General features: G+C 42.3%; 1 protein-coding gene across 6 annotated transcripts; it reads left to right on the top strand.

Annotated features, from left to right (window-relative positions):
* The first annotated feature begins 52960 nt into the window (after positions 1-52960).
* On the top strand, positions 52961-137372 carry EMCN (endomucin). Of its 6 annotated transcripts, XR_007356315.2 has the most exons (16): positions 52962-53227; positions 75378-75577; positions 78747-78800; positions 80691-80744; positions 83777-83824; positions 88424-88537; positions 92686-92754; positions 97891-98016; positions 104644-104673; positions 107957-108010; positions 109893-109988; positions 111817-111841; positions 112711-112772; positions 128821-128894; positions 132603-132684; positions 135549-137372. XR_007356315.2 is itself a non-coding variant. In XM_075127544.1 (14 exons), exons 1-13 carry the CDS (start codon positions 53143-53145, stop codon positions 120992-120994), a joined length of 843 nt encoding a protein of 280 aa, XP_074983645.1. In that variant the 5' UTR covers positions 52961-53142; the 3' UTR covers positions 120995-121031; positions 121215-126717. The 6 variants fall into 6 exon arrangements, 3 of the variants coding, with proteins under 3 accessions (XP_074983645.1, XP_074983644.1, XP_048703450.1); XR_007356314.2 differs by lacking the exon at positions 75378-75577 and having other exon boundaries at positions 52963-53227; XR_012668052.1 differs by lacking the exons at positions 75378-75577; positions 128821-128894; positions 132603-132684; positions 135549-137372 and adding exons at positions 120969-121317; positions 121472-126717 and having other exon boundaries at positions 52961-53227.
* The last annotated feature ends 6807 nt before the right edge of the window (positions 137373-144179 follow it).

Here is a 144179-nt window from a genome sequence, read left to right as displayed (position 1 = left end):
TAGAGTTGGACCTTGCAAAGGGAATTAAAACCAATAGTAAAAGGTTCTATAGTCATATAAATAGGAAGAAAACAAAGAAAGAAGAAGTGGGACCGCTAAAAACTGAGGATGGAGTGGAGGTCAAGGATAATCTAGGCATGGCCCAATATCTAAACAAATACTTTGCCTCAGTCTTTAATAAGACTAAAGAGGATCTTAGGGATAATGGTAGCATGATAAATGGGAATGAGGATATGGAGGTAGACATCACCATATCTGAGGTAGAAGCGAAACTCAAACAGCTTAATGGGACTAAATCGGGGGGCCCAGATAATCTTCATCCAAGAATATTAAAAGAATTGGCACAAGAAATTGCAAGCCCATTAGCAAGAATTTTTAATGAATCTGTAAACTCAGGGGTTGTACCGTATGATTGGAGAATTGCTAACATAGTTCCTATTTTTAAGAAAGGGAAAAAAAGTGATCCAAGTAATTATAGGCCTGTTAGTTTGACATCTGTAGTATGCAAGGTCTTGGAAAAAATTTTGAAGGAGAAGGTAGTTAAGGACATTGAAGTCAATGGTAAATGGGACAAAATACAACATGGTTTTACAAAAGGTAGATCGTGCCAAACCAACCTGATCTCCTTCTTTGAGAGAGTAAAAGATTTTTTAGATAAAGGAAACGCAGTGGATCTAATTTACTTAGATTTTAGTAAGGCGTTTGATACTGTGCCACATGGGGAATTATTAGTTAAATTGGATAAGATGGGCATCAATAGGAAAATTGAAAGGTGGATAGGGAATTGGTTAAAGGGGAGACTACAACGGGTCCTACTGAAAGGTGAACTGTCAAGTTGGAGGGAGGTTACCAGTGGAGTTCCTCAAGGATCAGTTTTGGGACCAATCTTATTTAATCTTTTTATTACTGACCTGGGCACAAAAAGTGGGAATGTGCTAATAAAGTTTGCAGATGATACAAAGCTGGGAGGTATTGCTAATTTAGAGAAGGACAGGGATACCCTACAGGAGGATCTGGATGACCTTGTAAACTGGAGTAATAGGAATAGGATGAAATTTAATAGTGAGAAGTGTAAGGTCATGCATTTAGGGATTAATAACAAGAATTTTAGTTATAAGCTAGGGACGCATCAACTAGAAGTAACGGAGGAGGAAAAGGACCTTGGAGTATTGGTTGATCATAGGATGACTATGAGCTGCCAATGTGATATGGCTGTGAAAAAAGCTAATGTCATCTTGGGATGCATCAGGAGAGGTATTTCCAGTAGGGATAAGGAGGTTTTAGTACCATTATATAAGGCACTGGTGAGACCTCACCTGGAATACTGTGTGCAGTTCTGGTCTCCCATGTTTAAGAAGGATGAATTCAAACTGGAACAGGTACAGAGAAGGGCTACTGGGATGATCCGAGGAATGGAAAACTTGTCTTATGAAAGGAGACTCAGGGAGCTTGGCTTGTTTAGCCTAACTAAAAGAAGGTTGAGGGGAGATATGATTGCTCTCTATAAATATATCAGAGGGATAAATACCAGAGAGGGAGAGGAATTATTTAAACTCAGTACCAATGTGGACACAAGAACAAATGGATATAAACTGGCCACTAGGAAATTTAGATTAGAAATTAGACGAAGGTTTCTAACCATCAGAGGAGTGAAGTTTTGGAATAGCCTTCCGAGGGAAGTAGTGGGGGCAAAAGATCTATCTTGCTTTAAGATTAAACTCGATAAGTTTATGGAGGAGATGGTATGATGGGATAACATGGTTTTGGTAATTAAATATTCATGGTAAATAGGCCCAATGGCCTGTGATGGGTTTTTAGATGGGGTAAGATCCAAGTTACCCGGGAAAGAATTTTCTGTAGTATCTGGCTGATGAATCTTGCCCATATGCTCAGGGTTTAGCTGATCGCCATATTTGGGGTCGGGAAGGAATTTTCCTCCAGGGCAGATTGGAAGGCCCTGGAGGTTTTTCGCCTTCCTCTGTAGCATGGGGCACGGGTCACTTGCTGGAGGATTCTCTGCTCCTTGAGGTCTTCAAACTACAATTTGAGGACTTCAATAGCACAGATATAGATGTGAGGTCTTTTTTAGGAGTGGTGGGTGAAATTCTGTGGCCTGCATTGTGCAGGAGGTCAGACTAGATGATCATAATGGTCCCTTCTGGCCTAAATATCTATGAATCTATGAATCTATATTGCATAGTTAAGAATTTTAAAATTGTAGGACTGGGAGGGACCTTGAGAGGTCATCTAGTCCAGTCCCCTGCACTCATGGCAGGACTAAGTATTATCTATACCATCCCTGACAGGTATTTGTCTAACCTGGTCTTAAAAATCTCTAATGATGAAAATTCCACAACCTCCCTGGGAAATTTATTCCAGTGCTTAACTACCCTGAAAGCTAGGAAGTTTTTTCCTAATGTTCGACCTAAACCATTCTTGCTGCAGTTTAAGCCCATCACTTCTTGTTCTATCCTCAGAGGTTAAGGAAAACAATTTTTCTCCCTCCTCCGTGTAACAACCTTTTTTTGTACTTGGAAACTGTTATGTTCTGTCAGTCTTCTTTTATCCAGACTAAACAATCCCATTTTTCCCCCAGTCTTCCCTCATAGGTCACGTTTTCTAGGCCTTTAACCATTTTTGTTGCTCTTCTCTGGACTTTCTCCAATTTGTCCACATCTTTCCTGAAATCTGGCACCCAGACCTCGACACAATACTCCAGTTGAGGCCTAATCAGCGTGGAGTAAAGCGGAAGAATTTGTTGTCACACTGTTGACTCATATTTAGCCTTGATCCACTATGATCCCCAGATCTCTTTCTGCAGCATTCCTTCCTAGGCAGTCATTTCCCATTTCGTATATGTGCAACTGATTGTTCCTTCCTAACTGGAGTACTTTGCATTTGTCCTTATTGAATTTCATCCTATTTACATGAGACCACTTCTCCAGTTTGTCCAGATCATTTTGAATTTTAATCCTATCCTCCAAAGCACTTGCAACAACTCCCAGCTTGGTATCATCCGCAAACTTTATAAGTGTATTCTCTATGTCATTGTCTAAATCATTGATGAAGATATTGAACAGAACTGGACTCAGAACTGATCCCTGTGGGGACCCATTTGATATGCCCTTCCAGCTTAATTGTGAACCACTGATAACTACTCTGTGAGAATGGTTTTCCAACCAGTTATGCACCACCTTATAGTAGCTTCATCTACATCTAGGTTGTATTTCCCTAGTTGTTTATGAAAAGGTCATGTGAGATTGTATCAAAAGCCTTACTAAAGTCAAGATATATCACATCTACCAGTTTCCCCCCCCCCCCCCCCATCCACAAGGCTTGGTATCCTGTAAAAGAAAGCTATTAGGTTGGTTTGACAGGATTTGTTCTTGACAAATCCATGCTGACTGTTACTTATCACCTTAGTATATTCTAGATGTTTGCAAATCGATTGCTTAATTATCTTCTCCATTATCTTTCCGAGTACTGAAGTTAAGCTGACTGGTCTGTAAGGTTTTGTCTACACTGGCACTTTCGTCGCTAAAAATTTTGTCGCTCAGGGGTGTGAACCTCCCCACCCCCAAATATCAAAAATTTTAGCTACAAAAAGCACTGATGTGAACAATGCTACTGTGGTGGGAGCCATGCTCCCATTGACGAAGTTAGCACCCCTTGTTGGGGTGGCAGAATGGCTGTACAGCGCACCTTACAACGGCGTGGCTGCAATGGCACAGCTGCGCCGTTGCAAGGTGTGCAGTGTAGACATGGCCTAATGCCCTGGGTTGTCCTTATTTCCTTTTTTATAGGTTGGCACTATATTTGCCCTTTTCCCGTCCTCTGGAATGCACTTTTGCAATCTCTTGTGAAGTATTCACTGTGCACTGAACTAGCACTGAGATTCACTATTAATATTCTGTTCTTCAGTCCTATTCTTCTCTTTGCAACTCCTCTCTCCTTTTGTTAATCAGCCTGTTAATCTTCTTCTTGTCCCAAAGCATCTTTACAGACACGGGGAGCAGTACAGCAGCGCCATTCGTTCCTGTCCTTGGCTTGTTCATCCATTAAGCCCAGCCTGGTCATGTCCCCGCGTACATTGTCCCGCTATTACTCACTTAAGATCAATATTTTCTTCAATTTTAGCTATTATCTTAATGTCAGTGAGATCTATCTAGACGTGTCACACACTGCTGGTATTTTATTTTCATTATGATACGTTTACTGTGTTAATGTCTTAATCAAAACTGTTTTATATGTTTAAAATAGTTAATGTAGTTTAGATTAACTGCTTAATTCTACATTCCGGTGAGGAAGCCACCTAACTGACCATAATTCTTCAATTAATTAATCAATAGGGCTATAATTCTTAATATCCAATTTGGTTCTAAAATGGTCTTGGCCAAGTTGCTAAAGGTTACATGGCTGTACTATAAATTGTCTCATCTACCTAAAACAGAATCCATTTCCATACAGTCTAAGGGAACAATTGCTTCATATGTACAGTTATCTAAAGCAGATACTCTTTCACATTTTCTGCTGCCATTTGCTTGCTCCCCCGGATTGGTATAATATATGATGAACTTCCATCCCTCCGCAGTGAAAACAAATTTTTAAAACTCTACTGCTTGAGCCCTTTGTTATTACATATAGATAGATGTAGAATGAAAGGGAAATCAGAGATTACAGCTTCTTTGTTCTTTCTTTACTTCTGACCATTCCTTCTGTATCTTCTTTAGCAGCCCCTCCTCTCCCCCCTGTGCTTTCTTCTGGATACCCTCCAGGACTCCGTTCTCTCTCTACATCTTACCTTTGGGTGACTTCATCCACTTGCATAGGTATAACTATTGCTTCCACTCTGACTTTCAACTCCAGACCTGTCTCTTACAGTTCAGCCTCACTTTTTCTCATTTTTTGATCTCTTTATGAATCGCTTCCTGTCACCTCAAACTCTACATGGCCAAAATTGAGCTCATAATTTTCCCTTCCATTAACACTCATTATTGCTCTTGATGACACTAACCTCCCTCCAAGCCTGTGACCTGAGACTCATTTTGACTTCTCCTTTTCCTGCTTCCCCCACATCCTGTCTTTTTTCTCCATAGCAACTCAAAAATCAATTCCTTCCTTCATATCCCTGCTGTTAAACTGCTTTATCTGCAGCAGTGGCATCAGGAGATTATTAGGTAATCTCCTCATCTTTGGGCACTCACATTGAACCTCTATAATCTGTCTAAATCATTTCCATCTTCCTTGCTACTTCCCTGTTCAGGACTCGCGACTCTTATAGCCTTCTTTCAATACTCATGATAGTATGCCTGGCTGTTGTGCAGATTGGTCTCTTGAAGGTTGTCAAGGTTCCTTCCCCACTCTGAACTCTAGGGTACAGATGTGGGGACCTGCATGAAAACCTCCTAAGCTTACTTTTACCAGCGTAGGTTAAAACTTCCCCAAGTTACAAACTATTTTACCCTTTGCCCTTGGACTTCCACTGCCACCACCAAACTTTATCTGGGTTCCTGAGAAAACGTGGTTTGGAAATGTCTTTCCCCCCAAAATCCTCCCAACCCTTGCACCCCACTTCCTGGGGAAGGTTTAGTAAAAATCCTCACCAATTTGCATAGGTGACCACAGACCCAAACCCTTGGATCTTAGAACAATGAAAAAAGCATTCAGTTCTTGAAAAGAAACATTTTAATAGAAGAAACAGTAAAAAGAATCACCTCTGTAAAATCAGGATAGTAAATACCTTACAGGGTAATTAGATTCAAAACATAGAGAATCCCTCTAGGCAAAACCTTAAGTTACAAAAAAGACACACAGACAGGAATATTCATTCTATTCAGCACAGCTATTTTCTCAGCCATTTAAAGAAATCATAATCTAACTCATACCTAGCTAGATTACTTACTAAATTCTAAGACTCCATTCCTGTTCTGTCCCCGGCAAAAGCATCACACAGACAGACACAGACCCTTTGTTTTTCTCCCTCCTCCCAGCTTTTGAAAGTATCTTGTCTCCTTATTGGTCATTTTGGTCAGGTGCCAGCGAGGTTACCTTTAGCTTCTTAACCCTTTACAGGTGAAAGGATTTTTCCTCTGGCCAGGAGGGATTTTAAAGGTGATTACCCTTCCCTTTCTATTTATGACAAAGGTCCACTGCTATCCTGACCATATACTGAGTCTTTGGCTTCCCCCTTGGTTGCCTTCCATCCATGATCATCATACGGTTGTCCTACTAATATAAGTCTCAGGTCTCTGCTGAACATATCCATACCAACATAGTCCAGCCTCCCTCAATTTGTTTTCAATTGGAGCAACCTGCATTAGGCCCCTCACAACCTCGTTTTGTTTCCTCTGTCTGAGTGATGAACAATTTGACCATCTCAACATCTTCATCTCTTTGGTGGAGAGCTTACTGCTTTCTTTCCATGAGCCTGGCCAAATCTCTGTTCCATACATTAGAAAGGGTCAAATTACATCTTTTAGAATGGTTCAAATTACGGCATAGTTTTGTCACAGAGAATGGGGTCAGCTCTTCCCATTTGCACCAGGCAGCATTGGCATGATGCCAGTCATCACTTGGGAGGGCACTATTCTCAGCCAACATTTAAATTATTTCATTCTTATACATTCTCTGCTTGTAATATCCTTTATGGCGGGCTCTCTTCTCTGTTATCATAGCCTCAGTCTTATCAACATTCATTTTAAGTCCCACCTGCTAAAAACGGTGTTGTCACTGTTCAGAATTGGTGGGCAGGGTCTCTCAATCTTTTGTACATATCACTAAGTCCTCAATGAACACACATTCTAAGGTGGCTCCCTTCATATATTCTCACTTATCCCATTCAAGACAACCACAAACCAGAAAACGGGCTCAATGCTGGCCCCTGGTGCAGGCCAATCTTTACTGGAAATTCTCTGTTGTAGCCCCATTTGGATTTGACGACAGTAAGCACTCCATCATACATATCTTGGATAAGACAGACATAGCCTTCTGGCACACCTCTCTGTCACAAACACCACCAAATGAATTCTCTTGGTACACAGCTGGACACCTTCTCCAAGCCCACAAAGATCATGCCCAGTTGCAATCCCATTTCTGTCAACTTCACCATGAGGATTCATAGAGCAAATATACCATCAATTGTACTTGTTCTTGGAGAAATACAAACTGACCCTGCCAAATTTCAGCACGTCCACGCAGACACTGTTCAATAATTTTCTCCCCTTTTTTCAAAGCATGTGATGTCACCTTAACTGAGTGATAATTAGTACAGGGTAATATCTCCTATATGTTTAAAAATGGGCACCACAAAGCTTTTACGCTGTTTGTCCAGCATTTTCTGCTTTCTTAAGAATATCATTAACTTATACTTGAGTCTGTCTAAAATACTCCTGCCAAAATCATCTTGTTTTGTCCATGACAACATCTTCTTCAAAGCCATCCACCATTTTTTTAAATGTTTTTCATTTCAGGAAATATCCTAATCAGCCCTATTGAGCCTGGAATATAATACAGTACTACATAAATCACCAGTGTTTTAAAGATTAATACAATGGTCTGTAAAATAACTGATTGGGCTGTTCAAGATACTAGATCAAATCCTATTTGCCTTGTTCTCACAAAGCTCCCCCTGATTTAAGGCACTGAAAGATGCAGATGGGAACCTAGTGGGGTTTACAAAAGCCCTGACGTGAATTAGGCACCTCACTTCATTTCTGTGTCATTCCTCCCCCGACCCCTTCCCTGCATCTCCAGGGTGAGGGTTCCCCTTTTCAGGAGGTCATAGGGGGTGCCCCTGACAGAGTTGCACTGATGGAATTGTGATGTTAAGGAGTGGGGCTGGAATTGTTTCAGAGGCAAAGGGCCTTCACACAGATAGCCTTGTGGCCCACAAGGGTTGTATGGTGCTATGTAAGTAGAAGTAATAATAGACTTTAGATAATCTGAAGAAATCTAGTGTGCTGCAATCTATGACTAGCTCAGACAGCATTAATAGGTATTTTCCTGACATTGTATGTATTTTTTAAAGTATCTTTGCTTGAGTGAGTGGATGGATTGGTTGGATAAATTTGTTGCCAGACTTTTTTGTACCACTTGCTATAGATTCTGAGCTGCAACAAGATCCAAGGAAGCCTTTTAATAGCCTGGGATTTTCCACTGCCTTGTTTTCTGCACCCCGCAAATAAAAGGCTTTGAAATCTCTCTTGCTTCTCTCTGCCCTGTAGCAAGTGGAAGTATACTCTTTATTGCAAGGGACTGTGATCCTCTCTGCCAAGATTGCTACCCTCAGACTTTGACAGTGAATTGAATAATGAAAGACCTATGCGCTGGATCCCTGTTGTTGGAGCTGCTGAATTATGTATGTTTAATAGCCATTTAATCACAGAAAGATGACTTTCTACATTCAACTTTAAAAAAATGAGGAAAAAGTGTGGAAGAGATGACCTGCTCTTTCTTCTTGTGAAATTAACAGCAGATCTGCCATTGATTTAAATGGAAACAGCCTTCATACTATATTTTGTAGACAGCTGGGATTTTTTAAAAATCAATTTCTAACAAATAAATCAATCTGAGCTCCATTTCCAAGTCTACAAACTGACTAATCAAAAATTGATCTACTGTACATGTACAAGGGAAGAGATAAAGGACCCTATAGACTACAGGTTTACAAAGTTATCATTCATATAAAACAATGTGAGAACTATTAATCATCTTTTCAGGAGCCTTCATTTCTAATGATGGAGTCAAGCTAATAGCTCATGTTATCGTGAAGACCTATTTGCTTTAAACCTTAGTCTTGAGTCCTTTTCCCAGTCAGAAAGTTTGATGGGTTAGCAATGACAGGTTATTAATACTTAAGATGACTTCAAGTACAATATCAGATTTGTTGCTTGGCTTGGGGTTTGTCTAGACAGGTTGTTTTATTCAGTAGCAGATGGTTTGGAAATTGTTTGCTGTAATAGAGCTAACTGACTGGAATTTGAATTCTCTGTTCCCAAGTTAAAGGGGAGTGGGGTGGAGAATGGAGGAGAGAAACTCCCACACTCTCTACTCAAATTGAAAATTTGTGTGTGTGTGTGTGTGTGTATGTATATATATATATATATATATATATAAATCCAGGGAAATGAGTTTGACTGTGGAGATGGGCGATTCCTAATCAACTCCAGTCAATTACAGAATGAATTTCCCTAACATAGCATTAATGCCACTATTAGGAAAGAGGATTTACAGTCTTTCAGAGTTAAATTTTTTTCAATTATGCCCTCGAAAAATGAGATAATCAAACAGAGGAGCTTATTAACATGGCACACAGATTTCATTGATTAAGATGCTGAATCAGGTAATTGCATCTAGTCAGTTTATTCAGTGTTGGACAGGCATGAGTTATTTAGACAGCTTGAAATTTTGAGTCTCTTGGTCTGAGCCCAGATAAAAGTCTTCATGGGAGTGAGAGAGTAAAGGTTGCTTTGTAGTGATTCTGGATTTCTATTTGGCTATTTTTTTTATAGGCCAAACTTCTCAAACGTAAGTGACCTATTTTCAAGGGAGACAGTACCTCTCATCACCTTCACTAGGATCTGCAGGTGGTCAGTATGGACCTAACTTTGAATATAGCTTGTTAATATTTCCCTTCTGTGTTTCTGATATAAATGTCTCCCAGGAATGCCCTAGTAAATGAAACACTAAACAATTAAAATTAATGAAATGATGCATGTTCTCTAAAGAGACATTGAGCTTTTGTTCTTGTTTGTACAGGAACAGGACCCATCTGCACCTTGAAGTATTTCAGATTTTATCCCAAGAGCCAAAGCATGTGCTGATCTAAAAAAAAAAAAAAAAAGCAGCAACCATTTAACATTGGCAGCAGATTTCCTGCTGGTACAAACTGGCATAGCTTGACTCAGTATTTTTAAATACAGCTTAAATGTAGGGCTAGATGATGCCCCTGGCTATCCATATAATCATGAGTAGCAGTATGGGGATGAGGGAAGAGCAGCATACAGGTAAGTGAGGAGTGGGTGGCAAGGCCTGGAAGTCTTGGCTCCGCTCCACCCCACCTCCATGAGCAGGCAAACTGAGTTTAATGGGAGGGGTAACAAGTTGCACTAGGAAAGGTGCCTGTATTGATTCCCCACTTGAGAAAGGGAGGAAGAGGGACCAGATTGTCACTCCGTCACCGTGTGACCCCTGCTCTGCTTTTGGGACAGCATAACTACGTACATCCCCTTACTCAGAATACGTTGCAAGGAGACAACCTAGCCCTTTAGGAGCAGCACATACAGTTGTGTTCATCCCCAAGCATATTCAATGCAGTGTTATATAAGCTATTATTATACAATGCCCTTTGGTTCTCAAATTCAGTCCCTCTCCAGGTTTGCCTCACAAATGGGCAAAATCTAACAGATTTTACAGCCTTATTTTACACCTGTGTTGTGGTCAGCCAGCCATTGGCTCCCACATAGGTGCCCTCACAGATTACTTCTGCTAGGAAAAAGGCATGACCATCTCAGTTTAGATTATTCTAGGTTTCAAGTGAATGGGGTGAGGCCACCTCCCTGATCCTTAAATTCCAGGACAGGGTGCCTCTCAGTGAGGAGGACCCATGGACCAAACCCTCAGCTGGTGTGACTTGGTGTAATTTCATTGACTAAGTCAGGACAGCTCCCTTGCAGCAGATGAAGACATAGCATGGGTTTTGGAGGAGTCAGGATTGGGGCACATCACATGAACTGTATTTTTTCTCTTCCTCTTGACTTCTTTTCTGGCATAAGTTCCAGCTAGAAGTTAGCTTTATAGTCTTAGAACTGAACCATCCTACCTGCGTTTAAGTGAGAAGCGGATAAATTGTACGGAATTTCCCACCACAACCAGCTGGTGGGTGCATAACGATTGGGGTGGGGGGGGGAAGAAGTCTCAGTTCCATTATTTACCCTGCGACATTACATTCCATATTCTTTATGAAAATATGATATGGATATAATGTAACTGAGATATACTTTACGCAAGATGGCTCATGTAAGATATCATTGGAAAGGTTATGATTTACTGAATGTGATTATCCAATTTGTATACCTGTATCATTTCTGTATCTGAAGTTAGGAATTTTGACCATGTATCTACTAAACTGGGAGGAGTGGTAGATACGCTGGATGGTAGGGATAGGATACAGAGGGACCTAGACAAATTGGAGGATTGGGCCAAAAGAAATCTGATGAGGTTCAACAAGGACAAGTGCAGAGTCCTGCACTTAGGATGGAAGAATCCAATGCACCGCTACAGACTAGGGACCGAATGGCTAGGCAGCAGTTCTGCAGAAAAGGACCTAGGGGTTACAGTGGACGAGAAGCTGGATATGAGTCAACAGTGTGCCCTTGTTGCCAAAAAGGCCAATGGCATTTTGGGAAGTATGTGTAGGGGCATTGCCAGCAGATCGAGGGACATGATCGTTCCCCTCTATTCAACGAGGAGTAATGGTCTCAAGTTGCAGTGGGGGAGGTTTAGATTGGATATTCGGAAAAACTTTTTCACTAAGAGGGTGGTGAAACACTGGAATGCGTTACCTAGGGAGGTGGTAGAATCTCCTTCCTTAGAGGTTTTTAAGGTCAGGCTTGACAAAGCCCTGGCTGGGATGATTTAACTGGGAATTGGTCCTGCTTCGAGCAGGGGGTTGGACTAGATGACCTTCAGGGGTCCCTTCCAACCCTGATATTCTATGATTCTATGATTCTATGAACATTGGTGAGGGCCTCATCTGGAGTACTGTGTCCAGTTTTGGGCCCCACACTACAAGAAGGATGTGGATAAATTGGAGAGAGTCCAGCGGAGGGCAACAAAAATGATTAGGGGACTGGAACACATGACTTATGAGGAGAGGCTGAGGGAACTGGGATTGTTTAGTCTACAGAAGAGAAGAATGAGAGGGGATTTGGTAGCTGCTTTCAACTACCTGAAAGGTGGTTCCAGAGAGGATGGTTCTAGACTGTTCTCAGTGGTAGCGGCTGACAGGACAAGGAGTAATGGTCTCAAGTTGCAGTGGGGGAGGTTTAGGTTGGATATTAGGAAAAACTTTTTCACTAGGAGGGTGGTGAAACACTGGAATGCGTTACCTAGGGAGGTGGTGGAATCTCCTTCCTTAGAAGTTTTTAAGGTCAGGCTTGACAAAGCCCTGGCTGGGATGATTTAATTGGGGATCGGTCCTGCTTTGAGGAGGGGGTTGGACTAGATGACCTCCTGAGGTCCCTTCCAACCCTGATATTCTATGATTCTATGATCTATATTTCAAATGTGCTACTTTGGGTGTCACCCACAACCAGCTCTTCAGGTACAACAGTGAAAAAGCTAGATAGTGCTGATGGCCCATTAGCAAGCACAATGGACTGTAAAAGAGCTTAGTCTTCCTGTGGACGCTCCAGACAGCCTGCAAGTAATGGCTGCCACAACCCTGCAGAGACATGAGTCTGAGTCACCTGGTACCAAACACACCCCTTGGAATGACAGTGTTTTTCTACTGGAAGACAAAGGGTTCCTACCATACACAAGAGCTATATAAGGCAGGGGAGATAAATCATCGTGGTTCTCCTCTGGCTCCCCACCCAAAGAGATACTGAAAAACCACCTGAAAGCAAGAACTGAACTGAGGGGAGAAGAATTGAGCCCAGCCTGGAAGGCCATCTAGCTTGTGGGTAATAACACCTGAAGTCTCAAGTTGCAGGCCAGTGAAGCTAACTTTCAAGACTCTCTGTAATCTGCCTATGACAATATTTAGGGTAAGAAATTACTATTTGTGGCCAATTTCTTCAGTGAATCAAGCTTAGTTTGCGTGTTTTGTTTTATTTGCTTAGTAATCTGCTTTGCTCTGTTTGCTATCTCTTTAACCACTTAAAATCTGCCTTTTATAATATATAAAATTTGTTTTGTTTATTATTAAACCCAGTTTATGTAATTTCTAACTGTGAGGGCAAGAAGTGGTGCATATCTCTCTTCACATTGAGGAAGAGGGTGAATTTTTATGAGCTTGCGCTGTGTGGAACTTTCTATAACATGGAAGACAATATTATTTTGGGTTTATCTCCCAAAAGGGGTGTGCACATGAGTGCAGGGGGAGTCCTCTCACACAGAGCTGTCTTCAGTCTGTGTCTGCAGCGGGGTGTGACCCTACCCATGTGTGTGTGTGCTGCAAGAGGCTGGAGAGCCTAATTTAGCAAAACAGGGAGAGGGAATCCAGGGTGGTGGAGCAGGAGAGGCTCAGTGAAACCCCAGTACATCAGGTGCCATCAAACCGGTCACACATCCTTCTCCATCAAATTCCCTGTTCAGCCTCTCCATCTGAACAGCATCTTTTTTGGGGTCTACGTTTGTCCAGGTGGAGGTTGGGAACAGAGAGTAATTGTCTCCACACAATATAATTTCCCTGATAAACTTGGTCAGTTCTTGTAGTATTTCCCATGAACATTAATGTTGATTCCGTCAATAATCCTTTTTGTGAAAACCTCCTCTACACCTTTTACCTGCCTCTAAGGGGATATGGCAAAGCTTCTGGCAAGGGCCAATGGGAGCATGACAACTGAGCCTGGCTGACATGGAGGACAGAAGGCTAGGGAGCAGCAGAGATGAACAACCCTGCACAGGTGAGCCTTTATCCACCGGATTCCTGCTCCCAGGGGAGCTTTAGGGCCCCACTCTCTATTTATTGTGTGGTAAGTAAATACCCCTTTCCTCCAACATCCATTATAGTGGGTCATGCAACTTATGCCATCCCTTATTTGTTTCCACAGACTGTCATGATTTGCCCATTTCTTTGGTGACTGACTCCCTGCCAATAGTTTGTTATACAATGGTTGCCCTTCCCCCATCCCTCCACTTAACTGTAATCCCTTTTACCATATAATTAGCAATTGGGTAACAAATTCATGAAGTGCTGCATCAGACAGATCATGAAGTTCATCCCCTCTGTTCACTTAAAAGAAACAAAGGTTCCTTTATGTTCAAGACACATGCTGGTCATAGTAGTTGTATTGGGAGCGGGTACAGGTGGAATGTATAGGACTTGGATCTTGGGCAAAAAAGCCTGTTATCAGCTGAAGTTTTTTAGATATATGTTGTCAGAAAAGTTAGTTCCTTGCCTGAATCTATCTGACTTACTAAGAATCATTCTTACGACATCACAAATGTTATAATGTCAACAAAATCAATATAGACATGTGATAGGCAGCGATACTCAGATCTCACTGGTTCAGGAGCCAAATTATGGATCAACATTGCCCAAAAGAGCCACAGTAGTGTGAATTCATTGGTTCATTTACTATTTTATTTATAATTCTCACAGCAAAATGCCTAAGTATTGGTTAATCGGTACAACTGGTTAATAACACAGTAAAGGCACCCTGATTGGTTAATAATTAAAGAACAGTGTTTTAAAATCATGTGCTGCTGAGAGCCACATTAAAGAGCCACTTGCGGCTCCCAAGCCTCAGTCTGAGCATCATTGTGATAGGATCAGGTTCTGTTCTGTCTCATGTGGAGTGACATATAGAATTAGCAGTGATCACAGTTGTTCTGCTTCCCAAAGATACGAGTCAGAGGGTGTGAAGATACAGGCTGTGCGGTTGTCGTCATTGTCATCTTCTGATTATTTAAGTTACCATAGCACCGAGGAGCCCAAGGCCAGAAGCAGGACCCCGCTGTTCTAGACGTAGGACAAACACAGCCTCTCTGTCTGTTTTTTTCTTCTGTTTCAGAGTGACAGCCGTGTTAGTCTGTATTCACAAAAAGAAAATGAGTATTTGTGGCACCTTAGAGACTAACCAATTTATTTGAGCATAAGCTTTCGTGAGCTACAGCTCACTTCATCGGATGCATACTGTGGAAAGTATAGAAGATCTTTTTATATACACAAAGCATGAAAAAATGTGTGTTTACCACTACAAACGGTTTTCTCTCCCCCCACCCCACTCTCCTGCTGGTAATAGCTTATCTAAAGTGATCACTCTCCTTACAATGTGTATGATAATCAAGTTGGGCCATTTCCAGCACAAATCCAGGTTTTCCCCCCCCCCACACACACAAACCCACTCTCCTTTTGGTAATAGCTTATCAATTTTTTGTTCTGTTTTTTAATGCTGATCCCAATAAATGTTATTCTTTAATCAATAATCTCAACCCGTAAACTGAACAAATCCCTTCTTAAAAACATATGATGATTAAGAAGCAGATCATGTCACACGATCAACTTCCATTGCAAATCCACTACATACATCCTGGTACCATAAATCAATGGGTATTTCTCAAATTGTGGATTAATACATAATTAACTTATTTCCTCACCCACCTTTTCTCTCTTATTGGTCTCCTGTCTGTTTGTAAATGTGAATGGATTTTTGCCATTAAACAGTATTCCTTACAGGACAATGTTGCGATACACCAAAATAAACGTCTAATTCATGGGCAAGAGTTAAGGTGGTGATTTTTGTAAAGAAATATACATTTCTCTACAATAAGAAAGTAGCCTAAGGGAGATGAGCAATGTAAAATTTAGAATGTCATTAATTATTCATTTCCTTGCCTTTAAGTGCTTGGATTTTGTATGTAAGTGGTCTGCTACATTGCTGCATCTTTTTTATATATATATATATATTATTATATATATATATATATATATATATTATATATATATATATATATGAGCAACCTTAGGTAGGTTTTTAAATTAAGCTTTTTATTTAAAAAAAATTAATATAAAGTAACAGGTGATTGTCCCCTAAAGGAAGTACAGACTAGGGATCGTTCAACAGCTGTTCTATGGCGTCCTTGTAGGATTCTTGGGAGTTCTAGCATAGATGAAGATCTATGGAAGGGCAAAGGCAGGTGTTGGGGAAGAGGAAGATGATCTCAGGGGAATAGTTAATGTCTGGGGGAAGCCCGGGCTGTTGTTGCTTTGAGGGCTTGGGACCAGGAGCCTTGGAAAGTGAGTGGAGCAAAGCTCCCCTCTCTCCCAGCCAGCTGAGATATCTCTGGGCAAGATGACTGTATCTAGTCTGTCTCCTCCCACAGAACAGGATAGACACCAGCAGGGAACGGCCAGCAACCCTCTCCCAGCCCCAAGGAGGAGATCTGTGGGACTTGTGAGCAGAGGAGAAGGCTGACTGAACCAATGCAGACGCCAGAAAGTAGGGGGCAGGGTGTGGGTGCTTGGGACTCCTGAATGAAGAAGGAGGATGGGTCCAAAGGCCTTAAAAGTCTGTTTTTGAAAAAAGACTAAATTCCCCCCATTAAGGGGGGAATACTCTGGCCTGAGAGTAAGTCATTACCAAGGAAGGAACTGAGGGCAGGCACCTGCAGGGCCACCTCAAGCCACGAGGAGGCACCCTGTGATGGCATCCATTTACTAAAATCATTAAAAAAGTGTGTGTATGCGTACAGGAATGTGTCAGTAACACACATGCTGATTTGAGCTGTTTGAATATTATTCACTGAATAATGTATATGCAATTTTTTAGCAATTAGACAACTAGATTTTTTGCTAACTTCAGGTGAAATTCACCCCGATATTGAGGGCACAAGATTCATATACTAATCAAGTCTTCAAAATAGGACTTAAGTAGGACTTAGGTGGGGCATGGGCCTGCACTGGTCCTCTGAACAGACAGGAGGTAATTTAATCTTATTTGCAGAGTTCAGCCAGTCCTGTGGCTGGGTGACTACTGCTCATCAAATAACTTATTCAATGTCGAACAGCAAATAAATAATTTTTCAAATGACTCATGTCAGAGCCAAAGCTGGTCAAACAATGCAGGAAGTACGTAGCTGACAAAGGAGTTTATGGTTTATCGCTCAATAATACAGTGGTATCAGGATGTCTGGAGTTAATACTGGTAACTTATTTAATGCAATTCCCCAGTTACAGTAAATCCTCTTTTCTGTACACTAGAAGCTAATGCCTGGTGATAGTTACACATTGCCATAGAAACTAGGACAGTTCATCTGTAAATCAAAGGTTATAAAACAAAATTTGTCATTATAGATTGAAGTTGCCCCAAACCCATTTCCTTACGAAACACCCCATTATTTTGATTCAAGCACATCTTTGTGTGTGTCAACATGGTTTCTGTTGGCTTAAGGAGGATTCACCTTAAGGTGTTGTACAAGATAACTCATTGGTTTTGTGTGTTTGCAGTTGTTTGCAAATGCTAGAGTGAATGACAGCACAAACTCTCTGTGGGATTGTTGTAAGCCAGCACATTGATGACTCATTGTATATGGTGTTGTTTCACACTATAGTTGCTTGCTCTACACACTGTACATATGTGCAAGTCAGTAAAATAAAATTCAAAAGCGAATATAGCATGGGAACAAATATATTTGTGCAGTATACTTCACATCCAAATTCACAGGGATTTAGACAATTGTTTGTCAGAGGGTGAAGTTCACCCTTCTTCAGAAGACAAAAAATTTCACATAACACAGGGTTTAGGCGGAACCTAAGGATCTCTACACTGCATTTTGAAAACTGCTCAGCAAGTCTCAGACTTGAGCTTGTTGTATTTGTGCTATGACACTAAAAACAACTGCATGGACATTTGGACTTGGCTCTGAAGCCAAGATGGAGGCTGGGCTGAGTCTCAACGTTTACACTGCTGTTTGTAGCCGAGCCCAAGACTGTAGACCTAGTCTTTGAGACTCGCTGCTGCAGGTTTTTAAAATGCAGTGTAGACATACAGAGCAGTGCACAGGGCTTGCCTTACCATGAGGCGAACTGAGGCAGCCGCTTCAGGTGCCAAACTGTGGGGGGCGCCACTAGGACCCAGAGTGTAGAAAATTGTGTCTGTTGCTGGTGCATATGTAGTCTCTCTGCTCTAGATGCACAGAGATGGTGGAGTGCAGTGCTGGAGGAAGGAGGGCACAAGAGACATGACAGGCAGGCAGGACAAAAGGTGCGAGGGAATAACAGAAAGCAGGAGCTGCAGGGAGAGGGAGGAGGAGGAGCCTCTTATGTACCTCTCTAGCACCCCCAGGAGCCTGGACTGATTAACACCAGCTTCTTCGGGAGCTTCCTGTTTCCTGCTGCTTCCCTGAACCCACTTGAGGAGAACATGCAATCAACTGAAGCAGTAGAAGCCAGTTAGCCCTTAAGACGTGGATATCTTCCCTCACTCAGGCCCTGCTACCGGCCTGCTTATTTGTCCCCTTCAATTGAGTGTTGAGAGCTACTATAACTGGCACAGAAAGCAGTCATGAATGAAAGAAGAAAATGCCCCTTTGGGGCAGCATTCAGAAAAAGAAAGCAAGCAAAGGAAGCTTTTCTATCTAAGCAGGAAGGAGCTCTCCTGAGATACATAGACACAAATGTTCACAGTGAGTCTTCTGGCCCCAGTGAGGATGTGAGTGGTGAGGAAATGCCGGATCTTCCCGTTATTCAGAGTGCAGGTGACCCGGCAGCTACTGCAGCATCCATATCTCCATCTCAAATGGATGTAACCATGCACATTCCCGAAGAAAAGTGTAGATCAGAGAAGAGTGTGGTGGAGGCGCAAGAAACAGCTGCTGCTGAGTTTAGTTCCTTAAGTCTAGATGATCCAGGACTTTGGACCCACTTGAGCAGTAGCCTGAGGGTCTTCCTTGTACTGCATGGGCCACAACAAGTGAAAAACTTCATGTTCCTGAAAGACAAGGAAAATAAAAGATTCCATCCAACACATTACGGATGTGAAATCCCCAATGGTGACAAAGTGGAGAGGCCATGGCTTATGTACTCAAAAACCCAGAATGCTGCATACTGTTTTTGTTGCAAACTCTTCCAGTCTAACGTTCCAGCCACATTGGGCTCTACAGGAACAAAGGATTGGAAAAATCTGGCTAGAAATCTGACATGCCATGAGAAGGCAGCAAATCACCAGAGAGCATTCCATAGGTGGAAAGAGCTTGAGATGAGACTAAGGTTAAAGGCCAGCATAGATGATCAGCATCAAGAGAAGATTGCATCAGAGTCTCTTTACTGGCAAAATGTTCTGAAAAGGCTCATTGCCATTGTGAGAATGCTTGCTACCCAAAACCTAGCACTGCATGGCACTTCAGATCAGCTGTAGGTGCCAAACAATGGAAACTTCCTTAAAATTGTGGCGCTGATGGCTGAGTTTGATGCTGTACTCCAGGAGCATCTAAGAAGAGTCACCACCCAAGAAATGTACACACACCACTACCATGGAAAAACAATTCAAAATGAGATCATACAGTTCCTGGCAACAAAAATAAAACAGAAGATTGTGGCAGATCTGAAGTCAGCAGCATATTACTCTGTTATTCTGGACTGCACACCTGATATCAGCCAGGGAGAACAAATTATTTTAATGGTGCATTTTGTAACAACAACGGAACCTAGTGAAAATGTCTCTGCAATGGTGACTGTCAGAGAGCATTTTCTATAATTTATTGACATTGATGATACTACAGGAGCTGGTATGACAAATGTGCTTCTTAAAAAGCTGGAAGATATGGGAATTGCAATAGCTGACATGAGAGGTCAGGGCTACGATAATGGTGCCAACATGAGAGGAAAGAACAGAGGAGTGCAGACACAGATCCGAGAGTTAAACCCTCGAGCTTTTTTTGTCCCATGCAGTTCTCATTCATTGAACTTGGTGGTCAGTGATGCAGCATCAGCTTCTAGTGAGGCTGCTGAATTTTGTAATGTAATTCAAAGCATCTATGTATTTTTCTCTGCATCAACTCATTGATGGCAAATTTTGAAGCAACATCTGGGAATATCCTCTCTGACACTGAAACCACTGAGTGCCACACGATGGGAAAGTCAAGTGGAGGCGATAAAGCCTATTGAACACCAAATTGGGAAGATAGATGTTGCCATAATTGTCATTATGGAGGATAATGCTATGACAGGAACTGTTCATGGGAGAACAGTGGCAGAGGGAAATGGAATCACCAGAAACATACATAACTTCAGATTTCTGTGTGGCTTAGTGTTGTGGCATGATGACATACTGTTTGAAAGAGAGACTGCAAGGTGTTGACCTTGATATATCTGGAGCAATGGAACAACTGGACAAAGCAAAGTCATACCTACAGTCTTACCGGTCAGATGAGGATTTCAAAACGTTCTGAAGAGTGCACTGGCAGAGAAACTTCACGCTGAAGCTATTTTCCCACCCACTCAAGAATGCAAGAGTCACTGAAAAACACATTTTGATTACGAGGCATGGGATAATCCCATAAGAGACCCCAAACAACAATTCAAAGTTGAATTCTTTAACCAGGTGCTAGATTGTGCAATACAGTCAGTTGAAGAACGTTTCATGCAGCTGAAGGAACACAATAGTATATTTGTTGTATGATATTCCAAAACTCCTCACTATACCTGAAGAAGACCGACACCAGCAATGCAGGGCACTAGAGACAGTGTTGGCACATGATGACATCCGCGATATTGATGCGAGTGATTTAGGTGATGAACTGAAAGCCCTTTCAAGATACATTTCAGCAGGATCAACTCCAAAGGCTGTTCAGGAATATATGTGCACAAATAAGATGACCACCCTCTTTCCAAATGCTTTTGTTGCTCTGCGCATACTTCTAACACTTCCTGTAACAGTTGCCAGTGGAGAACACAGCTTCTCCAAGCTGAAGTTAATAAAAACACATCTACGCTCCACAATGACACAGGAGAGGCTGGTCGGCCTTGCAACCATCTCAATAGAGCATGAGCTGGCCCAGACTGTGGACCTTCAGGAAGCAGTTCAAATCTTGGCAACCAAGAAGGCACGGAAAGCACCACTTTGATTATTCAAACAGATAAAAATGCCAGTGTTTACTATTGTAAAGAAGAAAACTTACATTTTGCTGTTCAGGCATTTGAAAGTTAAGCGTTACTTAAAATTTTTGAAAAGGCATTTTAAGTTGTTAGTTCTCCTTTATTGGGGTAGGTAGCAGAGCAGTACCATGAGAGGAGTAGAACAGGAAGAAGGCAGAATTGAGACCTTTCGAAGTTTTGGCCCCAGCGAGGGGGCCTGGGGGTGTCATTTGAGCTCCCTGCCTCAGGTGCCAAAATGTTGTGAACCAGCCCTGGTGGTGCATAGGCTGTGTGCTGACCTTCTGAAGGGGGCAAAGTTAATGCGGAGTATGGAGCAAGTGTTCTGAAGGTTTCTGATGTTGTAAGCTCTCTGGGGGCAGGGACTGTCTCTTTGTTCTGGGTTTATATAGCACCTAGCACAATGGGGTTCTGGTTCATGACTGGGGCTCCTAAGTGTTACCACAATACAAGCAAATATATAATAAAATAATAATAATTAGGGTGACCATAAATCCCAGTTTGACTGGGACAGTCTCCATTTTCAGGTCTGTTCCGGCTACAAGGCAGAGTATAGAGCTACGGCTGCTGCCCAGGGCTCAGATAAAGGCAATGCTTTCCATCAGCAAGAGAGCGGAGAAATTTGCTGCTGGCGGGCAGCGCTGCTTTCAGAGGTTTACCCCCTGGGCGGTGCAGAGCTCAGAGGGTCAGCCCCAGCTAGAAGCAGAGTGCGGCTCTGGCAGGCCCTGTGCATGGGGGGCAGGGTGGCTCGGGCAAGCTCCAGGCAGTCCTGTTTTTACTTTAAGAAATATGGCCACCCTAATAATAATGGACTTTGCTTTTATTTTGAAAGGATTGAGAGACTGCCAAAGGATAGCGTGCTTTTCTCCCCCCCCTCTTTTCTCCGGAGCTCAACCCAAATCTGAATAACAGCATTTTGCAGTGGGAGGGATTAATTTGTTTTGTTGCCACATTTAAAAAAGTTAAACTGTGATTCTGTAAATATAATTTAAAACATCGAGATTTGATTATACTCTGAAAGCGTCTCCTGGGAACAATTCCAGTCTGAGGCCAGTTCAGTAATGGTGGTGAAAGTTTGCCTCTTCCCAAAAGAAATAATAAGGCTCTGAGATAACTATTATGTTATTTCTGTCCATCTGATGTTCTTGACTGTTCCCTTAGACCTCATCTCCTCTCACTAGGAAAAAAAATCCAATATTTTATTGATAGATTTCAAACCCTTAGGGACATTTTACTGAACATATAAAAGCAATTCCAACTATTGTTGCATATCATCAATGAACACAGGAGGAAAAAGGGACGGTCTGTCCAGGAAATATTTTCTCAAAATAACTGATTCTTTTTCAGCTAAATTAGGAGACAAATCTGCACTCTTAAAACAAAAACAAAAAATCCCTCAGGCAATGAATTTATACTAAACGTGGCCTGATCCAAAGCCACTGAAGTCAATGGAAGTCTTTCCATTGACTTCAGTGGGCTTTGAATGAGGTGCACATAAATTCCCCTTTGTATGAAGTGCCAGACCATTTCAGACAGTGCTGTCAACCCTTCAGCAGCAAGGGTCCTCACCAAGTCTAGGTTGTGCTCCTGTGAGCTGTAATGTGCACTGCAAGTATGTTCATGTTAACCGAGTGTTCTGTGATGATCATTTGAACACCTTGGGAACCAGGATGTCTGCTACAGCATCATGGCCTTGTTGGCCATTATCAACATCCTTTTGTTGAACTGAAAATCCCAATCCACTCTTCCCCAAGCTCCCTAAACAAGCACACTCATATCACTTAGACATATTACTCACTCGCCATTGTTTTATGATCTCTGTGTGTATATAAAGTCTGCTGCAGTTTCCACGGTATACATCCGATGAAGTGAGCTGTAGCTCACGAAAGCTCATGCTCAAATAAATTGGTTAGTCTCTAAGGTGCCACAAGTACTCCTTTTCTTTTTGCGAATACAGACTAACACGGCTGTTACTCTGAATCCCCCAATCCTGTTTGTCTCTGAAATCTGGCTCCAGCTGTCGAGGCATAGGAATTTGGATCAGATGATAGAAGGAAGGTGGCACTCAAAACCTTGCACCCCAAATGTGAATGACTGTAGATTTAGTGGAACCACACAGGCAGGGAGCTAAGCAGGAGTTAGGGGAAAGGAAATCATATAGGCAGGCCAGAGGATTACAGCACAGCTCCTCCGTTGGTTCTTTCAGACTCTGGGTTGGAACAGTGGTTGCTTCCTCTCTCTGCCACCTCCATGCCAGTTTCTAACCATGGAGGACAAATTTGGTCTCGATAATAAGCAGGTATAATGTGTCAAAGGAGTAACAGACAGCAGAACTGAATGGGATCCTTCTTGTTTTTCAAAAAGCATTTCTGTTCACTTGTAATTTCCCTAAAGTGGACCATAGTGTGGTGTTGTAGTGAAAAACTAATGAGGATTTTGAAAAGGCCTTGAAAAGAATGAGTACCTCCTAAAAACCTTTCTTAAGTCTTTTTTACTCAATAGTTGTATACTACATATTTTTAACTGTAATATATCAGCTCTCTAGTTCTGAGCATGTTATTTCTGAATTTCCAGGATTCTGTGGATTTAAACTTCAGACTTATTGAAAATGTAGGATTCATGCTCCAATTTTGCAATTAAGTAAACATATATTACACACACCCTCTTAATGAATTCACAGGCACACATTTCAGTGAAGACTTTAAACAAAATGAACATGCTATAGGTATCCATCCCACCTTGCAGATAAATTCCATGCCTCTGATGGATTTCCCTAAACTGTTGCTAGGAGACCAAGATACTGCCTAACAAAGGGCATATTGATAGATTCTTTTTGTAAAAATTTTCAATCTTGTTATGGTAAATGCTGTTTTACTTAAAATCGATGTCATAGGATCTATTAATACAGCTGTTGCAGTGGAGAAATTGTACATGTCAAGAGAAGGATGAAATTTTTCCATCATGAAGGCTGGGTTTTCCTTTTTCTTTTTTTTTCTCTTTTTGAACGTGATGCTTTTCAGTGTGTTTAGTGCAGGGCTAGTATAATGAATACATTACTCATTGATATTTTTCCTCCTTCCTTGACTCCATTATTTTTCCTTCTTGGAACACATTTTGCTTATTATTAAGGTTTCCATTAGTCTTATGGGAAGCATTGATTCTTTCCTTTACTTTAAAACAGAACAAATTATTCATGACTCCTGACATCATAGGATTTTGGCATGTGGGTAGCTGAATGCAATGGTAAATTAGGACAAACTGTTCCTTTAGAATCTCAAGTACCTCTAAATTAAACCCTAGACTGCATAGGAATCTAGTTAGGAGGGGAAACTCAGCAAGAACACTGCTTGAGATACAAAGATCCAGAGCTGTGAATTCTCACTGAAAGAGATGATTTCTTCAGAGTGATGAGTTTCTCCCTTTTGGGGGGTAAAAACAAACCAGAACCCACCCCAATAAAATAAAACTCTTCTCTGGAGAGTAAGGTCAGCTAAAGCCTAGCAACTATGTTCAGTTCTGTTCACTGTCATCCCAGTAGTTTATTATTCAATAGCACAATGAGCATACTTGGCACCTTGCTTGTTTCCAGGGTCTCTGGCTCCAGGGCAGACCTTCTGTTCAGACTGCCCTAAGCCAAGCATTCCAGAGCTTCAAGCGTCTGCAGCTTTGGGGAATCCCCCATACCAGGGCTTCCAGGCTCCCTGTCATGTAGCCAGAAGCCCAGGAGCCCTGGCTGTAGCCAAGCCGCTCAGTCTAGCTCTTAGCTACACATGGAGGAGTCTGGAAGCCCTGAGCCTCAGCTTGAACTGGGCTCTCAAGAGTTCCAGGGTCCCTGAGGTGGAGTTGGGACCCTGGAAACCCTGGGAGTCTTAGCTCTTACTGGGATCTGGCTCCTGGTTCCTATGCAGGGAACCTGGAAGCCAAGAGAATCCCAGCTTGGGCCAGGTGTTCAGGGCTTCCAGACTCCCTCCTGTGGAGCCAGGAGGGTCCTGGGAGACCTAACAGCCGCTGTCTGAAGTTGATCTTCAGTTTCACTCAACAGTTGCAATGATCCCTGGAAACATATTGTGTTTTGGAAACACCAGGTGTTGATATTTCCAAAACGATTTTCTGGCGACTTTCTGTTTGTGAGAAATTTTAGCAAAACTGGTTTTATTCTGATTCAACACAAAACCAAAATTTGAAATATCAAAATTTCTCATGGGCTGGAGATTGCAAGTTTCAGCCAGCTCTATTTGTGTAGCCAAAATGGTACTTGCTCCCCATCCCAGTTAGAGAATGCACATACCTAGCATGGGTGTTCAAAGCCAATGAATTCATGTATTGGAGAGAACATTGTTTGGATACGAGTCTGTAATAAGAACCTATGTCTGCAAATGACAGACCCGGTTATAATATAAATCTCTCTCAGACTCATGTGCACACAGCTACACTAGAATCCCGGTCCTTCAAAACACAGGCATCCCCCACTTGCACTAAGGTAAAACTCCCATTGCTGCTCAACAGTCGGTCCCTTATCTTCTCAGTATTGTGGGCCACCACAAAGAGGACAGTTTTATTTGCTCATAAATGGAAAGCCAGTATGTTACAACAGGGGAAATATGAGGGAAGCTGTTTGGGTCTTCTGTGGGAAAAAGTGGCCACTGTGGGACAGAGAGTTTGGGGAGAGGAGGGTGGTGGGAAATAAAAGATTTTAAAAAACAGATTGTGAAGAAGAGTGGGCTTAGAGGAAAAGAAATCAAATAAGATATGGAAAAAGGACTGACACATGGACAGCAAGTGTGGTGAAGAGGAAAAACTACGGAGGAAATTAATGGAAGAGAAAAGGGAAAGAAAACATGGAAGAGGGAGGTTTCTTTTTTCCTTGTAACTCACTTTCTGTAAAGCGTGTGTATGTTTGTTTCAAAAAATGTGAAGCTACAACCAAATGGTGATTTGGGCTTGTAGTTAAAAGCCATCAGAAAATCATCTAGAACTTTTCCCAGCTGTGAGCAATGCCTTTTTCTGCACCCCTTTTTCGGGGGCATTCTACTTGACCCATGTTTTCTTTTTTGAAAAATGTAACAGGTATTTGCTACCCTAAGTGCTCCCAACCTCTAGCGTTCATGTGCTCCCACTGAGCTCCACACTCTCTCCACCCTTGAACTTCAGACAGCTTCAGATGTTGTGATGGGCAGTCTTCCAGAGCCCCACAATGGGCCTGTACTCCCTGCAGATTACTTGCCCACTGTTGCTCTTGGGCTTGATCCAAAGCCCATTGCAGCCAATGGGAGTATCTCTATTAATTGGAATGGCATGTGGGTCAGGCGCCTGTGTGGAGGCCATACACACATAGTGGAATGCATGTATGAGGTGATTGTGTTGTTTTGATTTGTAATGGAAAATTTCTGCTCACCAAAGAATTCATTTCAAAGAGGCCTGCACAAACAGTCGCAATGAATCTGAATCTCTGTCCCTTGGCAGGCATTTATAGATGTTCAGTGAATTTCCTTCACCAAACTTGAATTCGAGCACTTTAAGTCACTCAAATGTAGCTGAACTTGGTCTCCGCTGCCTCAGGTTCAGCTGTAAAACAATTAAAAAACTTTTTTTTGTCCTTTGAAAGTTTCTGTGTCACTGACCAAACAAAGTTTCCACCTTCTTGATTGCTTTAGCATAGGGACAACTGTTAGCCATGTATTTCTTGAGCTTATGTGTTGGAAAGTCAAAGTGGGAAAGGCCATTTGATTGAAGTGGATGCACAGAAGAAACTTGCAGCTGCAAGCACAAGGTACTGTCTCCTCTGATTGCCTTTGCAGTTGCAAGGAAAAGCCTCACTTCTCCTAATTCCCATTATCTGTCAACAACAGGCACTCACTTTCCCCAGGTGCACCAAATTTAATATTTTTAAGTACCTGAATATAACTTTCAGCTGTCAGAAATAGCTTCAGACTTGCAAAGAGTGAATGAACCTTGTAGAGAGAGAGGAGTCTTTGTTAAGCCTGGCAGAATTAGCCTTCCACTAGTTTCTCAGGCTAGCTACTGCTGATATCTAGAACTCTTCAGCTCATATAGTGCTATACACTTTCTTCTTCTCTGTTCCCCACTCTCTACACTTCACTCTATTAGGTACAATAATTGTCCAAAAACACAATGAAGCCAGGAGTAGCCAGAGAACCAAAGGATGTTATCAGAGATCTCACAGGTATTTTTATGTTTGTCTTCTGTGAAATCCAGCCACACTTGAATATGAATTTAGCTGAATAGTCCTGCTAAAATGATCAGCAATAAAATAGTAATAGTTTAAATGATGATCAGTAACCTTCAGAGTTAACATCCTACTGAGATGAATACGGTACACTCCCATTTATACTAACTTCCTTTTTTCCAAAAATCCTAGTTATCCTGAATCCATAGTGGGTCCCCCGGGAAGCCCTATGTTAGTTAATCATCCACTAATAGCTTCTTGATTAGGCTCTTGGTACCTGGTGAGTGTTAATCAACAGCTTTGTATTTGTATAGTAGGTCTGAATGGTTAGCTGCTATTATAGAGACCTAATTTTTTCTTCAGTAAGTTTCTATATCAGTGAAACTGCAGCTCAGATTAGCACTTCTGTGTATCCAAATGCTTCATTATCCAAACATTTCGGATGTTCCCCAGGCCACTTGGATAAAGGGGAGTATACTGTAGTAGCCATTTATAATAAAGCTATCAGTAACGGCTCTCTACAAACTGAAGGAGAAACCACTGCATCAAATAACCATGTGAGGCCACAACTTTCAGTTTTTAAATAACAGCTTAAATTCTTCAGAAATTCCCCGTGAGGTGCAAATATCACCTTGACAGACCAACTGCTGTATAGGGGTAGAGAGTAACTTTATTGTAATCTCTGCTAAGTACTAGCACCATCTAGTGCACACTGTGTGAAATATGAAACAGGGTCAGAACCGTATTACTTTATCCACTTTAAAATACTGCTTGAGGGAGTTAGTTAACTGAGAAGAGAAATAACATACATTTGTGTTGTCATTGCTTACCCTGGTTTATAAATTGGATATCCAGAACGGCAAGTGGGAGAGCTCCTCAATGAGATCCCTAAAATCCCCAAACCCGTAGCTGCCTTGCCGAGTCATCATGTAGTGGTTAGAACATACCATTATCAGATCCAGTATACTCCCCTCCCATTAAACCATTCACCTAGCTCTGTTGGGTGGCACGTGGGTTCTGCCTCCTCTCATTCCCTCCCTGCCTTCTTACGCATGCAGGGCAGTACAGGTGCAGGACCCCTGATCTTGATCCTATGCCTGTGTCCTTGAGTCAAATATTTTAAACTCACATTTCATACTCAGGCTCCCTGGCAGCAGGAGGGGCAGTGGCAATAGGAATCAGTATAGGATTTGTCTTTAGGAAATCAGAGGGAATTAACATTATAATTAATTGTTTTCTTCAGAGAAGGATCTTGCAGAAAACAGTAATCCATTTATCAGCAGTCACTGCTGTAGCCATAAGACAATGACTGCAAATGGCACTTATTCCTGAGAGACATCCTATATTGTATCTTGGTGACCTCTAAAAAAGGAGTACTTGTGGCACCTTAGAGACTAACAAATTTATTTGAGCATAAGCTTTCGTGAGCTACAGCTCACTTCATCGGATGCATCACGAAAGCTTATGCTCAAATAAATTTGTTAGTCTCTAAGGTGCCACAAGTACTCCTTTTCTTTTTGTGGATACGGACTAACATGGCTGCTACTCTGACACTTGGTGACCTCTGTGTAACCTACACTATTGTTCTCAGCTGGTGTTGTTGTTCACTGCTGCTGAGTTATCTACTAAGTGCTAAAGCTTCAAACCTGCATGTGTATATTCAGATATATAAAGTTTCCTGTGCTCCCCTGTCTGTATCTATCCATTGTCTCTCGTGTTATACTTAGCCTCTGTCCCAAAGAGCTTAAAATCTGTCTTTTTGTTCTGTTTGTACAACACCCAGCACACTGGGGACCTGGTCCACAAGTGAGGCTTCCAGGCACTATGGCAATATGAATATGAAATGATATATGTACATGTGGGTAATACACACAGGAAATTTTGTAATTTCATAAATGCTTCTGCACGAGAACACTTTTTTAAAATGGGGCAATGTGCAAGTACTTACACTCATGGAATGCCCCTTGCCTTTTCTGTAATCCGCTACAGTGATATGCTTTGATCAGGCAGACATACACCACCAGATCTTCAGCTGGTATGAATGGATGCAGCTCTGGAATATCATTAACATGACATGTGTTGTCTGTGTTTCCCCTGCTACTCTGAGAAGTTTGACTATAATGTAATGCCCATTTTTAGAAAGAGCTCAATAGGTGATCCTGGCACTTAAAGATCAGTGCATCTAACTTCAGTACTGGGCAAACTGGTAGAAACTATAGTAAAGAACAGAATTATCATAGACTCACACTTTAAGCCTAGAAACTCACCCACCCCCTTCTATAATAGACCTATAGCCTCTGGCTGAATTACTGAAGTCTTCAAGTCATGATTTAAAGACTTCAAATTACAGAGAATCCACCATTTACTCTAGCTTAAACCAACAAGTGACCCATGCTCCACAGAAGTAAAAACCCCAGTGGTCTCTGCCAATCTGAGCTGGGGGAAAATTCCTTCCTGACCCTAAATATGACAATCAGTTGAACCCTGAGCATGTCCACAAGACCCACCCCTAGACACCTGGGAAAGAATTCTCTAAACTTAGAGCCCTCAGAGCTTGGAGTCACTGTGGAGAGTTCTCTGAAAACTTCAGCTCAATGTCCAGTGGCAGTCAAAAAGGTAACAGAATGTTAGGAACGGGGAAGGTATAGAAAATAAGACAAAAAATATGTCACTGTGTAAATCCATGATGTTTCCACACCTGGAATACTGTGTCTTGATAGCCCAGTCTCAAAAAAGATATAATGGAATTGTAAAAGATTCAGAGAAGGGCAACAAAGATGATCAAGGGTAAGGACCAGCTTCCATATGTGGAGAGACTACAAAGATTAGGGCTGTTCAGCTTGGAAAAGAGGCGACTAAGGGGAGATGTGACAGAGGTCTATACAATCATGAATGTGTGGGAAAAGTGAATAGAGAAGTATTGTTCACCGTTTCCTAACAATACAAAAACCAGGGGTCACCTGATGAAATTAATAGGCAGCAGCTGTAGTACAAACAAGAGGAAGTACTGTTTCCATATGACACACAATTAACCTGTGGAACTCATTGCCATAGAACATTGTGAAGACCAAAGTATAATTGGATTTTAAAAGAACTAGATGAATGCTTAGAGGATAGGTCCATCAGTGGCTATTAGCCAAGATGGCCAGGGCTGAAACCCAATGCTTGGGGGGACCCTACACTTCTGACAGCCAGAAGTTAGGAGAGGATGACAGGGGTGGATCACTCCAACTGCCCTGTTACGTACACTCCTCCTGAAACTCTGGTACTGGTCCCTGGTGGAGACAGGATACTGGGCTAGATGTACATGTTGGTCTGACCCAGCATGGCTGTTCTTTTGTTCCTATAAAGTACTGGCTAGTAAATGAGAAAATCCCACACATTGCTCTTCTGGCTCTCAAGAGGTCATCCATGGCAGTGTTTGTAAAGCTTATCTAAAGTGATCACTCTCCTTACAATGTGTATGATAATCAAGTTGGGCCATTTCCAGCACAAATCCAGGTTTTCTCACCCTCCGCCCCCCCCCCCCCCCCACACACACACAAACTCACTCTCCTGCTGGTAATAGCCCATCCAAAGTGACCACTCTCTTTACAATGTGAATGATAATCAAGGTGGGCCATTTCCAGCACAAATCCAGGTTTTCTCACCCCCCCACCCCCATACACACACAAACTAGAGCCAGAAAAGTTCCCAGAAGTCACCTACTACAGGACAGGCCTAACAAAGAAAATAACAGAACGCCACTAGCCGTCACCTTCAGCCCCCAACTAAAACCCCTCCAACGCATTATTAAGGATCTACAACCTATCCTGAAGGATGACCCAACACTCTCACAAATCTTGGGAGACAGGCCAGTCCTTGCCTACAGACAGCCCCCCAACCTGAAGCAAATACTCACCAACAACCACATACCACACAACAGAACCACTAACCCAGGAACCTATCCTTGCAATAAAGCCCGTTGCCAACTGTGACCACATATCTATTCAGGGGACACCATCACAGGGCCTAATAACATCAGCCACACTATCAGAGGCTCCTTCACCTGCACATCCATCAATGTGATATATGCCATCATGTGCCAGCAATTCCCCTCTGCCATGTACATTGGTCAAACTGGACAGTCTCTACGTAAAAGAATAAATGGACACAAATCAGATGTCAAGAATTATAACATTCATAAACCAGTCGGAGAACACTTCAATCTCTCTGGTCACGCAATTACAGACATGAAGGTCGCTATCTTACAACAAAAAAACTTCAAATCCAGACTCCAGCGAGAAACTGCTGAATTGGAATTCATTTGCAAATTGGATACTATTAATTCAGGCTTAAATAGAGACTGGGAGTGGCTAAGTCATTATGCAAGGTAGCCTATTTCCCCTTGTTTTTTCCTACCTCCCCTCCCCCCTCAGACGTTCTGGTTAAACTTGGATTTATGCTGGAAATGACCCACCTTGATAATCATACACATTGTAAGGAGAGTGGTCAGTTTGGATGAGCTATTACCAGCAGGAGAGTGAGTTGGGGGGGGGTGGGGTGAGAAAACCTGGATTTGTGCTGGAAATGGCCCACCTTGATTATCATGCACATTGTAGGGAGAGTGGTCACTTTGGATGAGCTATTACCAGCAGGAGAGTGAGTTTGTGTGTGTATGGGGGTGGGGGGCTGAGAAAACCTGGATTTGTGCTGGAAATGGCCCACCTTGATTTTCATACACATTGTAAGAAGAGTGGTCACTTTGGATAAGCTATTACCAGCAGGAGAGTGAGTTTGTGGGGGTGGGAGGGTGGCGGAGGGTGAGAAAACCTGGATTTGTGCTGGAAATGGCCCACCTTGATTATCATGCACATTGTAGGGAGAAGGGTCACTTTGGATAAGCTATTACCAGCAGGAGAGTGGGGTGGGAGGAGGTATTGTTTCATGGTCTCTGTGTATATAATGTCTTCTGCAGTTTCCACAGTATGCATCCGATGAAGTGAGCTGTAGCTCACAAAAGCTTATGCTCAAATAAATTGGTTAGTCTCTAAGGTGCCACAAGTACTCCTTTTCTTAGTACAGAATGGGTAGTGCAAGGTATCCAGACTGTCATGGGGAGGTGGATGAAGGATGTTCTCATGTCAGTTGTATGTGTTGTTAGAAAGAGGCTGGTTTGCATGGGGGGTGGCTCTGATTTGGGGAGAGGAGGACAGAGTTTATCAGGCTGGGAGAGCTATTTAGGGCAGGAAGGCCATGCCAGGGATGATTCTTCCCTTTCTTATATTGCAGGCCACAGGAAGGGAAACAGCTGTAAGATTTCTTTCCTTTCTTCGCTCCATGAGAAGAGACTCAAGAACGAAGGAATGAAGGTAGGTGGGCCTTCTGAGGGAGGGTAGTCCGCCTAGTGGCTCAGGTGGCTAGAAGATGTCTGAAGGAGGGAATTGGAGGTGTGACTTGTCCTCTGCCTGTGCTGAAACTGGACTAGAGAAGATAAGCAGAGCCAGACTGATGTTCCCACACAGGCAGCACTGGCTCTGGATCACATGCCAAGCATTGTCCAACTGGGCAAATGCGCAGCTGCTTGGCAGGGCATTCTAATCCTGATAGCTGTAAAAATGTGTTTGTCAGATGCCTCAGATTTTTATGATGACTAGAAGAGATAGAGTACATAGAATACTCAACATTTGGGAACTAGCTGCTCTGAGGGGTGCTGAGATTCTAAGGGAAATTATTTGGATATGTAGTAATAATACTCAGAGTATATACGGTAATGAATATAAACATGGATGATTTATCTTTTTGCTCATACCCACAGGACTGAACTCCACACCAAATTATTGGTAGCCAAGAACTGTTTTCCTATTGCAGATTTTCAGACTTTTGGGGGAGGGATTTTTTTTTTTTTGGTGGGGGGCTGGGGTGAGGTGGTCTAATGGATAGGGCACTGGACTGTGGCTGAACAGCCATAGGTTTGATTGCTGTCTCAATCACAGAGACCCTGTGTGACCTTGGCCAAGTCATTTACTCTGTCCATATGCCTCAGTTCCCCACTGGGGTGTGATAAGGATAAATTAATTTATCCAAGACTGCATGGCATTCAGATACTCTGATGATGAGGGCCATATTGGCATCTAGATAGATTCCTCTGGAACATAGTAGTATGTGGTCATATTCCATGATTGATTTTCCTCAGTAGCAATCACAGTTCATTCTTTCCTGACTTCAGTTTCTGTGTTTCCTTAAACAAAAAACATGCCAGTAAATTGTGTTTGTTTGTTTAGCTGGCTACTAAGAATAATTGCTGCAATCTGGGATCTACTGGTGAGCCACTGGTGTTGCTTTTATTTTGTGGACATGAATCAAGATGGGTAGTGGCAGCAGAACTTGCATCCACTGAGTAGAGACATTAATAATATAAGGGAGACATAGCCTTCAGATTAGATAATCAAAGGCAGTTGTTTTTATCTGACCTGCCATGAGAAAAAAAAAAAGACTTCCTTCAAAAACAAATAACAATGTTAGCTTTCCCAAGGAAGTTGCACACATTTGTTTGTGTAAGCTCGAGAGATGTTTTTGTGAGTGAAAGTTCTTCTTAAATTAATATTAAGTGAATAGATTAAAATAAGGCAGTGGCATTTCTTAATGAAACAGTATGTGTTATAGCACGTAAGCAAGAGATCGTCAGGTTCCTGCATATCTGGATAATGTTGCCACAGGATTGTCGTTTATTTGCTTCTTAATCCAGGGGACAATGTGACTATTTATATCACATAATAAGTCAATTCTGCAGATGGCTCTAAATATTTTGTGCCCAATTCATGCAGTGGTTGTTGCTATTTGTTTGTAAAGAAAACTTCCCAGGGTAAAAGGACTTAGACATGGAACATATAGGGAATCAATGCCAGTGTGGCTGAGTTAAAGGTGCTGTCACTGTTTTGGCAACCATATCTCACAACTTCTTTGGTTTTGTGTCTGAGTCTTAACTCTTTATCGTATAGTTTGGGGCATTTTAATATGGACATAGCAGTTTAGCCAGATTATTTTAATACTGCGGACCTTTTATATGTTGTGCTCAAACCGTGCTATGACTTTCACTGGGAAATCTGCATTAACTGGCAGATTGCATGCTGATATCAGGAAATGAGTCTTCAGCTACTGGAAATGTGCTGCCAAATATAACATTCTTAAGTAAACATGGAAGCAGAGATGGTTGTTTACAGTCCACCTATTCACTCATCGGAGTTGCTGTGCCCTGTACCTCCAGTACAACAGGGGAGTTCCGAGATCAGAAGTACAAAGGAGATCACTTCTTTTTTCCTCCCTCAGCTAACTAAGGGTCTGAAGACTTGTCTATGTTTACCGGGGGATTGATGCAGCGGTCGATTTAGCGGGTCTGGTGAAGACCCACTAAATCAACCACAGGTTGCTCTCCCATCAACTCCTGTACTCCACTGGATCGAGAAGAGTAGGGGGAGTCGATGGGAGAGCGTCTCCTGTTGACATCGCATAGTGTGGACCCTGAGGTAAGTAGATCTAAGCTACGTCGAATTGAGTTACGCTATTCACATAACTCAAATTGCATAGCTCAGATCGAATTTCACTTGTAGTTTAGACAAGGCTTAACTGTGCTCCCATTGAAATCAGTGGGTGCAGGATTAGCCCATCTGTGGTAGACGTTCCACTTCTGGAGGTTTCCTTTCTAACTTGGAACTGTGATGCAACTGAAACTCAGGGACATACCCTAAGAGTCTTAGGATCATTTAGTTATGTCTACACTGGAATTAAAAACCCATGGCTGGCCCATGCCAGCTAATTTAGGCCTGCAGTGTAGCCCAGTGGGCCAGCTTACCTCTATTATATTCATTGCTTTAAGGCCTTATAGTCCACTTTATTATATTCAGCAGTAATGCAAGGAACCTCCAGGCTTGTGTCCTGTAAGTCATTGGCTTCAGTGGTTAGCATGAGGGTTGAGGCCTAAGAATTTTGGCATAGATAAACTTAGGTAACTCATAAGTTTTGGGTCACTGGAATTTTGGGAAACTGGGGGGAATTTTGTCCATAATGACATCAGCCAACCACAGAACATGAATTGACACCGGCTTCTGGAAGGTTTTGGGTGGAACATCCGACTGCAAGAGTGCCAAGGCAACGAATTGATGTATAGGATAATAGGGTGAAATCATAAATACATTAACCTATAGAAGGAGGACACCTTAACATTGGTAAGGGGAGGAAATACAAATAAGGAAGAGGAGAGAAACCCCTATTGAATATGCATTAGCCGTGGTAACATCAGTGTAACATATTACAAAAGTGATGTCCCAGGGCAGTAGGCAAGAGAGATGTAGCCCTTGGGAGGGACCAGAATGATGGCCACTAGGGAAGATGAGAAGATAATGCCTAACATTTCAGGCTGTTCTGCAGGGGATGGTGACAGTGTGGATTTTCAGATGTACTTTCTGTATTATCTCTATCTACTTTACTGAGTTAGTGTGTATGTGACTTTACTAAATGTATTAATAAATTATTTATAAATATAAAAGAGTTCCTATAGTGTGAGTGTACACCTGTGCACATTGGGGTTCCCAAGTACATACTAATTTTAATAATACTAGTCCTGATCTTGGGCAAGAAACTGTCAACCCTGAAAGTGATAACTGGGAATTTTTCTTCATAATCTATAGATCAGGCTACAGCAGGGTTCAGGGTGTGGGGCTGTTTAATTGCAATGTAGATGCCCGGGCTACAGGACACTGTGAGGTGGAAGGGTCCCAGGGCTCAAGCTGGAGCCTGAGCTGGAACGTCTACACTGCAATTAAACAACCCTGCAGCCTGAGCCCTGTGAGCCCAAGTCAGCTGGTCTGGGCCAGCTGCAGGTGTCTGTTTGCAGTGTAAGCATACACTGAAAGTGTGAGGCTTTCAGAAGTGCTCAGCCTTGGCCTAATTCTGCTCCCATTGACTTGACTTAATATTTTCCTTTAAAGTGAATCTGTGTGCTTATGAAAGGTGATAGATAGAAATGGAGACTGAAAATGATTCAATACAGAGACCACAGATAACACAAGCAGTGGTAGTGTATGGCTTTCCCCGACTCTACCCAGCCAACCTTTACAAAATATCTCAAACAGCATTCTTTTTTAAAGTCTGTGCTTAAGTAAAGACTACTTGTGCCAAACTGGAGGGGTTTACTCAGTGTTTAACTGAGTTCTTACTTTGGAACAACTCCCAGTCAAGTCAATAGAAGCTGTCTGAGGAATGATTGAATAAAAACTAAGTAAATACCTCAGTATTTAGCCTAGTGGTAGCACAGAAACTGCATCAACACTTCTCTGGAGGTATGCCTTCTATGCAAGAGATGGTGATTTAGTTCCAGGGCCATTCAATCCTTGGTCTGTCTGCTGAGACTGACGACAATGCTGTGCGCTCGTGCTCTCTCTCTCTCTCTCTCTCTCTCTCTTTATGTATATATATATACACACACACACACACACACATCTAATATTAAATAGTTTTTATTGGCACGTAGCACCACTGACAGTGTACACAGGGAGAGATAGTTGGCTTGGTTGAGACTGATTTGTGCAGGTTCACTAATTCAAAACAGACCTAAATCTGACTGTTGTGGCCATTCCAGGGATTCCTCTAGTGGCGCAGGGGTATGACGAGGGCAAAGAGGAAGTGGGTTGGACACTGCTGCATCCAGCTGATCCCTAACTGCTTAGCCGGCCTATTGAGATTGTTGGCAACTGGTATAAGATAGAGTAACCTAATGGCTACTCTGTGAGCACTGGGGCAGTGCCAGCCAGCCCTGATACCAGGGAGCTGGTTCAGTGCTACCTTTTGTTCCCCTCTAGGCAGACATTCACCGAGAACAGGGGGGATGATACGGAGGATATGTATCAGCACCTCATTTCACAACAGTCTGTGTCACATTTATTAACTAGCATCATTTGATTGTATTAGAGGTTGAATATTTCCTGTCATTACAGTTGTTTATTCTATTTTGGGATATTGCAAAAGGTCCATCAAAGAAATTCCTTTTGACCTTTTATTTTAAAGTTATGGCCTAAAATAATTGCTGTCTACATCCTCTTGTCCATCCTTTTATGTACCTCTTCTGCCTTCTCAATATCATGTTTTCATGTGTTGTTTTTAAAATTGAGTATGTAAAATATGAAAATTTATTCTGGGGGCTAATGTCCCCCCCCCCTTTTTTAATATAGTCATGATTTTTTAAAAAGCCTGTAACCAGTCTCCAACCCCCCCAGAACTTTATAAATTGGCTGTGTTTCACTTTCTGGGCCACGTCCTCTGAAGTTGTTGTTGTTATATTTATGTAGCATGTCAAAGGTGGGTGGGCACAGTGTGAACCAAGAGGCTGCTGCTTGATTTTTTTTTTATAGGGTCTGATTTTTGTATGGAATTTGAATATATAGATCCTTAAACCCTCAGTACTATATGACCTATATCACTGCTATATCAGCTTTCGCTTAACATGCTGCTGAATTCTCCTATATCTGTTTAATGTCATGATAAAACACATTGCTTTCTTTGTCTTTATAATCATGCATAACTACAAAATATATCAAGAATGCCAGTTATGGCTGCCGTTTGTGTGTAGTAGATGTCTGTTAGCTTGGAAATAATTAGAGAATTTTTTTGTAATATTAGTATGAATTGAAAGTAATACAATTAAATTGGCCAGTGCACAGCCCTCAGATAGTAATATGTAGATAGACCCCATCAGTACTTCTGGGACAGCATCTGGAGCCAATTTAGATAGCCCCAATACTCTTTGGAATTCTGTTTGTGTTTGGGGAACACAACTTTAGGGAAAATTCCTTTCAGGATAAAACTTGGCAACCTTGGCTTCAATCTGAAAAAAACTTTGTTTCCAAAACTCTGGCAGGCTTTTAAATCTAGGATTGGAAAATAAATATGTTGTTTAACATGTATTTTATGGTCATACAACTCAAAAATGGTTTTTAGAAACTAAAAAATGACTAGATGCCTCCACTTATCAACTCACCATTTGCCTAATCAAAAGTATATAAATGAACCAACATAGCCCTGCTTAAAAAAATGACATTGTTTTATGTGGAACACAATACCATAACACCTATGGAGCCAAAGCTTGCAGCCAAGGAAGTCAGTGAGAGTTTGACTGAGTTAGGACTGAAATGTTTCACCTGTAATGACCAATAGAGTTTCTACCTATGCCCTGAACAAGAGTTTGGAAAGGGGATATGAAGCTCTCTAAGTCAAGATTTAAATGAACTATAATCTTATTGGACTTCACAGTACCCTGTAGGCATCAGATTTTTTTCAGATAAGACAGTAAGGTGATGGAATTGTAGCAGACAATGGTGTCTTTGTGAAGTCAGTGTGAATTTTGCCATTAATTTCAATGGGACCAAGAGTTTACCTTTATTTGCGGATCATATACCACTGAAGTTAAAGGCAACACTCCCATTGACTTAAGGCAGGGAAGAGGAATCGGGGCTATAGTTTTGTAATACATAAATATTCTTAAATCTTGTTTAAAATAAAAGCAGCTTAAAAAAAAAAAAGAGCCAAATAGGAAGAATAGTGAGTTCAAAAAGCAGCCCAATGAGGCTGTGCAGCCTCTTCTGAATGTATAAAAAAATTAACTGTCTTTTAAAATAGTGTAGCTTAGGAACAGATTATTTCAAGGTGGTAAAAACCTAAAGAGTGGAATTTTCAACAGCGTGCAGCATCGGCCTAACCCTGCTCTCGCTGAAGGCAATGGGATTTTTACTGTGAATAAAGCAGTCAGGATAGTGTTGTCGGAGATTAAGACCTAATCCATTGCCCATTGAAGTCAGCCTGGTAGGTTCCCCCACCCTGCATCACACCTTTATTGATGATCCCCATTTTTATAATTTTCTATGTATGACAAGTGGCACTTCCCAGTGTCCGATGGCTGTGTAATAAAACAGTCTTGGGTCTTTATCGTCATGCTAATACACAAGAAGATAAGAGATGTTCCCCCATCACCTATTCGGGTGGATTCCTTGAACTTTTTTGTATATATGAACTTAATATATATGGTCTGCGTAAGCTGGTCTTGTAAAGACTCTGGCTGGTCCTCAGGAGAGTTCAGTTTGGTGCCCAGCTCCACTGTAGGCTCCCTGCATGACTGTGGGCAAATCACTTAGGCGCTAATTTTGCAAATTACAATGTTTGGGCTGACCCCAGCTCATATGTTGTATCTTGCAGGATCAGGGCCTAAATCTCTTGTGCCTCAGTTCCAAATCTATAAAATGAGTATAATAGATTCTTACCCCCTCCTTTTGCCTGTCTTGTCTATTAGATTGTAAGCTCTTTGAGTAGGGACTGTTTGTACAGAACCTAACACAGTGGGGCCCGATCTCAATAGAGATCCCTAGGCACTACTATAAAAGAAATGATAAATAATAATAATTCACCTATTTTGAAATGGACATCTCCATCTTCCCCCGCAATGCCCCACCCCCCAGCTCTGTCTGTGTATTTGTTTGCTCACTTGCCAAGCAAAGGCAATTGACTGGTGGTTCCCGCCCCACTCTGAATTCTGGGGTACAGATGTGGGGGCCCGCATGAAAGACTCCCTAAGCTTATTTCTACCAGCTTAGGTTAAAAACTTCTGCAAGGCACAAATCCTTCCTTGTCCTTGGATGGGTACTGCTGCCAGCAACAAGTGAGTTAGACAAAGATTCAGGAAAAGGACCACTTGGAGTTCTTGTTTCCTCAAAATATTCCCCCAACCCCCTTCACCTCCTTTTCTGGGGAGGCTTGAGAATAATCTATCAACCAGATAGGTAAACATGGTGAGCACAGACCAGACCCTTGGGTTTTGAGGACTCTAAAAACCAATCAGATTCTTAAAAAACAGAACTTTATTATAAAGAAAAAAAAGTAAAAGAAGCACCTCTGTAAAATCAGGATGGAAGGTAATTTTACAGAGTAATAAGACTTAAAACACAGAGGATTCCCCCCTAGGCAAAACTTCAAAGTTACAAAAAACAGGGATAAACCTCCCTCTTAGCACAGGGAAAATTCACAAGCTAAAACAAAAGATAACCTAACGTACCTTGCCATGTTTACTTACACTTTTTGTAATATCAGAGACTCGTTTCAGGATTGTTTGGAGGAGATGGATTTCCCTGACCTGGTGCCTCTCTGCCTCCCGAGAGAACACAAAGAAACACAAAACAAAAACCTTCCCCCACAGATTTGAAAGTATCTTCTCCCCTTATTGGTCCTTTTGGTCAGGTGCCAACCAGGTTATCTGAGCTTCTTAATCCTTTGCAGGTAAAGGAGGGATTTTATGCTACCCTTAGCTGTATGTTTATGACAGTCCTATATTCAGGTTTTAAGAGTACAGTACTCAAGTTACTTCCCAAACTAGAATCCACCTAACAATATTTTAAACAGCAATTGGCAGGATGAAAGGGGGGGAAAATCAGTGATTCGCTGAAGGTTCACTGCCCACAGCATTCCCATCTGTCTTCATAATGGTTTACCTGACTTCTCTACCTAGTCGATGATATGCAATTCTAGAAACTCAGAAAAGCTGCCAGCAATTATTGCAGGAGCAAAAGCTCCATTTATAATGTCTTATGGACAATAGCTTCATGGCTTTATAATTTCTTCCCATGCAAACTGTTCAAGTTTTCCTTGCTGCAATATTGAATTGCTCTTTAAGATGAGCTGTTCCAAAGCCATACATCCTTATACTGTTGTGACATTCCCCAGGGTACAATCTGGACAGCTGAACAGCTGTGTCCTCTCAATCCTCCAACTTGGGGTGCCTTTCACACTTCTTTTCTTTGAGAATACCCACTCCTGGCCTGTTCACACACAGCCTCTAGCCTGCAAAATCACTCCCAACTGAATTATATGAGTGCTTCTAGCCAGCCATTTTTGAATTATATTGCAGAGTGACACCAGCAAATTCCCAGTCCCAGACTTGTCCCCAGAAATGTGTGTCTTGTACTGCCTAGTTCTTTCCTTCTGTGCAGTACAAGCTCATAGAAAGTTTGTCACTTCATTAATAGAAAATGATATGCACAAACTCTGTTATCTCAAATGCAGGTTTCAAACACTTCAATCCAAACACACTGGTTTAGATAAAAACAATAAAACAAGTTTATTAACTACAGAAAGATAGATTGCTTGTAATCACTTAAAATGAGGCATAAAGTCAGAATTGGTTACAAAGAAATAAAAGGTAAAATGCAAACTAATACCTAACTTATCTAGCTAAATTAATTCAAATCAAAGGTTTTTCTTATCACCTGCTTTCATTAGCTGAAGTCCTTCAGTCAGGATCCCTCCCCCAGTTCAGTGTTCCTTCAGGTGCCGATGACGTGAGCAGAAAGAAAGGGAGGAGTGGTTGGGGGCTTCTCTTCTCATTTCTATAGTTCTTTTTTCCCCTTTGAAGATCATCTCCAGCTGGGGTTCAGGCAACAGCAATTCTGTCTGCCAAGATGTAAATTTCTCACTCACACCAATCTTCCCAGTCAAAGAATTGCTGCTTACCCAGGTGTTTATTCAATTGATTTTGTTGACACCTGGCTGAGGTGTCAGTTTGCCTTTTGTCTTTGAGGAACTGGTTTGGGCTGCTTTTCTAAACTTGGAGCCTGTCTCAGCAATGTCATACTGTAAAATCTTAACTTTACATACAATGTTGCTACATGCATTTTACCAGGACAATAATGTTCAGTAGATTGAATTTTCAAATGATACTTCACAAGGCATATTTCCTACAAAATGTATCATAGTCTTGTAATAGTGGTGAACACAGGGGTTCAGTCTGCCACAACTGTTACTCTGTAACAAGAACAAAAAATCTTGCATTTCAGCATAATTCACTTTTCTTAGCTTCCACTTAATTTGTCTCCTATCATTGACTGATTGGTACTTGATGGTAGTTACTTTTTAGGGATAAACAAGCCCAACCCAAACCGAACCTCTGATATCACTAGCCGAGAATTTAGGACCATTCTAGGTCTAAACTTTGCAACAAATGTCTATTACGTTTTAAATATGTAGACTGGAGTGGGACTAGGAGTTTGTGCATTGTCCCTACACCAGCCCCATGGACAAGCCACTGAACATATAATTCTGCAAAGCCTTTCTGCTTCATGCGTGAGCATGTGTGTGCTTGGAGGTCTTGAGAGCAGTGATGGATTGAGGAAGTGCAGTTCCAGCACGGCACTATATCAGGGAATGAAAGGGGATCCCTGCAGTAGCAGGAACACAGTGTCTTTGTCTCCTGCACTGGTAGCCCTCTGCTGCACTGGATCCCAAGGTATTGGGAGATTGTGGGAGACGAACCTGCCTATTCATCCCATAAGGAATTAATCACACACATTTCCTCCCTCCAGTGGAATGACCTAAGGGTGAAATCCTAGTCGCATTGAAGTTTTGCCATTGACTTAAATGGAAGCAGAATTTCACCCTAAGAGAATAATCTCATTGAGTTTCCATCCCCATTTGTCACTTCCCATGGGTCTTTCTGCAGAAAGAGGCACTCTGGCCCACTCTAAGAATTGCAAAGAGATGGGAGTGCAGAAAGAGGAAAACTATCTTTGGGTACAATAAATACATAAAATCCAAAATATATCAAATAGTTTCAGACACAATTACTAAATTTCAGGGGTAGGTCTCACTTAAAAATTTGTAAATGTTCCTGTTATGAGTAAGGGCAAGATGTACCTTTCACCTCTGTCTCCCCCTGGGCACCTTTACAAATGAAAGCCCTATACCCATACTATTTAGATTAAAATCCCACAGTTCACCTTTACTCTTACACTGGGTGACCAGGACACAGTACCCCTGTTTTATTAACTGTGTCCTCAGGTCCAGCTGGGTTTTGGCTCCTGTTATATACTTCACTCCAGGAGCCGGTGGCCAGTATAAAAGTGCCGTGGTAGGGAACAGCTTGTTCAAAACAAATAATTATTTATCCATAGGAACATGGCACACACAGAAGAAAGAAAAGTTAAAACAAAAGGCCTATATGAATACGATTTTACCTAAACCTTAGCCTTTCTTGTAAGATGAAGTAGGCCCCCCAGCACTGAGGCTCAGTAAGACAGACTGCACCCCTCCAGCTTTTGCCTCTTAGTCTGATCCACCAATGAGTGTCTCTTCTCTGAGTTCTCAGGCAGTCTTTTATTCATTTCAAAAGTTTGTCCTGGGACCCCTGAACCTAGTCCATCTTGTTTATGCACCTTTGCAGTTGGGTTGGAGGAAGACTTTCAGCGATGGGTTCACTGAATAGTTCATCTGAGCACCATTAATTTGATTACTCATTAAATGGTTCCTGGTATAACTGGAGAGCTCCAGCTGGAATTAATCGTATTTGACCAGAGATACATACAAATAGTCATAAAAAATAATACAGATCTCTCCCATGTTCTTAATCTGAATTTATCAGATCATCAACATTTCCCTCAATAAACTGTCAACAACTACAAGTTACTAGTATTGAGTAAACTGTGAGCATCTGATAAATTCCATTTTATCTTCTGTAACTTTCACAGTTCAGACTTCGATCCTATGAGTACCTTTATGCATCTGAGTATTGCCACTGAAGTCAAAGGGACTACTCACATTTGTAAAGTTACTCACTTATCACCATTGCATGCCCAAAGCTGTTAGAATTTTTGCAGGTTCATCTTGCACTGAACACTGCTCTACCTACAACAGTTGAACCATCAGTAAGGAATGAACTTAAACTAAACCAGCAAAAGGCACTCTGGCAACAGTTGAAGGGTCTGTGCAAGGGGACTGCACCGATCAAACAAAATCAATTTCTAAAGCAGATTAGTTAAATTGCTGCAACTTTTTATATGTGGACAAGGCCTGAGATGACAAAAGATGAAATTTTAATTTTACTTGAAAAGATTAGTTTCTAGAAATAGGATTGTGCATTTGGATTTAATTTGTAGTTAGGATGTTGGCTTAGTTTATGTCTAAATATGGAATAGGTTTGAGATTTGGCTTTGATTATAGTTATATAATAGTTTGAGTATAGTTATATCCTGTTGTTATATTTCCTAGATTGTGAAGGGTCCCAGCAAGGTCAATAAGGCAATTTTAACAATTAATCAGTTAAGCATCTTATTTTTGTTTATCTTCAGCTCCCCAGGGGCCCTCCAATTGTTATGTAGGAGAGAGGGATCCACTGTTTTATTAATTTTGATAGAATATATGGGCCAAATATGTTAATATAACCCAATTATTGTTGCATTAGGGTTCAGGGTTTGGTCTACAGAGACTTCAGCCTGATTAGTACCATGGCAAATACACCATTAGAAGTCTTTTAACCTTTTATTAAAGATACAGGAAAGACGGAGGAAAAAGTTAAAGCATTTCAAATGTAAAGTATTAAATAAGGCTTTCATTTTAATGAAATCCCTTGTTACCTTTCCCCTTAGCTGTAAAGAGTTTTTAGAAAGATTCCCCCCCACCCGTCCAACAGTTTTTAGATATTATTAAAGATGCTAATAACTGTTCGTTTAGGGAAGAAGTGTTAATAGAAATGGACTGGAGCTGTCATTGGTGGTGGTGGTGTTAAAGTACAATCCACTTTTGTAAAAGACAAAACAAGATGAACACACAAAAGAATGAGAGAAAAGAACAGCAAAGATAGAAAATGCAACTTCTGTCTCTGATGTTTCCAGGGGAAAACAAATTAAAAAAGAGAGCCACAGAAGTTCATCTCATCACCACTTTAATGTTCTTCAGCATGATGCCTGCGCATATTGAAAATGACAATCAGAACAGAAAGTAAATATGAATGTACAGGACTGAGATATGCTTTAGGTACCTGTCTTCCCACACTGCTGTTTATTTTTAACCATGCCAAGAAGAATTAGCTCATTTCAATTTAACACAATGAAGATGTAATGGTGGGAGTCTGCTATAGACCACCGGACCAGGGGGATGAGGTGGATGAGGCTTTCTTCCAGCAGCTCGCAGAAGCTACTAGATCGCACGCCCTGGTTCTCATGGGTGACTTTAATTTTCCTGATATCTGCTGGGAGAGCAATACAGCGGTGCATAGACAATCCAGGAACTTTTTGGAAAGCGTAGGGGACAATTTCCTGGTGCAAGTGCTAGAGGAGCCAACTGGGGGGGGGGGAGCTTTTCTTGACCTGCTGCTCACAAACCGGGATGAATTAGTAGGGGAAGCAAAAGTGGATGGGAATCTGGGAGGCAGTGACCATGAGTTGGTTGAGTTCAGGATCTTGACACAGGGAAGAAAGGTAAGCAGCAGGATACGGACCCTGGACTTCAGGAAAGCAGACTTCGACTCCCTCAGGGAACGGATGGGTAGGATCCCCTGGGGGACTAACATGAAGGGGAAAGGAGTCCAGGAGAGCTGCCTGTATTTCAAGGAATCCCTGTTGAGGTTACAGGGACAAACCATCCCGATGTGTCGAAAGAATAGTAAATATGGCAGGCGACCAGCTTGGCTTAACAGTGAAATCCTAGCAGATCTTAAACATAAAAAAAAAAGCTTACAAGAAGTGGAAGGTTGGACATATGACCAGGGAAGAGTATAAAAATATTGCTCGGGCATGTAGGAATGAAATCAGGAGGGCCAAATCGCACCTGGAGCTGCAGCTAGCGAGAGATGTTAAGAGTAACAAGAAGGGTTTCTTCAGGAATGTTGGCAACAAGAAGAAAGCCAAGGAAAGTGTGGGCCCCTTAATGAATGAGGGAGGCAACCTAGTGACAGAGGATGTGAAAAAAGCTAATGTACTCAATGCTTTTTTTGCCTCTGTCTTCACGAACAAGGTCAACTCCCAGACTGCTGCGCTGGGCATCACAACATGGGGAATAGATGGCCAGCCCTCTGTGGAGAAAGAGGTGGTTAGGGACTATTTAGAAAAGCTGGATGTGCACAAGTCCATGGGGCCGGACGAGTTGCATCCGAGAGTGCTAAAGGAATTGGCGGCTGTGATTGCAGAGCCATTGGCCATTATCTTTGAAAACTCGTGGCGAACGGGGGAAGTCCCGGATGACTGGAAAAAGGCTAATGTAGTGCCAATCTTTAAAAAAGGGAAGAAGGAGCCGGTTTTGTTCAATATCTTCATAAATGATCTGGAGGATGGTGTGGATTGCACTCTCAGCAAATTTGCGGATGATACTAAACTGGGAGGAGTGGTAGATACGCTGGAGGGGAGGGATAGGATACAGAAGGACCTAGACAAATTGGAGGATTGGGCCAAAAGAAATCTGATGAGGTTCAATAAGGATAAGTGCAGGGTCCTGCACTTAGGACGGAAGAACCCAATGCACAGCTACAGACTAGGGACCGAATGGCTAGGCAGCAGTTCTGCAGAAAAGGACCTAGGGGTGACCGTGGACGAGAAGCTGGATATGAGTCAGCAGTGTGCCCTTGTTGCCAAGAAGGCCAATGGCATTTTGGGATGTATAAGTAGGAGCATAGCGAGCAGATCGAGGGACGTGATCGTTCCCCTCTATTCGACTTTGGTGAGGCCTCATCTGGAGTACTGTGTCCAGTTTTGGGCCCCACACTACAAGAAGGATGTGGATAAATTGGAGAGAGTCCAGCGAAGGGCAACAAAAATGATTAGGGGTCTGGAACACATGAGTTATGAAGAGAGGCTGAGGGAACGGGGATTGTTTAGTCTGCAGAAGAGAAGAATGAGGGGGGATTTGATAGCTGCTTTCAACTACCTGAGAGGTGGTTCCAGAGAGGATGGTTCTAGACTATTCTCAGTGGTAGAAGAGGACAGGACAAGGAGTAATGGTCTCAAGTTGCAGTGGGGGAGGTTTAGGTTGGATATTAGGAAAAACTTTTTCACTAGGAGGGTGGTGAAACACTGGAATGCGTTGCCTAGGGAGGTGGTGGAATCTCCTTCCTTAGAAGTTTTTAAGGTCAGGCTTGACAAAGCCCTGGCTGGGATGATTTAATTGGGGATTGGTCCTGCTTTTGAGCAGGGGGTTGGACTAGATGACCTCCTGAGGTCCCTTCCAATCCTGATATTCTATGATTCTAAGACAAGATTTGTGTCTGGAAAGATAGTGGTTGGGTTTATTCAACCTTTTTTGGAAAATTAAGGCCTGGCCCAAACACATACTTCTGTTTTGTTTCCTCTGAGACAGCCACGATTATCATCATTCCATGAGTTTCAAATCACAAGAGAATCTGAGAATGACTCATTGTTTCCCATTTCATTAGCTCAGGACAGGATGCAAAGCTCATTAACACATTTTGGGAGTCTTTACATGACATAAGTCTGTAAGCTTCCATATTTAGTTTCCCCCTGAATTGTTGTTTATAACTTCTCTTGCAGCTCTCTAGACTCCCCACCCATAAGCATGCAATTTAGCTTGATGCAGCCAGTCACATTCTCTCCATCACCCTCCCTCCACTGTTGCTGTCAGCATGTCTGAGTCTGCGTCTAATCAGTGATGTGGCAATATTAGCACATCAGTATTAATAGTTCTTCCAGAGTGCAGCTTCTCATGTTACCCAAAAGTATCTCCTCCTCCTTTCCTTGTGGTGTTTAGATGGATATTTGTTGTTAACCAACACATTGCCTCTCCAAGTCAGGAATGTGACTTCTGATCAGAAAGGCAAGAGTCAGCCAAGCGGTGGATGGTTTAGTTGCTAAGTAACAACAAAAAGAGACAAATTCTGCTCTCGGTTACACCATATAAGTCTGGAGCAGCTACCAAAGCCAAAGAACCATATCCTCAATTGCCATAGCTCCATTAAAATAATAGCACTATGCTGAATTACTCCAGCTGAGGCTCTGGCCTAGGGAAGATAAACTCCATTTATACCCATGTCACTTTGAGGAAATTTTGATCCTATTTTCTCATAAATAAAGATGCATACATACAATTCGATATCAGCTGAAAGTCTAATTGCTACCTCAGAAGTTTAATCAAATGATATGGGGTAGACCTAGTATTTTACAAACTCTCTATTGGCTTACGACGCAAGATGGGTGAGGTGATATCTTTTATTGGACCAACTTCTGTTGGTGAGAGAGACAAGTTTTCGAGCCACACAGAGCTCTTCTTCAGGTCTGGGAAAGGAACTCCCAGAGTCACAGCAAAATGAAAGGTGGAACAGATTGTTTAGAGTAAGTAGTGAGCACATATTGGAAGGGACCATTGAAGATAGAGTGACCTGTTAACACCTCTGCAGTCATCAGACAAAAAGAGGGCATTAGTGGGTTACAGATTGTTGTAATAAGCCATAAATCCAGTGTCTCTGTTCAGTCCATGATATTAAGACTATGTCTATAATGTGCAGCTTACAGTGGCACAGCTGTAAGGTATGCAATGTAGCTGCTCTTTGTTGGCAGGAGAGAGGTCTCCTGATGACAAAATAAAACCATCCCCAATAAGGGGCGGTAGCTTTGTTGGTAGGAGAGCGTCTTCTGCCGACAAAGTGCTGTTCACACCAGGACTTCTCGTCCGTAAAACTTTTGTTGGTTGGGGTGTGTTTTTTCACACCCCCGAGCAACAAAAATTTTACCAATGAAAGTGCAGAGTAGATGTAGCTTTAGTGTTAAGCAGAATCATGAATTTATACTCCCAGGCTCGTCTTTTGACAGTGTTGTGCAGGTTTCCTTTGACGATGAGTACTGACAGGTCAGATATAGAGTTAGCACTTAGTGAAAAGTGTTCACCATCAGGTGATGATATGTTTTTTTTCTATCATTTTTCTCTGTGAGTTTGAGAGCATAGTGACTGTCTGGTTTCATCCATCTAGTTGTTGTTGGGGCATGTAGTGCACTGGACGAGGTATACCACTGGGACGGGGTCCTCAGGGTACAACCTGGACTGTGGGCCTGGTGAGCCCCCTGTCCCACCAACCTGGGGTATTCCTCTCTCATTGTGATGCTGTTCTCATCTGATAGGCACTGCACTTACACACACTGTGATACATGATGATATCCCTGCCACTCATGAACCATTAAGAGGGAGACTCCAGCCAATTTCCCCCAGCTCCCCATTCTTGCACTCCAGAACTGTGCCATCTTGCAGTGGAGAGAAGCCTGGCCAGTGTAAGTTCATTATCCAGTTTGCTCCTCCCTTGTTGTGGAAAGGACACACACTAGCCTTTGTAAACTGAGCTGAGATTTCCCAAGCACTTCAACCAAAACACACTCTTTTAGGTAAAATATAAAACAGGTTTATTAACTATAGAAACATAAATGGAAAGTGATTACAAGTAGCAGGCGTAGAGATCAGAGTTGGTTACTTAAGAAACAAAAAATAAATTTGCAGTGTAAGTTCTACAAACTAAACAGGATTTGAATCAAGCAGTGTCTCACCCTGATAGATAGTACAAGCAGGTTACAGATCTTCAATACACAGCCTGGGACCACACTCCCCCAGTTCAAAGTTTTTGTCTTCCAGACATTCCTACAGGTGTTGAGTTTGGGGAGGGAGAGGCCAAGTGATGATGTCAGTTCCCCTCTTTTATATGTTCTTCCAGCTTGCTGGAAAGATCTTTTTGCTGTGACATGGGGATTACGCAGTCTCCATTATCTATGTGCTCCCTCTGATAAGTCTCTGGGATGGCCCTTGGGAGAGTGGATTCCAGTGTTGTGCCTGACAGGCTGATTGTGGGTGTTTCCAACCTCACAACATATTTCAGTGACGTATACAGCACTACTTCATACATTTCCATATAATGATAGCACACATAATCAAACAGGATATTAATGTTCAGCAGATCAAGACTTTTCAAATGATATCCCATAAAGCATGCATTGTACCAAACATATCCTAATCATATCATAGTGGTGAATATGGGAGTTCCATGGTGTTATTTTAAGGTATTGAATGTCACAGCCATGTGCTGGGATAGGCATGTGTAGGATCCATTGAAATTGAAAGGTGTGTTGTGCGGGGGAGGAGGTTGATCATTGTAGCAGTGGAGATATGTCTGCAAGCTTTGCATCTGTTCTTCTGGTGGGGTCTGGTGCTGCTTCAAGTTGGTGTGTCATGGTCTGTGAGAAGCTTGCTTCTGATAATGAGCATGGAGAGGTTGGGGCGAGGGGGAGGTGAAGGCCAGAAGTCAGGGTCCAGGAAAGATTTCTTTCAGGTTGGGATCCCCACTGAGTATGGGTTTTAGTTATCTGATACCCTGTATGGGTTCCAGTGTAGGGTGCTAGGTCTGGGAATGTGCAGTCATAGAGGGTTTTATTTCTGTATTGAAGCAGGTTCTCTTGGGATATTTGGGTATCACATTTCATGATATGATCTACTTCTCCGGTGGAGTGTCCTTGTTTGGTAAAGGCAGTTTTAAGTTTGTTAAGGTATATATCCCGGATTTTCTCCTTGGAGCATATTCTGTGGTATCTGAGTGCTTAGGAGTGAGGACTGGGCCGGGCACAAAAACAAGATGATCTGTACTGACTCCCAGGACTCCTAAAATAATCTGCAATTGCACTATGAGCTCTGGAGTATAGTTTTGGTTTTATAAGACCTAAATGAAAAAAGATATGAGTACCAAACACGTATGTGTAGAGCCTCTTTCCCCCCACCCCCTTTTCCTGTTTTACCAGCAGCAGGAACAAATTACCCACATATTACTGTATGCTGTGCTAATTATTAGATCAGGCAGTTCATGAGGTCAGTTGTTCCTCATGGTTTTCTCGCAGGACTCTGCCAGTCCTATTTTGCTTTTCAGGTTACCATTAGGTCCACCCCAATTCCCGAACCGGCCTTTGAAGAGCATTCCCTTGTAATATCTAGTCCCTGTCTCTGGCCATTCAAAGGAATAACCCAGTAAGCTGCCTCCTAATGAGACAGAATACACACAGCTGGAAGATTACAACTCAGGTTTCACACATTTGCTTAATCGCAAAGCACTGAGATGTATTTATCATAACATGAGAATAAGTTTATTAACAAAGATAGAGATTTAAGCAGTGCTTAATTTGTAATGAAAGAAGTGCTGGAGCTCAAGCAATTTTTTTACTTTCATAACTGACACGACAAACCCAGAGGTACACAGTTATTAACTGTCGAGCCTAGAGGTGCCAGGGCTCAGCCCTGGCAAGCTCTGACACAAATTAAGCACTGCATTTAAGTAAGGGTAATGGAAACAGAATTGGGTACAAATAAAACAAAAGTATAATGCACTTTCTAGAAACTACATCTTAACAGTCCACAATTCTTGACTAAAGCTGTTTTGCACCCTCAGCCTTTCTACAGAACTTGCTGGTTTTCAGTCAAACCCACAACCAAATTATCAAAAACCCTCCTCCTCCTCCTCCTCCTCCTCCAAGAGTGTTCTTCGGTAAATTGAATAACAGGGTGTTGTCCTTACATGTTCTGTTATAGTTCAGTAAACCTTTGAAATGTGTTCCAGCTGGTTGTTCTCCAGTGTGCTTTGTCATGTTGCCCTCTCATCCCCAAGTTAACTTGTTTTTCCTGTTTACGTCACCTGTAAATGTAGCTCCCAGTGTGTTTGGATCACAATGCTTAATTTACATATGGGAGTGATAACTACCTTCCCTCCAGTCTGGAAGAAATATGTTTCTCCCTTGGATATGTATTTGAAAGCATAATATCAGTAGAAAATACATAATTCCTCATATAGTGTCAATGCACACGTTTCACTAGGACAGTGGTTCCCAAACTTCTTCCGCCGCTTGTGCAGGGAAAGCCCCTGGCAGGCCGGGCTGGTTTGTTTACCTGGAGCAGTGAACTGCGGCCACTGGGAGCCGCGATCGGCCGAACCTGCGGATGTGGCAGGTAGGTAAACTGGCTGGGCCCGCCAGGGGCTTTCCCTGCACAAGCGGCAGAACAAGTTTGGGAACCACTGCACTATGATATTAATGACAGTGTGTCTCACCACCTTTCATGTGATACCTTACAAGACACTTGCAGGATAAATACTATAAATAGTGTTAGAAGTAGTGAGTTTGTCAGGCCTGTTAGGAGTTGCTGGCACAGAGTTTGCTGAACCCTTTGCCAGCTGGCACCAATGGCTGTATCACAGAGCTCCACCAAGGTCTCTTTTGAGAAGGAGGGGGAGGGGAGGTCAAAGTAGAGGAGGACTCTAGCTCATTAGAAAGCCTGGTAGAGAGTTATACTTTTAAGGATATAGTCTCATCACACGGTGCAGTGAATTAAGATTAGAAATCTCTGTACAGCAGAACAAGAATATACCTCATGGTACTATGAGTCCGACTCTGGATGCAGTGATTAGAGCTGGTTTTGAAATTTTCAACATTTTTAGAGAAAAACTTAAGGTTTTTTTTAGCCCATTTATGACCAGCCGTATCAGTAGTGACTGACCAAGGATCGTTTGAATGCTTCTGCACGGAGTACAGAATGGGAGTTAGCCAATCTAAGTTTCTCATAGGCAGTCCAAATGCCTATCCTTCTGGCTATGGAATGTGGCTGTTAAAATGACCTGCCATTTCATATCAAATGCAGAGTATGACTTACTCAGACTGCATTTCATAATTAGATCTTCCCATCCTGGGACATAACCTTGGGGTAAGGGAAAGGTATTCTGGGTTCATGGTGCATTCCCTTCTTTGTGGGAGATTGCAAAAGACCAGCAGCAATTCCTGTATGCCAGGCCACCTCGTGCTCACTGTTGATTCTGAGTCATCTCTGGCCATGCAGTTGGAATTCCAAGGTTTCCTGTCTTACAATATTACCATTTATTCAGTTGCAGACTATATTAAATTGCAGTTTGCTCTGTATTTCAATACCTTGCTATAAAATGGCCCTTGTTTGGACCATCACTATTAAGTGTCCCCTTTTAAAAACATCCAAAATATGTTACAAAAAATTGGTCTGATGTACACCATTCTAAAGAAAGATCTGCCTCTCTTTAGAACCTTTCCTGGCCTCTGGGCTGAAAAAAACACAAAATAAAGTATTAACAAAAACACAGTTGACTGCCAAAGGAAATGAGTTCCTGTAAGGACTGAAACAATAAGTCTCCTCTGTATTGAACTCTCGGAGGGAATATGCTGCGTTTCCTCCTGTTCTTTATCAAAGTCCCCAAAATAAGCTGGAATGGGCAATGACTTTGCACAGTCTCTGCACACTTTTTCCACTTACTAATTAGGGCCTGCCTCACAGAGAGAGAAAACACGCTGCCTGGCTCTGCAAGGGAATGCCCATGCTACAGATTACAAGTATGAAGCTGCTTGGAGCTGCCCTCCTCTCCCTGGCCGTGTTCAGCATCTGCACTGCAAATGGTAAGAGTGCACTGTTCTCTGTCACTCTTCTGACTTTCTTGGTAAGCAGCTAAGTGCGCCTGGGCACCGTATATGGGTTTCTGCTAGGCTTCACCTAACTGTACTATAGCAGCTCAGTCGTTCATTCCCACATGTATGGGCTGAGTAACTGCATTTGGAGGAATGCAAGGAGGGCATTGGTTTTTAATCGAATTAAATGTCTATAGTGAAATAGCCTACTGACCGATCAGTTTCTGTGGCCTATCTCTGTCCAGCTGTCATGAGCCTCCCAAACCTGAGGGATTAAAAGCACCCAGCAACTGGGAAAAGCCATTTACTCAAAAAATGTTTTCCCTCTTCTCCTGTGAAAAAATATATTTTTGGGGACTTTTAAAAGGATTTGAAATGTTTGTCAGATTTGAAAATACCATTTAACACACTGGGGAACTTAAAGTGTGTCCGAGTGTAACCCTGCTGACTTCACTGCAATTACACTAGCAATGAATTTGGCCAAGTCTGCTTATCAGAAGCCAGTGTATGTTGATCACAAATACATGTAGACTTGTAACATTCCTCCAGTGTAATCCCACAATGCCCAGGGCAGTAGTGTTTTAGTTCTGCAATGTGAAAAAGTTACTCCTGTCTCCAAATACTTGATGATACTAGGTGACATAATGGACATTGACCTGCTTTTTCTAATGTTTTTCTGCATAAAAGTTTGTGTACTTTCAAAGCAGAATAAATTACATTTCATTAGCGTGGGAAGCAACTACAACTTAAACTATCATCTCATCATCTTTATCAAGGATTAATTTGAAAACAAAGCTGATTTTCTCTCTCCAATTTTTTGGCCCATTATGCAGCAGATCTGTAGTCATAGCTTTTACAGATGTCATTAGAGCAGATGGCTTTCAGTGACTGGCTACTAACCAGTGAATAGAAACTCTGTTATTAATGGATTAAGTAATTGCAGGCCACTGTGTCCTCAAACTTTTACTTGGGTTACATGTTAGAAATTGATGCACAAATAAACAAGTGTGTCTTGTGTGGTGTAACTTGTGTTGTTATTCTGGCTCATTGCTGTTAAAAACGTGATGGAGATTGACAGGTAATATTGTTGCTACAGGAAAATTTGCTTTTCAAACCCTGCCAGGTCAGTATGAACTCTGTAAGTACGTGTTTGGGCTGCTATTTATGCTCTCTCTGCTGGGGTTAGAATGAGCAGCCTTCCTGCCATTGTTAAACCTTGACTTCATTGCAGGTCTTTTGAAAAGCAAGGTGGGATTAGTTCAGTAGGAGCAGGCTCAGCAGTGCTGTTTGTAAAAGCTTATTAGAAAGCAACATGCACAGGTTAAAGGGGATGCAAAGGAGAGCTACGATTTCTGTCAAATGCATTTCCTAACACCTCTCCTGTCGCTGAATGGGAATGATTGGGTAGTGCTCATCACGCTGAATTAGCCAATATCATCAAGTAATGGTCATTTGCTTGTAACTATTTTATTCTGTTATAAAAATCTTAAACTCAAAACAGACATGCTGAAACTCCACTGGTAAAATAATAGGAAAAAAAGGAAGACCATGGGTGGAAAAATACAAAGCATATGTCTCCATCTCTACCATACAAATGAAACGTGAGTGGAGCTGGAAAACTTCATAAATTGATAATCTGTGGAGGACAGAAAGGAATCCCCTCATGTTTGACACAATCCTATTGAAAGGGACACTGTTAACTTGAAATCTGACCAGTTTCAAAAAATGAGATGAGCAAATTCAGGTACAACACTTCCTACTGAATTCCCCTGCTAGTTTCTGTTATTTTATAATCCCACTTTCCTATTTTTTAAAAATATTTTTTCTCCTATTGCCGTGTGAAAGACCCACCCAGAGACTATATGGGGAGAGTGAAACTGTTATACGCACAAAGTTCTGTCAAATGCTCAAAGTGAACAGACTGAGAAAACTGAGGGTTATTTTTCCTTTAATTTAATTTGATTAGGTGTTCCTTGTCGCAACAGCAGGTAAAAAATGTCGGGCAGTAACTGTGATTTAAGTTGACAGTGTCCCTTTAAGTAAAATGCAATTAAGGCAACCTCACTTTTTTTTTAAAGTCAGTCGACATATGTTCCCCATCTTAGGGACCTAGTAAGTGGCCCTCTCAAAGCTAACTGGCTGCTCCTCTAGTCTCTGAGAGTATGCTTTCATTGCAGCTAGCAGTGACCTGGGTGGAAAGACTCATGGTGGTGGGGCTCATGCTAGAGTGGGAAGTTGCAGCTCTGGCAGAAATTCTGACTAGCCACTCAAGCTCAGATCCAGGGCCCTGAGTTGCAACCCCACACTGCTGGTTTTAGCAAGCTAGCTCCACCTCCGCTATCTTGAGTGTCTGCCAAGGGTAGGAGTGTTCCATTCAGCTGCACTTTAGACATACCCTGAAGACTTCCAATGGTCTCCCCTTCTCATATCTTCAGATAATGTGTGGCCTTTCACAATTGTCTGGGAGCATTATAGGGTGTGTGGGGAGGACATACATCACCCTCTGAAGCATCAGGTATTGACTACCAATGGAGGCAGGAAATGACAGAGCCGCTTTTTGCATCTCCCTATCTTAATGTGTGTTGCGTGCCTTCAAATGCATCTCAAAACTATGCAGTCCTGTGTGCATCCCTTTTTGTGCAATGGATTGTAAATATTCCCACATTCTGGCAAAAGACTTCGTCCCACTTAATAGGAGGCACTGTCATATTTTAGAATTATATTTAGTTGAAATTGTAGATTCAGCCAAACCATAGCCTGGAGGTGAACACTCCCATCCCAACACTATCGAGAAGTTTGGAACTGATCCAAATTGTGCATTTTGGGCTCAACACTCATTGAAATGTTTGCGATTTGTGGATTTGTCTGGAACCTCTCCACACACATACACACATACAGATGCAACTATTATGATCTGCAGTGTTTTCGAATGTTCTCCCCAAAAGGACATATAGTTGTCATCTTCCTTAGCCTGCAGGGATTAACTGCAGCTTGATGAATACTGGACTCAGCCTCCTGCAAGAAACAAATACAAAGAGAGAGAGAAGTTGGCAGCCCTCACAGGACTGGAAAATTTTAGGATCTAAATTCAGTCTGTGAGCTAGCAATATTTTCCTAAAATTTTTCCAATAGAGTTTTGATATGAAATTCTTTGGACTCTCATGCACAAGCGTATTATTGGAGGCTGGATGAATCTAGAAATGTTCAGGATCCATTGATAGCAAAATAAAAGCCCCAGAACCTTCCTGACAACTCAACTCTAGTCTAAAGGCTTCTCTGAATCCCAAACTTCATAGTGGACTTGGGAATTCCTTGACTCTAGAATTAAAGTGCTCTCGCCTAACCACATTTCCCGCTATCCCCGTCTGCACCAAAATATACATATACCTTAGCACAGAAATGCTTCCTGGGCTGATTCATCATGCTTCCAACTACCTATTACCTGGGGAAAAGAGCTAACAGGGAGGGAGGGACAGCTGGGAGAGAAACTGAGCCAAAGAGCTGTGAGCTATGGGATCATAGAAGATTAGGGTTGGAAGAGACCTCAGGAGGCCATCTAGTCCAACCCTCTGCTCAAAGCAGGACCAACACCAACTAAATCATCTCAGCCAGGGCTTTGTCAAGCCGGGCCTCAAAAGCCTCTAAGGATGGAGATTCCACCGCTCCCTACATAACCCATTCCAGTGCTTCACCACCTTCCTAGTGAAATAGTATTTCCTAGTAGCCAACCTAGACCTCCCCCACTGCAACTTGAGACCATTGCTCCTTGTTCTGTCATCTGCCACCACTGAGAACAGCTGAGCTCCATCCTCTTTGGAACCCCCATTCAGGTAGTTGAAGGCTGCTATCAAATCCCCCCTCACTCTTCTCTTCTGCAAACTAAATAAGCCCAGTTCCCTCAGCCTCTCCTCGTAAATCATGTGCCCCAGCCCCCTAATCATTTTTGTTGCCCTCCACTGGACTCTTTCCAATTTGTCCACATCCTTTCTGTAGTGGGGGCCCCAAAACTGGATGCAATACTCCAGATGTTGCCTCACCCGTGCCGAATAGAGGGGAATAATCACTTCCCTCGATCTCCTGGCAATGCTCCTACTAATGCAGCCCAATATGCCGTTAGCCTTCTTGGCAACAAGGGCACACTCTTGACTCATATCCAGCTTCTCATCCATTAGACTCCCCAGGTCCTTTTCTGCAGAACTGCTGCTTAGCCACTTGGTCCCCAGCCTGTAGCAGTGCATGGGACTCTTCTGTCCTAAGTGCAGGACTCTGCACTTGTCCTTGTTGAACCTCATCAGATTTCTTTTAGCCCAAACCTCTAATTTGTCTGGGTCACTCTGGACCCTATCCCTACTCTCCAGCATATCTACCTCTCCCCCCAGCTTAGTGTCAAACTTGCTGAGGGTGCAGTCTATCCCATCATCCAGATCATTAATGAAGATGTTGAACAAAACCAGCCCCAGGACAGACCACTGGGACACTCCACTTGATACCAGCTGCCAACTAGACATCAAGCTGCTGATCACTACCTGTTGAGTTCGACAATCTAGCCAGCTTTCTATCCACCTTATAGTCCATTCATCCAATCCATACTTTTTTTTAACTTTCTGGCAAGAATACTGTGGGAGACCGTATCAAAAGCTTTGCTGAAGTCAAGATATATCACGTCCACTGCTTTCCCCATATCCACAGAGCCAGTTATCTCATCATAGAAGGCAATCAGGTTGGTCAGGCATGACTTGCTCTTAGTGAATCCATGTTGACTGATCCTGATCATCTTCCTCTCCTCCAACTGCTTCAAAATGGATTCCTTGAGGACCTGCTTCATGATTTTTCCAGGGACTGAGGTGAGGCTGTCGTCTGTAGTTCCCTGGATTCTCCTTCTTCCCTTTTTTAAAGATGGGCACTATATTTGCCTTTTTCCAATTGTCCGGGACCTCCCACAATCACCACAAGTTTTAAAAGATAATGGCCAATGGCTCTGCAATCACATCCGCCAACTCCCTCAGCACCCTCAGCTGCATTAGATCCGGCCCCATGGACTTGTGCATGTCCAGCTTTTCTAAATAGTCCTTAACCTGTTCTTTCACCACTGAGGGCTGCTCACTTCCTCCCAATATTGTGCTTCCCAGTGCAGCAGCCTGGGAGCTGACCTTGTCTGTGAAGACCAAGGCAAAAAAAGCATTGAGTACTTCAGCCTTTTCCACATCATCTGTCACAAGATGCCTCCCCCATTCAGTAAGGGTCCCACATTTTCCCTGACCACCTTGTTGTTGCTGACATAGCTGTAGAAACCCTTCTTGTTACCATTCACATCCCTTGCTAGATGCAACTCCAATTGTCCTTTGGCCTTCCTGATTATACCCCTGCATGCTCGAGCAATATCTTTATACTCCTCCCTGGTCCTCTGTCCAAGTTTCCACTTCTTGTAAGCTTCCTTTTTGTGATTAAGCTCACCGAAAATTTCTATGTTAAGCCAGTCTGGTCGCCTGCCATATTTGTTATTCTTTCTGCACATTGGGATGGTTGTTCTTGCACCCTCAAAAAAGCTTCTTTAAAATACAACCAGCTCTCCTGGATTCCTTTTTCCCTCATATTAGCCTCCCAGGAGATCCTGCCCATCAGTTCCCTGAGGGAGTCAAAGTCTGCTTTTCTGAAGTCCAGGGTCCATATTCTGCTACTCTCCTTTCTTCCTTTTGTCAGTATCCTGAACTCGATCATCTCATGGTCACTACTGCCCAGGTTGCCATCCAGTTCTACTTCCCCTACAAATTCTTCCCTGTTTGTGAGCAGCAAATCAAGAGGAGCATGGCCCCTAGTTGGTTCCTCCAGCACTTGCACTAGGAATTTGTCCCCAACATTCTCCAAAAACTTCCTGGATTGTCTGTGCACTGCTGTATTACTCTCCCAGCAGATTTCAGAGTGATTGACGTTCCCCCATGATAACCAGGGCCTGTGATCTGGAAACTTCTGTTAGTTGTCCGAAGAAACCCTCATCTACCTCATCCACCTGGTCTGGTGGTCTATTGCAGATGCCCACCATGACATCACCCTTGTTGCTCTCACCTCTAAACTTAACCCAAAGACTCTCAAGAGGCTTTTCTCTAGTTTCGTACTGGAGCTCTGAGCAGTCATACTGCTCGCTTACATACAGTGCAACTCCTCCACCTTTTCTCCTCTGCCTGTCCTTCCTGAACAGTTTATACCCATCCATGACAGTGCTCCAGTCATGTGAGTTACCCCACCAAGTCTCTGTTATTCCAATCACATCGTAGTTCCTTGACTGTGCCAGGACTTCCAATTCTTCCTGCTTGTTTCCCAGGCTTCTTGCGTTCATGTACAGGCACCTAAGATAACTCGCTGATTGCCCTACTTTCTCAGTATGAATCAGGAGGCCTCCCCTGTTGCATCCTCCTCCTTGTGTTTCCTCCGGGTATCCCACTTACCTCCGGGCTCAGGTCACCATCCCTCAGCGAACCTATTTAAAGCCCTCCTCACTAGGTTAGCAAGCCTGCCAGCGAAGATGCTCTTCCCTCTCCTCATTAGGTGGATTCCATCTCTTCCTAGCAATCCTTCTTCCTGAAACAACATGCCATGGGCGAAGAATCCAAAGCCCGCTCTCCGACAGCACCTGCGTAACCATGCATTTACCTCCACAATTCAATGGTCCCCACCTTTGCTGATGATCAAATACAGATACTCCTTCTGAGTCAACACCAAGATTTATTTTCCTGAAGAAATGAACCAAGACTAAAGTGAAGCTTGTTCTCTAATTGTTTTCAGTGGAGTGTAGGCATTAGCATGTGCTTATAGAATAATACCTAGCACTTCTACAATGCATATCTTCTTCAAAGCACAGTACATATATTCACTAAGCATCTGATTCTGTGACTCTTTGTGACAGTGAGTAGCACTTTGCCCACCAAGCACTCCTGTCAAAATCAGGCATTCGAAACAAACAGGAGTACTGGCGGAGAAAGGTACTATTAAATTAGTGTGGTTGGGCAGGTGTGTGGGATAGTGGTGAGGCAGAATTTGGCACTACAGGCCTGATCCAAAGGGCACTGAAGTCATTTGAAGTCTTTCCATTGATTTCATTAGGCTTTGTGTCAAACCCTAAATGAGATGAACCTAAACCAAAGCCCCCAGATCTGAACACTACTGAGCTTTGTGGGTCACCCCATCTCTATAACCAGACAAACCAAACAGCCAGATTCCAGCTTTGCAGCTTGAGACAATTGATGATGACAAAATGATATTAATTAACAGGAGCATTTTCAAGTGATGGTTGTTTGCATTTCTATTTAGATGTGCTTTGAGTTTGTAAGTAACGTTAATTGTAGCCAGAAGCGATGGACAAACTGTTCTACTCTCCTTCCCTCGCTCATGTCCCCATATACACAAACCTTCATTTGTTTTAGGAACTAGATGCAAAGGGAGCCATTTTTTGAGCTATTGCAACACTTGAATATGTTTTCTTCCCATTCTGTGTCCCTTTCCCCTCTGTTTTGGTTCAGACCTCAAATGCAGTATCAGCTCATCAGCTCAGTTTTGCAGGCTCAAGAAATTGAATAGGCTTTGGGTAATTTGCTGAATTTTGGATGCTTATCTGAACTGAACTTGAACTTGCACTCTAAACATTTTGGGGTTTGCCGGTTGTTCGTAGGTGGGGACATCTGAAATCAATTTGCAAGATGGACATTTTCAAACATCCAATTGCAGTAAATGGAATTTACTCTAGCCTTTAATTGAGCTTTAGTTCCTGGGCAGGTGGTGTTCTCCCTCCCGACACATTCCTTTGACTCATTACTGCTGTCTCATGTTGGGCCAATAATGGCTTGTGGATTTCCAAGGTAAACTTACAATTTTTGTTCTGTTCTGTAGTATGTTTTACTCCCAAACACAAAGGCAGGTTCAACGCAGGTGGATAAGATAAGGAAACACAAGCTGAGAATAGAAATAGCTCACTTGACCGGTGAGCAGGGCATGATGTGCAGCCAGAACAAATGGAAGCTGGATCCTTAGGGAATATTAAATTCAGCCACCTCTGGCTGCAAACACGACACCATATAATATTAAAAATACCAAACTAGAGGCTGTCTTGCTTTCATACATCTTCTCACTTGAAATGATTTTGATGTCCTTTTTTCTGGGTTTTTCTGTCTCCTATATCTGGACCAAATCCAGAGGCAAAATATCCACTGAACTCAATAAGCTTTTCCTAATTAAAGAATGAGTAAGAAGCTCAGTGTTTGACCTTCTGTTTACCTACATGCTTATCTCCAGCCTCTGCAAAATCTGTGGATACATAAGTGACAAAACTCTTTCCAGACATACTGTCTCCGACTAGACTAATGAAGGTTCTAACTGGTGACATTCTGCCGTGAAGCTATCATTACAGTTTAAAGAATGTTCAGACCACAGAGCATCAACCCACAGAGAGATGTTACTGATTTTGTACTGCAGTGAATTTCTAATTTTATGCTGAAGCAAATTTAAGACTGATCATCTACTTTTTATAAATACCATGTTTTAAAATGTACATTGTAATTGGTTAGGAAAAAGGTATGTCAGGGTTGGGATGCTGTAAAACTATGGCTGTTGCTGGAAAAATTCTCCCCAGACTAAAACTCTTGGCAAAACTGTCAAAATTCAATAGGAGTGCAAGGGGTGTCATTTGACACAGAACTTGGCCCAGTGGATATGTAGGAACTGTTGCTTCCATACAGCAAGTCAGGAGTCTAGGCCAGGCTCTAATAAAATCCCATAATCTGCACTTGGCAAGCCCAAGAACAGGACAGCATGCAAGGAAACAGGTATCCCATTTTTAAATTGGGGTATTGGAATCCCTGGGCCAGATCCTGGCCTGTGATATAAGCCATTTGAATTGCTCCAGTAGTGCATAAGGCCCCCTAAAGAGGAAATGGGTCCAGTTCTCCTGTGATGGGTTAGGTCCTTCCCAGCTAGGCCTGATAGAGAGCACCTGGCCTCTATGAAGACTCAGGCAGCAACTGTGAAAAGGGAATAGGGAAGGAGCAGTAAGGCGCTGGTGACAGTTGCCAGTCAAGAGCTCTATGAGGCTCAAAAGAACAGTAGTCAAGAGCTGCTGGTGAAGTTCAGTGAGAACACTGTTGGGAGAGTGCTATGGATAGGAGTTGCTGGAGAGAACTGGCCAGAGTGGGGGAACCCTGCTGAATAGAAGACTTGTGCAGAGAATCCTCGATAAAGGGGAAGAACCAGCTCACTCAGTGCAGGCTGAGCCCAGGAACCAGAGAGTTGATTCTGGAGGGAGGTTCCCATGAGCAGGGGTGGGACTCCAAACAAAGAGACCCGAGGAGTGGAATGCTGCAGGGAGCCCTCTTGCAGAACAGCTGAGTGGAGGGCTGTGAGAGAAGAGCTGCAAGAAGCATGGAGAATTGCTGGAGATGTGGAGGCCCTGGAATAGGTGCATAGTAATTGGAGGAATTGTTGACTCTTGGATGTGTGGCTTGGAGCTGGGCTCCAGAGTGCAGGGCTGGAGGACTGCTGCATTTTAACCTGCTTTACTTTGGGGTCGGAGGGCGGGGGAGAATTCTGACTTGGAGGAGCTTGCTGAATATGGAATTGTGGTAATTATTCCTGGGTTCAGGCCTAGAATTGGACTCTGAGAGGGACAATGTTCCTTTTCCAGGAGGGGGACGTGACCATTAGTCTAATCTGTGGTGAAGAAGATGGGCAACTTGGTCGGCTCCAGGGACTGTAGGAGAAAACAGACAGGACTCACCTGTATCACAGCCTTCCCTCCCCCTCCCCTCCCACCCCAGTGTGTTAACAAAGTATTTTCAAAACAACATTTAATCTCATTTTTACTTGCACTTGGATGTTCTGGTGTGTTTGCTGTAGGTTGTAGATAGCAGCACACTGCAGGTGGCTTGAGAGCAAGGAGCAAATACAGAGTGGTATTTCCTCATCACATACATGTTCTGTAGCCTTTCTGCCTTGCCTTACCATTCTAGTGAAATTGTGCATCTTGCCAGCATGGGAGATATACTCCAGCATTGCTATCCTACAAGATATTTAATCCTTTTAAAGAGAACATTCAGTTTGTATTAACATCTCAAGAGCACAGAGTTGAAGCTTTTTTGAAGAACACTGGTGCAATTCAAGCGTTAGGGTTAAGTTAATTGAACCATTGGTTGTTGTAATGAGTTGTTAATTCTTTCTTCTTCTCATTTTTAGCAGAATATGAATATACCAAAGGGATTCGTATTTGGGCTTGACATGTATGGCTAGTGAGGCAATACTAACTAACATTCCAAAATCCTTGATTTTTAGCTGGGGAAAACAGTGGCAGTAAGGTTAGCATCTGCTGCCTTCCTGGCCAAAGAATCTAGCTCTTTTCTATATAATAATTTATATACAATTTTATAATGTAATTACCCTCCTGGTCTGAGATGTGAATTTTTTGCTTCATAATGACTAGAAATAATCAGTCTGGCATATCCCAGGACTTCCTGGCTGCAGAATTTGCCACAGGTTCCACCCCCCAGCACAGAACGTTGACTTTTATTTAAAAAATAAATCAATCTTAGCCTTTAAGGCTGCAACGATAACATTTGCAGTGTAAACAAATACAGTGATTATATGTCAATAGCTGTAGATATCTCAGAGAGATGATTTCAGGCTAAGGGCATTACCCATATTCTCAGCGTGATTGAACTTGGACATCTAATAATGTCAATGTTGCTAATTGTTTTGAAGCTGGCCATTTAAGCGAAAAGTTGTTGTTGGAAGCAGTGGGAAAGCTAGTTGCTAACAAGGAACTAGAAAGTCAACACCCCTCATCCCCAAAAATGATCACATCAAACCCTTCAAGAGAAGAAGGGAAGGAGGAGATTCATCCTTTCAGCCATGCCTATAGCTTCAACTGCCCTCTGGCCCAATTACTTTCCCAGATGCCAAAAAGCTCCACATAGCCCTCTCAGAGCTGACAAAACTTTCAGCTTCTCCCTGACAGCTTCTCCTATATGCGAATACAAAATGCTGCAGCACAATGAAAATTGAACGTTCACGCAATTGAACTGAATATCTAAGTAAATGACACTGGTGATACTTTAATGACGGTAGTTATTCAGTTTCGTAGGGGATTCAATAAAAGTTAAAATTTTAAAATTTGCTTTAGGGCTGCCATGGAAATCCAAGCCTGCAGAATCCAGGGCTCCCTGCTGCAGAATTTAGCTCCAGCTTATAGCACAGCATATGAGCCTTGGAAATATATCACTGTAATGTTAAAAGGATGGCGGTCCAAACACCCTATTATATTAATGCCACTTCAGAGTGTCTTTTGGGGAGTGGTGTTCTTTTAACAGAAGGGTGCTATAGTATATCACTGTATTTGTGTAGATGATATCGGCGGCAGAAAATATATTTGCTGAATTACTAGATTCCGTTTGAAGCTGTTGGTTGATGGGGGTTCCAGTGAATATCAAGAGGAAGATTGGTATTAAAATACTTGCAGAATAATGCAGTACTAGAGGTATGCTGCCAATAACTGAAACACTACATATAGGTACCCCGATACACCCCTTTTCATAAGCATGCCAACTTCGTGATATAGTTGCACCTACTTTGTAATGTCATAGGAATTTAGAGATGAAAGTGACTTAATCTGCTAGTGTAATGCCGACAGACCCCGGCTGTAGGCGGGCAGGATTGAACCTGGGACTTCTGAAGCTAAATGCATGAGCCTCTGCTGCAAGAGCTAAAAGGCACAGGGCTGTTAGCTATGGCTGTAGCAGATTCATTCATTTCTAAAAAGAAAAGGAGTACTTGTGGCACCTTAGAGACTAACCAATTTATTTGAGCATGAGCTTTCGTGAGCTACAGCTCACTTCATCGGATGCATACCGTGGAAACTGCAGCAGACTTTATATATACACAGAGAATATGAAACAATACCTCCTCCCACCCCACTGTCCTGCTGGTAATAGCTTATCTAAAGTGATAAGTGGTCTCAGTGCCACTACACAGGTCAGAGCACGGCACCCAAGAGGTGTGTGGGTTACACTAGGACACCTTATCTAGCTGTCTCTCTTTCGGCAGACAGTGGCAGTAGTGTCATGCTCTTTACCTCCTCTGTTTCTTCATTGCCCCTTAACAGCATCCTGTTCTGGATGCTGTGTTGACCTACTGCCTCAACTGTTAGTGACACCCATCCCTCCTCTGCAACATCAAAGCATACGAGAAAGATACTCGTTTAGAATCTGGACCCAACTGTACCCTCTGGCTGGTGCAGATTCAAAGTAACAATGGCTAATTAAAACAAGGAGGAGTCCTTGTGGCCCAAATACATTTGTTAGTCTCTAAAGTGCCACAAGGACTCTTGTTGTTTTTGCTGATACAGACTAACACGGCTACCACTCTGAAACCAATGACTAATTAGTGGACCCAGATAGTCAATATCCATGGTCAGTTAATTCCCCCAGCCGTTTGCCTGCCCCCCGTTACAGATACCAGATATTTTATCCTCTGCATGCATCAATAGCTAAATTGATAACAAATATCTCATTTTTGCTTTCTTTAATATTGGGATGTTCTGTACCTTCTAGTCCTTGTGGCTTTATTCTAAGCATTGTGGGAAAAGATGAACAGGGACTTAATTCAGTATGGAATTAAAGTAATTATGAAAGCAATTTCTATCATTCCCACAGAAGTTCATGTGGGAGTCAGGCTGTATCCGAGGCTCCAAACGCAAATGCTTCTGGAGAAATAGCAGCAGCAGAATGGCAAGTGTGGGTGTGGCTGGAGTGAGTGTATAGCAGATACAGGATATGCTAAAAATACATACATAGTGGGAGCAGCTGCGATGACCCCTTCCTGCATTGTACAGTTAGGCCAAGTTGAATCTTACTCTATTAGAGCTAGCCACAAACCCATGATTTTACTGCATGCTACAGCGACAGTGCATGATAGAAGATAACTACCAGTTGACTCATACTCGGGTTCTCCTTTGTCCCCTTATTTTCATACACAAAATTTACTGATTTGGGGGCAGCAAAACTAGTACTGTAATAAATCTATGACCTAGGACTTCATAGTTGTCACACTGGTATGCATCTTGACCTCCTGGTATTTCAAGGCAATAGAAAGAATAGAATTAAGATCTTTGTGTTCTGAAAGAACAGGCCATCCCCTCTAATGGAGAATCACAATAAGCTGTTAGCAGTATAGAGCCCATGGCAAACAGCTAAGTGGTTCTGATTCCATCCAGTGCTGGGCAGTATTCAACAGTTCTCAGTAATCATTAATTCCTTTCCCTTCACATTCTTAAAATGTTTTAGGATAAAAACTTTGAAAAGCACCTAAGTAATTTAGGGGTCCAAGTCACATTGACTTTCATTTAAGATTTTGAACAATCTGACCCCAGCTATCAAAAGTTGAGTGAGAGATCCCGTTTAGTGGCTATATGACAACTGCATGTAAAACAACGAAGGCAGCTTTATACTTGACTGTACATTTGGCAAACTTTTTAATTGACTAGGATAAGTGCATCAGCATACCAGTCCTATTCCATGTCGTCAACCCTGTACACTACCCCAGAAAAGCAGACTCTGTTAAGAGTAAGTACATTCTGCTTTTCTGGGAAATGTGCAGGGCTGAGTACATTGTGGTAAACAAACTAACTATAATAAAAACAACAAGGAGTCCGATGGCACCTTAAAGACTAACAGATTTATTTGAGCATTAGTTAGTCTTTAAGGTGCCACCGGACTCCTTGTTGTTTTTGTGGTTACAGACTAACACAGCTACCCCTTGATACTTAACTATAATAAAAGATTCTGTTTGTTTTAAAATGTCTGTTTCTTCTTATAGGTTAAGATCTTCTAGGGCTTCCATTTTATCTCCTTAAAAATATGGTCCAGGATTAAACTTGGCAATTAAGGTCTCAACGTAATAGCAATTAAGCATAATTCAGAGTCCTATAGCCTTCTCTCAGCTATTGGGTGAGGTGAGTTGGAAGGGGATCAATATTCCCACTCTTGATTGTTGTGAGGGATAAGCATTTTCAGTTTGTTCTCTCTCTTACTCCTCCAGATAGTGCACAGGAGGAGCCTGAGGCCTTGTCTACACACAAACTTGCACCAGTTAATCAAAACTGTATTTTAAAATTGATTTAGTTAAACCAGCCCAAGTTTGTGGGTAGATCATCCCTTAGTGACTCCTGCAATTCCTCTTCCCTCTCCCTCCCTTCCATCCCCCCAAAAAGGGAGAAGGGAGGGAGATGGTCTGGAGCAGTGGCTCTCATCCTTTGCACACTACTCTACCCCTTTCAGGAGTCTGATTTATCTTTCATTCCCCCAAGTTTTAAGTTCACTTAAAAACTACTTGCTCACAAAATCAGACATAAAAATACAAACGTGTCACAGCCCACTATTACTGAAAAGTTGCTCACTTTCTCATTTTTACCATGTAAATATAAAATAAATCAATTGGAATATAAATTTTGTACTTTTTTAGTGAATAGTACATAGAGCAGTATAAACAAGTCAGTGCCTGTATGAAATTGTAGTTTGTACTGACTTTGCTAGTGCTTTTTATGTAGCCTGTTGTAAAACTAGGCAAATATCTAGATGAGTTGATGTACCCCCTGGAAGACCTCTGTGTACTCCCAGGGTACGCATACCCTGGTTGAGAACCACTGTTTTGGAGGTGTAAATACTTCCAGATCTTTCTAGAACTGGGAGCCTAGCTTCCTGGATGATTGTGAAGTGTTGCCTTTCATTGCTAGTATAAAGCACAGGTAAGGTGTACGGCACTCTGTAATACACAAAAATAGAGAGTGACCCTGCACCACTCAGCATAGTATGAGAGACAAGGTCTATGCAGGGAACACTTTGACCAGATAGCTATACTATACCAGCAAAGTGTTCCTAGTGTAGATGCAGTTTATACTGGTAAAACTCATGCTTTTGCCAGTATAGCTTATCTCAGCTCCAGCCCCAGTGAAAAAAGCTATACTGTACCAGCAAAAGCTCATCTACATTAGGGGCTTTTGCTAACATGGCTATGCCGGCCAGGGACCGCATATCATCACCCCTCTGACAGCTATACTGGCTGAAGTTTGTAGTGTAGAGCTTCCCATAGACACGCCGAATTCATTGGAAATGCAGAGTGGAGATACTGTAGTAGGGATTTTTGATTGGTTTTTGCCTGACTATACAGGGGGATCAGTGAAACTGACTATACTTTGTCAGGGCACAAAGTTTGCAAACTGTACAGCTAGTGACAGAAATGCTTTTTCTTTAGTCCATTAGTTATTTTAAGTGCTATTTATGACCATGGGTAAAAATGTTTAGGCAGAAGTTTGATCTGTAAGCTGATAATTTGCCATTAACTATCTATCTTAAGCCACTGTGCCGGTAGTTATTCACTATTATTCTGTTCATTCTCCTCTATAGTATTTTGTGTAGGAACAGTTTTCTGTGCACTTTGCATATAAATAGCTTTTATGGACTGTTTGTCTGGTGCACAGGGAGTGCTACCCATGTGTTCTGGGAAGGGGAAGAAGGAGAAGTATCAACACAGTGTTTCACTTCCTGCTCCTCTTTGTTCTCTTGTAGAGAAATTGCATCAGGTTCCACTGCTTCCACCCCTTTCTTCCTTTGGTCACTCCCAGCTGTCATGGTAAGAGGCCTCCTCTTCTGTGAGGCTTAGATTCCATCTCAGCAGCACCGTTACCCTCTTTCTCCTTTCGCATTGCAGTAGCTTGGGTTCTGGTTCGGTCCTACTCATTGCCCTTCCTTCCTCCTATTCCCAGCTACTTCTACTCCCTTTGCTTCCCACATCAAAGCAGGGAGCTGCTGACCTACCCTCAACAGGTCATAGTAGGACTGCCTCCTGAGACTCTCTGGCCTTGCTCGCTTCCCTCAAGGCCTGAATGTCCCCCTGCTGTGGGAGTGGATGGCTCCCTCCTTCTTTGCTTCCAGAAGAGGGGTCTGCAACTCTCAGTGTGTTTAAAAACTGAGGTTTAATTTGCCCTTTATGGGGGACAGGGTTTGAAGGGAGGGTGTCTGTTTGGCAAACTGAAATGGGGGGGAGGGCATTGCTTTACGCTGCTCTGCACCTAAGCCTAAAGAGACTGGCACCTCTCCTTGGCTTACACTTTTTAGCCTAGTCTGCACGAGAAAAATGGCCCTTGACAACTTGAAATGGGGCAATTAAACCTCGCCATTGTGAATCTGTTCAGCCTGTCCATATAAGCAGAGGTTCTCTGCCTCTTTCTTGCTGAGGCCCACCGCAACATGCGATAAAAACTCCACGGCCCCTCTGCGCCACAACGACAAAGCCAGGGCCCGTGTTAGGGGGTAGCAAGCAGGCCAATTGCCTGGGGCCCCATGCCACAGGGGCCCCCACGAAGCTACACTGCTCAGGCTTCGGTTTCAGCCCCGGGTGGCAGGGCTCAGGCCCTTGGGCTTCAGTCTCATGTGATGGGGCTTTGGCTTTCTGCCCTGGGCCCAGTGGTGAGCTGGAGCTGGTTCCCACCGGTTCACTAGAACCGGTTGTTAAATTTAGAAGCCCTTTTAGAACCGGTTGTTCCGCGAGGGAGAACCGGTTCTAAAAGGGCTTCTAAATTTAACCGGCCAAAAGTGGCGCCTTAGGCGCCGACTCCACGGGTGCTCCAGGGCTGGAGCACCCACAGGGAAAATTTGGTGGGTGCAGAGCACCCACTGGCAGCTCCCCTCCCCGCCTCACCCCCGGCCCCAGCTCACCTCTGTTCCGCCTCCGCCTCCTCTCCTGAACGCACCCCCTCGCTCTCCTTCTCCGCCCCTCCCCAGACTTCCCGCAAATCAGCTGTTCGCGCGGGAAGCTGGGGCAGGCTGAGAAGCAGGCGGCGGCTTCGTGCTCAGGCCCAGGGAGGAGGTGAGCTGGGGCTGGGGGCGTGAGGAGGGCCACCCACGCCGCAGCAGGTAACCTGGGGGAAAGGGTGGGCGCAGGGGAACCGCTCCCCTCCCCAGCTCACCTCTGCCACCCTCAGGCTGAGTGTGAAGCCGCCGCCTGCTTCTCAGCCCTCCCAGGCTTCCTGCCGAACAGCTGATTCGCAGGAAGTCGGGGGGTGGGACGGAGAAGCAGAGTGGGGCAGTGCGTGCAGGGGAGGAGGTGGAGCGGAAGTGAGCTGGGGCCAGGCGCGGGGCGGGGAGCTGCCAGTGGGTGCTCTGCACCCACCAAATTTTCCCCATGGGTGCTCCAGGCCCGGAGCACCCAGAGAGTTGGCGCCTAAGTCGCCACTTTTGACGTGATCGGTGGGGGGAGAGGTCACTCCCCCTACTCCCCCCCTAGCTACACTCCCCTGCCCCTTGGAGCCAGAGGGACCTGCCGGATGCTTCCTGGGAGCTGCCCCAGGTAAGCAGCGCTGGGACTCCCCATCTTGCCCCCCGGCAGGTCCCTCTGGCTCTTAGGGGTGGGGTGGACATCCACTACGAGACCCTCCTGCCCGGTTCTGTGGGCAGTCAGGGGACAGAGGAGGGGGGTGGATGGGGCAGGGGTCCTGGGGGGGGCGTCAAGGAACATGGGGGGTTGGATGGGGCAGGAGTCCCGGGGGTTGGGGTGGGCAACGACCCCTTCGAGGGGTGAGGAGGGAACCAGTTGTTAAGATTTTGGCAGCTCATCACTGCCTGGGCCCCAGTGAATCTAACGCTGGCCCTGCTTGGAAGATCCCCTGAAGCCTGCTCGCGGCCCCCCAAGGAGCCCCGGATCCCTGGTTGAGAACCGCTACATATAACTACTCCCTCCAGTCACTGCACTGCAGCTTCCAAAACAGAAACCTTGTATGAATAAAATCACAGAAACTGCAGGAGCTCCAAGTGAGAGGAATACAAGAGACGGTGCAGAGTCATCACAGAAAGGATTACACGAGCACGAGGGACTGTGCTGGGAAGCCCCCTTTCAATGGTGTCCCTGCAGCACCAGCACTTTCTATCCACGCTAGTGCTAGAGTGCCAAGGTAGGGTATGCTGGTGATAGGCAAAGGCAATTTCAAACTGGCTGGTCATATTTGTTTACCATTGCAAGCACTTTGGAATGTGTGCATGACTGCTGCACGGGCTTGTGGGAGAAATATAAACAAACTGGGAGGCGGTTTGTCTTTTGCCCGAGGAAATTAACAAATGGCTACATTTAGTGTGACACCTTTTCAGTGTTGCTAACACCCATCATTTTATCACAAGTCTTGCAGTATTTGGTGTTTCTCCAAAAGCTCCTGCCCCTGGGTGCAACACATGCGAACTTCAGCTTTTACGTTTTTTTTAAAAAGTTAGTTTTTAGTCCTCATGGTTACAGAGGAAAGTGAAAGAAAAGGTGAAAATGTGAACCCAAAGGGCTCCAAACACCAGAAGACAACCCCCTTCCCGCACCTGAAGTTTATTACTTTTAAAAACTAATTAATTTTATTCTAATCTTGTGAGTTTTGAATGCCTGGGTTGGCAATAATGATCATACTTGATTTTAAAGAGAAACTTCTAAAGGTAGGTTTAAAAATCTTGATAGTGCATTCTGTTTGGAAGGATTTGGGATACAAATCCTTTTCCCCAGAATTTCTGTGGTGCCCACTGATCTTTCTGATATGTATAGTATGGTATAACAGCGTTTACTCAAACACCACTTAACTGACACACTATGGCTACATTTCAGCATTGTCCTGCAGCATATGTAACTTTCAGGTTACTCCTGGTTAACTGAACCATCATTTCTCTAACTGTTTTCAACGTCTCAGAAATATTTTGAATAACTAGAGTTCTAATCAATGGTATGTTTGTCTGTACCGCACCTAACACAATGGGGCCCTGATGTGGTTGGCTTCTCGGAATTACTGCAATCTAAATGTTAAATAATAATAAGTTACTAATGCTATGCAATCAAGATTGTAATATGAGAGCCTAGTACAGTCCAAAATGTGACTTCTCCATGACCTGTCACCCCTGTTGCTGTTTGACTTTGGCTTAATGGTGTACTTTACAGGAAGCTCAAAAGTATTATAGGGAGGGTTTATACTGAGTTGTTAGTTTTGTACCCAAAGATCAAAAACACTTGCTCTTAAAAGTATCTGGAACTTTTGACCCTGCTGATAACTAGCAGTGAACTGCTCATGGAACTACATGACCCTCTTAATTGCAGTGAGCAACAAAAATCACATCTGATTGAAATGAACTAGTCATGTACAGCGCATTGCCTACTAGAGAGAAGGAGCTAGAAGAATTTCTTTAATGAATTCCACTCCTTGTCATTATCCTGGTTGCCCTTAAAATGTCATTCATTACATACATAGTATTGAAAAGGCTGTAGTAAAATGTGATCAATTTCCACTCCTCCCATTCAACACTCGGTGTATGTCAAAACTGCAATGTAAACCCAGGGTTAGTAGGACCTGAGTTAGCAGACCGTGGGTTTGTTAATTTAGGGCTTGAGCATCTACACTAATTTGTAACCCCAGGTTAGGAATTGTTGAACCCTGGGTCCCAACCTGGAACTCCAACATCTATACTGGGACCAAATCCAACCAACCATATCCCAAACTTCCTTTGTTTGTGGTGCACTGTGGGAAAAATTGACTGTCATCGAACTTCACTGTCCAGAGGACAAAAAGTCAGCCCATGGGATTGTGAGAAACTTTTGGTAGATTCCCAGGGCACTGCGTCGACACTGCAAAGCTTGAACCTTGGGTCCCAGTTTGCTTCATGCTTCAACCCTCTATCCCTGCCTGCATCCGAGCCCTGCATTTGTGTGATTTGTGTGTAGTTGGAAGGAGGGTTAGGTTTGAGCCTGAGTCTGAACCCTGGACTTACACTGCAGTGTAGACATACCCTCATTGTTTGGAATAACTGTACAGGAAAGATGAGAAATCCAAATAGAGGTGTAATTGAAGCGGCAGATTTCCATCATGGCTCCTCTTCTATCATATCATCTGAATCACTCAAGTGCACATTTTCTTTCCAACAATGAACTGTCCACAATTATTATTATCTATATTATTCAATTAAACATGAGGTGTACTGCGAGGAAATTATGCTGAAAAGATTCTGTGATCTGTATTGGCTCAATGAGTACCTTTTGGGTAATATCTTTAGAGATGGCTCTGCACCAAAAACAAGGCTCCAAACAACTCCAGACTTCGGGGAAATGGAGATCAGCCTTGCAATACTGATGACCCATGTATCTGAGCTTGGGTGGGTAGCCTAAGCCTCTGCCAGTGCTACAATGTCCACATGGCTATTTTTAGATCATGCCAAGCCTGCATGAGTCTGTCTGTCTGGGCTGGGTGGCTCGCTGCAGTGTAGACATACATTGATCAGTGAATTTAGAGTAACCTGTGGACATGGAAAACAATTGATCACAGTCCTATTTATAACAGTGCTTAACATATTTGAAGACTTATCAAGTTTCCCTCTTCCCCCCTAAAGGTACCTAGATTTTTTTAACCTGTCTTTATAGATCAGGTTTTCCAAACATTTTCATTTTTGTTGCTTTCCTCTGGACTGTCTACAATTTGTCCAATGTGGAACCCAAAACTGGACACACTACTCCAGCTGAGCTCACCAGTGCTGGCAGGACAATTACCTCCTGTGTCTTATATACAATGCTCTTGTTAATACACCACAGAATATTTGCCTTTTCCGCAATTGCATCATATTGTGGACTCATATTCAATTTGTGATTCACTATAAACCCCAGATCCCTTTCTAAAGTATTACCACCTCACCAGTTATTTCCCATTCTGTAGTTGTGCATTTGATTTTTCCTTCCTAAGTTAAATAATTTGCACTAGTCCTTGTTCAATTTCATCTTCTTGATTTCAGACCAATTCTCAATTTGTCAAGGTCATTTTGAATTCTAATCCTGTTCTCCAAAGTGCTTGCAACCTCTCCCATCTTAGTGTCATCTGAAAATTTTATAAGCATACTCTCCACTTCATTATACAAGTCATTAATGAAAATGTCGAATAATGCTGGACCCAGGACAGACCCCTGTGGGACCTCACTCGTTACATCCTCCCAGTGTGACAGTGAACCATTGATAACTGCTCTTTGAGTGTGGTCTTTTCAACCAGTTGTGCACCCACCTTATTGTGATTTCACCTAGCTCACATATCCCTACAGTTTGCTTATGAGAGTGTGCAAACTAGACTCTGTCAAAAGTTTTACTACAATCAAGGTATATCATGTTTACCTCTTCACCACATCCACTGGGCCAGTAACACTGTAAACCGAAGAAAGTAGTTTGGTTTTGGATGATTTATTCTTGACAAATCCATGTTGGTGGTTATTCTCTCTGTGCTTACAAATTGATCGTTTAATAATTTGTTCTAGTATCTTTCCAAGTATCAAAGTTAGCCTGACTGGTCTATAATTCTGCAGGGTCTCTTTGTTTCCCTTTTTAAAGATAGGTCCTATGTTTGCCCTTCCCCAGTCCTCCATGAGTTCTCAAAGATAATTGCTAATGGATCCGGGATGTCTTCCGCTAATTCTTTAAGTATCGTAGGGTGAATTTTGTCAGGCCCTGCCGACTTGAATACATCTAATTTCTCTAAATACTCTTTAACCTGTTTGTTCCCTACTTTGGCTTGTGTTCCTTCCCCCTTGTTGTTAATATAAATTATGTTAAGTATCTATTCACAATTTATTTTTTTAGTGAAGATTGAAACAAAACGGAGAGAACATTTTTAAGACAATAGGGCGGTAGGTTGAACCCCATACTGGAATTTGTGTTTACTTTATGCTTGTGAAAGTATTTTACTTTCTTATTTTATAATAAGCACATGAAGAAGAAACTTTGTTGATTTACACAACTGTTTATTTCTGCTGAGTTGTTCCATCACTGGATACAATGGTTCCTAACTATTTTTGCAGGAACCCCCTTTGGCTTGTTTTGGCAGATGGGTGTTCCCGTTCCCTTCACATCCCTCTGCATCATGTCCCAACACAGTTCTGTTGCATCTCATTTCCTCTGTTCTTTTGTCTACCTCTCCTGTCCTTCCTCTGTCCTCTTTTACCATCCTGTTATTTCCCCCCTCTTTTCCCCCTCTTTCTGTTCTATTTTTAGTCCTTTTGGCTCTTTCATTATTTTTTGACTCCGCATCCTAGCAGCTCCATCTTCTCTATCCTTTCCTTGACAGACGTTACAAGCTGCTCAGGGACCATGCTATGAACATGCTGCCCAGGCTTGAGAATTCCATAGCCATAGGTCACATGGCTGCATTTAGTGGCAGGGGAACACAAACAAGAGAAGCTTGAGTGAGGAAGTTGCTGCCCTGTAAGCATGAGATGCTCCCACCGCTGGCTATATTAGGGATTACTGCTGACGCGGGGAGGACAGGTAAGCATTTTCAAAGAGCTGACAGGTGCTTACGTACAGCTGTAGGAGCATGCATGCTTGGGGCTATGGTGAATCTGAAGTCAAGCATGAATTCATCCCTCAGGCCAGATCACTCATTTGCATCTGCCTCTTTTGGGTATATAAAAAGTCCAGCAATGGAGTAGTCCTCTGAGGCAAGGGGCTCCCGGTTTCCTTTGGGTCAGGGTCTCATGGTCCAGATTCTTCTGTTTTCAGGGCCTTCCCTAAACTAGATTTCCCCATACCAAGGGTTGACTTTTGTCTTTGGCACTCCCTAGGGAGTGGTATGTGAACACAGCCTCTCCACCAGGTTCCATTCAAGGGCCCAGTGGTAAGCAGCTAAGTCCTGCACCCCAAAGTGCTATACTTCTGCTTCCCTGGATCACTTCCTACCAGCCCCTCTCTTCCCAGTGAATAAAATCATTTATTTGCTGAACTCAAAGATAAAGTCCTTTGGAGAGGTGTGACTTCCTCCTTCAAGGACTTGACCAAATCCTTATAACCAGACCTCAGGAACTCCTGCTGTGCTCCTTCGCAGAAGCTCCGATTGTAAATCTCTTTACCTCCACTGTCTGCCACCTCCTGAGATGCTCTGCTCCCCTTTTAAGCGCCTTCTCCAGCCTGTTCATGTTTTTCAGGTGTGATGGGGCCAGAGCAGCTTTTTAACCCCTTCCTTTCCAGTGTGGGGTTTGTATGCCCCATCACAGATGAGATATAGGTTTTCTGGGCTAGATAGTCTGGGCTAGATACTCCTTTGTTCTATATCAGTGTGGCCATACTTAAATTATAGTCTTAAATCAGTTTGTTACCACTGACACTATCAACACATTAGGGTTCCTATACTCAAAACATGCCAGCTCAGAACCGTGCATACATCTATTTTGTAGCCTCACATGTAAAGTCAAGCTTCCTAGATCCTCTGTCAAGACTGTTCATAAGGACCTAATTCCTTTTTGGCTTTCAGTGAGAAGTACACTATGCACAAGGTCAAACTACTGTTGTGCTAGGCAACTCACTTCACTGATGTATTTTTAATGAACACCAAAATGGTCATCATACGTCTCACTTATTCTTCTAATTGTAGGCATAAATCTAGAAACCAATATTAATAGGGCTAGTTACCTATTTCTCTGTTTTATATAGTCTTTAAACCTGTTTGGATTTTGTATAATTGTATTCAGTTGTCCTCCTACTGAAATTTTTTAAAATAATGGTGGTGTAGCAAAGTGAAATAAATATATCTTGCCACAGTTGCATTTTGTTGACTTCAGCAAGCCTGTTTTATTCACTCATGAGAACATACCACAGCAAGCAACCAGAGAGAGTTTAGATTAGTTATTCAGTATTTTTTAAAAAAACATTGAGGTATGTGATGAACTGTTCTGACCCCACCCAGAAGTTCAGGAGGGAAGGAGTTAACCTGTAATTCTAATTAAACAAGAGACCACAGCTATCTGCCTTTAGTGTGGGGACCTGTAAAGTATCAAGGCAGAGCCAACTGTAGGCAAGCAATGAGTCACCCTAGAAAAGGGATGTGCCATGGGAAGTCAGGGGCTGGGCACTGACTAACTATATTTAGTCAGAGAGAAGGTGGGGTGGAGAGGAACGTGGGCAGGATGAGCTGCTCTGTACATTTGGGAGTTGGCTGAAGCAAGCAACCACTTAAATGTTACTTTAGCTAAAGAAAGCTGGGATTGCATTTGTGTTTAGCACTTAAAGTGGTGGTACACTTTTAATACTAGTGCTGATCTGCAATAAATTGCACAGTGGTATTGTCTAAATTATATACTGATGTGTAGACTTTCTTTTTTTAAATGGCCTTCCCCTGACTGCCATATCCCAAGGGCATCGTGGTAATTTAAGGGTAGTGACTACAATAAATTTTGACTTATAAAAGGGGATCAAGTTTATCATTCTCATTTAGTTTTTATAGTGGGTATATTTTAATATACTGTTTCATCTTTGGATATATCTTTGGATATTACAATATCTTCTGACTGTAATACTTTTTTAATGGTGATTATCTTGTATCACATATAGACCCTTTCCTGGAGATGGATCCCAGGGCATTTTACAAATTATAGTTTCTATATAAATTATTGGACTAATTTTACCATTAGATACAGACTGACAGACACATGCACACACTCCTATTAAGAAAGGCGTGTGTGTGTGTGTGGGCAGAATTTGGCCTTATGTACTGTCATTGAAAGGCAGTCAATTTTTTGGTGAAAAGTGATAAATGTTTCCCAAGCATATTGTAAAACTACACAACATCTTAAGGAGAGGAAAAGAAGAATGTGATATTGAATGAAAGAGGGAATTTCAGGTAGGCAGATTATATCCACCTTGGGATTTGGCCAGAATGCTGAAGTTAAGTTAATATCCTTGCTTTCCTGAAGAGTGCTGTGAGATTTTTCACTACTTAATGTTTTACATCTCATTTGAATGATGATAATTCCAGTAGCATAGTGCCAGTGTGCACCCTACTGGGAAGTTGTTCAAAGAGAAGAGTCCGGCAAATAAAAAGTTTTCTTCTGAATGCTTCCTACCTGGCTTTTCCCAAGGACTCTCATTCAATTACTTGTCTGACCATAATACAAGAAGCCAAGCTTCTACACCCAGAATGGAATTCAGGAAGACAGCCCACTTAGAGCAGATCAGGATATGTCCAGGACTACATATTCAACACCCCGTAGTTAGTTGCTACAATTTTAGTAGTTTAGTAGCTGTTACACAAATGTAACTATGACATTTTAAAAGAAAAGATATGAGGTCAAAGTTTGAAACACACTTCTTAATTATGCAAGCAAAATTTGCAGCGGTATCTCTTTGCAGGTCACTGAATGCACAAAATAGATACACTTGCAAAATTTGGAGGAGTATTTAAGGAGGCTATTAGAAAACACACTCCAAAAGAGATCAAATGTTTCTTGGAATCACAAAATGCACAGAACAATTGGCAGTTTTTAAAAGATAAGGTTAATCCATAAACCATCAAAGGAAAGTATTACCAGCTGCTCAAAGAGAGCTGCTCTGCAGAAGGACTCCACTTTTCCTTCCTTGTTTGATTATTGATTATTCCTTTGACAGACATCTGTTCAGAACGGTGGTTAACTGACTAACAGTGTTTCTTTTATCAAAATATCAGCAAAAGAAAAGTCATCTATGACTCCAACATCCAACAACATTCAGTCGACTCCAGGTAAGAGTACATCCTTTCACAATCTTATTTATAATCTGTTTAGAACAGACACATTAATCAATGATATTTCATAGATTCTTGAAGTTTAAGGCAACAACGGACCATTAGATCTTTTAATCTGACCTAATGTATAGTACAGGTTGTTAAATTTCATTCAGATACCCCTGTATTGAGTCCAATCCTTTGTGTTTGGCAAAAGCATATTATCCAGAAAAGCATCCAGTCTTGATCTGAAGACATCAGTAGATGCTTCCCTTGGTAGCTTGTTTCAATGATTAATCACCCTTACTGTTTAAAAATGTGGCCTTATTTCCCATTTGAATTTTGTCTGGCTTCAGCTTCCAGCCTTTGCTTCTCCTTATGCAGTGATGAGCTGCCAAAATCTTAACAACCGGTTCCCTCCTCACCCCACAAGGGGGTCGTGCCTTCCCCCCTGGACCCCTTCGCCATTCACCCCCCCTCCCCTGTCCCCTGAATGCCCCCGGAACCAGGCAGGAGGGTCTTGTGGGCCACCGTAGTAGGTGCCCACTCCACCCCACCCCTAAGAGCTGGAGGGACCTGCTGGGGGGCAAGGTGGGGAGTCCCGGCGGTGCTTACCTGGGACTGCTCCCAGGAAGCATCTGGCAGGTCCCTCTGGCTCCTAGGGGCAGGATAGGGTAGCTAGGCGGGGAGCAGGGGGAGTGGCCGTTCCCCCCACCGATCACATCAAAAGTGGCGCCTTAGTCGCCAACTCTGTGGGTGCTCCAGGGCTGGAGCACCCACGGGGAAAATTTGGTGGGTGCAGAGCACCAACCGGCAGCTCCCCGCCCCGTGCCCGGCCCCAGCTCACCTCCGCTCCGGCTCCACCTCCTCCCCTGAATGCGCCGCCCCGCTCTGCTTCTCCGCCCCCACCCCCCCCGGGGGCGGGAGGGGAGGCTAAGAAGCAGGTGGCGGCTTCGCACTCAGGCCCAGGGAGGCGGAGGCAAGCTGGGGAGGGGAGCGGTTCTCCTGCACGCCCCCCCAGGTTACCTGCTGCGGTGCGGGCGGCCCTCCTCACGCCCTCCCGCCCCAGCTCACCTCTGTTACACCTCCTTGGGCCTGAGCGCAAAGCCGCTGCTTGCTTCTCAGCCCTCCCAGGCTTCTCGCGCGAACAGCTGATTCGCGGAAAGCCGGGGGGGGGCAGAGAAGCAGAGTGGGGCGGCACGTAACTCAGGGGCGGAGGAGGAGCGGAGGTGAGCTGGGGACGGGGACGAGGGGAGCTGCCAGTGGGTGCTCTGCACCCACCAAATTTTCCCCGTAGGTGCTCCAGCCCCAGAGCACCCACGGAGTCGGCGCCTAAGGCACCACTTTTGGCTGATGGTTAAATTTAGAAGCCTTTTTAGAACCGGTTGTCCCGTGAGTTGTCCCTCACGGGACAACCAGTTCTAAAAAAGCTTCTAAATGTAACAACCAGTTCCAGCAAACCGGTGTGAAGCGGCTCCAGCTCACCACTGTCCTTATGCCCTTCTCTGCTAGATTAAAGAGCTCTTTAGTAACTGGTATTTTCTTCCCGGGAAGGCGTTTACACATTATCATCAAGTCACCACACAACTTTCTTTTTAATAAGCTCTTTAAATCTCTCACTTTAAGGCATTTTCTCCAGTCCTCGAACCACTTCTGTGGCTTTGTAATGCACTCTTCCAATTTTTCAATCTTTTTTACTATGTGGACACCAGAACTATTTATGCTATTCCAGTTTTGGTCTCACCAATGCTGTATGCAGAAGTAAATAACTTCCCTACTTACTACTCCCCTGTTTATACATCCAAGGATCGTATTCGCTCTTTTTACCATGGCATTGCACTGGAAGCTCATGCTGAGTTGCTTGACCACTATGACCCATAAATCCTTTTCTAAGTTATTGCTTTCTAGGATACACACTCCAGTTCAGTACTCCAACAACCAAGAACATTCAGTCCACTCCAGGTAAGACTACATCCTTTTATAATCTTTTTTATAATCTGTTTAGAACAGACACATTATTGTTTAACAGTGCGATTAATCGCGCAATTAATCGCAATTAATTTTTTAATCATGCGATTAATCACGATTAATTTTTTTAATCGCTTGACAGCCCTAATTAAAATGCATTTTATCCAAATGGACCCAGTTTATCATGTCATCCCAATAGCTCTGTATGACTGCTCTGGCCCCATCATAACACCAATCCACAAATTCTATCAGCTGTGATGATATACCTACTTTCAGATCATTGATGAAAATGTTGTATAGTATCAGGCCTAGTACTGATCCAGGTGGAACCCCGTGATAAACATACCATTTGATGATGATTTCCCATTGCCAACTAATGTTTTAGATCAGTAATGTATCAGTGGGAAGGGCAGAACTGTTTCACTGAGTGACCAAGAGGAAAATGTCAAGGGAAATCAGAGAGTATTGACACAGTGACTGCATCCTACATAGAGTGCTTTACCCTGCACTTTCAAAGAGGTGCACAGATATTATGCTATTTGATCCTGTTAACATTAAGAGTAGTTGCTAGGCTACAAAGCCTGTGCACTATGTTGAAAGTTTAGTGGTTATACTTCCCTTATTGCCTTGCAGCTCAGATGAAAGAATCTGTGCATAGCAAGGTAATGCAATGAGCTAGCACCATATGCTGCAGCTTGAACCTAGTCACAAAATGGTAAACACTTGGGGGTGCAGGGGAGGACTGTGAGGCTCAAGGGTTTGTAGAGTCTTTTATTTCTAGCCCATCAATTCAGATATGGCCAGATATCACTAATAGTAGGGGAGAGAGGGGGAACCACCTCTTAAGACCATACAATGAGTCTTGTGTTGCCATTTACAGCTGTGCCAAGTGGGCACGAAATATTACGAAATCACACTGTTATCATTTTGCATGCATTTGGCACAAATATAAATGATAAAATAAGGTGAAAAATTAAGCCCTCCTTATATTTTTAAAAGCCCCATGTCTGACCCCCTCCCTCCAAGATCTCTAAGGCTGTTTCCATACTCCAGCTTGCTTGATAGTTGTCTCCGTAAAGTGAAAGGATGCACTTCTGGCTATGAAAAAATTGGGGGAATAGGAACCTTTCTTCAGAAGAAGTCATTGTTTGGAGACCTTGAAAAGAAAAACCGAGATTAGCATCGTCCAGAAATGTGAATTGGTGACCATGGCTTTCTTCAAGCAGATTGTGTTAGCAAATTATTAGCAAAGTATACTTCATACCATATACTGCACACTTTACAAAGCAAAGACTAGATTAATAGACAAGGGGGTGTCAAACCAGAGGTTTGTTGCCCTAGTATGAAATATGGGCAAGGAAAGAATGACTCTGCTATTTTAGGCCAGCTTTGTTAATATACCATTCACGTATATGTAGTATGGTATAGAGCACACAGATTCCTCTGGTTTCTAATCAGCTAATACTTTACAGGTCATATCTCAGCTCTCTCACTCTGGCTGGTCTCAGAAATGCAAATGAGAGTGCAGTGTGCTGAGCAAAGGGAACAAAGCTGACTGGTCTACCCAGCAGCCAATACAGGGGGACGACATCAGAGTACTATGAATGGAGACACATAATAATAGCAAAAAGAAAAGGAGGACTTGTGGTACCTTAGAGACTAACAAATTTATTTGAGCACAAACTTTCGTCAGCTACAGCTCACTTCATCGGATGCATCACCACAGTATATCATACATCACCACAGTATATCATGATGCAAAGCCAAATGTCAGGGTGTCACACTGTGTGATGATTTTGTGCCTCTCTGCTGATTCTATTCACTAATGAAGCTGATCTCTTCCACCTCAGACTTGATTATCATGGCCCTGATTGTCTGCCGCCCTGCACCTTGTGAAGTCATTGGCAGCCGTATGGGGTGGGTCAAAACCCTGCCATCCTGATGTAGCACTGTTTTACACCCACGCTGCAGTCACATTGCCAGCCCCAGTGTGCAAAAATCATGACTCAAGCGAAAAAAACAGATTTAAAAATCAGAAGATTTAAAAAATATATAAATTTGGGGTTTCTTTAAATTTGACTTCTAATTTCTGAGCCTTTAGTGTGCACTTGGGTCATGTTCTCCACAACCGTTTCTCCACAACCATGGAAGCTAGAAACTTTTTGTGATGAAAGCTGAGATTTTCACAAAATTACCTGGTTCCAGCCACTGGTGCTTTAAGAAAAGCACCATTTCTTGGAATAATCTCCCAAGAGTTGTCTTTGCACTGGTGTAGATGATGACACAAGACACGTGCTGCACACCCATGCATTGTTGCTTGTCTCCCATTCCTTTGACCATGCTCTAAACAATAAATCATGGCCTGTTTATGAGACTAAGGCTGGCCTATACCTAAAATTTCTGCTAGTGTAATTATATGGGTTAGGAGTTTGACTAGTGTAACAATAGTTACATTTACCATTAGAGTTTATTTTGGTTGGGGAACTGGTATAAACCATACCAGCAAGAGAACACTTTTGCCAGCCTAAACTGTGCCTTCAGTAGGTCTTTCAAACATAGACAAGGCCTATAGCTGAGTGTACCTATCACTCCATTGTGAGTTAGAGCATGAACAATTGAATAGGAAGTGGTGGGCCAAGGTCATACTCTGGTAAAACTGCAGTCGCCTGAAAAACTTGGGCACCTCTGTTCTAATCCATGCAGTTTATATTCATCTTTTTTATACATCTTCAGGAAAAATTAGCAAATCAATGGTTCACCAGTTAACTTCTCTCTATACCACCAGGGCTTCCAACAGAAACCCCTATGCTTTCCATGTGATTAGCCATGCAGCTCCCACTAATTTCAGTTTGGTGTGAATGTAAGTGGTATAGCTAAATCCTGCACATCTTTGGAAACATAAGGGAAAGCATTGTGATCCTAAATGTTACAAATGCTTTGTGTGCACATTATTAACTTTCATATTTTAGCACCAAACAGACCTGGAAGATGGCTGCACTAACACAATCCTTTATATTACTTTTCAGTTTCCAGTGATTCAACCATTACTACAAACAGTAGTACAGATGTCTCAGGTAAGCTTCCAAGGTTTTCACTTTGCCTGGGATTCAGAGGTCTCTGTCACCTGCTGTGCATGTAAGACAATGAGAGAGATCCTCTACACCACAAACTTGGGCATGCATTTAAAAGAAGATTTATTTATTTTTTGCTTTTGGATATAAATGTCAGTAGAAAATTGTGCTGAACTCCTCCAAGCTGCAATGCAACCTTAATTCAGTCCCATTGTGCGTATGCATTATGATACAGTCTTTAATTACATGATTGCATACTATTTTTTCCCACTGGATCCCTGCCTCATTTGTTGCACAGGATGGATATTGCTCAACTGATGAGCAGTTTTTCAATATTTTCTTTTATCCTCATTGATCAATGTATGGCCCCATGCACACGATTGAAATCATGCTCTGAAGACAGAATTATTAATTTCCTTATCAGCTTTTCTCTGGCAATCTGAGGGCTTATAGAATCTGAGGGCTTCACAGTCATTTACTCATTTATCTTTACAGCTGTTATGTGAGAGGAAGGGGTGTTGTTATTCGTATTTTACAGATGTGGGAGCTGAGGCACAGAGAGATTAAGGTCAAAATATCCACTAATTTTGTGTACCCAATTTGAGCTGTCTCGGACATGACTTTTCAGAGTTCTTAACATCTTGCAGCACTTCATATGTCTGAGCACAGCTCCCACTGAATTCAGTTGCAGCTATGAGCACTCAGCACTTCTGCAAATTGGACTACAGGGTCTAGAGTTGGGCAGCCAGTAAATGAGAAACACACAATTAGTGACCACCTGTAAAAAGTTTAGTTTAAGTGATTTGCCTGCCATCACACAAGAACTCTGGCAGAGACAGGGATAGAATCCAGTTTCCAGAGCAACATTCAGCTGTCTTAACCATGGGACCATCCTTTCTCTTCCTGCGAATGCTTGCCTCATCCACTACACACCTTTCAACTTCTGCAACAAATGAAGCAGGGGTCCCACGGACAACAATTTCCTTCACTACATAGCTCTGGTTTGTCCCTAGCACAAATCCAGCATATGCGCTGAATGACACAGGAGTTCTGTGGAAAAAATATGATGTGATCATGCAATTAAAGACTGCATCATAATGCATATGCACAAGGGGGGATGAATTAAGGTTGTATTGGCAACCTTAATTTTGGCATTTCCTAAATTTTGAGGGCTTAATTTTGCAATCCTAATAACGTTTTTATCTATTAACATATGTGCAAACACTGGGTCTAATTCTGCTCTCTCACCAATGTAAATCAAAAGTCATATCTCCACTGAAGCAAATAGTTACTTCTGATTTACATCAGTGTCTGTGAGAGCAGAACTGCGCCCCCCCCCCCATCTAAGAAACATACTGCTTTTCACTGTAACCCATTTTAACATATTTCCTTTTCCCTTCTTACCTGGAGTCTTTCCAATGCCGGGTCCACTCCTGAAGTCTTTATTCAGTCCCTAGTCAGCTAAAAGTATCAATGAGATATATTCTCATTGAAATTTTGCCTAAGGACTTCACTATTGGACCCCCTATGAGGAAAATTTCTCAGATCATAAAATCCAGTACAGTTGGCAGTCTGTACTGGATCATAAAATCCAGCACAGTTGGCAGTCTGTACTGGATTATAACTGGATCATAAAATCCAGCACAGTTGGCAGTCTGTACTGGATCATAACTGGATCATAAAATCCAGCACAGTTGGCAGTCTGTACTGGATCATAACTGGATCATAAAATCCAGTACAGTTGGCAGTCTATACTGGATCATAACTGGATCATAAAATCCAGTACAGTTGGCAGTCTGTGTTCCAGAGTGCTCCAGAGAGACCTAAGGTTGAAATAACAGGTGGTAACATAGCTAGCTGGAATTGAGTTACATTGTCAAAGTTATAGTCTGCAATATGCCTTGCCCTAGCCAACAGTAAATCTTTCACTTCAGTAAACATCAAGGGCCTGATTCTGATTATGAGCAGCTGCAATGAATTCTGCGGTGTTACATTAGGTGTAAAATCAGTGTGAGTCTCTCAGAATGGGCTCCTCACCTTGGATTTCCCTTTGCAAGCAGTCCTCACACACACACACGTAAATTCACCACAGTGTACTTCATTTATGTCTTATATACTTCATGTCCCATCACCTTAAGGCTTTTTCCAAGCTTCAACATACCCCGATGGCACAGAGTGGGGGAACAAGAGGTCTCAACTCTCTAAGATCCTGAGCTTCTTTGCCCTTCTTTCAGCCTCCCTCTCTCCCATTTAACAGTCCCAGCCGATGACCTGAATCCCTTTAACAGTTTAATCATCAAGTCCTAATAAATTATCTCCCAATTTGGCCCATGTGAGCCAGTCGTAGGCTACCTCCCCTTCGCCCCTTTTAAAAAAATGTTTCCTCCCTGGGCACTTTCTTTCCTCTAGGGCTGCTGTCCCGTTCCTCCCCTCCCCCCCCCCCCCCCCCAACATGCAAGATTTCTTTAAACTGGCTCTCTAACATCTTTATAGGCACCCTCTCCATTTTCCATCTGTAAAAGGTACATTTTGATGGAGGGGTAGCCTCTTGCTCTCAGTGTCTGCCCATCTGTCTTCACACCATGGGCAACCTTTTTCCGCATCAGACTTTTTGCCCACTTCTGAAGTCTCCCCATCTACAATATCACCCAGCTTACCCTGGATTTCAATAAGCTGTTGCCCTTGCTTCTGGATCTCTCCAGCCCTCAACCTCTTTGCCTTGCCTTTCGTCGTCTTCATCTAACTCATCTGCTTCTACTTCTTCCTCTTTTTCATACCCTTTACCTTCGGGTTCTCCCCAGGAATTTGGTTCTTAGCTTGTCTCTTGTCTTGTCTGTCCTGTTTCTTCCTTTGGCTTCTTGGCCTCTTTCTTGTTGTCTCACGTGCTCCAGTCCTTCCCCCTCTAGCCATTTGCTTCTCTGGGCATGTCTCTTCTTCCTCAAAGGAAAAAGGCTCAAAAGGGGTTGCAGTTAACACAGGTTTGGGCTATGTCCTGTCCATCCACCCCACTTCCATCGAAATGTTCCCTAAATCTCCAGAGACATCCTGGCCACTGGACAGACTTTCCCTTCCCCATGAATGCACGTTAGTTTCAGTCTTTCCCCCGGCTTCATCCATTAGGACTTCATCCCGTCTCTCCTAACCAATGAGCACCCTGTGTCAGAATGTACTAGGCCCTTGGCCCTCATTGCCCCCTCCCCCTTCCCAGCTCTCATGGAGTTGGTGGGTGTTTGTTTTGTTTTGACTGCTTCCCAAAGTTTGTTTTGATTGCTTCCCAAAGGTTCCAGCCACACACACAACTCAGCAAGATTACAGTCCATGTTGGGGCAGTCCCTCTTCAGATGTCTTGAGCCCCAACACTGGTAACAAACAATCTGACAGATTGTGGGCAGGGTTTTCTTCCTCCCCCCTCTTACAATTGGTTGTTCCCCACTTTTCCTCCCTGAGACAGTTTGTTTTACTAGGGACAACAGCCTCCATGAACTCCTCAGTGAGTTTAACGGCAGCTTCTAAAGTAGGGGGTTGGTGCCTCTGCATCAAACCCTGGTGACCTCAGGGAGACTCTGCAATCGCTGTTCCAAAATAATGGATGGCCTGATATCCCCCACTCTTTGGCTCAATCTGGCCTCATCCACCTAGTGGCCCAATCTGATACTTTTTGTGCAGTGCAGCTTGCTGCTTGAAACCTTTGCCTGTTTCATTCTGCCAACGGACTCATATGATCTAAAATGGCTGCCTTTACGGTATCCTAATCTGCAGCTTGTTCAGCGCCATGTAAACAGCTTGAGCTTCTCCTGAGAGAGAGGGAGCTAACTGGAAGGCCCGTACCGTCTTTTCCCAGCCTGCTCCCAAAGCCACCTTCTCAAACATAAACAAAAAGCCATCGGGGTCATTCATTGGGCCTATTTTGCCCAGGCCTGTGCCCATCACTTAGTTATCACTCCCTATTGAGGGACTCAACAGCTTCTCCAAGAGCTGTTGCTGCACTTGCAATTGGCCTGCAATATATTGCTTTGTTGTTCTGCTGGCCAGGAAAACAAGAATTATCTCTCGGTGCACTGGCTCATCTGAAACTCCTGACGGGTTTTCTTTAACTCCATTTGTTGCTCAACTACCCAGCACAGGAATGTCTCCATATTGCCCAGTCTGCCACTCCTTCTCATCATCTTCTCTCTCCAGTTCTTTGCCTACACCAGAATGGGAAATCCCAGATAAACCCACAAATATCACAGGGGCACTCTTGGCAAGCAGGCCTCATATGCTGCCAAGTTGATGCGTGAAATCCAGCCCCCTTTGAAATCAATGGTAGTTTAGCCATTGTCTTCAGTGGAGCTAGGATTTCACCCCATGTATTTAGATAGGCTTTTCCTTAATGGAGTGAGTTATTAGGGAGGGGGACCATGGGTGGTGTATTCTGGTTTGTTGGTTTTCTGTGTGGAGAGGGGAGTTCTTTCAGTATTGCTGAAGTTGTCGATTTAGATGAATTATGGTGTTTTAAAAAATATATTAATGCAAGTGGGCCTAGAGATATTTGATAGATATGCTACATATATTGTAGGGGAAATAGGTAAAATAAAGAACTTGAATGTTTTTTTCTTTCAGTTGCTTCAAATGTTACCTGGGAACCAGTTTCCCAGACCAACTCTTCACAACAACCAACACAGGTCACTACATCACCATCATCAATAAGAGAAGAAAATGACAAAACTAGTAGTGGTAAGTGATAACTTTTGCTGATCAACTACTGAACCCATTGGAGGCTGCATTTCTGAACAATAGTGTGGAACAGTAGAGAGCACAAACAATGTAGTTCTGATGGTAGAATTAGGGATTTGAGAGCCGGTGTTCTCTTAACTGTTAAGTTTACTTCTCAGATACTTCGTTCCACTGTAAACCTCTCCATAATGAAGTCCTTCTCCAGTGGCTCAGACCCTAAAATGTTTCATTTTTATGAGAGAGATGGCTTTGAAACAATGCATTGGATTTGAACAAACTTGTATTTTGAGGAGGTGGAATGATAAGGTCTTTTGTTTGTCTGTTTTTTAAAAGAAAGTTGATAATCAAGACATGACCATGTAAAGTGATCAGAGTGGTCCCAGAATAGCATTCCCATATGTAAACAATAAAACCCAGATTTTAAACAGTTCTAGTACGGGCTCAAAACAGATCAGTGTGACATTTATTAAGGAGCTTTGAGAGGAAAATGGAGGCAGGGTGCTGCAGAGCTACTCCTGGCCATGAGGGGGAACTCAGGTGGTGGCTGACCCTGTTACAAACAAGCAGGAATAGAATCCAGCTGCCTCTCCCACAGCTGTGTTGACTGAAAAGGGAGTTAAATTCAGTACACGCTTTTGTCCCTAAAGTAAATAGATGTGACTCTGAGCAGATCTATTGAGTAAGAAAGTGCCATTTTCACCATTACTTTTCAAAGCTAGAATAATACTTTGGACCCATTTCAGCAAAACACTGACGGATGCACTTTTTACATATGCTTAGGTGCTTTACCAAATAGGAAAGGACTTCACTATGTAGCTTGATTATAGCTTCACTGAATTGGGGCCTTTAAAATATTCCTTTTTTAAGTTATCATAGAACTTAAAGATGGAAATATTTATGTGGTCATGTAGTCCAGCACCCCAACAGTGCGCAATGGCTTCCCAGTGTATTCTCCAAAATGTTGTTGAGTCTAGTTTTAAATGGCATAAGTCACCAGAGCTTCTTTTTCTTTCCTTATGTCTGTGTTCTATAATCTAATGGATTTAACTGCTTCAAAGTGAGCATAGGATAATTTAGGCTAGGGAAGCGTAACAATTTCCAAACTATTACTCCCAGTCCCCACCCTTTGGGCCTGAAAATCAGTCCTCTCTTTTACTTGTCAGTTACACTTTCAAATTCTATATTCAAAATTCAGGCTTTGCCTTTGTATTGAACAGTCTAATGTGTTTGGTCCTCCTTCACTGTATTTTGGCCAGCCATTCAGATGCTGTTATTGCAGAAGGCATGGCTAAAATATCCCCAGTGCAGAAGCTGTTGAAGTGTGGGAGAAAGTGTCAAAAGCCCTTCACAAAAATCACTAATGTGGCTCCTTTCGGTTTGATAGAGGTTCCTGACTCAAGGGTATCAATGCAGCACAGCCATCTGGAACTAAAACATACCGATAGGTAGGGCTCCTGGCATGTGAGGAAATGCTGATGAGGAAAAGCATGCCTGTCTGTGCAGCTTAGTTCCAGGTGGTGGTCAGTATTGATATCTTGGAGTAGGCCAGGCTTGGAAACCTCTTTTATATTTTGAAGCAGTAGGGGAGAAAGAAAGGAGGGGGAAGTCTAGTGAGTGGTATATCCATAAGCAAAACATACATTAATACATAGAGATGGCCCCGAGCCGAAAAAGGCCCAAAGATATAGGGCCTCAAAATCTGTGGGTATTTGAATTTAAATGGGTGCTGATATTTTAATTCAGGACCATTTCAATAGATATGATTTTCCCTGTTCGCCCGACACACCCTCAGCCTGTGTGCAACTTAATGGATGGTGCTTATTATGTGATCTTCTTACTTATAAAATGCCCTGCCACTTGGAGCAAGAAATTAAAATGTTCAATTTAACCGATTAATTCCCATGTATAGACTACTACCAAAGAAGCAAATGTTCCCTGATTATATTTGCAGTCCTTACCCAACCTTTATTTTCTTTAAATCAGTGGGAGCTTTGATTAAGGACTGTGGGATTTAACCCCATAATCAAAGTAGGGGCTTCACTGTTAAGGTTTTGATTGGAAACAACATGAAGGGTGGCCTTTCTTGCATGCCCACTCTCGGCAGAGAAGAAACACAGCACGCTTTCTTACATCCATCCCCCTGCCCTCCAACTGCATCTGCAAATTAATAAGACAGTATATAGCTGTTCCATTGGCTATTCTGGGGTGTCTCGCTCTTGTTTTGATGCAGAATGAAAACAAATTTTGAAACAAATTTTGAAACCTCATAATTTTTCACGAAAGGTGATCGTGGCTTCATTACTTGCATTCTACCATCTTTATTTGCACACTGGAGGGGTGTGGCAGGGAAAATGTTTCCTGTGTCCTCATTTCCCTCTGTGACAAGTACACAAGACAGACCAGATTTTGCCTGTAAAATGGAGACTAGTCTATTAGAATATTGGCCACTACCTTTCTTTTTCAATTACGCTTCATTCCCTCCCACCACCCCGTCTTCAGTGTGTCTCAGAGGACAAATGGCAATAATTTAAGATGGCCTAATGAAATTTTAAATTTCACCTTAAAAAACCACTAGCCCGGATCAATAATAAAAATGAGGACGTTCTGCAAAAGAACATTTATATTGCTTTTTAACTGGGGAAATCATTTTGCCCATGCCAACCCCTGATCCCATCCACACAGCAGAGATTTGACAGCTCTCCCCATCTCTGCTACTATTTCTGTTGCTGCTGTCACCTTTCATTATAGATTTGGAAAAAGCCCTCACAAAGTCTGTGCGCTTTGTGAAAGAATGCAATAGACTTTTTTCTCAGTCTACCATATTTCTTCCCCTCCAAAGGCACTCTTTCCCTCTCCCTCTGTTTATTGATATATTTGGCCACTCTCCTTTAACTTTTATTAATATTTGAGGACAACCCCAGTAGCTTTTACTAAATCAAAACTACTGCATCAGCCCTGCAGTCCACACCCCAAACAAGAGCTGTGTGTAAGATCCAGACCTTGTCTCTCTCATCAGCAAAAGTTGGTCCAGTAGAAGATATTACCTCACCCACCTTGTCTCTCTGGTATTTTTGTTTGTGGTGAACTACAGATGCAAAAGAGCACAATCAAGTGTGTCTATAAATAATAGAATTCTATACTTAATAGAATTTAGACCTCTGACTACCAGGGGCACAATCAATTAGACATTTACTGTGAGATTTTCAAAGCTGCCTTGATTATTTGAACAATGATTTACCATTAATTTGAATGGGGATTGGGCATTCCAATCCCTGAGGATTTTGATGTTGCACTATGCCCTAGTGGATAGAGCACTAGACTGGACCTCAGGAGACCTGGTTCTGCCATTGGCCTGCTGGGTAGCCTTGGAAAAGTCACTTCCTTGCTCTGTGCCTCAGATACCACATCTGTTAAATGGAGGAATAATGATGCTGACTTCCTTTATAAAGTGCTTTTGAGGTGTGGTGGTAAAAGCTGGGTTTTATTCACATCTGCAATCAGCTGCATGTGCAATTGATTATAGGTGCAAAATTAGACGCCTGAGTGAATCCTCTTTTAAAATTTGGTCCTGTGAGTATATGTGTAAGGTGTAAGCTCCACAGAAATCACTTCGTTTTCTGCTTAAAATCTCTTACTGGAAATAGAAAGATTTTGACTGGAAACACACACTGTTTCTTTTGGCCTGAAAGATGCTTAACCAAAGTAGCCTCAATTTTTGAAGCGTGTCCATGAATTACTGAGATGGTTGACTATACATCATTTTTTACACACAGATAATTTTGGTTTTGATGTTCTCTGCACTTTGCAATCATTTTGGCTTATTTGATGTGGTTCTAATATCAAAACTAGTTAGCCTGCTGGGAGGGAGATTAAGAGCACTATGTAGAAAAACTGAAATGTATGTGGATTGTATATAAGATAAGTAGTAATTCACCCTGAGATCAAGAGAGGATATATGTAAAATTTCAGTTCATTAAAAGAAAACGAAGGGCTATTGGACACAAGTAGTAGGCAAAACTTGATGCTCAGACATCAGATTTACAGAAAAGCTCCAGTTTTCCCCTTGCTTTCCTGCTGATTATTTCTTTGACAAATATGTGTTAAGAACAGCGGTTAACATACTGTCGTTTATCCTACCAAAATATCAGCAGGGAAAACTGAATCACTGCCAGCGAGTTCTGTGATGGCAGCATCAGACTCCACTTGGATGATGTCTGGTAAGGCATCCCTTTAAAAATCTTATTTATAATCAACTGTTGACAACAGACCCATTAAACAATGATGTGACTGTTTTACAGCAGCAACCTGCTTTCTCTGTTGTGATGCTTTGCTGTGAATTCAGCCTCCTCCTGTTAAGCATGCAGAAATCTTTTCTGCAGCTGGTGGAATAGGCACATGATGAATTACTGCAGTGATGTGTCAGTGGGAAGGGCAGATCTGGATCACTGAGTGCCCAAGAGGAACCAGCAGGGGATTCTATTACAGAACCCTGGCATTGTAATAAGCGGAGAACTCAGATGTACACTGTCTCCTTCTACTTCCTACATCAAATTAAGTCTCTCATAGATCTGAGTTACGGGTTTTATCAAAATCTCAAATCTCTAGCAGGCTCAGTGCAGCTCTTCCATTTATAAGCACTGGCTGTGTCTGAATGAGTCAGCCTCTTTAGGGGATTGGCACAAGAACTGCTCCATCTACTTAGGAGATCGCAATACTGTGTATTAGACACAAAGCTTAGATACTACTGAAGGCCCCAAATCAGTTGTTGATATTTAACTGTAAAGGAAATTACAAATAGAATTAAGAGAATCTCCTCATTAGGTTGCCTCTTTAGGCTCACGTTAGATCCAGTGCAGAGGGCCCGTGCACAACTTTGTGCCCACTTCAACCCTCAATATAGGGCTTAAGGGCCTGATCCAAAGCCCATTGAAGTTAATGGGATTTTTTCTAAATAACTGCAATGGGCTTTACATCAGATTTTAAGTAAGACATAAGTAGTACTGTTACCCCTTCTGACTAGGGATGTAAATATTATTTAAATAGCTAACTGTTTAAACAATAAAAATTATATCATTTAACCAGTTAGCCGATTAAAGGGAGAGGGGCTGGAGCCGCTCCGGCCGGCACACCAGGCGTTAACAGTTAGGTTGGGTTAACAGTAAGACTAATACTTACCGGTTAATCATTTAACCATTTAATATTGTACATCGCTACTTCTGACCTGAGCATCTAGCCAAAAACTCAGGGTCTAATAGGTTGTTCCAGTTCAGAGGAAAAATTGGTGACATTGAGGCCTGATCTACATTAGGAACTTACATCGGCATAGCTACATCTCTCAGGGGTGTGAAAAATCCATGCCCCTGAAAGACGTAGCTAGACTGACCTGACCCCCGGGGTAGACAGTGCTAGGTCGACAGTAGAATTCGTCCGTTGTGCTAGCTACCACCTCTCAGGGAGGTGGATTACCTACGCCAATGCGAGAACCCCTCCCATCAGCGTAAGCACCGTCCACGCTGAAGTGCTACAGCAGCGCAGCTGCAGTGTTTTAGATGTAGACATACCCTCAGGTATTTCTTTACGGCAGTTTTATTTACAAAGAATGTACCAAGTCCTGTGTCTCTGAATGCAGTACGAATCAAAGTAACAAGAAATAGTTTCTATTGCTCACAGACCCAAGCTTCTTTTCAGGCAGCACTCCTGACCCAAATAACCTCTCCCCAGGTTTCTTCCAGGGTCCCATGCCATGCTTTTCGCTGCACCTACAGTGACTTTTGTGGTCTTCCCCTGTGTGTGTATGTGTTTCTCTCTCCTCTATGTTTCTGTGTGTTCTGCCTTTGCCCTTCACCCTGACCCAACACACGCACACACTTACCCAGACAATACGCAACAAAACACCTCTGCCCACTCAGCCCAAAACTCCTGGGCAGGATGAGAACCACTTTTGTCTTGTGTGGAGGGCCTTGTGATTAACTTATCCTTACAGTACTGGTAATAGAAGGGTGTGTTCATGCCCAATCTCAAGGAGCTTTTAACTCTGTTTTACCCAGCTCATACCTTGGCCATCCCTCTGTTCAGGGGGTGAATTTTGCCCATGCTGAATAAATTGTATCAAAAAAGATAAATGAAGATTATGTTCTCCCACTGATCCTCCATTGTGGAATATACATGTTCCCCAGAACAATCTGTTCTCACAGCAACTAAATAGGAGTAGAGTATTTAGACCTGGGTTGCTGCCAGTAGTGAGGCAGCTCTTGGAACATGTGATCCCTGTGGGATTACAGCTGTATGTGGGGTTACCAGACAAACTGGTGGTTGATGTCAGAACAAGATGCCTGGCTGCCTCCCTCCTTGTTTCTCCCACTCAGCTGATTATTCTGCACAGCTTGCTGAGTGTATTTATGGTTGAATGTCTCTGCAGATGAAGGATTACTGCAAGTCTGGCTTTCCTTTCGGTCTCTGATCAGAGGCTTTTATTAATATTGTTGTAATAATTTCATATTATTGCTTCTATGATAACAGAACCATTAGTGGAACCTGCTGCAACTACCATTCTGATTATCTCCTATAATAAGCCCCTACATGTTAAGAGAGTTTTGTTTGTTTGTTTTAAGACCTCAGGTCAAAATTCAGTGTACAAGGTTACAGAGCCTGGAGCAATTAAAATAAAAATGAAAACAAAAAGAAAACTTTGTTTAAAAATCTGTTTGCCTTTTAAGTTACGGGGATTCAGAAATGATCAGAGGTTTCGGAGGCTTTGTGTAACTCTTGCACCATAATTTTAAAAAGCTTTTTTTAAAATTATTTAAATGAAAGCTTGCAAGTCATTAGCTTCTATTATAGACTAGACTTCCATATTAATTTTAAAATATGTGATCCTGTGTGCAGAATGAGCGAGGTACAGGCAGTTCAGCCTTACCTCAAAAATTTCTAGGCTTTCCAGAATATAGCCTGAACCTTAAGGTGTAATTATGGCTCTTATCGGCTTGAGTCATGCTGGAGGGGGGAGGCAGCACACACCTCCAGAATGGTGGGGCCTGGAAACCCAGGCATTATGCCTTTGGAGAGAGGCAAGGTGCACTCCTTGTTATACGCCTGCTCAACGGGTGGGGTCAGTATTACCTGCAGCACAGCTATTTGGATGAAATACATACATGAAGCAGGGAAGGGCGAAGGCCCCAACCTGAAATCTCCCCCCCCCCCCGATGCTGCTGCCTCCCCTTGTGTTTCTTAGCTCCCTGGGCCCCTGTAGGGGTATTCTGGGAGGGGAAAGGGCTCTAGCAAACTCAGGCAGGGGGAGCATAGTTTAATTCTGTAATGTTGTACAAATGTACTTTTTGGTATCAATATTATGTTTACAAAACTGGTTTTAGAATAAGACCTAAATCCTACCCCAAAAAAATGAAGGGGGGGGAAGTAGCTCATGTGCGTTTGGGTTACAGCAACTTGCAGTCCACTTGCCCATTTAGCTAAGCGTGGCTCCAGGACGCAACCCTGCAGCGTGTGGAATACCTAAAGAAGTCACTGAGTTCTGAGCAGAGCTTGACAGTGGGATAAAATCCAGAAGGCCTTGGAATTTGGGTGCCTGAAGCTAGACATCTTAATTCATATTTAGACGCCTAAATAAGTGATCAGCTTTTCAGAGGTGCTGAGCACCTGCTGCTCTCTCTGAAGTCACTGGTTACTGCTGGTGTTCAACATGAAAATCAGGCCTTAGGGGGATGTCTACTCTGCAATAAAACACCCGTGTCAGCTGACTTGGGCTTGCAGGGCTATAAAATGGCAGTGTTGACATGGAAAAAACTGGGTTTGTTTAGTCTGGGTGTTTTATTGCAGTGTACACATACCCCAAGTGTGTGGACAGAGATTCTGGAGAAGGGCTCTCTCTGGGAAGACTGGGGAAAATACAGAGACTCTGTACATATTTGAAGCATACGCTCCCAAAGGCTGACATGGTCTAGATACAAAATTTGCACCAGTTTAAATGTATAGGTTTTTAAAAATGGTTTGTTAAATCCCTTGTGTGGACACTCTTCCATTGGTTTATAGCTGGCTCTTATAGACTTTGCATAAGTCAGAAAGGGAGTATTGTGTTGCCATCGGGTACCTGCTGTTTTTATCCAATAGGTAACGTCTTGCCTTTTGTTAGATTAAGGTATGAACACAAAATATAAATTATCCACTCAATCGTGACAACTTAAATTCTGTTTCATTGCTGTTCAATGACCTTCAGCTCTGCTGCTTCATGGGGTGCATCACGGGATCATTTTAGACTCACCTCAAGTGCAAATCTCGTTATTATACAAGTAACCCTGACCCTGTATCAAGCATATGAGAACTGAAATAAAGGCAAGAATAGACATTTGGTTGTACATTTAACGATCTCCGGATATTGTACTTTCTAAGCAGCAGGATAAATCCTCCCAATGGCAGAGAATGAAGCAATTGACCCTTGTAGCAGGGTGCTGGTGCAGAAGCACCTAATTAGCCCCTGCCCAGTCAGCTCCAATCCAGGGAAGCTGATTGGGGCTGATGGAAAAGGCCTGATGCTGGCCTGATTGGTAACACCTGCTGACCTGACAAGCCAAGGGCTATAAAGGCTCGGAGGGAGCCAGAAGGGGGTGTGTGGCAACGGAGACGTCAGTCAGTCAGGGAGGGAGGGAGGGAGCAAGCTAGCTGGCTGGCTGGCTGGCTGGCTGGCTGGCTGAAGTCTGACCCTGCCTGTGAGGGAGGTAACCAACCCTGTAAAGCTTGTATATAGATGGACACTGGTGGTGGGACAACATTAAGTAAATAAAGACATAGGTGTTGCACAACCCTGAGGCCTCTCCGAGCCTTACTGGGGAGGGCAAACAGGCCCCAGGAAGAGGGGCGGGCCATGAACCCTGTTACAACCCTATTATTAATTTCTATCTGTAAAACTTGTATAAGATCAAACCATGTGACTGTCAGGTGTTTATCTGTAGAGTTGACACAGACTTTATCAGGAATCCAGTTCCTCTGTTCTGACCAGATTGTACTCAGCATAGGAATGGGGTAGGGGCGGAAGTGGCTCTAAGCTATTTTTCCATTTCCCTGATCCTGGAAAAAGGGCCTGAGGCTATTTTGGCCACTGGTATGGCTTAGTGAGGCCTCAAGGCTGCTCTAAATTATGCTAGTAGTAACAACCCCTTAGGGGCTGGCTGGCAAAGGATTGCCAGAGTGTGAGGTGCTCCAGCTACACACTCTACACTAATGGGGCTGAGAGCAAGTAAGGTGTAAAGTTGGGGGCGGAAGGGCGGGCAGATAGGTGGGTGTTGAGGATCAAGCATGCTGTTTGTATTTGATCAATGCTCATTTGACTGCCTTCTTTTCAGATCTGACTACCAGTGTAATAACCTCAGAACACAGCAAGGGTCATCAAACCACATCTAATGTTGATGGGTCACCTCCAACTCCGGTAACAGGAACCAACGCAATAGTCATCAAGGCTGACACTATAAGTAAGTGATGAGTCCCTGCATCGTCAGTCACACCGTGTTCTGAAACAGCCATGCTCAGCGTGAAATGTCAATTACAGTTTGCATTACAGTTAGTATGGGTGAACTTCAAAAGATTCAGAGTTTTCCCCACTCAATGAAATTAAAGGCTGTAATTTATAAAATGAGCTGGAAAGACTAACTTCAGCCACATACAGTTGTTCTGTGGCATTCACTGCTACAGGAGGTCATTGAGTCAAATACTGTGACTAGAATTTAAAGTGAAAAACAACTATAATGTTTATGATCACTAACAGCCCTACAAACTGGTTCACAGTCAAGCTGGAAGGGCATATCAAGTGGGGTCCGACAGGGATCAGTTGTGGGTCTGGTTCTGTTCAATATCTTCATCAATGATTTAGATAATGGTAGAGAGAGTAAACTTATAAAGTTTGCAGATGATACCAAACTGGGAGGCATTGCATGTGCTTTGGAGGATAGGATTAAAATTCAAAACGATCTGGACAAACTGGAGAAATGGTTTCATGTAAATAGGATGAAATTCAATAAGGACAAAGTCAAAGTATTCCATTTAGGAAGGAACAATCAGCTGTACACACACATAATGGGAAATAATTGCCTAGGAAGGAGTACTGCAGAAAGGGATCTGGAGGTCATAATGGAGCACAACCTAAATATGAGTCAACAGTCTAACACTGTTGTGGGGGGGGGGAGGGCAGGCAGGGGGAAGGGGAAAGCAAACATCATTCTGGGATGTGCAAGTATTAGCAGGAGTGTTGTAAGCAAGATATGAGAATTAATTCTTCTGCTCTACTCTGCCCTGATTAGGCCTCAACTGGAATATTGTGTCCAGGTCTGGGTGCCAGATTTCAGGAAAGATGTGGACAAATTGGAGAAAGTCCAGAGAAGAGCAACAAAAATGATTAAAGATCCAGAAAACTTGACCTATGAGGGAAGATTGAAAAAATTGGGTTTGTTTAGTCTGGAGAAGAGAAGACTGAGAGGTGACATGACAAGTTTTCAAATACATACAAGGTTGTTACAAGGAGAAGAGAGGAAAAAATGTTCTCCTTAACCCCTGAGGATAGGACAAGAAGCAATGGGTTTAAATTGCAGCAAGGGAGGTTTAGGTTGGACATTAGGAAAAACTTCCGAACTGGTAGGATGCTTAAGCACTGGAACAAATTGCCTGGGGCGGTTCTGGAAGCTCCATCACTGGAGATGTTTAAGAGCAGGGGAGACAAATACCTGTCAGGGATGGTCTAGATAATACTTAGTCCTGCCTTGAGTGCAAGGGACTGGATTAGATGACCTCTTGAGATCCCTTCCAGTCCTACAATTCTATGATTCTGTGAAACTAAGATAATGCTATAACCAAAAGATGTGGTTCAGGGTATAAAATGATCATCTGTGAGGTCATGAAGACATTCATTTTCCACAACCTACAAATAGCAGGGTATAACTGGCTGGTGTGGAGGTTTCATCTTTGAATCGTTAGGTACTGGCCATGGCTGAAGGTTGATGACAGACTAGATCAGGGGTGGGCAAACTACGGCCCGCGGGCCGGATCCAGCGCCTCAGGGCTTTGGATCCGGCCCGCGGGATTGCCCCCCGTGGTGCCGCAGGTCCTGCGCTGGCACCATGTCCATGGGGCCTGGGGGGAGGGGGCAAAGGCGGAGGGCTCCGTGCGTTGCCCTTGCCTCCAGGCACTGCCCTTCCCCCCCCCCCCCCACAGCTCCCATTGGCCGGGAACGGGGAACCTCAGCCAATGGGAGCTTTGAGAAAGGTACCTGGAGGCATGGAAAGGGCAGCGCGCGGAGCCCTGTGTACCCCCCTCCCCCAGGGGCCGCGGTTCCGGCCGCTTCCCAGATCGGCATGGCGTGGGGCCAGGCCATGTGGCTGCCCTCCAAAACTGAAGAAGTAAACTACAGGCTATTGAGGCTATTTAGGTAGAGGACCTTTGAGAATACAATGGAGAGAGGTTAGTTATTGGTCTCTTTCACCATCTGTCAATCTTCTAACCATCTCTGAATTGATTGAGTCAGGTATTTTCAAACCAAACTGGGGTCAGTTGTGCCAAAAAAAGTGTTTTGCTCACCACCCAACAAGGATTTAGTGCCACCAATGTTGTACTTCACTTTTCAATGATGAATTTGGAAGTCTTCCCAGATTATTTATACAGAGCATCTGCCCCTCTAATTTACAGCCCCAAAGGATGAGGTTGACTAGGAACAGACAGAACAACTACAGTATCTGTTACTCCTGCCTTTCTTCCCATCTCTCTTTCTGTAAAACCACTGTGCATGACCCCACCTCCAAACACCTGTCTGTTGGCTGAATATTTAGAGAATACAAACTAAAAACATCTACTGTGTTGGCCACCTGAACATGTGGGTTTATATACCACAGCTGAGCCACCTCCAGAACAAACAGGCCAGTTGTTTAACTGGATACTTGAGATGGAAGGAAAAGAGAGAGGGTAGGAATCTCTTCACTATTCTCTGTTTTCTTTTTTCTATTTTGGCAGAATGTAGATCTCATCTGGAAAAGATGCTTCATACTTGTGCAGCTTTAATAATGGTCATGAGTTAGGTGATTTTTGTAATCCCTGGATAAGGTGGGCTGCTAAAGTGGGGAATATCCCTTTAAATAGTTTGAGTGTCCTCTAATGGCCTTCACTGGCTGTGTTTGCAGTGACCAGAGATCTGTCAGAACAGCAGTGTGCATTATTCATAGATTCCAAAGCCAGAAGGGACCATTGTGACTATCTAGTCTGACCTCCCACATAGTACAGACCAAAGAACTTCCCCCAAAATAATTCCAAGAGCGTGTCTTTTAGAAAAACATCTGATCTTGATTTAAAAATTGCCAGTGAAGGAGAATCCACTATGACCCTTGATAAGTTATTCCAATGGTTAATTACGCTAATTTTTTAAAAAAATTAATCTTACCTCCAGTCTGAATTTGTCTAGCTTCAACTTCCAGCCATTAGATCATGTTATACCTTTCTCTGCTAGGCTGAAGAGCTGTTAAATATTTGTTTCCCATGTAAATACTTATAGACTGTAATCAAGTCATCCCTTATCTGTCCCTGTGTTAAGCTAAATAGATAGAGCCTGGTGCCCCAGGCAGCATGGAGGAGGAAACTGAAGCATTCAGCAGAGGTCTTTGTGATGGATCTCAAGGCTCCAACCCTTCTGCTGAACCCTGTGTGTGTCAATATGAGGCCACATGATGGGATTTCTCTTTTTTTCAATTTGCTTTTTTAAAAACCTAGGAAATTACACAAAAAACTGCATAAGTACAAGGAGGCCAAAATAAGGTTGCATTTCCTGACTCCTGTGTGCTTGACTTTGCAACGTTAGTAATGTTCTTTAAAAGTAGGGTTTGTGGGAGAAGTAATATGTAGGTAGCTCTGTATGTTTATTTTGATCCCACTCTTCCCATATGGTTATTACATTTGTGGTGCAGATACAAACACACAACAGCAGTCATTCTATTTTTTAGGGAGCATATTCTGGCTAATAATACTAATGTTTATAACCAATAGCACTTATGTAGTGTTTCAGACATTCGGTAAATAAATTTCACACTTGTATGATAAGTAATATCTTCATTTTATAGAGGGGCAGTGTAAGAACCAGAGGATGAGTGAACTCTTCAGGATTACACTTGGAATAATTGACCGTTATGCAGAGGGCCAGCACAGGGTATAGCATAGAAAGCACAGCACAGGGGCAAAAGTGACTTTACACACCTCCAGGATTCTGGTCTGCTCTGGGGCTGATTTAGCCCCTGGTATCATTTAGAGTAGCCAGAGGACTGCTCTGAATTATGGCAGCTTTCCCTCAAGCAGCATGTGGGCTGCTTCACCATCCAGAAGAGTTGGAGTGCAGAGCATGCACCAGTCTCTCTTGCAGAGTTGTAGTCTACCTCTCCTTACAGATTCCCCCAGGATAAAATCAGAGAACTGCAGTCCCAAATATCACCCTGCAAGGAAAGAGCCTTAAAAAAATAGATGGGCCTTTCACTAAACACAATATTGGCTGGTTCTGTCAGACAATTGGAGGAAGAGAATTCCAGAACTGAGAGCTCACCAGAGCCCTGCCTTTAAACTCCAAACAATCCTAGTTTGAGGCTGTTAGCAAAAACATCCTAGCTCCTCTCAACTGCCAGGGTAGCACATGAGGAAAGAGGCAGTTTCTAAGGGAGCCAGGCCCAACTCATGTAGGACTTTCATGGTCAAAATTAACACCTTGAATTGCACTCAGGTCAAACTGGAAGCTTCTAAAAGCTTTGGAGAACAGCTGCTATCTGGTTGTTGTTTTTCGTACAAATAATTTATCAAGCCTCATATCCTGCACCAGCTGTAGCTTCTGAATATTCATTAAAGGTAGCCCCCTTTCAATAAGCCAGTTTGGAGACCACCAAGACAAGGATGATGACAATGAGGTGCACACCAGATAGAAACAGTCACAGTCAGCTAGCCCCTGGTTTGGGGAAGCCTGTGTCACACTAGAAGGTCAGCATTCCACTGCCAGTATATAAAAGGGGAGAGTTTCAAAGAGGAGTTTGGTGCCCAACTCCCATTGACTTGCACAATGCACATTTGAGAGGGTTTAGCACTGTGTGATAAAGAGCACTGTTGGGTGTGATGACAATCTGTGGCTCCAAATCTGAAATATTCATTAGCCTTCTTAATTTCCAAAGATGTTATAGTCTAGACATGGCACAGCAGCTTTCTAACAAGAATAGGAATTACTGTACCGCACAATTACTGAAGTAAATGTTGCATCTGACAGTAAGCATTATGCATGATGCATTGTAAGGTCCATTTCTTCTTCATTAATGATGCACATTACTCCTGATGCTCTGCAGACTACTAGCCAAAATCACTAAGATAATTAATGAATATTCATTTTTAAAAGGGTTTGACACTTGAGGGTCTGGAGTAACTCTTTACCTGTCACAATGAAGCACTTCAGTTTGTTTTAGGAAGACACTTAAGGTGTTTGCCAGTTAAATGCCAACTATCTATTGAAAGGCACTTACTCAAGTTGTAGTCTCAGAACTTTTTAGGAATATATTAGTTGCAGCAAATAGGCCCTTGGCTCATAGCACCAGTGGCTTTATGCTTCTCTGATCCGGCTGATGCTGTGCAAGGTCACTTCCGCCCCTGCCCAGTCCCATAAAAGTAGGAGATCTATTATTGTCACACCAGCTAGGAGTCAGTTGGCAGTTATGGAGGGGATCAGGCAAGGAAGAACAAGGGTTACAGCAATATGGTCACATGAGATGGTCAGAGGTGGACAGGAGCTCTTAGATCACTGAGAACATAATGATTAAACTTTTACTGCTCTTGCTCTTAGGCTAAGATTAAGCAATTAGAACTGTTTTCTTTCTTTAAAAAAAAAATCTGCATTGTACACAGTGCCTAATATTATCTTCTGAAAACAAGTCTGAGGGCTAAAATCTTCTGAGGAACAGAGCAGACTGAAAGCCCCCAGCAGCTCCATACCATGCAGGAGAGATCTCTGTCTGTTCATAACATGGCTAGAAAGCAGAGTCACTGGGCCCAGGAGGGGCAAGTACTGCTGTTTCTCAAAGTTTCACTGCGCAGATTGTAGGTAGCAGAAACATAGAGGAAGAAGTGGGGGACAAAAGGTGAAGGTAGGGGCTATTTGTTTTCTATTTAGATTCTGTTTTTTTTTTCAAATGTACGTGCTTTATTTTTTGCTCCCTCTTTTTTGCTACCACTCCAGTGTATTCTGTTGTAATACAGACTTAACCTGAAAGACAGTGTGTATGTAACCGGGTAATTCTACAATAAGTAACCTCCACGTATTCTGGACAACTTGGTGCTAGGGATCTAAACTCTCTTAAAACAAGAGGTTGAAATTCACACCCTGTACTATGAGCGAACCCAAAGCCAATGTACTACTTAAATCCTCAAAATAGGCCTGGTTCTGGCATTCTGCATAGGGTGAATTTTGTCCTTAGAGAAATCATACCTACCCCCATGTATCTTCTGGGCCACACATACATTCTACAAAGAATGTATTGGTCTGACCAGAGCTCCTTCTGCTGAGCCTGGAAAGAAGATAGAAGCTATCATGTTGAACAGAATCAAAGAGAATCACAAAGTAACCAGAGCCTTACATCTCAGCACTGCTTTGTGTTACTGCAGTGATGCATGGTGGCATGGACCCATGATGCTGCAAAAATAGCAGTGCAATACCCGGAGAGCCTACCCCAATTACTTTGTAGCTCACTCACATGCCATTCACTGAATAAGTGGCTATCTCGCTCCTCATAAATAAGTCCTGCTGATTTAGTATTTTTCCAGCTGTATCTTTCTAACCATCATGCAAAAAAGCTTTACCTCCCTTAGTGAAAAATGTTCACTGCAGCTGGGACGGGCATTAAATTTAAAGCCTGTTCCCCCATCATATAACAGCATATAGCAAAACTTTTTCAAACAAAGTTTCAAATTCTTTAAAGTAACACTAGCTTTTGGGGTTTAATAGTTTCTAAGGCATGCAAGCAGTTTCCTCCAAGTATCCGTTCAGTACAGTGCTGCTAATCTTAAAGCAACTGCTAACCATAGTTTTCTTTTTGTCTTTTTTATAGGCCCACACAAGAAATCAACATCAACACCAAGTAAGACTGAGAAAAGGACCTAGTCCTTACACATTCATTAAAGGGAATTGAATGCAGGGAAGGGAGAACAGAATGAAAAAGGAAGCATACATATAAAGGACACCAGGAAGCTCCAGGGAGAGAGAATGAGTTCAAAGTATAGCACTGAAATGGACAGGAGACACACATTTGTTGCTGCAAGAAGTGGTTTCCCCTGATAATTCAACTGAACATAATATTACAGCAGGAGACACTGAAAACATACAGGGTACAGGCACAAAATTAAAGATATCTAACAAGGCTAAAGAGAGATTAGGTTGCAGCAGAAAATTGATACAAGAATAAAATATTTGCCAAGATATTCTAAGATGCTTATTATAGTCATTGTTAATTCTTTTATCGTGTTTCTTTTAATTAGCAAGTACTGGCAGATCTCAGGGGACAACGGTTTTCTGTGCCAGTCCCTCAGCTGGTATTGTCCTTTTGAACGCTCTTTGGAGTTATCAGAGAGCAGGCTCTTCGGTACTGTGTTCTTTTGTCTCTTCCAGTTCTTTCTAGCACTTCCCCTCCTGCAACCAGGAGGACTAACCCTCTCCCCATACTCCAAGACTTGCATAGATCATTTTCTATGTGTTTAAACGTCTTCCAAATTCACATTCAGGATGGGGAGTACAGGTGGGTGGGCCTGGTGTGGGGGAGAATTTCAACTAATGAAACTGATAATTGAGCACAAGTTTGTATTCCTTGACCCATTTTATCCTCTTAATAGAGATTCCTTTTAACTGTTGCAGTTCTCACTGAGAGTCTCATATATATAAAATGCCATGTGATTTAGTCTACTGGTTCCTGTAAATAGTTTATTCTTCAGTCAGTCACATAAGTGGGTGTTTCTATGCATCATTTAATGAAGTGAGCTAGAAAAAAATACAAGAATGAATTAAAATCCTTAGCTTCTCACCTGAGAACACACATGCCGGGTTCTGGGGACCACGTTTACTGTGACAAGCCTTTCTGTTTAATTAGTTTCTGTTTCAGGATTTAAACAGTATCCACGATCAGTTGAATTTGTGCTTTCTGTTTGCTTGCCTAATTCTTGCTATAGCAAGTACAGGTAATGTAATGAATGTTTTGATAATATTCCTCTGAGAAATCTGAAGAGACAGCACTGAATTATGAAAGTTATTAGAATTATCTCAGGCTCTTTATGATGGCTTATTAATTCCATTCTTGCATTTTCACTTCCCAGCAGACAGACACCCTGGGAGAGGTAACTTGTACTTTGCAGAGATAAGGGCCTTAGACAATGATTGTCTATATTATATTATAGCACTTAAAGGTGCCAACCAAGATGAGGGCCCCATTGTGCTAGGCACTGTACCAATACATAGTAAGCAATAATCCCTGCCACAAAGATCTTAAAATCCTAGACAAGACAGAAATAGGATGGGAATGGAAACAGAGAGAGGAAGTGACTTTCCCAAGGTCACACAACCAGTCAGTACCAGAGCTGGGAATAGAATCCAAATATCATAACTCCCAGTCTAGTTGCTGCCAACCAGACATGTAGCATGTTAAACATTCTCATGAATATCTGTTGTTTCTAGTTATCTGGAAAATGCAACAAACCTGTAGAGAAGCAATCCTGCCCCTTCAGCTGTAGGCAAGCTACTATTTTATAATTGAGCAGATCAGTATGTTCTGAACACAGGGTTATGGGCAACCTAAAAAGAATAGATTAAAAACTGAAGCTTCCCTCAGGACTGGCTTTGAGTTTGAAATTAGTACAGCAGGGGACAGCCCATGCTCTAAGGTTTAGCTGGGTCTGACACTCAGTTTGTTACTACAATTCTATGCTATCCCTACATATTTACAGTACCAATATAAGAAAATGATAGTCTAGAGTTTAAGGCACTGGACTGGGCCTCAGGCCCTTTGAGTTAAGTTTCTGGCTCTGCCACAGATTTCCTCTGACCCTTGGGAAAGTGACTTAATCTCTATGAGTGCCTCAATTTCCATCTGTAAAATGGGGCTTTCCTTTTTCTCACTCTATTTAGATTATAAGCACTTTGGGATAAGGACTATCTATTACTCTGTGTGTGTGTGTCTGTGTCTGCATGTGCAGTATAATGGGACTCCATCTTGAATGGGGCCTCGAGGGGCTACCATAACATAACTAAAAAAGTAATAACTATACTATGTGCTGTACATAACACTACTATATACTCTGTCTGTGGCACATAATAGGCTAGTCTCCTGTGGGCTGTGTACTTTGGTCTACCTTTGGTTGTTGGGTTTAGTGTGAGGGAGGTGTTGGTGGCCTGTGATATACAGGAGGTCAGGTGAGTCGATCTATTGGTCCTTTCTGGCCTTCAGCTCTATGACTCTACGTGCTATTAGTTCTATTGAATCCACCTTTCTCTTTTTTTACTCCATTGTAGGAGAGCTATTTCTTATAGTGTATCTGTATGTAAATCCTATGTAAATACTATGCTTTACCACTGTTTTATTATTGTTAGGCACCTAACGCTTTGTTTACACAGGCCATTTGCCTAGGTTGTATGCTCAGTTGCAGTAATTGCACATGCAGTTCTAGGTGCACAATACCACGTCTTGTGTGACTCAGAACTCCTTTTTTTTTTTAAATGTTGTCATGTGTGCAGTGAAATGTAAGCATGGAAGCACAGCAGTTTGCTTTTTCTTTCAAATTCTTTCAAATTCAATGATTTTGTTTTTCTTTAATCTTTCTGCAGTGAGGTAATAAACTACTTGGGTAATTGATACCTGACTCAGATTCAGATTAGTGCCCAAAGGTAGAAAACAGTGGTTAGAACACAGATCCTGGAAAATCCCAAGAGAACTCCTCGTGCTGATTAAACTAACCAACCATTTCTGTCTATAAACACAGCAGAGAGAGCATTCATCTCCCACTAAAACACTTGACTCTCAAGAAAGTGGTTAAAGTTCAGAAGTTTCAGCCTGTCAGTGGTGGTGTTGGTTTCTGCCTGTGGATTCTTTTAGTCAGACTTACAGTGCATGTCCCTGATTCCTGATGAGTCTTTTCTCCTAGCCCACAGCAAATTCCCCTCAGCTAGACTCCTTCCCATTGCAGAGCCCAGGTTACCAAAGCAATTTCTCAGCCCAAATGATACCTTCTCTGTTCTTTAGAACACACATGTCAGTAGGGAGGAAGGGAAGGAGCCATGCTCCTATTCCAGGATGAGTTGCATAAAATTAAATAGGGGGGGTGCTATCACAAAACAAGGTTTGAATTAACATGAGAGATAATTACTTTCTTTGTCAATAGGTCAAGGCAAATCTGGTAGCAATGACAAACAAGCGGATACTGACCAATATTCCAGTGAGTACATATGTTTCTTCATTCTCCATCTTTAGAATTTGCTGGTAGAAACTGTTTGATTTTAGGTGAGTGATCAGCAATGAAACTAGCAGCCTTATCTCAGTCCTTCCTGGATCATGGACCCATTACTAAACCAGTTGAACTGTCTCTGTTATAAGGCTTTACTCACAGAGAAGCAGGGCTTACCGAGCACTGAGCTAACACTACTCTCAACTCAGAGCAGTGCAATTTTCCCAGGGACTGAGGGCCATGGGACATGAGTGAAAAACCTCAACTCAGTTGTTCGTACTGAGTGATGACGTGGGGAAATGCATAACTAAATTGTTCACCTTTCACAAACCTTTCATTTAGCACTGAGAGAGCCAGTCAAGGCACAGGGTAAATGTGTGTAGTCCTAGGCTGTATTCTCCAAACTTCTTCAGGCAATTGGTATGAGGGTGCTACTCCCTTTCTTGTATATGATAAAACACATGTACCTCTTGTAGGGAAGTGCTATTGCAGGTCTGGTTTCTAATCTCCTTTCTAATATTTACTCAGCTATATCCAAATTTGGTTTTCTCTAAGATCTAAACTTCGCTCCAGTACAGATATAACTATATTTTAAATCACCTCAAGAAACATTTTGGAAAGGATCAACTCCATCCTTGGTGGAGCCATAAAGATGCTACATCCCCATTTTATCCCCCTACCATAGAGGCCCTTCCAAGTGGCCATCATCTTTTTTTTATCTAGATCAGCTCTTTCTTTGGATCCAAGCAGTATCACTGCTAGTGCTTCGCCTGTCAGAAAGACTGCTACTGAATAATGCAAAGTATCCCCCCACTTCCCCAGAGTCTGAACCTATTGCTTCCTCATCACTGTTAGCCTGGAGAGAGCTGGCGGTGTTCTGGGAACTAAAGCCAGGTTTCCCAGAATCCAGACAATGCCACTGTTTAATCAGTGAGAGAGGTTGCTGTTGAATTGATGCAGGGCTCTATCAGCTTGAGGAGTGCTAGTGTATGTCTGGGAATCTCCCACGTTGCAGGGCAGAGAACCCTCTTTTAGGCCACCAGGCTAGCCTGTTAAACTTGAACCTGAAGGATGGAGCCATGAAAAATTATAAGCAGAGAGAAACTGGGCCTGGCATATACATTTTCCAGAAAGTGTCTCTATTACATAAATCTGTCCTTTTACACATTCTTACTACTTGGCTGGGAAACACCTGTCAGGAAACAACAGATGGTAGGAAATAATAAAAGGAGACAAACTGCCTCCTTTTAAAAAGGGGGCTTTTTTTTTTGGTATCCTGGTCAGAGGTATTGTGCAGAATGTTGCTAGATTGTGTAACTCCTACACGCCTTTCTGTGATTACCATATTGAAAGAGAAATCATCACTTTTGTTACTGAATTTCAAATCTGCCTTGTTTTGCAGTACATGGTTTTTGTTTTTTTTTAATTGTTCCTGGAACATGGGTGCTGAAAATTTACATTGGGCTATTAACTCTCAAGGGGAACATTTTGTACTTTTCTCATGATTAGAGTATTCCCATGTGGGGAGAAATTATAACCCTAATGGTCCAAAGACATGTGCATGCGAATACACTCTGTCTAGTTAGGAGTCTGATATTTAAGACACAGACTCCAGAATGATGAGGGATGGTGGAAGAAGCTACTAAATCTTCCTTTGTTGCCTCAAGTCCTGGTTTTCAAAAAGGCTGCAAGCCTGACACCTAGTGAATGCATGAGGAGTAACCAATGTAACAAGATTCAAGAGAAATCAATAGCTTCAGCTGTACTGATGGAGGAGAGGCTAAGAGAAGAGATTAATTTGTTTGATATTTATATGTTTAAAGTTACGCAAGTGGAATGTGGTTGGTAAAATAATTTTCTCCACTTTTTGCAGGTATTATTTTGCCAGTTGTGATTGCCTTGATCGTAATAACCCTTTCTGTATTCATTCTGGTGGCTTTGTACAGAATGTGCCAGAGGACAGCCCCAGGTATTTGTTCAACATTTTTCTGCAGCCAGGAAGTCTTCGATATATTATTAAAGGAACACTGCAAATGTTTGTATTAAAATCTGACCTATCATACAAATGTTGTATTCAGATAGATAACTGTGCTGATTTTAAAATATTTAGTCAAAAAAGGAATGAACACTTCTTTATTAAGATCACCATGGGGTATATGTAGAGGAGGAAACAACACCTGTTGTAGAACACACAAATCCAATATGTTTAATGCTACCTCTTCTTTAGCAGTTACCTAACAAACAGCTGGGCTGACACTGTCAATGAGTATAGTTTGCAGAGAAAAATTGCTTGGAAAAGCAAGGGGCAAAATAAGTTGCATCTGTTGTTAAAATCAGCTGTGTTCATTTTAGCTCTGTTGAAAACACAAGGGGAAAAATCAATTTTTCCTTGTTTTGGAGAGACCCCATGTTTATATTTTTCCTTGTCCACATAAAATCCAAGGGAAAACAGTATTTTCATCAATAAAGCAGTGATTTGGACAGAGCAGTTTGCCACCGTTTCCAATATTGCCCATAACATATTGAGGCTGACGGGGAAATAACGTTACTACATTAATTTTGCCAAATATATTGAACTTAGTGGGCTAGAGGCAAATGCAGTGCGGTACTAAGTAGGAGACACAAATGTGAATCCATAATGTGGTCTCTCTGCTTTCAAGCTGACAAGAGCTGGGAGCTCTGTGCAGGGATTTAGCTGTGAAATTCCTGGGGGCTGGAAATGTGAAGTCATAACAAGGCCTTGAAGCTACAGGCCAAGGTAAATAGCATGTTGTAATACATTTTGCAAATGACAATGCAACCGCAAAAACAGAGAAGGGAAATGATTCCTTGCCTGGAAAATTATTGAATCTTCATTGCCAAGGAGTGAAGATTTTAGGTGGAGAGAATTTCTCTGGCTTTCCCCCTGCAAATAAACTCAATCAAAGCAAATTTATTTTAAAATTGTAATGAATATTTGTGGATATCTTTTGAAATATTTGCCTAGCTCTAGCTCACTACCTAAACATCCACACTCTTACAACCGGTGCTGTAGAAATATATCTAATCTAATCCCCCACCCACAGGACAAGAATAAAGAATGTGGAATACACAGCATGCATAATACATTATTTGGGTGTGTCCACTTCTTGTCGAGAAGGCCAGAGACTGTAACATGGGAACTTTGGAGTGCTTACAGATATGTAAAGGAAGGGAAAACTTTTTTATCTCAAATCACACCATGATGATACTGTCATCACATTGTACTCTGATTTTCTTTATTGATGCAATGCCATGAAATTAGGATCAATGTAAAAACACTGATGCATGAGAAGCCCCAAACAAAAAATTCAGGCCTCCAACTGTCCTTGGTGTGTGGGATCAGTGGGAGTTCCAAACATGGCATGGCTGCAAAATTAAGCTTGCAAGATCTGGAACAAACCCATGAAAATTGGGATTATTCCATGATGGGCAGTGACTTTAACTTGGACAATCTATATAGGAAAAACCATACAGCAGTTCCTTTTAGCTTCATGGTCTTGGAGCAAGGACTTGTTGTGTGACCTCTTGTGAGTCATTTAATTCTTGTTCCTGAGTTTTGGTAAAAATGATAATTATACTTATCCACCTTTATAAATCATGTTGACCCTGCATGATAAGTGCAAGTTATCATTCCTGTTTGTTTATTGTTTTATTAATATTTGCTGCAGAGCTACAAAATCTCAAAATAGGTTTATGCTAGTCATGGCTGTGTTTGAGCCTGTTATTTAGCCCACATCTAGGCAATCAGAATAACATAAATTTGTTTCCTCTTCCAGAGAGACAAGAGAATGGAACTGAACAGTAAGTTAAACTATGCCCCTGCATTCCTTTAAGCCTAGTCGTGTGGCTCTTATGAAAGCAGCAATTTCTGCATGTTCTTAATTTTCTCCATTGAAATATAATAAACGGTTAACACCCATAAAAATAGCAAAAAGAGGGAAACACCATTTGAGAGTACATATTTCAGGGCACAGTTGAGCCTCTTTGCTTTTTTCTGTCCATTTCCTCTTTGTTTCCTTTTCTTTCCCATCTCCCTTCTTTTTTCTTCTTTCTCTTTTATTGGTTTTTATTTTATTTTTTTGCTCTCCTCCCCATTCGCTAACTCACTAATTCACTTCAATTCAATTAGACTGCATTGGTACAATGAGCTGTACATGTGTTGTCACAGAGTAAAATTGAGACAGATCCATCAGGCTATATGCTTCTCGGGATGGCTGGAGGGTCCGTTGCTGACTCAGTGGGGCTCAGACATGTATTCATGAAGCTGAATTGTGTTTTGAGTGAAGAAACACAAAGCTTTGGCTGGCGAGCTGCTTCTTGAACCTATAGCTCTGTATGTCGGAGCTGCTTCTGTGGCCAGGTGTATTAGAGACATTGCAGGAGCAGAAAAGGAAGCTTCCCATCTTTCATCCCACAGCAGCTTCTCCCATTAGCCCTCTCCTCTACACACCCACTTTGAGAAATGTTGGTTTAGGCCCTACAATCAGAGTGATGCAAGAAGACCTTTGTACCCATGCAAAGCCCTACTGAAATCAGTGGGGATTCCCAACATGACAGATTCCACCAGGATGGATCCTGTTACAGGATCATACCCTTAGTACTTTCTGCACTGACAAATATGCAGAAGTCTGATGCTAACTGTCTGTTTAAATGTCTCCCAACTAAAACAGAGCCCCAACAGATAAAGAGGGTGTCAAACTTCTTTCTGTAAAGACAACTTCTCCTGAGACTGGTAAGTGGATGCTTTTCTTTGACCGTAGAGGCTGGGGAGAAGAAGAGTTTGGATGTCGATTGATTTTTACACTGCCCCTGCACCCCAAAAAATCACAAAATGATTCCTTAGTAGCAGCCAAATAGTGACTTGAAGTAAATGCAGACTCTGTCTTTAATGAAAGTTGGGGGAAAATTACTCTTGTCTGAGGAGATTAAAGCTATGTTTATGGCCCAAACCTAGAAACAATCATAATGACAATTAGTATTATGAATTTGCTCCATGCTAGGAGCAAGTTCAGTATTCCCCTGGAATAGCCATTTCCTGTGAGCAGAATTCCGACTGACCCAATAGTGTGGACAGAAGGTATTTTCACGCTGTCAGGATGCCACATATGGAATAAGGACCCAAAATGCAAGTATTCAAGGACAACGGTTGCAGAGCAGCTGCCCCACTCAATAAACAGTGGTCTGCAATATTTGCAGCCTAAGCAATGCAGCATTGAGAAGCTGACTTCACTGATTCTTGTTGTCCCAGCTGAGAGAAATGCCAAATGGATGTAAAAGATCTGATCTAAAGCTCGTTGAAGTCAGTGGGAGTCTCTTCAATAGGCTTTGGATCAGACCTAAACATTATAGTGAAAATAAGTGTTTTTTTCAAAATTTGTTCAAATTTAATTTATGAAACATGATTTTTAAAGTTTTTGCTGTCCCTTTAAACACCAGTCATTAACAAGAGCCCAAATCAAGGAAACGTAGTAAGTCTGGATAATTGATTCTTGTGACTTCACAAGAACACTTTTCTTTTATTTATTTATTTATTTATTTATTTATTTATGTGGGACACTTGCATTCTTACGTAGAACAGGGTGAACTATTAACATATTTGACAAATAATCCCCTTTTTCTGTTGGCAAATTATCTGTGAACAGACTTTAATTATTTACAAATTTGTTCATTATTCACAACTCTTCAGCAAATGGTTGCTTGAAAACTACTTGCTAATGGACTTCTAGTATTTGCTGTTTATAATCTACTGTTCAAGTTATGTACGGTCAGCTGTTTCTACTCTGTGTATAACTCCCATCCCCACAAAGACCTTGGCTTTTAAGATGACCCAGGAAACGTTTCTAGGAGTGTAATCATGTGTGACCCATTATGCAGATATTTTTGTGAACAAAACTTGGCTGATTATTAGTATTTGCAGAAAGCAAATAAAGGGAGTTGCAAATACTGTCTCCAAAATTCCTGCTTTTGGTTTGAATTAATGTTTGCAATTACTTTTTGCAGTATGCGCCCAGCTCTGCTTCTATCACTCAACAGTCTCTTTTGTTACAACATACTGCCCTCATTACAGATTTACATTACAAATTACTCTCTTGTGTGCTAACTTGATGTTGTTTATTGTAAATTATTTACATCATAAAATCTGGAGGAAACAGAGGATATATATAATGTTTGTGAAAGGAATTAAACCTTCCTCATTTTAAGCATAATAAAATAATGTCCCTACAGGACTGAAGGTGGAACTAGGAGCTGCAAGAAAAAGCTGTGAAATGTAGAAGGACTGAGATAGTGATGTTTAGATCAAGACTCAGACCGTGCTAATCTGAATCCCAGTTACTGCACCAAAAAAGCAAAACCTCTCATGAGAACAACTGTCCTCACAGGATTTCAGATTTCACTCCCTCCCCATCCCAATACAGGACCCTTCCTGACCTACATAGGCCCTTCCCCACCGCAGCTCTAGGCACCCGCCATCAGAAATCTGCAGGGAAAGAGTTCCTCAAGTCTCCACCCTTCTTCTTCCTCTTCCAGGAGTCTTTAATGGGTCCTGGCTGACTGCTTCCCCCCAGTGGCAGTTTCAAGGGGCTGCTACATAGCTGCTGTGCCCTCCCCTCAAAATCCTATGTGATCTTCTGGGGCCTGGTAGCGGATCCGAACCACCTCTTACATATGGCAGCAAGGAGTGGCATGGTCTGCGGTCTACTGGCTGCACTGCAAATCCCGCCACTCCCGTTGGCCTGCCTTGGAAGCTGTTGCAGTCAAAGAGATCAGGCTCCAAATGCTTTGTCTGGCTGGAGCCGTACCCATTTATCCTAGGTAGGATGCAGAGCCACGCTCCTTCACTCTCTAACTGACCCTGGCCTGCTGTTGCAAGACAAATGGAATCCAGGTCTTAGAAAACACGAAATTGAATTCCAGGGTTTGCTTGGGGTTTTTAAAATGTATTGTTTGGAAACTGAGATCATAGGTGTATTTTAAGGGGGGTTGGAGGGGTGTGTGTGTTTGTAAAATTGCAGTATTTCTTTAAAAAGCTGCATAAAGCTTCTGGTAGGTACTAGATTTCTTGGACACCTACAGGACCTGTTGCTTCCCTCTCACCAATTTTAACACTGGAGTAACTCCGTTGATTTCAGTGGGTTACTCCTGTTTTGAATCAGTGTCAATGAGAAGAGAATCAGGTGCCCTGTGTTTTACAAGATGGGGCCTGAGGTCTTTTTAATCAGCTTCTAGATCACAGGTTGGCTATCTGAACACCTTCTGTGGAGAGAATGCTTAATATTCTCTTACTGAGGTATGCTGTACGTTTGCTATATTTGGAAGATATGAGTCGTAACCACTTAGGGAACATGAATTTTCCCCCTGGTTAATGCTATTCTTATTTAATACACCTAACTCTTTTGCTGATGAAATTCTACATTTTAATAAATGTCGAAATTAAACACATATCCACAGGTATAAAGGCCATTTTTCTTCCAAGTTTCCTAAAATGATTAAATTAATTTTTTTAAATCCGAAAAAGGACCCATTCATATTACAAACCTTATGAAAATACTTCTTACTCACACAAGTCCTAGTCACCTCAAGGTATCTATTCATGTAAGTAAGATTTACTCACTTGAATATAGGTTGCAGATTTGGGCCCAAAGACAGTCATTTCATAATAGCACAAATACACAGAAACGTATGGCGTGTCAGACTAATTTAGGGAGTATACTAAAAAACAATTACATTGTGAAAAAGTTATTCTGGAGCAATGTAAATTGTCACAGTGCACCTGTATCCCCCCTCCGTGATCCAGCAGTGGCACCCACGGTTATGCTCCCAGCTCCTCAGCCATCAACTCTCTTGAGAAGAGACCCACATCTTTCTCCCTGGTGATGAAGTGTTTTACCAGGCTGCCTAAATGGCCTGCGTCTGCATTTTGCTTTCTCCTCATAGGCTATAAACAGTGTAATTGTCCACAGTTATAGGTTACCACATAGTTCTTTTTAAGCATGTAAATTCATGTGAGAGCATCACAGAGAAAACCCATTAAAACCCAATAAAAGAACGTACACACATGCTAATAGGTTTACCAGAGATCACCCCTCAGCTCCAACAATGGCTCAGGCAAGTGATCCATCTTTTGAAATCCACCAAGGGGTTTTCCTGTGGTTAAAAGTTCATAACAGCTGCTGGCTCAAAACAATCACCTCCATGAATCTGAGAGTCACCCCTTTGTATAGCTTAGGCCTTTGATCTTTAGATACTAGGAACAGGTAATCAGCAGACAAAGGTGCCCTCCTCAGGGTGTAGTTTCCAAAGGCTGAGTTTTTGCATAATAGCGCACACCACCCTCTAGAGATTTCCTGGGAAACGCACTTAACTTTGTCCCAAAATTCATTCTTGTCTGGCACATTGTTTTAAATAGTCCTTTGAAGCTCATAATCCTTCCCAGTGTTTACATTGGCCACATCTCCCCCCAGAGGAATTACATACAAACCCACAATAGCACATCAACTTTGCATTTATAATACAATGGACTCCAAAACTATTTAAGCTTAATTTAATAAGATCTCCCAAAGATATTGCAGGAAATTGCCATATCTGTCATATAAACTTCTATATGCATTCCTTTTTTTTAAACTAGATTCAGGAAAAGCAACTCAATTAAAGAGGAAAGCATAGTATAAGCAGCTTCATATTCACAAACAGTGTTGAAAGGACTTCACTTTGGCTGCCATTGACTCTATTACTATTATTATTTATTTATTGTGGTGCATATGTAATCTGCAAAAAGTTGAGAGTCTTAATCCAGGAAAGCAGCTAAGAACGTACATGTGTGAGTAGTTCTATCAAAGTCAATGGAGCTATTCAGTTTGTTAGTTAAACACATGCTTAAATGTTTTCCTGGATCTTAATCAGCTCTCAGTGGTTTTAGATGTGTCTTGCCCTCAAGGTGTATATTCAACCAATGGTAATGCTTCTCTTGTTTCACTGATTGGTTATGTTGTCACCCAATGTTCCATGGAGGTTGAGTGCTTTGGGAAGTTTACATGAATGGCTAATCTTGATCTTGTATTTGAGGTAAGCTTTGTCAATAAGCACAGTTGGTATTTTTGGATTTATCCACACAATTTGGTGATGAGGAAGGAACAATTACTTTTTAGAAAAGCAAATGAAAGTACAAGGAAACATTCTGCCTTGACTTGCAACCCTGGAAACTCACTGTCTTCAATGGAGTTGCATGGGATGTGTGTCAAGGCAGAATTTTGCATCTGGTCTTTGGCAATAGAGACCAAAGGAGACTGGCCTATTTCAGCCGTGCATTTGGATCATACTTTAAAGAAGTAATGAAGAATTTTAGAACATATGGAGGGATATCTACAATAATGCTGAAGAACTGCAGAAAATGTCTTCCAATCACGGAGCTGGCCCAAACACATTTGTTCTGCCAATGGACCTTATGACATTAGGAAAACCACATAAAACTAAGTTTAGTGTTCTCATCATTTTGGAAACAAATAAGAAAAATGTGTGTGCTGAAGGATATATGTCTATAAGGTTTGGATTTCATGTGAGAGTTTAATAATACATTAGAACATCTGATAAGTGAGATAAAGCTTAAGGGCACCCTGTGGTGAAAATTTGACATGGACAAGAACTTTGGATACTGTATATAATTTGGAAAGCCTTACATGGACCATGCAGAGAAATAACTTTGCCACTCCAGACTGGCTATGTGGCATGCCAAGGGCTCTGCTTGCTAGTAACAAGAAGTCATCACATACTGTAGCGTGCATCAGAACAATCAGCCAGGAAAATGGGTGAATATATGAGCTTACATTGGGTTTTCCTGTTCTAGGACTGAGCATCCACCATGGAGTTGCATATATGACATTTCAGCTTTAGGCATGTATATCTCCGGAGAATGCGTAATAATGCAGAATTTTCTATGACAAGTGAGAGACAAGTACAATCATCATCCAGATATAGTTGTCTAACATCTTAAAAATCCCAATATGACAACCTACCTACCTCCTTTTGTAGTGGGAGCTGGGTTCTCATGTACTTCATTGTAGACCGTGTATGTATTAACCTCCATAAAAGGCAACTGAAAGAAGTGGATCACAGATCAGTAAAAAGCCCTGAGGCATAGTATTTGGAGTGAGGATGTCCCATAAATATGAACTGCACATGGTAGAACTGTACTGGTTACATAGATAATGGATCATAAATCATCACTTTGGAACCAAGGCTGGAGTAGCTGCACTAACAGCTCTCTAACTCTAGCAATGGTCTTTGGTTTTATCGCACCAGTAGGATATTTAATATAAAGTCTCCTGAGAATGTGGCAATGTAGAAGTTATTGCAAAGTTGCCTAGAGAAATCCAGACACCTGAATGTAATCTGATATACCCGGTGTCGTTCCTTCCAAAATAATCTGTGCTGCAGAGAGAGAGTACAGGGTAGGCTATATGACAGATAGGATTTTGGTCATGGGGAAGGTAAAGAAAGTAATCAGCCCTGCAATGAATTTGCTGGAAGTAAATAAAAAGTATTCCAGAACTGATTTGGATCAGATATTAGCTTGTCATTTCAGAATGCTGAGTGGCCTGCAGAGTCTAAAGTGGGCCATGGTAATATCTGCATGGGAAATTCCAAACATTTCCATTGTGATAGAAATGGAAATTGTAAGAGTTTTTATTGAACAAAACCAGCAAAAACAAGGCAAATGTATGGGTAGTCGACGTGGTAGTCTGTACGTGGCCCAGACATCTTATACTTGCCCTCCTGTGGTATTTTGGTCACCATTTCTTTTCCCCTCCTTTCCTCTTGCTGTACTTTTTCCCAGAGGATGAACGCAACCAGAAGGAAATGAGGCAGAATGGATGTCTGTGAACAGTGATTTCCCCTCAGCTGGTTCTTATTTCCCCTTCCTGGTAGATGTTTCATGGTTCCTAAGTAGTAACCACGTTGAAGGAAAGAGGCATCTCTCTGTTCAAGGTGCTCACAGATAGCACAATACAACATTTGAACCAGTCACGAACCCAGAACACACAGCCACACCCCCCAGTATTTCCCAGGTCCATTGTATACTTGAGCATCTCCAACCACTGCTTTTGGATATTAATAATACTAATGATCTTAGGTCTTCTAGCATCCAGTGGTTGTAATTTAACCTACCAGGTTTCCATGATATTGCCCACAGGTATGTCCTGTGCACAGTCATGTGAGCTACATATTCTGAAGATGTGAGATACCTGACAGAATGGATTTTTATTTTTATTTTGGTACTATGGCCTGTGAATTCTTTGTGCCATTCCCCTGTTTAACATACTGTTCTCCACCATGACCTCTATGATCCATAACATGCAACTTCCCTCTCTATGATAAGGAATACCGCACGTGGTGTCTGACCATTCATTTAATCAGCGAGAGACAGAAAAAAGGAGTCTCACATACTTCACTCAACACTCCAGACATTGGAATATGTGTGCATTGTGGCACTTACGTCTGAATACCTAGCACAGCTCTCCAGAGCAAATGCCTGTGCAACCGTGTTTTGGATCTGTGATATTCCATCTGTAAGCAGAGTCAGGATGAGCTCTACCCTGACATCTGGGGGTGAGTCACGGTGGGTTGTGGAAAAGAACTTCAGATCTCATTTGCATAGGCACACCCACCCTGCCTAGATGGTCACTTTGGCTGCTGTAGGAGCCCTAGTTTCTCTGTTACTGGGGCAGGAATAAACTGTTATTATCCTGATTATGTGAATCAAGGACAGTGGAACTGTACTTGGCCTTTTGTTATGATGGACGGACTCACCATCAACTAAGCAGCACTTGCTAGGCAAGGGTCATGGGTTCCAAAACCCAGTCAATGGAGAGAGGCTGGGGACAGGTATTAATGCTTGGTGGTATGGGCCCCACATGCTAATTGCACTTTCTCCTCTCTCCACTATGGAATATCAGAGATTTTGATTCCATTAGGAGTCTAGTGACAGGCTGCTGAGCTGAATTCACTTTGGGCTAATGGTGCACCAGCACTGAGGCTCCCCTACTACAAGCTGAAATCACAAAAGAGCTAAACTTACTAAGAGCTGAAATCACTGAGTGTTGTGTTAAGTAGTGGGGGAGGCTGGAGATATATTGCAGAGCAGTTTGTGAGACTGCTGGCAGAGCAGAGCAGCTGGCAGGGCAGAGCAGTTTGTCGGATGCCTGGAGCAACTCATGGGAGCGGCTGGCAGAGCAGAGCCCCATGGAGAGGTGGGGCAATCAGCTTTGGACCACGTAAGGTGCCCCTTAACTCCCCCCTATCTCCACCCAGGTTGGGAGGTAAAACTCTGCAGATAAACTTTCAAACTCTGGGGCTGCCCTGACCAGGGACAGAGACTTTTGGGTTGTTGGACTTTTGGGACTTTGGGTGATTTTGGGTTGCTGGACTCAAGAACCAAAGGGAAAGGACACGCCCCAATTTGCTTGGGGTGGGTTTTTTGCTCATGGGTTGTGTTATGAATCCTGTTGGTGGTGTTTCCCCAACATAATGCCACATTGTTTCTCTCTGTTATTAAAAGGCTTTTTGCTACACTCAGACTCTGTGCTTGTGAGAGGGGAAGTATTGCCTCTTGGAGGCGCCCAGCGGGGGTGGTATATATTTGTCCCAGGTCACTGTGTGAGGACTCGAGCCGGTTTTGCATTGTGTTATTGGAATGGAACCCCTAGATACTGAACCCGGCCCTTGTTGCTGCCAACTCTGACGGGCAGAAGGGTCACACATCCTTTCACAATGAGGCCATACCCCCATTTTCACTCCCCTGGAGAGTCAATGATTTGTTTAAGCAATTTGTTCTGTCAAGCACATTTAACCACAAGTATGTCCTGAGACACGATCCTCTCATGCTGTTGGAACTTTGTCAGAGGAAGTCAAGAAATTATCCCTCCATCTACAGGCCCAGAGGCCGGCTGTCTTTTGTGATGAGCACATGCACATCTGGGCGATGGGGCTTAAGGAGGTAAGGCACCTTTTCGTTGTTTTTTGAGGTTTTCAATGTCTGTTTGACCCAGTGGGGGCTCAATCCTGGGGGCCCTGTTCATGCCAAAGGGAGTTTGGCTTTGGGGAATGGTTCCACATTATACCCCATTTTTCAGTTTGCACTAGTGGTTTCATTCTCTCTCATTTCCTTCATTTCTTCTAGTATCTACAGGGAGGAATCCAGGATCACCTGAAAGCGTAAGCCCCTCTGATGCAGGAAGTGCTTTCTATTTCCTCTCTCTCTTATGAGGAGACCTCCAGTGCAGGTTAGCAGGGAGCAGACCACTGGCAAAATGAAAGCCTGGAAAGGGTACAGGCATTCCTATGTACTTGAAGTGGTGACTTTGGCTACTTAGTAAATCTTTGTGTCTGTTATTGTGAACTGTGCTTTCAATGCCTTTTTTTGTTTTTCTCCTTGAGGGTGGATAGTCTTGGAGCCGCTTCATGGAAAGTCGTCCCCAGGGAGGAGAGCAAGTACTCCTTTTCTTTCTGATTTTTCTCTCACCATCTTTTTTTTTTTTTTTTTTTTTTTGTCTCTTATTTTATAATGACCTGTCACTGTTGTTTCCTCATAGAAATTGAAGAATAAACTCCCCACATGGTCTTCCAGGCAGCGACTGTCTTTTATTTTGTTTGTACAGCACCCAACACACGATTCTGACTGAGGCCTCTGAGTGCTACTATCTAGTACAATTACACATTTTTCTGCACATCTCTGTGGCTGTGTTTTTATGAGTGTTATTTTGTTTGTGTCCTGTATGTGTTTCCAAGAGTTTTTAAAGCAAAGTCTACTCCCGCCACTGAGGAGAACTCTTGGGACTGCTAGGGGATCACAGCATTGTGGAATGATGTATGCACCTGAATTTTCGGGATACTTGGTTTGCCAGCTGTATCCTGAGACCTCCTTCTCTCAGAGAAATTGCCTTTTTCAGCATTTTTTCCCTGGTTGGCTATTGAGCAGTGGACAGCTACTTATCCCTTATCTTTCTATTCCAGTGTGCCCCATAATTGACATTGTTGTCTGGTTAGGTACCTCTGTCCTGCTGGTTGTGAGAAGGAACTATTCATTGGTTAGGCCCAGCGTGGCCAGGAGATCAGCATTGGGTTCAGGACAAGGGAGAGCTACCTCTGCCCTGATTTTTCCCCTACTAGTACCTGTCTCACACTGTCTCCTATTTCCTAGTGTGTTACTGAGAACATTACTAGCTGAACAGGGCACAATCAACTGTGTAGTCATCACTGGATTTATTTTTGCACTCTCGTTTTGCTGTGGCTGCATTTTCAGTCCAGCACAGTTCTATTTTCAAGCATTATTTACACTCCCTCCCTTTTTAATTTTAGAATTATAGAGATAAACATATAGCTTCTGGTCTCCACCGATGCCTCTTGCACTTTTATGGAAAAATTAGCCTCTGTTGTTACATTTTCATCAGAGCAAGAGACACTTATGCTGCAATTGCTTTATACCAAAATGATTATTACATATGCCAGGTTTTTTGCTGTTAGATGTTTTGGTGGAGTGACAATGGAGCACACTTGGCCTCATTCATAACATGCCCATAGAAATCTTACACAAAATACAGCTTCTTATTTTTGATGGCCTACATTGCTTACTTGGGCAGAGCTCCCATTAAATTCAAAGAGCTCCTTGTGCTTGTCTCTGCAGTATAAAGGCCTCTGGATGACCTATCTGTAGGACAGCTGCTGTTACTCCTCATGCTTCTCTGGTTATGTCCTGTATGTGTATTGTGCTTGGGATTATCACGGTTCAAGGCAACTGCACATGTATTCCCCCTCTGTGGCCCAGAAAGGGCACCCGCTCTGGGCTACCATCTCCCCAGACATTGTCTACCTGGGGTGGAGGCACACAGCTCTCTTCCCTTCTGATGAGGGTATTTCCAGATGGCATGATCCCCCTGACTATGCTGTGGCATCCCCAGCAAAAGACAGGCTGCCAAAGCAGGCTTCTTTTGCCTTCTCTTCAGAGATTGATAACAGCGTAATTGCCAAGAGTTATAAGTTACTACACAGTTCCTTCTAAGCAAGCATGTTTATTTTAAGATATAAAGCATTGCACATAAAACATTTAAAACAATAAAAGAAACTGCATGCAGGCTAATAAGCTTACCAAGGATTATCCCAACACCAGCATGGGTTTTGGCAGATGAGCAGTCCTTCAAACCCCACATAGGGTTTCAAGTTCATAACACCCTTTGCTCAGAACAAGAACCTTCATGCCTCCTGTGAGTCACTCATGTAGCCAGTTTGCCTTGAAGAGAGCGTGAATGCTCATCAGCCTGACAGTGGCTTTCTGCTCAAGGAGAAGCATCAAAAAAAATGCAATCCTCTGTGGGTCATTGGCATTCACTTCCCTGCAAGTGTTTCCTAGGAAATGCACGTCACATGTAGTGTCCCAAAAATTCCTTTGAAGTTCCTAACGCTTCCCAGATTGCATTAATCCTGTCTTCCTCCTAAAGAAATTCTATACAATACCACAATAGTACATACAAGTTTGTCTTTTTAATACAATGGACTCCTAAAATACTTAATTCAATAAGGTTTAACTTAATTCCATAAATTTTGTCCAGGATATTGTTATATCTGTCCCAGGGGTAACAACATTAGCATCCTGAGTCAAATTGGAAACCCAACATCCCTGTTATAAAATTTCAAGTACCTGAATAAATGTAGAACAGAGAAATGTCTATTTCAGAACCCCAAATTCCCCTGTAGAACAAAGAGTCACAATACACTAACTAATGACACACAAGTCAGAAGCAAAACGGTGTCAAAATAAATGTTCATGAGCTGATCAGTCAGGACACTCTGTGTACGGCAGAAACTTGCAAGAACGATTTAACATGTTTGTAGGTGTTACATATGCCATATGTTCTCCAACCCAAGTGAAAATTTCATTCAACAAATAAAAAACTGCTTCACTAAATACAATATTTTTCCTTTCATATCATCAATTTATTTAGTACTTTGTGTACTTTTTAGTACATTAGGCGTAATAGCTGGAGACTCTTGGCTTGCTGTAGGTTAATGGTTTTATTCAATAACAACACTTAAGTTTTCATCTCTGCTATTTCTGAAAAAATGTCAACCTGACACTGAAACTTTGGACTCTGGAAACTTTTTTGCAGTTAGCTAGCGTCAGATCTACATTTCCCATTTATTTCAAGTAAATACATTATTGAATCAAGAACTGCATTTACCTTCACATGATAATCAATTTCTGCTCTTTATCTCCTCCACCCTCATTCTGATTAAGGATGACAACTGGCTACAGAAGGAAGGAAACTGCATATCAGATTATAGTCTGGTGCCTGAATTTCACTTGATGACTTTGATAAGAGTATTTGAATTGCTTGGCTGCAAAAACCAATTTTTCATAAGTGCCATAATAACATGCTAATCATATCAAAGACCAATGCTGAATTACAGTAGCTCCTTGTGAAGCTATCCTAATTTTAACATTATTGTTGTTTATGTGTATTACAGCAATGCTTAGAGGCACAAACCAAAATCAGGGCCACATTGTGCTAGGCCCTGTACATGTTACATGATCCTTGCTTTGAGAAATTTACTATCCATTTTAAGACAAAACATAGCAAGTGAGCATGATCACTAATACAAGGGAATGAGAGACAGGGAGGATGCAAGTAATAGAAATAACATCTTAAGATTTTCAGTAAGGTTTTATGGTTAGTTGTCAAATAAAATTTCTAGGCTAGTTTCTGTGTAATTCCATTATCCTAATACTTTACCTAAGGCCTCTTTCTTAATCTGTGCATCATTTCTTTCCATTTTTGTAGCAGTGTATGATTTATGTGCAGTTGGCTTCTCACTGCCCTCTGCCAATCTATATGAGATAATTCCTACTCCAACTGGAGAGGTGTTGCAAGTCAAGATCACAGGTAAAGTGGTGTCCCATTGCACTTACACCTGTGCAGCTGACAACACTTGTTTAACTGCATGCAAAATTTTCTGTCAATACCTCCCAATTCCCACATTTTCACCTTTTTATAACAATTCCATCAGTAATTTTAACAGGGTAGACAATCATGAAATTAATCTTCCACAGTAATTAGCTGGCACCAGGAAAATTAATTATTATTACACTATTACATATCTGTTCCAATGGAGACTGGGGCCCCATTGCGTTAGGTGCTGTACAAACATACAGTGAGAGGCAGCTCTGTGTCAGTTGTCACCGATGACCTCACACTCTTTTATACAGTCCTTCAGTATGTTCCATCTACTACACCAATGGTGGAATTTCTTAAACATGCTGCTTAGCTTTAACTAGACAATCTTGAATCAGCTAATGGAAACAAAAGCCAGCTTTTCACTGATTTTGAAGGCTGGCTATTTTGGTGTTTCTGGTGATTTGTGTGTAATGTCCTTTCTCTGAACAACAGTCCCCCAAGGTGCCCATATATTCTATCTAGACTGCTTGAGAACAGCAATGTTTTTGCTGTGTGTCCAGTACTTTCAAAATGATTCACTATATTCAGAGATTTTGGCCAAGACAACTTTCCCCTGTAAGCCACACTTAGCAACGTGCTGCACCGTTTAGTGCTAAATAATTCTGCAAGTAAATTGAAATCTCATCTGTTCTAACATGCTCATGGAAGCCAACCTTTTTGACTTGCTATAAAATACCTGGGTCAAAACATGTTTTTTTACAGTCTTGGGAACGATATCTTTCAGTTAAGGCTTTTTTTTGGATTAATAAAAATCTCTTCACATTTAAATAAGAACATTCAAATTAGTTTCATCTGGGATTTTTTCTGGTGCCTCAAGATATTCAGCAGAGCAAACATCTTGGATCCAACCATTGTAATACTGCTCCTTTTCCTGCTCTCTCCTATCCCATTTGTAGGCTTGTCCAGGCACTGCACGTTTATGCTAAAATTCTCTATTGCTTCTTCGAGGCATAATCCGATCTTATTTCTGAAACAGTCCATTTATTGCCTTAGTTTCTTTTGTTCAGAGACTTCCTGTGTTCCCTTTTCTATTCTGAAATCCTATTCTATTCTGTCCTCCTCACTAAATTGTTGGGTTGGAGTAATACATATAGACTCTAATACTGTGTTTATTAAGGATATGTGATCCAAATATGTAAGTACGGATGGAGCAGGCATTGTTATGGTTTATTCTAGAATGCTACCCACAAAACTCCCCACCAGGCGATACGTTAACACAGACAACCAACTAAAAAAAACCATGGAAGCATTGCACTGTCAGATCAAATTCTTAGTGGCTGCTCACTGATCTTGCAAAGAGGTCACTGATACCTAGCAATTTCTGAGTGGATCAGTCCTGCCGTGGGCATCACATACATCACACTGGACTCTCTAGTTAGATCATGTGTTAGGCAGGGTGCCTAGCCTAAATGTCTCTGCCAGCGGCATATTAATGCCTAGGCCAACAAGGCCTAGGCCTAGGGCGGCAAATTTGCAGGGGCGGCAAATTTATAATAGCAGCCAGAGGCTGCTTCCCCCGCCCCAACTTCACCCATTCCCTGCCCCCTCCCTGCCTCTATTGGTCCCCTTCCCCAAATCCCTGCCCCAGCCCCGCCTCCTCTCCTGAGCGCACCGCGTTCCCCCCTCTTCTCCCTTCCTTTGCGAAGCTGTTTCACGCACAAGCACTGGCAGGGAGCGGGGAGAAGTAGGACCCAGTGGTGCGCTCAGGGGAGGAGGCGGAGGCAAGCTGCGGTGGGGGGGGGGGCGGGAGCTGTTGTGGGGAGGGGGTGGCAATTATTTCAGGGCCTAGCGATGGCAAAATCATTAATCCGCCACTGATCTCTGCTATCTAGGGAGAGACTAATGGCAGAGACCTGGACCTTAAAGAAAGCAAATTCACTACTCCTGGCAGGGATGAGTCTGGATATTCAGTTTTCAAAAGCTTATGCCCAAATAAATTTGTCATCTCTAAGGTACCACAAGTACTCCTCATTCTTTTTCCTGATACAGACTAACACGGCTACCACTCTGAAACCTGTCAGCTTTCTGAAGCAGACATTGTTGCTAGTTCTAAGAAACACACCTCATTTTAGATTCTGAGCCAAAGATCGTTCACATCAAGGGGAGCCTTTACACTGACATCAACAGCTTTGGATCAAGGCTGTAGAACTGTCATGTTGCAGTGGGGGCATTGTGATTCTTTTATAAAGTCTTCATGGTGGGTAGCAGGGACGGGCAGAATACCTTTGGCAGAAGGGCTGATCAGAAAATCTTAACAAATTTGAAATTCTACAAAAATAATCTTGGCAAATTTTTTTGTGGAAGTCCTCCCCTTCCCCATTTTTTTTCAACCAGGTCTATTTGTTGTCATCCTCTCCACCCCCCATCTTTCCCCAGTCCCTCTGTTTCTTCATGCTGTACAGATGACCGAAAGTGGAGCAAGGTTAAAACATGCAGGCCAAAAAGAGAAAACGGGTGGGGGAGATGGACTGTTATCACCCATAAAGATGTCAGGGAGGGTCCTTAAAAGACTGTGGAGTTGGTTGGGACAAAACTGTATTGCATCGAGAATTGGTTGACATTTTTGGCATTTGTCTGAAAACAAAAACTGTCGCAAAATATTTTGCGATATTGTTGAAATGCTCCATTTTTCACCAAAAAACCCTGGACCTTTTTTTTTTTAATATTTCCTCTTCCCCTTCCCTCCCCCACTCCCCCCCCTCCACCTCAAAAAATCTGTATAGTAAAAAGCTGCTGAACTGGTGCCTGGTATTTTTTGTTTACTAAAACCTGGGGTGGAGGGCTGGTAAGCAAGCATTTGTTGATAACCATTTCAATAACTTTTTTGATGTTTTTGATAGACATTTTGAACTTTTAAAAAAAATCTAAATAAACAAAAAAAAAAGGCTAAACACTTTGAAGTGAAAACAAATTCAGTTTTTCTTGTCAAATTACTTTTGGATTTTTCAACCAGTTCTAATAGAATCCCAGTGGATACCAAGGTCTCTCTCAGCTGAACTCTGAAGATTTCATTGTATTGTAGGGCATATATCGCTGCCCATGGTAAGGGCACTTGAGACCATTAATTATTCATTTAAAATAAATAGCTACAATTTAGTTTTCGGTTGAATAGAACATAGTGGATTTGTTGCACCTCTGATTTGTATTGACTTGTATGTTAATACAGTATGTAATCATGATAAATATTATACATTTTTACCAGGATGTTTCAAACTTTATTGTAATTTAACTATATATACACCTCTTAATTTAGTCGTCTCTCATACACCTATAAGTGAGAAATTCCCTTTGAGAAGTGGACAGAAAGGCACTCAGTTTATGTTTCTGTGTTTCATAAAACCAGCTTCTGGTTATATGGAGCCCACCACATTTAAGTGTGTGAATCCTTTTCAGCCCCACACAGATCTTGACTCCAATATTCTGCTCCTCCTACATGCATAGAACTCCCATTGATATTAGCAGAAATAACATGGGAAATAGGGTGTTCTGGAAAAACAGACATATATGGAACTTATAAGCACTTAGGCCACAATTCAGGAAAGCCTTAAGTGCATGCTTAAGTCCATCCCTGTTTTTCTAAATTGAAGCTACAGAGAATACAGAATAACCAAGTCAAGATCCACTATGTGGAGTGGAATGGAGAATGTTGCATGTCATGTAATTCTGACAGGGAAACTGGGCTAATTTTGCAAAGCAGCCTGTGATGTATTCTTGCTGCACTTGTTTCTCATTAGGTTTCTATGCCTAATTGATCAAAATGTACCTTCTCTTTGTTAGGTGAGCACATCTTCCAGGGAAAGAATAGAACTCACCAACCTGATGAATCCTCCTCACACCTGGGCAATAAATATGTACGTTTACTCTTTCATTCTGTTTTCTGTAACTTTCATTAATATGTGTTATCATTAGCATGGTTCAGTTAAGCTAAAACAAAAAGCAAAGAACTGTAAGCAGAAAAAAACTAATGACTTCTGTCAGTAAGAACCTTAAGGCCATTTTGCTTAAACTTTCATGAACTAGAATCACAAATTAGCTGGGGTTTTTTCCCGTGTTGCAAAAGCAATATTAGAATTTTGCTCCACTGCTCTGGCCTGATATTTTGCCACTCATGTACTCAAAAAGTTAAGATTTTTATATGGGCTACAGCTGATATCATGTGGTAGTATTCTACTAAAATAAGAGTCAATCCTGCACTGTGCTGACATTATTCTAAGAGGTGCTATTTCCTCAATACCTATTGAAGTCAATGAAAATGAAGGCACCCTGCACCTTGCAGGATGGGGCCTAATGTGTGCATTTCCTTGCTTTGACTGTTGACTATTATCTCCTATTGGATGGAGCTTTATATTTTTGTATGTGAGCCTGAACTAAACATATGTTTACCCTCTGAGTCCAGTGTCTGAAGTCAAGTGCCTAAATAAAAGCAGCCAGATCTACAGGGGTGCTAAGCTCTCAACCCCACTGGTTTCACAGGAAGTTGTGTACACTTCAGACCTCTGCATATTAGGCCATTTTTATTTAGGTGCTTCAATGTGGATTAAGGTGCTTCATTTCAGTCACCCTAAATTTGAAAATGTTGTCCCACATTTTTGAATATAGAAAGGCAGGGGTCTCTAGAGAATCCATCCAGGTCAAAAATTGAAACCCATCAAAGTCTCTTTGTTGTTCTTCAAATGTAAAGTTTTTTCAGGCAGTCATGTCTTTTCATCTTTTCCCCCTGTGGTTGAACCCTTGCCCCTCTTTTCACAGTAACCACTTGTCATAGCTTTTATTATTATTATTATTTTATTTTATGTTATTTACTTTTTATTAAGGCAAAGTTATAACAAAATGTTAACATAGTACACCACACATTACTTGTTACTCATGATCCAATTAATATTCAAAGAACCTTGCTAAAGATTCTGGCTGGCTGGCTAGGGAGATTTCCAACTCTGGGTACCCTACAAAGGGTACCCAAATTTCTAAAAACCTATCCTCTTTTTGGCATTTCTCTTGTGTATAAACTTCGTGTGAAAGCCTTTCCATGACAAGGACAGTCCATATTTTACTATACCAAAATTCCATAGGATGAGGAGTCACCGTTTACCACTAATGTGCAAAACAAAGTTAAGCTGCTTACAAGAAAAAAGAAATGTATTTGCCATGCTGTTTAAAATACAGATCCTTTACTAGAGCACTAAGTCAGCAGTCAGTGCATCTCTTAATAATTTCCTCTCCAAACTCTCCAGTTCCTGGACATGGCCACCAGATGTGCAAGTATGTTCCTCTTTTACCACAACCATGCCAACAGAGCACCTCTCTATTAGCAAAAATATAATGGAGTTAAATGCCATCTATATAGTAATTTATAAAAATTTTCTTTATGAGCTACACAAATTGGAGCCATATAACCCCTTTCCTACATCCAGTCATCCAGATCAGTTTCTTTGTCCAAATTCGTCTCCCATCTTTTAATCTGGGTTGTTTTCTTATCAATATTTTTTTCCAGTCAAAATTGTATACATCTTAGAAATTAAATCTTTTATTTATTTAATTTATTTTATTTACTCCTGGGCTGGCCAACTCTTCAAATGTGGTTCAAGGTCTAGATAGAGCTGCCCTGTGTCCCGTTTTCACAATAAAACATCTGAGTTGTAAATATTGAAAATATGGGATCTTCATATTGGTATGATTTCAAATCAGGCCCCAGGAACAGTTGTGAGAATTGAGTAATCTCAGCTTATATCCAAACTGAATAGTCACTTTACTTCCTAGGGATAAATACCTGATTATTAATGAAAGTAGATAAAGGAGAGGGCCGAAGCAACAGGAGTTTACTAAATTTCTCCAGAGCTGCTAAGGATGTCTGTTTGAATGGGTGATTTTTTTTATTAATTTTTGGTGACCTACATTTCTTTTTAACCCAACATTGACTAGGAATGCCTATATTTGGGCTTCTGTTTTGTTTGAGTTTTACCCAATGTTTGGATGGTCTATTGTTAACTTGATTCACGTCTTTTAATTGTGATGCATAATAATAATAAACCAAATTAGGGAAAGCGAGTTCATCCCACATTGTAGGCCTTAGAAGCTTAGAATTTACCTTTGGTTTTTTAGGTTTCCATACAAATTTTAATAGCACATTGTCATGCTGTCTAGAATGGCTCAATGACCATGAGAGATCACCTCAGGGCAGACTGTCAAAAACAGGGCAGATACCCCAACCTGGTAGTGTGCTCTACAATTGTTTCTCCACAGTATTTATTCTTTAAAATTTAAGATTTTAAGATTCCTTTACTCATTTAAATTTATATAGCTGATAACAATTTACGTTGATCCTTTTGGGAATATTAATTTCCTAAAAGTTCAGATTTATCACGGTTTATTTTGAAACCTGATAGCTCTCCAAATTCCAAAGTCAATTGTACTGTAATTTCTATCTAAACTTCTGGATCCTGCAAATATAACAAGATGTCATCAGAATATAAACCTATTTTGTGTTCTAATCCAAGAAGGCGTTTTGATGCTCTTTATCAAGGGGCTGTTTCTAAACATTTATTGCAAATGGCTCCATTGCCAAAGCAAACAACATGGGAGATAACTGGCAACCCTGTTTCGTACTTACAGACAAATTAAAAGGAAGGGATTGATGACCATTAACAAAAGCAGATGTGCGAGGATGAGTATATAGGGGCAATATGCCCCATAAAACTGATTTCCAAAATGAAACTTTACCAAAATCTGTCTGAGGTACTCCCACTCTAGCCAGTCAAAGGCTTTCTCAGTGTCCAAAAAAAGCAGTGCATGGGAAGAATTGCTCAAATGCACATTATAGATCAAATTCAGAGTTCTTCTACTATTATCAGACAGATGCCTGTCAACAACAAACCAACACTGGTCAGGGTGCATATATTTGTACAATATAATACCCCATTTGTTTGCTAGCACCTTGGCATAAATTTTAGCATCCACTTTAATGAAAGAAATAGGTCTGTATGATATGAACTTGGTAAGGTCTTTTCCTTCTTTGGGAATGACCACAATATTTGCCTCTTTTTCAGTGAATCTGGAATGTCATTCCCCTGCAATATTATTAAACTATTAAACAAATCAGTTAAAATCAGGGCCAACAATTGCATTAGAACTCAATAATACTCCCCAGAAAACCCATTGGGACCTGCAGCTTTATTGTATTTTAAATTCTTAATTACAACTTCAACTTCCTCTGCAGCAATTTGCCTATCAAGAGCTGCCCCATCATTCTCTGAGAGCTGAGGGATTTTCATACTTCTCAAATATCTACTTATAAGTTCAGGATTTGGATGTTCCAAGTATGGGAAAGGTTAGCAAACATTTCTGAGATCTGTTTGACGCCAGTTACTAATCTCCCTTTATTTCTAATCAGAGGATGATGATTTATTCTGTTTCTTTGTTAAATTTCTGGCTAAAGCCCAATCAGCTTTATTGTCCTTTTCAAAATATTTTTGTTTAATATATGTGTTTGCTCAACTTTTCATCTTTGTAACAGATTAATCTTCCCTCTTACTCATTTATTTTCTTATACACTCTTTTTTTAGATCCTGTAGAGTTATGTTTACTTTCCAAAACAGAAAGTTCTTTAACCAATCTCTCTTCTTCAAGAGCTCTCATCTTTTTGAGGTATGATGCTATATTTGTAAGTATCCCTCTCATTACTGCCTTTCCAGCATCCCAAAAACACTTATTGATCCTTTCCTTATCATTTTTTCTATATATTGCTGAAAATTTTAAGGGGGTCATACAACAGAGTTCTATTGTATTGTCAGACCCTTTGTTTTTCCACGGAGTCCCAATCTTTTAAATTAATATATGCAGGGGGCATGATCAGACCGAGTTATAATTTCTGGATTAGGATTTTTGACCAAATTAGCCAAATCCTAGAACATTTAAATCATAAAAATCCTAGTATCCATGAGTAGTAGACATCCAGTTTCTTTTCCCACCAGACATACACCTAGGTCCTCATTTTCTCAATGATGCAACAAATTTGCACTTGCTGCTCCCACATGCTGTCTGTATACATTTCATTGATCTAAAGTGGGATTAAGTACTTTGTTAAAATCCCCCTAGAATAATATCCCCTTCCCTAAACGTTCTAAAATCCCTAAAAAAAGGATCATAAAAAGAAGCTTGCCCTTGATTGGGAGTTTACTTTTTAAGGAGTGGAGCCCTTAATTTAAATTATATCCGCTCTCTGTGTCTATTATAATTTCTTTTTTTTTTTTAAATATCCTTAGCAAACTTGGAACTCTTCCCTCATCTCCTTTATTCATCTTTCTGATTTCTAAACAGTGAGTCCTTCAAGTCAGCCTCAGTGACTGGGGCTTCTCCACCCACATCCATAGTTTGTTTACTGGAGGGGGAGTTACTCTCTTTTGTGGCCATGTCTTTGTTTTAGGGCAGACAGATCTTTTGTACTGGAGAATTTCTTTCCTTTCAAGACACCTAGATGATCTTATCTTAAATCCTTGTTTGTGGCACTTCTCCCAAGATGGCTGCTGCCACACTTTCCCTTTGTTTGTCTGACCTTCCCCAAAGAGCCACTGCCACATTTCCTCCCCCCAGGCACAAGCGTACAATTTTAATTAACTGTTTGGTTGTTGGTTTTTAATATTGCTTAATACTTCTCTGCAAAATGCAGACTCGTCTTTTGAAGTGGGAAGGGGAAGATAAGGGCCTGAGTACGCACAGCTATTTGCCTTGACTTGTGGGCTATAAGCATTAAACATTTGAGGGGGGAGGGAATAGCAAAGATGTGCAACAAAAAGCTGCTGGTTGTTCGGAGGGGGGGGGGACACAAGAGGTTGGGGAGCGGTTCAGTAAATATGTCCTGCCATTTAAGACTCTGCTACCTTAACTAGAAGTCATAATAGCTTCCACTGGAAGCAGTAAAGAGCGTCAGTTCTGAATCACTGAAAAGAAACCTGGTTGCTGTGAATGAATGAAGCTGCTAAATTAAAAGTAATATTAATATTTTCAGAGGCATTGAAGAGGCTTTTGTAGTGTACAGAGGTCTTGATCACTATTACCACACAAAGTTACAGTTTCTTTCTATAATTCCTGTATAAAATGCAAATGTATTTTATATTCATACTGCACTTTTCACCACACACAGCTTTATATAGCAGGGCCATAATCCTGCGAGCAGATCCACATGAGTGATTTACTGGTTCTCCAAATAGGTGCAGAGGTCTAACTGCATGGGTCTGATTGCAGGAATAAGACTCAAACAATCAACAGCACTGAAACGCAGCCATTCTGGGGGGTCAGGCCAGCAGCCAATCAATGAGCAGCACACTGCACAACATGAGGATAGGTGGGAATTAGCAGTATAGGCACAGAGAGCAAAACTCAAATAAAATTTAAAAATATACTTCCCAAATGGGCAATTTTCAATTCTGGGGAATACAGAATGCTTAGACTACCAAGCAGTATGTACCAAAGCAAAGGCACCAAAGCCTGCATAAAGATATGGATAGCAAGTAGACAGAATCAGACAAAACGAACCTTTAACCAGAATTAGAAAGACTATGTATATTTAGATAAAAAGTGTTCAGATCAAAATGCTTAAAACTTTTTCTTACATAAGAAGCGGTTTCTATCTCGAGTAGATAAAAAGAAAGCATTTAAATTACAGTACCTACTGGTGAAGAATATATTAATGAAGCACCATTTCTGAGGAAGAACCCATGGTCCTGCAAAGTTCCTCCTGGGAGGAGGGAGGGTTCTCAACTCCTTTTGAAGCCAATGGGAGCTGGTGCTCAGCACATCACAGGATAAGGCCCAGAGTGAGTATGGGTAGGAAACAACAAATGAGAAATGTACAGAAGGCTCTGTCCTGCTTGCACTGAAGGAAGTGGCAAAACTCCCTTTGGCTTCCATGAGTGCAGCTGGAGCAGGTCCTAAACAATGCACTCACTCAATGTTTTTACTGGTCATTTTGAGAGAAAAAAAAATCTCATTGTACAAAGGGCCAAACTTGCCCCTGCCCTTCATTCTAAGGCCTTTTGGAGAATAATAGTAAATTCATAGGGTCAGTCTTTGTATGGGCATAGTGGGACATTTGGTCACTGTGCTCTTTACTTATAGGCTGGGGCTCTGCTTGATGCTCCGTTAGACTTCACCAGTGTGCCCCGATGTAGTCAAGTGATTTAAAGGAGCAAGTTTTCTTTCATGAATTTGCACATTCATTGCACCAGACAGATTTGGTGAGAAATTACTGCTCAATTGAAATCAATTAATATTTTATAAACTGAGTCAAGTCCTTGTTCTCAGGTGAGGCCTTTGATCAAATATTGCTCTGGGAGAACAAATATTGTGAATTCCTACAAATGTAAGCAATTGAGAATAAACATTCCATCTACCATTCCAAGAGTTTTCTTTTGATTTTGACACCATAATAACAACTTTGCTTCTATGCCAATCACTGATACTGACTAATCTGAATCGGGATGATAATCTTGAGATTTTTATTGTCATTTCAGATGTGAAGCAGCCTCTTTTACCACGTTATAAAGGAACTTCCCTCTGACGGTGCAGTTCCACAGAGGACATGTGCATCAGCTGCAGCTTCCTACAGAGAGGCAGGACACTTGTGTTAATTGTTCTATGATTAGATTTCCATACTCTAAATGCCTCGTGTTTTCTGCTGGACTCTTGTGTTTTCTTGATGGCTACATAACTGATGTACTGTACATATTTATTATTTCTACATATATCAAAGCAGAGAAACTTTCAGGAATGATAAAAGTATTGTAAAAATCTGGTGGTGTGACACTAATAATGATGTCTTTCTTGTACATAGAAATGTTTTCTTCCCGTACAGGAAGGAATATGTTAATATATTTTCTTGTACGCTCAATAAATATTCTTCTTAAATCATATGTACGAGATTGCAAACTTGGGGCCTGATCTTTCAAACATTAGTATGCAAAATCATCATTACCACATGTACATCCATTGACTTCTTTGGGGCTACTCATAGTAGTAAGCACTTCACCTGGTAGTAAATGTCTGCAGGATAGGGCACTTAGAGATAATAGAGTGGTTTTGTTTTTGTTTTTTTCCATGAAGGGGGCAATTTTACCAATTACATCTTACATTAGAGTTTTTTTTAAAACACTGCACATGGTCCTTAAAATGCAAACTAATTACAAACAAATATTATAGTTTATTTTTGACTGTTCTTTGGGTAGTCACTTTGTTATATCTGCTGTAAAAATATTTCCCTGATATAATCTGCATAATATACTGAGGAATCAAAAGGCATTTACAATACTACAGGCTGCATTTGTCAAAGGAATAACAACAGTTATAGGCCTTGTTTCTCAAATTTTGAGTAATGCATGGAATTCCTATTCATTATTTATCAGCTCTGGAAATTTAATGATTCCTTCTAATGATAATTAGAAAATATCTCAATTTATAGAGCACTTACGTAAATATCTAAATAGTGCTGCTCCCTCCATGTGTTCCTAGATATATAAACCTTGGGAAATATAATAATTTGATCAGTGTCAATCTGTTGATTCGTTTCATTTATTTGCTGAAATATGAAAATGAGACACAGCAGTCTCATTAGTGGTCTAAAAACAGGATTGAGAGCCAAGAATTCTTATTCTAGTTCTTTCCGCTATGCGTTCGGGCAAGTCACTGAGCTCCTCTTTCTAGTTTTGCCCCTCTGCAAAGTGGCAACAATAGCATCTACCTACCAGTCTCACTGGGCTGTTGTGCAGATTAATTAGTTAATGTTTGTACTGTACTTTGAAGATGAAAAGTGCTCTTCCAGTGGTAGGCATTATCAGCTGTGTTGTTTTCTCTTTGATGGGTCTGACCCTGTATCTAAGAGACTCAAAGGAAAACTTCTATGAAGCACTGTGAAAGCTGGGCACCAAATCCACAAACCAGTGTACTACAGATTGCAGCTGAACTTTTATGCTTAGATAAAGCATTCTTTGTGCTGGATCACCTGAGTGACTCGGGAGAGTTTGGTTGAGCAAAAGCATCATGATGGCTGTACTTTCAAAAGGTGAGGCTATCTAAAACATGCAACTTAAGAGTTTATATAAAGTATTATACCCAGTTCAGCACCCTGACTGCTGAGGATTCCCAACAGAAAGAAGAATCTATGCCCAAGTTTTCATGTAAATGTAAAATAGGTGTTTCGTCACACATTCTTTATAGGGCAGTTTGAAAGAGCTGAGAAATATGAGTGTGGAAGATAAATATCAGTGATTATGCAAGATTTGTTTAGAAACTGTCATGAAATGTCCAGATAATGTTAATCTTATAATAAAACTTTATCTGTATTAAGAGCCTCTCTTCTCTCTCTCTGCAAATACACAATATATAATCCACACCAACTACAAATACTGGACTGATCCTGTGTTCCTGTTCCACACTGCATGAGGCAGGCCTCAGATCCAAATGTTACCCTGTTTCTGCAGCGAAGCATTGTTGGCATTGTGGCTCCAAGGGACACCAGCGAGTTTTAGGCCTTGCAGCAAAGCATACTGGGAAAGAGGCTGGGGATATAAGGAGCTCTCTTTCTCAGTGTAAGAGAGAGAGGAGCAGGAGCCGGGCTTGCTGTAAGTCTTGCTGCTAAAGGAGCAAGAGAGAGACTAGGAAAGGAGCAGGTGCTCTGTCTCTCTCCTGTCAAAAGGCCTGGGAAGAGGTTTCAGAAGACAGCCATGCTAATTTCACAGGCGAAGTTACCTCAAAAAGTGAGTGTTTGTAGCAAGAAAAAAGGAAATATTCTCAGTGGGACAAGCTAGTGGTTAGACCTGCCTCCGCTTCATTTTTGAGGGGCCAAAGCTTTCTCTCTGAATGACCAGTAAGGGGCACTTGAGTTGTACGATTGACAGATGCTTGAGGAAGTGCTGTGACCCAGGGAAAGAGATTAGAAGAGTCCCTTTTGGGACTTTCTTGGGGTAACAGGGTGGTGTTTAATGGTCTAGCTGGGGGACAAACTATCCACCAAGGAGAGACACTAGGCTTTTAGCTTAACAGAAAGGTAAACAACTACACACATAAAACACTCATGGGATCTCTAGGTGAGATGCAAAATCAAGCCTAGTGAGATGTGTTCCAGTGGATCCAGTTTGATACCTGTCAGTAAAACATGACTGAAATAGAAACCAGGCCCGAAGAGACCATTAGATTATCTAGTCTGACCTTCTGTGTAACCAAGAGCTAGATCCAAGGCATGAATCTTGCCTGTATTTGTTCTGCATGGCAATATGAACCGAATTCAAAAATTTCAGCAGTCTGAACATAATCAGAAGGTAATTAGTGTGCATTGTTGCAATTCAAGAATAAAAGATATTTTGGGTCGGCAAGCAATTTATGTTCAGCTCCTTCAGAGATGTATTGGGTCGTGAGTCGTGATTAATAAAACACTTTGGAGTCAAGTTTGTCAGGGGAGAAGAATGCTCAGTGTTTGTATTAGGCAGCATTCAGCTTGGGTCCAAGTGCTTATCCTATGGTGTCTACATTTCATACGGTTTGTTCCTGCCCAGACTTACAGAAGACTTGGCAGCCTCGTAAGAACTATTTTTTCTATTTGACTTGGAAATTCTGGCTAATCCCGCCTTTTAGAGTTTACGTTCATTTTTAGAAACACATTTGAACAGATCCCGCTTTAGAACGTTGATTTATTATTGTGCTGTGCCGGCTTGCTGGAAAGATGGCCCATAACTTAGTAGTGTTAAACAGCTGTATGTGGTTTACCAGATATAGGCACTGCCCTGGGTTGGAGATGATGCAGAGGTACACAGCCTCAGTAGGAGCTCTGGGAGACATTATAGCCCAGATTTACAAAGGTATTTAGTAACCTAATTTGCATTGAAATCAAGTGGAGTTAGGCACCTAAATATATTTTTGAGGATCTGGCCCTGTGCTACAATGAATGAAGGGAGAAAGTCACCCTGCAAAATGTACTCCATTCAAGGCAAGCGATAGCCCAGCCACCTCTCTGTCCCTCCTTTGCCCCGTGGTTCTAGTCTATGTCCACACTTACACTTGCCTGAATGCCAAACTGGGGTTGTTTTCAACCCCTGCATGGGGAAGGTTCCTTGCACTCTCTCTCTCTCTCTCTCTCTGCATTTGCACACTGATGGTAGGACACAAATCAGTCTTTAAAACTCTAATTTCATTCAGTCCATATGTAAACACAGCTCACACCTGCACCTCCGTGTAATGCCTCCTTCTTTACATAAACATACCCCTCTCATTCCCCTTAATCCTACCCTCTTTTCTTTATGCTTATTACTAGTAGCATCTCTCCCTATAAGAATCTTGCTTCCTCATCTATGATCTTGTTGTTATGGAAAGAAAAAAAAACAAGAATTCTCAAACACTCTCTTTCTCTCTCTTTAATTGTTTTTTATTTGTGCTGTATAGTTATGTCTGTGCTGGAGAATTACACTGTGTATTCCTGTTTCATTCAAGACCTGCCATCCAGTTATCTTTACAACAACCTTTTGTACCTATTGAAAACATAAAGGGCCAGACTTTAGTGCCAAACCTGCCAATGCAAATGTAAGCGGGGGAACAGTCCCGCTCTTGTGGGGACCTTTCCTGGCTTCTGCACTACCCCGGTGAAGTGGGCTAGCGAAAGGATCTGAGTCCTCACTCCCACTTCCTTTACCCAGTGGCCTCCCTGCCCTTGAGGACGCCCCTTCCACTCTCCTGTCTGGCAGAGTCCTCGTAACCCCACCAAGGCTGGGCCCAGGATTCCTGGGGGGCTCGACCCCCAACCCTGCTGTGGTCACCTAGGACAAGGGCTAGGGTGTCCCCACTCCGGGGTACTCTCTCTGCACTGGGCACTTCTCTGACTCACTGACCATTACATACAAGTTAAAGCAAATGCAAGTTATTTAATCAACAATTAATTTTAAAAAGAATAAGGAATAATAGGAAAGTTTAAAGGAAACACATCACCCCGCCCTGTGGCAGGGAACATCACAAACAGCGTCTCTGGAACGTCAGGGCCGTTCACAGTCTGTTCCTTGTAAGTCCCAGGCCTCCTTCTCAGGCCCTGGCTGTGCTGCAGGGATGCTGTGGGCTGGACACTCGCTCTGGTGGTGGCCACACGCTCTCAGGCTCTAAGTGGTAGGACCCTTCCTCCCAGTGTCACCTCCGCCCCCACCCTGGCGGGGTTATGATCCAAGCCTGGCCTGCAGAGCCCATTGGCTGAGGCGTCTCCCTGTGCTAGGCCCGCTCCCCAGGGTGCCCCTCGCTCTCCCCAGCTGCTCACCACACCCAGCTCCAGACTGCTCCAGCCCCAGCTCCACCACTCTGTCTCTGCACTGCTGCTGCCCTGCCTCCAGCTCCCTGGGCTGCTTCTCCGGCCCCTCTGGCTCTGGGTGCTGCAGCTCCGCTCCCAGGACAGGTCTGCTCTGCAGGCTGCTTCTGTGACTCTGCTCCCAGCACTGACCTGCTTCCTGGGCTGCTTTTCTGGCCCCTCTGGCTCTGGTTGCTGCAGCTCTGCTCCCAGGGCAAGTCTGCTCTCTCTGGGCTGTGCCTCTGGCTTTGGGGCTGCAGCTCTGCTCCCTGGACAGGGTCTGCTCTCTCTGGGCTGCTTTTCTGGTCCCTCTGGATCTGGTACAGCTCTGCCCCCCCCAGCTCAGCTCGGGGCCCTGCTTTCTCCTTAGCTCAGCCCCACTCTGTCTGACCCAGGCAAATCCAGCTCACATGGAGGACGGGACCTCCCTGGCCTCCTGACTCCCTGATTAGCCTGCTTGCCCTGCATTCAGGCTGACCTGGAGCATTGGCCTCTCCCCATTGTTCCTGGGGGCTGTCAGTCTCAGGGTCCTGATTCCCCATCGACCCTTCCCCTTTGAGTACTGGGAGCTAGCAACTAAACCACCCCCACTGAATGTTAGTAAGGGGGCAACAGTCCCCGTATATCAGCATAGCAGTTGCAAAAGGTGGAGTTGGTCTCAGAGAACTTCACCATTCCTGCTCATTCAGACTAAACCTCTACTTCTCACCCCTGAATGTTAGTAAGGGGGCAAAAGTCCCCTTACACAAAGTTTATTTGTCCCCTGGAAAATGCCACCCTCTCTGTGAGAAGGGGGGAATTCCTCAAACAGCATAGAGCTACAATAGCAATGCCAGTACAATGGGCCTGGCTGGGTTGTATCTGTCCACCAAACATCCCCAGCTGCTGTTATGAGTCCTTGGGGCCATAGGCAGTTGGTACAAGTTCAAACAGCACTCAGGGGAATGGTGCTGCACAGAGCAGCCTCAGAACTGAAGGCATACAAAGGCAGCTCAAAGCTTCTATTACAGCAGAGGATCTGACTCAACATTCTTCTAGAAAGAAGAAAAGTAAACCTACTATAGAGAACAATTCTATGCTGGCAGGCATGGGGGCTAGATGATTTTTTTCACCTCTAATTTCAATGATTCTTTAAAATTTTTCCAGCTGTAGCTCTATTCAGTAGAGGAATAACTATGCTAATACTGTTGTTGCTGTTATTAACATCTTGTAGCTCTCTAATTAGATCAATGGGACATTTCTCTATTCACTACTGTGTTCTTTAACTGATGTGATTTGTCATTTGTCCTCCCTCCCCATTTTCTTTTATTGCTTAGTCATCTCCACCATCCCGGCTTGAAGTTCTTCGGGAGCTAAATACACAACTAAAATACAGTGCCATTATAACACACCACAAAAAGAAGAGCATAGAATAGCAACAAGCCAACTGAGCGGAACATGATGTGGATTGACTATGTCTGGATCAAAGACTGAATCTCAGCCTTCTGATGTAGGCAAATCTGTAAAACAAAATTCTGTTTTGTTTTTAATGAAAAGTAATAATTGAAGCCATTTTGCATGGATGGTAAGACCTGGTTGTAAATTACTCAAAAGCAGCTTCAAAGCACATTGCAATAGAATTAAGAAATGGAGATGAAATTGGTTCTGAGAAATTAAAACAAATGTGTGTGACCCATCGCATGTTGATATATAATAGCTGCTGCTCTTCAGGGGCTCCGTAAGCTTTACAGTTAAGGCCTTTTCCAGTACCTCTGCTTCTGAACTCTCTTTTTCAGGCTTTTGTGCAAGAGGTGGGGCCCTTGAATTCAGCTGTTAAAATTGAAACAGTGAGGATTAGGGCTGGGGACCTTAGGGCTGGGGAACTCTGCAGCTCAGACCTATCTTTAGGGAGGACAGATGTGAAGCAAAGTAGAATGTTACCCTGTCCCTTGGGGCTATGAAAAGTGATATGTACTCTTCCTGAGTTAACAATTAAATGCCGTGACACCAGCCACCTTTGAGAGCGCTACACCTAAGTAAGGACTGGGGGGAGTTGATCTTGCTGGATTTTGATCATCCTTATCAGCCTTCGTCATATTTTCCAGTGATCTTCTTCTAAGTCTTACTTAAAGGAAAGGAACACTGTGAACACATTAATGTAATCCTTAGAGCTTTATCTTTCAAAAGACTTAGTACTTGGGCTTCAGCTAATTTTATTTTTCAGTGGAAGTACTATACTGCCAAGAATCCAAAATTTGGAAGGGTTCCCCAAGCCAAGGCTTGTATTTAATGGATTATCTTAGTGAAACCAAGCCCTAGTTAAGAGACCATCTCAAAGAAGAAAATCAGCCAGACCAAGTGATAACAAAATTCATTAACTACTTAGTTTCTGTCAAAGTCGTTCTGTACATCCTAAGTTCAATATGTCAATTTCTGGCACCGGGTGCTTGAACTTTCAGGTCAAATAAGCAGATCTATGTGGAGTAAATTCACTTCCAAATTCAAAACCTGATTATGTACCTTCTTAGGTATGCCCTCGTACAGAAGCCGGTGCTCTTGTCCGGTACAGGTGGGGAAATAGGCTGGCCCTGGGTGAGGGGTGAGCGTTGGCTATCCCATCCCAGAGAAGGTGGTTTAGCTGCTGCTACACATATAATACCTATCTGTCTCACACCTCTCCTGTCGGGATGGGATGAGATGAGACCGCTAACAATAGCAGCTTCTCTGATGTGCAGGTGGTAGCATGCTGTGGAATGGTGGTATTTTCCAGCATGTGTGGGTAATTGCACAGGACTGACTTAAGACTAATGCCCATAAGAGGATGAAAACAGGGGTCCCCTGCCCATTCAGCCCCATTCTCTGTCAGGATTGTGGTTTGTGGGTGTACACACTCATGCAGTGTAGACAGTGAGTTGGTAGGCCCATACTGCCAGGTTGACATGGACGCGGACTGATGATTTGTGTGCAGTACAACTTGGCTTCTAATACATCGGTGCGTGTGCCACAAACTTACGGACAAGACCTCTGTGGAGACATTTTGGCAAGCTGCAATTGGAGGTTGGCTGCCAGGCAACGGACGGCTGCTGGATCACGTGCCAGGGAGATGGCCACCAGCAACAAGCATCATCCCTCTGACTTCCCAAGTTGCTGTCTGCATGGGATACATAGCAGAGTACTTTATTGGGATTTTTATAGTGAATGCAGAAGGCAATGTTTTAAACTTCCTGCATAGCTGAGGCTTTGTTGAGCACTCTGGGCGAAAGTACTGAATTAGGCCCACTGGGCATTCAGATAAAATGGGACCTAGATGTGAACCATCCCTAATGCTAGCTTTGCAAAACGACCCTGAATTTTAACTATCTCTAGCAATATCCTGTTTTACTGAGTGAATTAAAATATAGCATTTAGTCCAAGAAGCTATTAGAGAAGAAGGTTATGGTTGAAGAAAACAGGGCTTCCATTATCCCTTTTCTAGTTTATTCAGGGTCTTATGTTGCTCCCATCACAATGGTTACTGAACACCTTCTGGACAATGCATTAAGCAAAGTGACTAGTATCTGTCCCATGTGTTTTTTTTCCATTCCTCTTCCCAAGTGGAAAATTGTAGGTGGGTTCTCTGTTTTTATTTTTTTCTCGTTTGTTTTGTTTTTATTGTTTCCCTGGGGCTAAGTGCTCTTATTTATGAAGGCCAGGTTGAAGAAGTGCATCATGCACTGGTCTGGAAGATGGCAAGCTCTGAGCCAGTTCCACTTCCTGCAGGAGTCCCCAAAAATACTCTGTCTCCTGCACAGATCAGCTTCATCCTTGCAGTAGTACCTGTAATGTACAGAGATGTGAAATAGACACTAGTCCT

Source organism: Caretta caretta, chromosome 4 (genome assembly GCF_965140235.1).
Source record: "Caretta caretta isolate rCarCar2 chromosome 4, rCarCar1.hap1, whole genome shotgun sequence".
In the NCBI taxonomy this organism is placed as follows: Eukaryota; Metazoa; Chordata; order Testudines; family Cheloniidae; genus Caretta; species Caretta caretta.
Note: the sequence above shows the minus strand (reverse complement) of the source record. Positions and strands in the feature narration are given on the sequence as shown.

What these genes read in the sequence shown, in the direction of transcription:
- EMCN (XM_048847493.2), top strand. Translation starts at nt 53,143, where the DNA reads ATGCCCATGCTACAGATTACAAGTATGAAGCTGCTTGGAGCTGCCCTC. An exon ending in GAACATTCAGTCCACTCCAG is followed by an intron (nt 80,745 to 83,776) that starts GTAAGACTACAT and finishes ATTACTTTTCAG; the next exon opens with TTTCCAGTGATTCAACCATT. An exon ending in GTGCCAGAGGACAGCCCCAG is followed by an intron (nt 109,989 to 111,816) that starts GTATTTGTTCAA and finishes TTCCTCTTCCAG; the next exon opens with AGAGACAAGAGAATGGAACT.